Genomic DNA, 112,494 nt, shown 5'->3' with positions numbered 1-112,494 from the left:
AAAACTGGGTCTTTTGTGATCCAGCTTAAAGACCGAGGACATCTTACTGGCAAATACTGGCATTCATTAACTTCCTTAGTGAGCCATTGCTTCAGTTTTACACATGAAGGTCAGTTTGCCAACCATGACGAGCACCCAGTCATGCAAAACTGCAGATCTGGAAGAGTGTCCTCAAAATCCATCAAGAAAAAAACCCTGTTAATGTCATCAAGCTGTTAACTGTGTTATGGTAAATTATTCTTTGAATAAGTCAGGATATTTTGGTCTCAGCTGCATTTTTCTCTTGTTTGTGTCTCTCTTACTTAAGTGCTGAAGTGACTCTGCTGCATCACATCTTAAAACAAGAGTATGTCTTCTGTTCTTTTGATCCTTTATTAGACTTTGAATCTGAGGGACCTTTGAATCTGAGGGACCTTGTTTTATTCAAAGAATTATCCAACCTAGTGTCATTGGGGGCTCTGTAGTACTTCATAACTAATATAAGAATAGGGACAGTAAGGTCCATGAGATTTTGGATAAAGGCAGGATTTTTGTGGTTTCTCTGTACACCTCTACAGTTGAGTTTACATCAAACAATCAGTATGTGACTCCCAGGCGCCCTTAAGTATTCTCAAGGGGATAAAAAGCTGGTCCAGTGTTCCAGCACCAGGACAAAAACCGCATTGTTCCTCCTGAATCTAAGTTTCAACTGGCGAACCAGGGATTCATTTCGGAGTGACTGTAGCTCAGGAGGTAGAGCAGACCATCTACTAATCAAAAGGCTGGTGGTTGGTGAGTCTGCATGCCAAATACCCTTGGGCTAGATACTAACCGATTATCATTCAAAGTATGAATGTGTGTGAATGTCAGATAGAAAGCACTTGTGCATTTATGCAGAAAAAGCACTTCATACTCAAAGTATAAAGTGCTTTGAGTGCTCAAGTAAAGCAGACAAGTGCTATATAAGAACCAGTTCATTTACCAATTACTATTCAACTCTTCTCCAGCACCCTGCCTCAGACTTTCCCGGGGAGGCAGACATCTTAAAGATGGGAACCACCACCCCAGTCTTGGATAACCTTATCTACCTTATCTACCCCAGGGGCTCTGCCACTGAGCAGTTGTTTAACTGCATCAGTAACCTCACCCCAACAAGCCCAACAAGAAGCAGATGGTCACTCTCTTTCCCAGATTCTGGTTCCATTACAGAAGGCAAGGCAGTGGGATTAAGGAGTTCCTTAGTGTTCCTTTAACTGCCTGATTACATTCTCAGGTTTAAATCGGCAGCATCCCACCCCACTATATACAGTTTGATTAGAACATTGCTTTACCCTGAAATGAAGATCTTGTGGAAGGGGCCTCTGCATTGCCCTAAAATGTGGTATCAACATTCATGGTATCAGGTAGGTGACTCTGATTGATTTTAATGACAACACCCGACTTTACCTTTGTAACCATTAGGAGCTCAAAGTTTCTACGCATTCTGTATAATATCTCTCTCGACTGGTTGACTTTCCCACATATTTAATTTAAACATCTATATGATATCCTTTGCTCATACAATAGTCTGCACACACATACAATGGTGGCCATGACAGCTGGCCTGACCTTAACTCAGAATCGAAATAAGCCACTTGCTTACCCACTGATCACTTACACACATGCATTCATCCACACGCTCAGACTGCTCAGAGATTGGATGGCAGCTAATAAGATGACCGTTAATCCTCTGGGCTAAAGGTAGTGGCCCCCTCTGTTTCCCCCGCACATGAACATACCAAAGAACTCAAATTCACAAAAGAAAATCACATTTACACCGATGCCAGCTTCAAATGAAGTCCAGCTAAGACAGAGAAGAAGGTTAAGCTTGAGCAAATTGACAGCAGACAGACACAGAGTGTGAAGCTGTGGGTTATTTTAATGCTAGAGACAGCAAAGGTGATCTTATTAAGAAGTGAGGGAGGAAGAGAGAGGAAGGAATGAGGGGAGGAAGGAGAGACACCATTTAGGGCTACCTGCTCTGTGGCATGGCAGAGGGTAAAACAGGACATAACGTGTGAACTTAAAGGTAGGACTTTACTATTTGCTTTTTTCTGTCTTATGTAATACTGTTTTGTTTATGTGAATAACCATTATGGGTAACTAAGAGTTTATGTTGTGCAGATTAGGTAGTCTGGGTACCATCGGGTCAGTTGTGGTCAAAATACAACTAGGTCAGTTTGGGACAGAGCTGGACAGAGCCAGCTAGGTAGTGAAATAAGAATGCAGGCTTTTTTTTGCCACTAAATCAGAAATAGTAGCATTATACTTATGAATCATGAATGAATAGAAGAAAAAAAGAGGAAAAGCATGAACAAATCAAAGATTTAAAAAAGGTTGATTGTAATTTATTCTAAACTCCACCATCCACTGTAGTTATCATTCTTTGTCTCTTTTGGGTCTTTGTCAAATAAGTCCCAAACAGGCTTTGTAGTTCTGTCTCAAACAATTTACCTTTTGTCTCGTTGACCAAATAATCTGGATTGTGTAATCTTATTTGGCTAATCTGGAGTGCCTGCGGATGTGTGGGGGTGTGCATATACGTGCACTCACTGCAAGCATCAGCCTTCTCATCCAAGTCTTCGCATGCATTTCCTAAACTGTTGAATTTAGTTTTAGTAAGGTGGTCAGATGTGATGTTTTCAATAATGAACTGTATCATGTGACATTATGACAGTCTGCAGCTTCCCTCGACTCTATGGAGCTATACAAGTATCAAACTTGGTACCTGTAAGGGGGCAAAGCACATAAAACTAGAGTTACACCCACTGCCTACTTTTTTTGAGTGGTTAGTTAGGGAACAATTTCTCTACCTCTCTACTAGAATCAAAATAAGCCACATATCTTAACCTACGTATCCATGAATTTAAACTGTAATTTGAGTATGACACCATAAATAATACACATTGTTCCAAACAACCTTAGTCTGCTATGCCTGCAAATAGCTTTTTGACTGATGACCAATGACTTTTACTAACTGAATGTTTAAATCATCATAAAAGTGTCCTGACATCACTGCACAGAGTAAAGCTTGTTAATTATTGTTGAAAATTCTGACATTTAACACTGAAATGTTTGATTAAGAAACATCCGCAAAACTAGTTCAATTCAATTCAATTCAATTCAACCTAATTTATACAGCGCCAAATCACAACAACAGTCGCCTCAAGGTGCTTTATATTGTAAGGTAGACCCTACAATAATACATACAGAGAAAAAACCCAACAATCATATGACCCCCTGTGAGCAAGCACTTTGGCGACAGTGGGAAGGAAAAACTCCCTTTTAACAGGAAGAAACCTCCGGCAGAACCAGGCTCAGGGAGGGGCGGCTATCTGCCGCGACCATTTGGGGTGAGAGAAGGAAGACAGTAGTTTCAACTATTTATTAGAAAAATAATCAAAATATAGTAAAGTGACTTTGATTGGGTAATCAACAGGGTATTTAGTCATGTGTAAACTATTACCTTGCAAAACTAACCTTCCCAACAATGGTGATGATACTGTACGTCAGTATTATGTCATAGACGTGTTGCTGCTTCCCTCTTAGTGGCCAATACTTTTGCATCAGTGAAAAACAGTGAATTAATGTTAAAAGGTGTGTCTTCCCACACAGGTCAGTGCCGTTACCATGGCGAGGGCTGGGCGCCCTGCATCTGAGAGCTACCAGCCAGCTTGCTTTTCTGTCAGTCAGTCGCTCTCTTACTCCAGTGGAGCTCCAAAGGGGGAGGATGAAGATGATCAGGCACCAATTTTCTCCCTGTCTAAGAGCTCGATGGATGTTTTAATGGCTGCAGGTCCGCCACACAAGCGTGATCCAGCGTGGACCAGACTGGACCTGAGGCGCAGCTCAAGCACCAACACCCACTCTGAGCAGAACTCCGTGACGCTGCAGCCGCTGCACGCTCACATGTGGCAACACGTCAGCACCACCAACAGCCACCAGTTAGCATCTACAACCAATAATGTTGACATCAATAGCTCTCCTGCTCTCAGCGAGCATTGGGTTTCCAACATGCAGCGATGGAGCAGGTGTAGCAGTAGCGCACATAGCCGCAGCAGCACTCCGGACACAGTTGTGTCACGCCCCTCCAGTCTCATCCATGAAGCCGCTTGTTCTGCAGCACCAGATTCTCCGATGTCCAAGCTGACCTCTCCAGAAACTACACCCTCACCGTTCATCTCCCCGCTCAACACGCCTACTTTACCACCTGTACAGACTTCTTTGTCACCACTTCCACTGAACTCACTGCAGCAGGAAGATTTACTAGAACCTTCACCTACATTCTCATCCCCACAGATTGACAACTCTTCAAGCTTTCAGTCCCACTCTCCTGATACACTCCGGCTCACCAGCACAGAAGATGAAGGCTTCTTGGAGAATAATTTCCTTTCATTTCAGTTCCCTTCCCCAATCCTGTCGTCTGTGAGTTTAGATGAAGCAGGAGTGTCTTCAAATCCTGAATGCCTTGTTGATGACGTGATAGAACCGCTGTCCAGCCCTACAGGAATACTGGAGGGTGAAGAAGCAAGAAGCCCTGTGCAAATGCTTAGCTACCTGACACCTGATTCTCCAGAGCAGCAGTCAAAAACAGGACCATCTGTCTGCTATCTTGAGCTGCCGTGGCAGCCAGAGCAAATCTGTGCAGCAGGTCGAGGTTGGGGGTCACCACTTGTCTCTTCCCTGAGTGACTCACGGTTGGGTGACACCTGCAGGTGCTGCTTAAATGCCAGAGAGGGCACTGAAAGGGCCATGAAGGTAGAGCTGTTCAGGCAAGAAGCTCCAATGGTGTCACGGCCAGAAATGGCAGATGCAGCTGTGCAGACGGTCTCTCCTATTGGCTCATGGTGGGACCTCAAGAGGAACATTTCCACATCCAACATGGGGTCCCATTCTATCTTGGGCTCGCCACCTGGATCCAGACTGAACCTGAAGTCTTCAGCAGGGTCTAACTCCAATCTAGTATCAGCATCTTCCAGTATGTTCCCAGTTAGCAGTGCAGAGGAGGAGGAAAAACAAGAAGAAGACCCTGCATTGGAAGTTACCTCTGCTTCTTCACACGATCTGGAGAGCAGGAGGCCATGTCTGAAGATTCAGGCAGAGGATAGGGATGAGCTAGGTGGAAGGAGGAGCAGTATGAAGCAGGTGCAATGGGATGAGGATGGTATGACATGGGATGTTCATGGGGCATCTGTCGACCCTGAAGAGTTGAACACAGCCATACTAAAACATCTGGAAAGCAAGAACAGCCCAGAACCACCAAGACATTCCTCAAAGAAGAAGAAAGCACCTAAACCTCCTCAAAACCTTGATATCACTGTGTCCCCTAAGAGTGAAGGAACAGCAGATGCAGATCAGGGTAGAGAAGAAGAGCAGGAAGGAGGAGGAAATAAGATAGAAGTAGAAGAAGCTTCACTCAGAAAGAGCACAGCAGAAGATGACAAAGCAAAAGAAGATGAGCAGGAGATTTGTGGAGAGGAAGGCAGCCACCATTCTAAGTCCCCCTCATCTGGGAATGGACACAGCCGGAAGAAGAGTGTGTTAAGGTCACTGAGGAGGCCAAGATGGTGTGGAGCCTCCACAAAGGCAGATGACTAATATAGCAGGCTAAATTAAATCTATGATAACAATTTAAATCCTCAGATTGCACAATATTCATAACCTTGGATTGAAGCTGAAAGAGTTTCAAAGTTCTGTTCAGCTCTATTCTAGACTTTCTGTCAGCATGTTTTCTGTTATTAGGTACATCTTTCAACAGGTGCAACATTAGTAATGTTTTTCTCTCTCACTGGTACTCACTGTTTAGTTGAAGATAGATGTAACTCTGCTAAACTTTTCATGAAAGTCAACAGTCATCACTTAAACTTGTTCCTGTAGATGCACAATAAATTATTGGTGTCCATTGCTGAAATTCTTTGGTTTGTGAGTCATTTCTACAAATGAGCAACACAATGGACATAAGGATAAGAAGTGAAGGGTAAGAGTTTTCTCTGTGCAAAGACATGTTTGTTGGGTTCATTCGTCGTTCTAAATTGAATCTAGGTATTTTCTATGTGTCTTTAGCTATTTTTGCATTCACACCCTCAGACATCTGGGAGACCCAAGTTGGGATATTTTCCACTGTCTTCTTGCGACATACTCATACTAATGGAAAAACTCTGTTGTTTAGGTCAGGGAGTTTTCTTGATGTAGCCTTTAGCAAGGCAGTACACACGATGTCCACTGGTTGGCAGTGAATGCATTGTTATTCTCACCACTACAATCTGACATTACTTTGACTTTGTACAAGGGAATTGGCACGCTACCATAAGACCAGTTAATGTCTGATCCACTTGGCCATTTGTATTTTCAAATGCACCACCTTGGGTAAAGTCAAAAGTACATGTGTGAAAACAGCCTGTGTTCGCCCTTTGAAGGTTTCGTAACTTGTCCAGGGCTCTAGCCTCACTGAGCCCTAGTGTAATAACCAGATCAGAAAAGGGATTGATGGATGGATTGATGTTAGAGTCCTATACACATTGGAGTTGGGGGCCAGTCGAACTATTACCCAACTCTTTTTGCTTAGTTTGGTTATGTACTGGGCAGGACTAGTGGTGGTTACCAACCACTCCGCACATTATGACTTTAATAAGCACAACCAAGAAATATACACAGTAGCTAAGTTAGCTCTCTGCACAAATATGTGTTTTATGTTATTAAGCACGAAGCCCTTAAAAATTTACTTTTGTACGTTTGTGTTAAAACTATGAATGCACGAATGTGTTTGTAAATGGGTTTTATTATCTAAAAAGTGCTACCTGGAGTAAAGGTCTGAGTCCTTCAAAACTTATTACAAAAATCTTCAACAACAACAACAACAACAAAATAATAAAATGAAAATGTTTCAGAAATACACATTTTATAATTTTCTCTTGCTAAAATGTGTAATTGTTTGGCTACTTTGTTGTTTGAACTTTTGAAGCAACACGTCACCTCACTCAACTCATTCACTGCGGGGGAAAAACACACACACAAAGTTCAACTGTATGTAAACTTGGTGAACCACAGTTGTGAGTTTTTGGCCATTCAGGCATTGCCATTCAGATGAGCAGGCACATTCTCTCTCATTCACCAAGGGTAAAAAGGCTCAGCTCACTAGTGGCTTCTACTGCAGTTATTGTTGTCATATTTTCACAGATCTGGATTTGTGTGTAGAAGGAGCAGGAGGGTCACTTGTATTTTTATGAAAATCGATAAGCCAATAAGTTATAAATAATTTACAAAATAGACTGTCAAAATAATTTAATTTAGGTGACATAAACACATGAACATGTTGTTGTTACTATTTGGGTGAAGTGACTGTTGTAGAATCAATAAGGATTCTTTAAAGCTGCTATATTTTGTGCTATTTAAACATTTCTAAAATGTAATAAAGATGTAAGGTATTCAAACACTTTTGGTTTGTAACGTCCTTCACCAAAATACCCACGAGGTGAGTGACAATTCAAAAATAAACCTAGCAGCTCTGTGAGGCTGGAAGTGTCATTTGGCACACAAGTGCAAATAACAGTCAAGGTTCATTCACAAATGAATAGGAAAGCAACCCTCTCAGCCACCAGAGAAGACCCCAACATAAAGGCACTGAATCAAAGTCGAAGCTGTGCATTGAGTCAAGTTTGACTATATAGGAGCTCACACTCCTTTCCCACCAGAAAGGTGACGTCCCCCCCCCCTCACCCCCAAACTGTCATGGCAGATGGCTGCAACTCTCTGACTTGGTTCTGATGGAGGTTTCTTCCTGTAAAAAGAGAGGTTTCAAAACTATTAAAATTATAGATGATGCTGTCATTAGTTCAACAGATATTTAAATATAAAGCAGTGGAATTTTGACCTGATAGTGGACGTCATGGTCAGGAAGTTGATGTAGGAATCATCCTCTGTGAAAAATTCATGTTCACACAAAATATTATTGCCAGTCTAGCCAAAAGCTATGGTTTATTTTTTTTTATTTCTGTAAATAGTGAGGTGACTAAAAAAAGATTACATGAATGAGACTACATGTGTTCATCAGCTTGTAGAAACTATGAACGAATAAATAGCATTATAATGTGCAGATCTGCATCAAAAGATCAGACTAATATGTTCTGTTTTACAGTATAAAGAACCTTTGGGTGACTGTTGTTGTGAATTGGTGCTATATAAATATAACTGAAATGAATTTAATCTTACTGAAAATTTGTGTGTGTAAGAAAACTTGAACATCAACAAAATGCGTGTTCCATTAACAATTATCGGAAAATGTCAAATCTCTTTACAACACCATAACATCATGGCATCATGTCTGATGATGCTGACAGCGTGAGATCTGTTATATGTTGTATTGACCAGAGTAAAGGTTTGTTTGCGAATATGAGTTGTTCATACACTGGGTGCTGTATTTTGATGAATCCATCCCAGTTTTTATTTTCCCACTACCAGTTTTGAGGGACACCACTTATCATACAAGCTCAAGGTAAAAACATGTTTTCTTCTGGGTCATGTTTACAAAGTGAGAACTACACTGGTTATTTGGAATACCAGCTGCTCTAAATAGTCCACATGCAGCGATAAAGGTCATTTTCAGGTCACTATGTCACTGCTTTAAGTCACATGACATGATGTGATGTTTGTTTGCATACAGTACTATATTGTCTTTGTCTTGCATGCAAATTAGTGTCATGTGAGCAAACTATATGTGTGTGAAAGTGCTGATGGGACTCCCCAAAATACCCTGTTTTTCATTTACAGTAGAAGCTCCAAAGCTAGAGGAGAACTATCCAGCGCTCGGCCTTTGTTGTGACACAGCTCATTGTCCCTGGAGGTGTGTTGTTTTTGCGTGTGTGTACCTGTTTATGTACACCTGCATGTGCTTGGTATAAAAAGCGTGGGATGCGTCCCGGCCGGTGATTCTCTGGAAGACGATGGCTGTACCAGGACCTCCTCTACTTCTGCTGCTGTCTCTGTTGCTGCCGCTGCTGTTGAGCAAGGCGTCCCTGCCTGCAGCTGCATACACACTCACTTCTGAACGACAGCCACAGCATAAAATCCTTCACCTGGGTGAGGACTTGAAAACACTTCTAAATATATGAGGAAAAAAAATGTTTGGTGTTTATATTTTCTGCCTTTTTCTTTTTAGACTGGCCTAAGGATTGTGGTATGGCCCACTTCAAGCCCAACATGGCTGAAAGGATTGTGTCTGGGAATGAGGCCAGGCCTCACTCTTGGCCCTGGCAGGTTTCTTTGCAGGTAAACCTCTTTGACATGGCTCAATATTCAAAGAATCTGGAGGTCTTACATTGACCAAAAAAGGTCATATCAGTTCTAGACTGTAACTAATCATTATTTTCATTATCATTTTAAGTGATGTGTTTGTACATCTAACTTATCCGTATTTTTAAGGAGAATTCAATTGTGGTTTAGGGATGGGAACTTTAGGAGCTTCTGAAGGGGCTATTTGAGAATCACTGGTTTATTCAGAAGTGACCATGAAAAACCTTTAAAGCACACAGTGTTCACTTTTATTGTCATTTCGAGTAATATTAATCCGCCAAATTGGCTGAAAATTTTAAAGTCATAGATGACCTGAACATTTAGCCAATTACCCAGCACATCCCTTCCACCCAGAACGACATACATTTTTAGACTCTAATTTACACTCAGCTTTTGGACCCCACACAAAGAGGAAAAATCACAAACAAATTTACTTGATCAGCAGATGCAGTTTTGTTTCTGATTCGCACCCCAACCATGCGAGACAGATGGTCGCCCACTCGGAATTTGGACACTCTCCTCTTTACTGTAGCCAATTGCTGCTCACAAGGGAAACTGATGAGTTCCTCTATGTAATATGCAATTTATTTGCTCTGAAACTTCTTTGCAGAACGTAGTATTTAAAATTTACATTTAGATTTATTATTGATGAGAGAAACATGTATGACTAGGCTCATTTTTTTAAAATAAGAAAAGCCAGCTAATTTCAGTATCTGAGCGGTAAGAAGCCACATTTTTTGAGCTGGTTGTTTCTCACAGGTTCGGCCTAGAGGAAGTAAACAGTTCATTCATGTCTGTGGAGGAACTCTCATCCACAAGAACTGGGTCCTTACTGCTGCTCACTGCTTCCAAAAGTAAGAAAACATTTATTACACTTATAATTTCACGCTTATACCAATTCAACAACTACACAAAAACGACACGTTTTTCTCATTCAGGGGTAAGGCTGAGGATGCTGGGAGCTGGAGGATTGTCCTGGGGAAGCACCAGCTGAAGCGTTCAGAGACAGCAGAGAGGATTATCCCGGTGAAGAGGATCTACCGGCACGAGAACTTCCGCTATCCCGCTCACAGCGAGCTGGACTACGACATCGCCCTGGTTAAGTCTGCCACAGATATCCTCCCCTCAAACTTCATCCGCTACGCCTGCCTGCCGCGCAAGCAGACCAGCCTCAAACCAGGACACTACTGCTGGGTGACCGGCTGGGGAGACACCCGGGGTGAGTAGTGCAGAAAGGTACTGAGATGCTGTGCAATGATAGAACTTTGAGCTTAAATCTTAAAAGCAACTTAATGCCTTTCTTAGGAAAATTGCTAGGGTCTAGGGTTATTGGTACAGGGTTAGTGGTAGAGGAACAGCAACACCTTTTTAAAGAACGATCATGTTTGGTATAATAGACTAAATATTTTTAGCCTTCTATCTCAGATTCCACAACAGATCGCTGGTGCTTTAAGGGATGTCAGAAGTATTCATCCACCAAAAAAATGTCCAATGATATAATGTAAACACAGCTAAAAAGTCAAGAAGAGCAGAAAGACGTTAAGAGATATAATTGCTTAAATCATGTCATTTTTCAGGTGGGAAGGAGAACGTATCTCTGGCAGAAGCCCTGAATCAAGCCCGTCTACCAATCATTGATTTCAAGACCTGCCGGCAGAAGAAATTCTGGGGAGACCGCGTCCGAGACTCCATGATCTGCGCCGGGTTCAGAGACACTGAGGATCCACCAGCTGCATGCCAGGTAGGACTACACTTTTAACTATCCTGAAGTCAAATTTCATCCACCAGATTCAATTCTCACCTCGTCTTCCAACACCTTCCTCCATCCTCAGGGTGACTCTGGTGGTCCTTTGCTGTGCCAGCTGGACCGGGACCGCTGGGAGGTGCACGGCGTGGTGAGTTTCGGCCCCATCGGTTGCACTGTGGAGAACAAACCCAGCGTCTTCACCCGCACCGTCGCCTACATCCCCTGGATTGAGGCAACGCGCATCAGGGACTTCTTCCTGCACTGAGCGCTCGCAGCAAACATAAGCTCTGCCATTAAATGTCCGACGTCTACAGACAGTCTCACAGCCAGTTCCTTCCACTCCATGATGTTAATACATGTTCTGAATGTGTTGTCATCTTCTTACAGTATATACTTATACTCTGGTGAAGCACTGCATAGTACACACTGCTCACCACCTTTTACATCCAATCTCATTTATGCAATAAAATTGGTTAAAAGCAAAATCTCTGAACACCTCCTTAGTTTTGTTTTCTTTATTTTATTTTAATCTATAATACAGTGGGTTTGATGGACACATATTAACAGCATGCACTTCAAGGTACAGTTTACAGTGATTTCTTCTTCCACAGTGGACCAGAAGCCAATATGTTTCAATAAATAGAAGAGTAAACTAACCCCAAGGCTTCCCTCTGACTGCAGGTCTGAGCTGTTTTTCTATTACAGAAGAGTCTTTCAGTCCAACATGAATCAGAACATGAATGTGTTGTTATCCAAGGGCTAAACAACACGACAGATGTTGGAGGTTATCTTACAAATTGACTCACTGAACCCAAATATCATGGGTATTTAAAATCTAGCGTAATAACATGTGTTCCATTAACAATCATCGCAAAAAGTATATTTTTTTACCGCATCCTCACAGAGTGCTCTCATTACTGATCAGATCAGTGACAGGAACACCTCAGAGAATCAACATAAATGAAAGGAGAACTGTCACTGGACGGTCTACGTCTGGATTTCCTTTTAATTCAGTCCAAAACCTTTCCAAGACACATCTCATAGTTCCCAGAATGCTCCTGGAAAACAGCTATGATGGGAAACCAGTGAACTGCGACCAATTCGCACCATGAAAAAACCCCAAAAAACTAAACAAAAATGGAAAAAAAAAAGAAAAAGCATTTGACCAGAGTCTAATGCCTTTTAGCGCTGTGGTTAAAGGCTGCGTCCTCAAAATATTTGGCCCTAATGTTGAAGCAGCTGTGTGGGGGAGTTTAGTACAGCCTCGATGAAGGAGAGCCGGTGAGATGGTCCCAGTTGTTGTAGAGAGCGTAGGCACCAGACAAGGCTAAACCAACCAGACCTCCACGAGCTACGCCCTTTAATCCACCTGAGAAAACAAACAGAGTGAGTCATACAGCTTAACATGCATCACAATAATCATTTTAATTACAGTAAACAATAATTGCTTCAGCTTAGCCAAAGTACCAGGTGGGCAAAGATAAACCTAATACTTCAAACAGCATGGAGTAAATTAATAACACAAAGTTTAGGTGCTTTCCAAAGATAATCTCAGTGCCTGCGCATTCACTGTACTGCCCTTTGTAAGTCACGACATGCCCACACAACATTTATACAGCATAAGATGAATAAGTCAGTGCAGTATTAATGATTACGACATATGGTTCAAAATTTAGCCTTGATTTAATATAAAAGAATCCCTGCTAATAACTTTTCAAATAAGAGAATATGAACACTGTATGTGTCACATTTAACTCATTCTTTTGAACAAACTATCATTTTAATAGGATTTTAAAAGTCTGCTAACTGACAACTTAAAACAGCCACTGGCCCTTTTATTTAGTACACCTGTTCACCTGCTTGTTAACACAACTGTCTAATCTGCCAGCTGAATGGCAACAGTCACCAGATCTCAATCCAACAGACCACCTAAGTGGTGAGTCATCGTGGAAGTGCAGCTGACAAATGCACAGCAACTGTGTGATGCTATCATGTCAGTGTGGACCAAAATCTCCAGCACGTTGCTGAATCGATGCCATGAACAATTAAGGCAACAATTAAGGCAGCTTGCCAGTACAGACTTGGGGTCCAAGTCTGTACTGGCAAGGCTTAACTAAAAAACTGAGCATTTCCATACATGTTTGTGTTTACTTTGTTTATGTTGTCACCCATTTTGTAAACAAGAACCAAAGAAATTTTCAGTCTTTATCACACTGCAGAGCAAAATAAATGACAAATAACTGATGAATACCAATATTGGTAAATGCCATTTTGCTTGCTGACAGCCTGATATTTGCTAAAACTAATGTTTGGATCATTTATTGGTAAAAACTAATATTTAAAAGGTTAAAAACACACAGAGGTACATTAATATACATTAATGCCAGATATAAAGTAGAAACAGAAAAAAGGAAAAGACACCAACCGCCAGATTTAAAGAGCATCCCCGTTAATGTCCCAGCAGCCACTGTGTTGATGTCGTCTTCTGCTCCTCTGGCTTTCTCTATCACAACACCAAAAGCACTATACAGCAAGGCTGCAGTGACATAAAGAAAAACAAAATAATTAAAGTATGATTATATACTGATTTAGAAAACTAAAAATCCTGTAAATACATCCATCCATTTAAATCAGTAACACTAAGATCTTCCAACCATGGGATTCATAGATATTCTTGTTACAGTAACACCTCTACATCATTTTTTAAGTAACAATAAAGCTTTACCAATAGAGCCCAGAGTGTTGGCCCATGAAGCGCCCTGCCTTGTCACCATGTTGAGAATCCTGGGGAGGGAAGATAAACATTTGAACAACGTGCAACCGAAATCCAAGCGTAAAGCCATTCGATAAACTGAATTCTGTAACCAAACTTACTGTACGTTACGTGGTTTGGACCATGCCATGTCTCTGGTCTCCTTCAAACCCATTCTAAGGCCATTTAATGCCCCAAATGTCGCCCCTGCATTTCAAACAAGGATGCAGAAAAGGTCAACAAAGGGTCAGTCAAAGGATTATTTCACACTATTCCACCTGCATCATGCTTTGGTTTTAATAAATAACAGTGACAGATTTATATGCCATTAACTGTGTGTTCTTGTTGCATTTGTGTTTCTATACCCACACTTTATGTCTGTCTCTTGTGTTTTTGTTTTTGTTTTTGTTTTTAAACATAGCTGAACATAAGGTTTGGAAGATGACCAAAACTGTCACCCTTATGACAGGAAATTGGTTAGCACGTTCAGGAGCAACCTAGGAACCACCAAGGCTCAAGCCTACCATGAACTGGAAACCAAAACACCAGCCTCACTCTCCATAAGTCAAATTCAATGTAAAAGCCAGTTTTACATTACCATGGGCTGAGAAAGTGCCAACCATGAAAGATCCCCTGCTCCAAAAACCTTCAAGCTCGACTTAAATTTGCAGTTACCCATATGAACATATCCGTGAATGGAACATGAATATGTTCCAAAGTTACAGACTCTGCTTAAAAGCCAGGTCCATGCGGGAAACAACAAATAAACTCTATCATTTCTGCCAAGAAGTGTCATCAAATGTCCAGCCACAGTTATGCCAGAAGCTTATTGATGGAAACCAAAAGCATCTGATCAAGGTGGAACTTGCTAACCAAATAATAGTTGGTATATTATATTTGAGCCTCTGTGTGTAATTTAGACTCTGTCAAAAATAAATTCAATCTTGTTTTTCATTAAAGATGTATGCAGTGCAATCATTCCACCTTTATGTAATCTTCTGACCACAGCTGTCGCTCTCAACAGGAAAAAATGTAGATGAATTGGACAGACAAAACAAGGACATCAACATACTTCTACTTAGTCTGTACTATACAGTACTTTAATTTGCACATGCTTCCAAGTCATATTCAGCATTAAACCCGTTTTGTCAGTGTACCAGTTTCTTACCAGTCATGCAGGAGCCTCCGATGGTAAAGAAAGCCAATTCAAATCTTCCTCTTGTCTTATTGGCCCCTGTAGGTAAGATGAATTCATCTGTGTCCTAAAACACAAGATTCAAATACTCATGCCTGGAAAAAAAAAAAAATCCAAAACATTCTCACTCACAGCAAAGAAAAGGAGACAGACTCAGCTTTACCTGAACCAGATAACGTGGGTCCACGTTGAGATAAGGGGACAAAGGGCTCATTCCAGTCACTGTAATGTAAACGATCAATTATCCACTGAGTTGATTTTTCAGATACTGAATGACAGTACAGCAACACCTAAGTAATGTCACAGTAGCTAGCATCACAGTTAGATTACATGACACTTACGTGGGACACCTGCAAGCTCTGTGTTGGAGTATTGAGGTGCACCCCCTCCAAAAAGACTCCCCAGGCCTGCTTTAACTCCCCCCGATCCTTGTGAGTTGTTATCCATGCTTGGATAAATGTTCCGAGAGTCAAACAGGAGGCTGAAGGGGAGTTGCTACAGTAGCCGACTGGCTAACGTTAACAAGATATGTCGAAACCCTCAAGCTATTAGACAAACGTATATCAGACGAGCTCCTGAATTCACTACTGCCAGAAGGAAACGTCAACACAGGTCGTATTTGTTGGTCTTGCTGGATTTTTAGAGCAAAAATTACGTCTTTTTGCTTCGATATTACCAATCTCGCGTTATCGTCATGCCTCTGACCTCCAGCAGCACGCTCCGCCGTAAAGCGATGACCGGTGCTGCACTGTCGTTACGTCAACAAAACCCACAGTAACTTGTGAAAAATGAGAGAAAACATCGGCTCAGACTTGTTTTTAACACCAAAAGTTCGTACTATTGCTTATCTATTAGTGATAAGTCGACTAAAAAATCTTTCTGATGTCGTTAATAAAACCACGGTTTTACGACAGTTCAACGGATCTGGGATCTGTTGACTTAACTAAAGGGCAAACTTGAGGACCAGGCAGAGCGTAAAAAAACTGACTGCAGGGTAGCTGTGGACACGAGATCCATTTAACCCTTTATAGGGTATGGAAATTCAGAATTTCAACCCTATAGAGATCATATAATATAATAATATATGTAATATTCTGATGAATCAGAATATTACATGTACCAGTGACAGGCTTTATGATACTTTGTGAAACTACTGTAAGGTAGTAGTATCCAATAAGACAATGTGGTTATTATGCTATATATTTACACACAAACCTGCATATCACCAGTCACAGCCACCTGCTTCATGGTACTTGGTGAAGCTGTTGTAATCTCAAGTAAGATAATTTGGCAAATTATTTATACATTTCTTCAAAGATTTAAGTTAATGTAAGTTCATTCACACAGTTTTGTATAAACCCAAATATGTTATGTTATTCTCTTGCATAGTACTGAATGGGTAAGCTTCCATACAAGAGCCAAGTAGACCACTGCAAAAAGAAAAAAGAAAAAAAAAAGATCTACCAAAAACAAAATGATAAAATATTGACTTGATTTGTAATGAAATCAAAATCAAAATAAATCACAAATATTGAATTACTATATCGTTTTTAGCAGTAATAAGACTAACAGGGAAAATAAACACCAATGTATGCAATTTAAGTATAATAAAAACTGCTAAAAGGTAAAAAAAAAAAAAAAAAAAAAAACAAAAAAAAAAAACGTAAAATTACACATATTTAATTATTATAGCCTGAAAATGTCTGTAATACGAAATAAGTACGGTTCACAGATCCATCCAGTGTATGTCAAAAAATGTTCTTACCATTACTTGCACTAGTTTCAGGTGAACAGGGCCTGTGATCAAATATGGTGCTACCTTTTTTATGCCACAAAAAATAGAACAACTTACCGCTGTTAGTTTCAATGTTATGACCGCGGGTGTGAGAGTAGGTAGGGGTAGAAAAACCCAATTTCCTGAAAGAACGCAGAGGTGTGAAATGCCCCAGGTCACTGTTGATTGATTGCATGCAATAATGTCATTATCTGTCACATAGCCTGATCTTTGCTGATTGGCTGGGATAAATCCGTATTGTTCTGCAGCCTCATGATTCCTTGCATAATAAAAGCAGATATAGAATGTTTTTAAGATAGAAATTGCATTGGTGGTACAAGAATATATTCCATGTAAGTAAAAGTAATTATATGAAAATGTCGATAATGGTAAAACATAATAAAAAAGAGAAAGAGGAACAATCTGTTTTAAAATTCTGCTTCTCCTGGTAATAATGATTATACAGTATAAACTGGTAAATTTACAATATTGTTCTTGCACTTGAAAACAAGTTTGACCTCATGATTTTTCTATTGTCAGCTTCAAAAATACTTTAATTACAAATATACCAACAATTATTTTATGTACAAAATACTCACTGCACACTTCATTTTATTTAATGGGTATAAAAACTGAAACGTCTTAAAAATCCAATCAGTAGGCCTCATTGTCTGAGACTCACATCCATTGAGTGGACTGATAACATCCAGATGAAGCAGATGAATTTCAGATGTTTGACATATGGTGCAATAAAACAAATCAGTACAACAGATAACCCCATGATTATTAATCATTATTTAATTCTCATAGATCTCTGTGGCGTTACTGCAACTTTTACTTATTTTATTTCTAATCTAATCCTTCTATCAGAAGTTTGTGAAATTGTGAAAAAAAAAAATCCCCATCAAGACTCATTGTCGTACCTTTCTTGGAACTAGTCATTCAGTCAGATAACGAATTCAGCTCTCCTGCTGACGCATGCTGTGGGTTTTTTATTTTCCTGTCTTTTATCTCCTTACCTGTTCGGTTTATTGCAAATATTTCTCGAGTAAGAGGTGCAATTCCTCACATTCGACACAGGGTGGCAGCAGAGAGCCCACCGTATAGATGAAACCAGTTGCAGAGGCCAAACCTGCTGGTTCTGGTCCTTCTCGGTCCTCGCTCTAATTAGGCTTGATTTAATTAACTGATTAAGTTAAATTTGTTCCCAGTGGTGGCACATACAAGTTAAATTTGCATGACGCCATTTGCATTTACTTGAAGCAGGGAAGCAGAGCCGGGGAGGTAAAACAACTTCCACGTGACACCTGTCACACCTTTCAGGCCAGCTGGGTGCCCTACCTGTGATGCAACACATGACGTGCACGTTCAGTGCAGCTCGGACCAGGCCATCTGCTGCTGTCCAAAGGGATGGAGGCACTGAAGGAATGTAGTGTGTTGAATTTCACGAATAACAGAGCATCTTATTTGGATTCTGCCATTGTATGTGTGTATTCAGAGGGGGCCAAGTGGAGCGATGAAGTTTGCCATTGTCGCCCAGTGTGGGTGTTTTCAGACTCTCTGGCATGATCTGTGAGTTAGTGTTCTCTGTGTTACTGCCCAGTGTGCCCACTGTCTTTCCCACAATGCCCCATTCAGCCCTGGGCCCCTCTCCCCCCCTCTCTCTCTCAGATTGAGCTGCTACCCATTTTGTGCCTCTGGCTACTCATCATCATAATCATCATTCTCATCACCGTTGGGCTACAAACCAAATTTTCAGTTGTGGGATAAAATAGCGGTGATGTCATCTTTGTTGTCTTTTTCAGTAAGTCTTGTTTTCGTCTCCTTCCTCTCCTCTCTTCTTACTCTCCCTCTCTCTCTTTCTTTCTGTCTCTCTGAGCTCCCAAACACAAAAGACAGAGAGGCCACGACAGGACCCCAGTGTATGCTGGTTGCCAAGGATACAAGGAGACAGTGTCGGGTCTTTAAACTGCCTCAGAAGGGTGTGTGGCGTTAGGGGGAGTTGGCCTTATTTACATGGGAAGAGGACAAGAGAGAAAGAGAGAGAGGGATTTGAAATACAACTTTTAAGCAGCTTGTAGGAGTCCTCTGAATTTCAGCTAAAATCATTCCACCGCTCAGTCATCAAATATTTACCAAGCAGAGGAAATCAGGGGCTGTTCATTATGTGGAGAATGCTGTGCATACATAGCAATGTAAATCAACCTGTCTTTCCTTCTCACTTTTTGCTCATTTTCTCCCACACACACATGCACACACTAACACACTTTGATTGTAAGCTCTGGGAGCCCTGGGCCCCAGTGTTGGCAATGGGGAGCGCTGACTGCAGAATACATTACCAGATGCTTAAAGAGTGTTTCATACCAGAGAACAAGAATGAAAAAAAAGCACAAAAACTCAAGTGAAAACAGGAAAAATGAAGACAAGGGTACACACCCATCCAGACATGCACGCACCCCCACCCATCTCTATCCACACACACACATTCTCTCTTCTCTTTTTTCTCTCTTGCTATGTCCACTCAGTGCTTCCACTCTGCTTCTTCCTGTCCAGAGGATTGTCAGCAGTGGTCACATTATGTCCCCTCTCTCTCTCTGTGATCAGTGGGGTTGCCTCCACAGTGCAGGCTCAACTCCAAGCCTGAAGTTCAATATCAACCCCCCCCCGACTCCACAATGAAAGCAGGAAGGGCAGGGAGAGGGCGAATGAGCCACCCACGGGTTCATTCACCACAGAAAAAACCCTCATGTGATTCTTTTTTTTTTGCTTTTTTTTTTTTGCGTGTGAGAAACTTTAAATCTGCAGTTTTAAAAAGAACTTTTTAAACTACAGGTGTCGACAGGCTCGAATTTCTCTGTTTAAATGAAAACAAGCAATAGCTACCATGACACACAGCATGTGGGTTATTAGCTGTGGTTTTCTGGGGCTTCAGGGACGGACTGTGATCATGTGGAATATTTACTCTGCAGATGTTTAAGGGCGAGCTTGCACAATCAATTTCCCTTCAATTCCCCAGCCATCTCGTCCTCCAAACCTGAAACCCACGCCCCCCCCCCCCACTTTTATTTTTTTTTCTGTTATACATGTGCATGCCTGTGAGAAACCATGGTGAGCTGGGTGTTTTCTTCTCTCTTATTACACACATCAATGTGTGCAATGTCCACTTAAATAACAGAGGAAGACAGAGAGCCAGAACACAGGAAGAAAAAAAAAGGAGAAGTGGGAAAAACATGTTTTGGCCCTTTTCCCTGCTTTTTGTCTTTAAGTATCAGCTTGGGTTTTTTCCCCACCCCTTGTGAATCTGAGGAGTGTTTGGTGATTAGTATGCGGAAAGGAAGCCGATTTGCATAATTAAGTGCTACAGAGAAAAAGCAACAAAGTTTGTTAGTTTTACAACTATGAGTTTAATCATTTACAAAGAGTTATTCCTGCTCAGAATACTTTAAAAGTTAAAAGATCATCGTTCAACACGTATCTTCCTTTTTTCATTTTAATTCTTTTTAGACACACATGTATTTTTTTTTTAAAAGGCAGAGACAGATACCATTAAAGAGGTTAATAATCACAGAAGTGGTAACAGTTAGTAACCTACACTTGGCACTGAAGAGTAGATTAATGTTGTACTACACTGTTAATTGTCACACTCATAGTATACAAAAAGGCACAGAAGGCAAGCAAAGGAGGCTCAAGTTAATACAGAGAACATCAGAGACTCCAGTTTATCAGGACATTGTGACATGATTACTTATGACACATGAAGGATAGTGATAGTTATCAAATTATTCTCCATAATAAGGCATAATGTTCTCATCTGAAAAGGTCATTTAATGTTATTTTCACGTACAAAATAGGATATAAAAATACATTATAAACTTGTTACAGATGTTACGAATGCATGTTTTCTCTTATATCAAGGCATCACTTGGCTTGTGTGTGTGTGCGTGTGTGTGTTTTTGTGTTTGTAAAACCGTACCACACCCTCGGAAAAAAAAAAAACACATGCAGAGACATAAGGACGACTTCATCTCCAGCAACACAATCACCCGAAAGAAACAATAAAACACAGACATAAAATGTAACACTGTTCTACAGAGGCGTCCGAACCTCGCATAAACATTTCAGACGTAGCTTCGATACTGCGCTGCACTTCCAATTCAAATGATCCACCTTTTATTATTTTTATTTATTCTCTTGGCACCGTAATTTGAATTGAGAAGAGCCGTGGATGTAAAGTCGTAAAAATGTAGATGATATAATACCAAGCTGGGCACAAAGCCATGATGCCATAGTAAAAGATTTAGGTGTAACATTGTTCCATCGCTCTCAATAAATAAAGGCACTGTTGTTCAAGCTCGCTGAATACTGTACTGTGGAGAAAAAAAAGGCATCGTTGTGTAAGTCCTCGAGAATTTGACAAAAGGAGTGCAACCTTCCCTCCCCTTTATGTGTGTATTCATACTGCACAGGCTTGGCATTCGTCCTGTATGTGTCGTCTCAGTATAAAGACACGTTACCTATTAGGAAACACTCAGAGATACTTTGGCATTTTGGATTCCAGTTTGTTCTTTTTCCCCATCGAGCACCTGTCGCTTTATAATGAAAGAAGTTTTTTTTTAAAAAGCTCCACGTTGGCATTTTATGTGTTACCAAGAGGAAATAAGAGACATTTTTGACGGTACGCGCTGTGCAGTATCTGACCTGTCAAATGCATTTCTGGAACCGCCTTTTTAAAAGGAAAGCATGACAATACGTGAGCATTTGTAAATGAATTATAAATGTTATAATGCGATTAAGGTAAGAGTGGTGCCCGCTGAGGAAAAAAATGTATCAAAATATCAACATATCTCCATCAGTTTAGTGTTTATGGAGGGTTTCTGTGCTGGATAAGTACCGCCATTATCAGTTTAGTTACCATGTTATTATTATTGCATCAAATGGACTGAAGGCATGGCAGCTCAGAGAGACAGTATGGCACAGCCGGGGGTTATTTAGGAGCCCTTCACCAGTTTGTGGCCCATCCTCAGTAAAGTCTAGGTTGTAATTTTGACTGGCTTTGGGCTATCGGAAGAAGGCACGTTTGGTAAAGTTTGGGTTAGGACTCGGTGGTGGGCGGGGTCCTGAGGTTTATTCCCATGATCGGTGTCGTCTGGTTGGTTGGTTAAACAGAAGCAGCTGGGTTGCTCCCAATGTTCTGGTCTCTGGTTGGCTGAGCTTGGGGGAGTGGCGGGGCCGCGGGCCAATGAGCGCGCCAGCGGGCAGAGATGGGTGGGTCATCAGTGGACGGAAAGGTCAGAAGGTCAAGGGGTCATGGGTTAGTTGCCGTGGCAGCTAGAGTTAGACGGACAGAGACGGACAGACGTGGAAAGGAAACAAAAAGGGCACATAAAAGGGGGGACATAAAAAGAAAAAAAGATAGAAGAGAGATTAGTGTCAGCTAGTGGCGTCGGGATGACAACAAGGCAGATCTACTGCAGTCACACAGCAGGAGGCGCATTACACAAGAACTGCACAACACCTTCATGAGCTCCGCATAACCATTCGCACAAACTTACATCAACCTCTGGGTGTTGACATAAGGAATGGCTGGTTAGCAATGCTCACATGTGCTCATGAATGCGTTAGCAGGGCTGAGGTTTAGGAGGCGCCCCTCCTGTCATGAGACTGCTGCTATAGTGATACTACTCATGCTAGCTGGGCTACGTCTAGCACAGACAGACAGTGAAACCATGGACAGAGAGGGAGACGGCATGGTTTCATGTGGGTGAGAGAGTGACCTTTATGTCCAAGGAAAAAAGTGCTCAGGCCTCAGAAAAACTTTCATTTACTTACAAGTGGAGCTCATGTTTAGCAGCAGGCATAAGATCTTGGTGATTAACTGATTATTGATTATGGTTTGATCCATTTGCTATGAAGTATTAGAAGAGCACCTAAAAACTACAGTAAGCAAAGAGGCACCGTAAGAGACAGCGATGAGAGGTTAAGAGATGGTGATTTTAGAGGGACTTAAGAAACAGTTTCACAATAGACAAGTCTAACTGGAAGAATTTAGAGGCTTTGGTTTTCTTTAGAGATGTTGTTTTTTTCAATAGTCATCTTTATTGCCTTTTAGTGTTTTTTTGTCCATTGTGTACAACAAGAGCACCACCGCTCACACACACATATATTGTAGCTAGCTAAGTCCATTTCTATTGCATAAAACAGTCACGAGGCCCGTGAATCGAGAAGGTCACCTCATCTTAAATACACAGAGCAAAACACTGCCTTCATTGCCACCTTCGCGGTGACTAAAACAGTAGTAGCTACACACTTTGAATAAAGTTTTACATGGAGACACTTCATCTATAAAAAGCATACCATAAAAACAAAAATAAAAATTTACAAACTAAAAAAAACCAAAAACAAACTACAAGTATTTCCAAGCGATCTTGTTCCATAAGCTTTATATAAGCACTTAAATCCTTACTTAAAATCCCTATATACAAATTTATTTTGCAGCTAAATACATGGTAACAGCACCACTCTGGCTAGGAAATAAATGAAAGATGTAAACAGCCCCAATGATAAAGTCCAGTGGGCGACCGATAAGACCACAAACAACAGTATTTCGTACAAAAGAGCTTGTAACACAGACTTCAGTAGTTATCACACGCTGTGTTTTAGTAGTAAAAACTAAAGATCGCCATGAATTGAAAGATCTTTAGAAGAAAGACAATCCGTTTAAGTGTCATGTAGTAAGTGGGCGTAACACAGGATTTCATCAGTAATAAAAAAATATCTGTGGAATCTAGTGGAATGAATTTGGGTATAAATATGTTTCCCACAGTATTTGCAGGGTCAAAAGTAGTACTGAAGAGATAAACAACAACAACAAAAAAAAAGTAAAAGTTTCTGAGAGAGGACTCCGAATCCAGAGTCACAAGGACCGAGTCACATGAATGGAACGATCCATTCTAATTGAGAGGTTCCCGGCCTGAGAGCCATCCAGTTTAAGTTAACAGGCGAGCACAGATAACCGCTGCAGCTGTCACCCCTAACATGGTTCCTCCCAATCCGCTCACTTATTTCACTTTCACTGCAACAAATACTGTTTCACATTGTGACCTTTTCGCCTGATACAGTTACTTCTTATTTAGGCATGCCGTATTACAGACACATGTAAACTGAAATTGGTCCATTGGTCTGCATGCACACACGCTAACACTCACACATACAGATACACATACACATAAAGTGGCTGGTGAGCTAACTAACCTCTGTCTGTGGTCACTACCCTTTGGTAAGGATGGATTCTCTTGTCGTGGCGTCGTACCTTAGTGGTCATGGCACCTGCTAACAGCCATTGGCATCGCCAAAACAGAACACAGAAGGTTACTCATCAGAAAGACATCAGACGGTCCACCCATGGCACCAACATCAGTGAAACCAGGAATTTACAAAGTGTTCAAGGCTGAGGGTGAAAATAAGTAAAACACATCTCGCTTCTAAGAGAGAGAATCTTTTGTTGTTTTGTGGTCTTCTGTTCTCTAAAGAAAATATTAAACCAAACCACTAATTTCTCATTAAGCTTCACTAGTAGATTCAACATCAGCTGTAAGCAAAGTCACTCTATATAGCTCTGTGATCAAAATAAGCTTTGACATAGGTTAAATCACAAACAGCAGCTCTAAAATATCTATGGGTTCACTAAAATAGGTTAAAAAATTACAAGCGGAAGCTGAACTATTAAAAAAAGTTAAATAGCTGTCACACCACAACACTAGTGTGCTAATACAAAGAGGAAATTAACAGGAATGGACACTTGACTACATAATGACTGTTGAGGAATCTGTCATCCTAAAGTATAAGCAAACTTTGCATGTTTGCTCTGTGGGATAAGTGTGTAGGAGGATGGGAGGGGGAGGAGGAGGAAAGGGGAGGGGGGGTCTCTGCAAGCCAGTCCATGTGTGTGCTAGGAAGGGTTGCTATCGCTTAGCCTTTGGTTGGGAAAGCCATACCTGCAAAAACACAGGGAGAAGGGACTGTTAGCCCAGCAATGAGCTTCTGCATGCATCTATATATACTGTGGATGTATTACAAGAGCTGGATATGGTAGCCAATTTGTCCCTGTGGCAAACTGGACCCTTTAATTAAGTTAAACTGAAAACTTTGTCGCTAAAATGCAGTGAATAAATAATTTATTCCTGCTTTTTATCTTTTAGAAGTGTTTAGAAACACAGTTATGGTATGATTTATCGTAGTTAACTATCTTGAAATGCATCAAGATTGGTACAATTGCTGTATTGTTACTGTGTGGTAATAGTGTCCAGTGGTGATTATAGAATCTTTTTAGCCCTTGGACAAAATTTCACAACAGGGCCCCTCCAACTAAATAATCTGATACAACACTAACAGCAGTCCTGTAAAACAAACAGGTAACACATTAATCTAATCTTTATTTTTGTAACAGCACCAAGCTGACTGATTATGACGTTTTACTGTAACTGTTAGCTTCTAGGTTCGTCTAGCCTGCAGGCTACATTAACAAGTAAATTGTAAACAGACTTCCCAACTCACATTCAACTGTCACGTCATGGCCAGCAGATCTGGACACACCAGGCTGCTCTGCTAGCTACGATAACAAATGGCAAACATTAAAGTAAACAAAACAAATTATTTGATGCTTGAGGAAGTTATGTTATTTAAGTGTCCGTTCACTAGCGTTAAAGCTAGACTAGCAATTAGCATTATATCCCGAGGGATACTTCTTCACTTTCATTGAGTCGTTAGTAGGGTTGTTTAAACAGATTCATGGGTGCCACAGTAGAAGGGGAGGTCAGTTAGGGAGGTCAGGTCTCTCCTACTGTCATCACAAAGGTTGCACATTTCCATTGCTGTAGTTTAAAGTTCGTCAGCCCTGGGGCCGGGAGCCCCAAGCAGCACCTCTGACAGCACTGCACGGTGAGCTACTCTGTGATAATCTTATCTTTAAATTAAATGTAGTAAAATAATAATGTGCACTTTTATATGACTCTGCTAACCACAAACCTATAGATGTAGGTTTGGTGTTGCCGGATGCTAGTGCAGAACTTTGCTGTGGCCCTGTTCAGTATTTCAGTGTGAAATTTTGGGGGTAAACGGGAAGGGCAAGGAAAAGAAACCCTTACGGAAGGATTTTCTTTTCTAATGTTTGGTAAGAAACTTTTATTGGAGTCCAGTATCCAGTTCTCATAATACATCCATTGACTATGCATGACAGTGCAGGACTTTCCATTTTTATATACCTAATACTCCAGTTGAGTCAATCGGGTATTCCAATATGGAGGGCGTGAGTGTGTAGGGATACTCGTAGGGCGTGTAGATGATTCCAGATTCGGGCCCTTGCTGCACCAGCGCTGGATGTGGATTGGCTCCCGGCACGAGAGTGGAGCTCTGGATCTGACGGATCAGAGGCATGAGTGTAGGTGTGGTGACAGGGGCAGGGTTGCGCAGGGTGGGAGGCAGGACGGGCGTCGGGCCTGTGATGATCCGAGGCGCCTGAGGGGTCGCTAGAGGAAAGGCAGCGGTGGCTGTAAAGCACACAAACATACAATAATGAAAAGTCTGAGCACACACCCACATGCGAGTGCACACAAAGTGCACATACAATAGACAGGGAAGAAGAAGGGAGAACAAACAGTCTATTTAAAAGGAGAAACAGAGGCATTGTTCATATATACAGTGGACTCCTGTACCGAGACCCTTCCTTTGTCACCCACCAACCCTCCTCCACATGTATCTATGATGTCATCCTTACGCGTCTTGACATTGGCGTCTCTGTAGGTCCCATTGAGAATGGCCAGCTCCATCAGCTGCATTTTCTTCAGGTTGTCCTCCCCCTCAGCCTACACCAGCACATGCAAGCAGAGCAGCACAATCAGCTTCCTTAGCCATGACTGTCACTGACCAATTCACAAGCAATTGAATGAACTTTTGTCAGATTCCCTTCAAGAAGTCAGCAAATCTTACAGTATGCTGAAACTAATTAGCAAAATGAATTTAAATGTTTTCTAAAGGGAAAAACGTCGGGGATCTTAAACACTGCCTGTGACGAAGCCGAGCAGACCTTGAACATAGCCGCCCCACCACACAAGACGTATTCAGTGTCAGCGACGCTAGCTTCTTAGCTCTAGTTACAGCGTGGTGAAAAGCTTGACTGATTTACATTTCGAGAGGAAGGTCAGCTGGGTTAAACTAACACATATCATTGACGTTATCCTGCACACAGACACACACACACATGCACAACCATAGATTAACAGGTGTTTTAGCTCCTGACTGCCTTCAGACACTCCTCACATCTTTAAAGCCGAGGGCTGGCGTGTACCGTGCTGTGACTGAACGGGAAGTGACGGCTGATTGCTGCAATGGACCCCCCCCTCTCCCGCTGGGCTTTTCAATCTGTTTCTATTGTTGCAAATAATTCAGAGATGAAAAAGGAAGGGGCTTTGTGATTTCGAAATATGTGCCTTTGTGGTTATGTGTCAAACACGGGATAATTTAGAGTATATGGGTGTGTGTGTCCCTGTGTCTATATGCCCGTGTGTGCGCAATGTTCCAGCGTGATCACTGTGTACGTTTATGTGAGTCTGTAGGGGGGCAGTAGGTGGGCAGGGGAATGTGAGAAATGTTGAGGAGTGCAATCAAAATGTTCTCTTGTGTGGACAAAAAAAAAAAAAGAAAAAACATGGAGAAAAAGGAATACTGTAGCCAGTAGTTGGGAATGAAGTGAGTTGTGAACGAGTGAAAGGAGTGATGGAGTGGGGAGAACGAGTGAACAGACTCTCCATTCATTCCCTCAGCCTTTCAAACAACCCGGGGTTACCATGGAAACCCCTTTATGCGTGTTCCCTAATTACCCTAACCCTTTACACATACTCTCTCATACACACAGAGACACACACACAAAACACAAAAAAACGCACAAACACACACATATACACACACACACTTTTGGGCTGACAATCCCCCTTCCCCCTTCCATGCATACCAACACAGCGAACTCTCATCCAGTCACACACAGTTTTTCCCTCGGTTCTGTACGTAAAACGCTATACTGATACTCACAGCGGGCACGAGAAGTTTCTTGACCTCGTTGATGGCCCGCTGGAGTTTGATCTTGGCGCGGTTGTGTGTGTCCTCCACTGTGATCAGGACGTGAAGGTCCTCGCTGAGGTGCTCCCAGTTGGGCTTCCCTCGGTTCATCTCCTCCTGAAACACACAAACAGTTTAAGAAAAAAAAAAAAAAGCTCTTTTTTGAATGCACCGCACACAACCTCGGTCCTTTTGCTACAGAGAGGGAACAGGATTTTCACTTTTCTTTCTTCTTTGGCTCAGGTTCTGGTTCGCCCTCAAACTACACACAAGGCTCAAGGTTGTCTAATGCAACTCGGGAGGCGTATCAAACTCGTGGAACAACGTGCTGTTCTTCAGTGGTTATACAAGATTGGTGTTGCATTGAACTGAACTGAAGGTTTTGCACTCTCGAGTTTTTTTGTAACATCTCCCTAAATCTCTTTTCTCTTTAACACCTCCTTTCTTCCCTTCTCCCTGCTTTGTCACTTCATTAAAACTGATAGTGAAATGACTATTAAATCAACACTTATAAAGTTGTTATCAAGTAAGACACCAACGACTGACACTGCTGCTGATAGCATTTGTCGGTTTCCTGGTAAACCTGGTTACACACATGTTTTGGACGCATCTATGTTCCAAATAGCTCCATTATCTGCTTTTGTGTGTTTCAGATAATTCATAGTTTTCATGTGACATCACATCATTATACAAGGGCCCACCTGGAGGGCAACACAAAGCTTTCTTACACTGCCTGAGTTATTTTTTTACCAGCTTTGTTTTGCCTAAATGCCTGATAGCCGGTTATTCGGATGCACTAATGAGCTACTCAGTTTGTTCGCAACTGATAAGGAAGAGCAGAGTACAGCTATGCAAAGCCAGTGATTCGGCCATGTTCACAGCAACTCTGTCAATGGTGGGTCATTAAAACTGACATCAGACATAGGTTTTCATTAAAAAACGTCATGTAACCTTTTCAAAATATCACTGCCTTGTTTTTAATGCCCCAGAACAATGACTCTCAATCTAACAACAACCAAGGAATCCATGTTAGATAGCATGGTTCCCTTAACTAGTCCTTACTATTGCTTTGACAAGGAACAAGTCCTTTTCCTGTCTCATCTCCCAAATGTCATAAATTTTGGCTCAGACTGAAAAAACTGTACATAAAACTGCTGTTCTTCCAAGAGAGGGTATAACCCACATATGTAAAACACAGCAAATGCTGAGCTCTGGTACTGACGTCACAGCTTTTAGTGAAGAAATGCATTATATGGTTTGCAGGTACCCAAATCTTGCAGTTTGTTTACACATCTTTTATTTTTTTGGGAGATCATCTAAATATTTATGGCTTACAACAGATGGAAAAACCAACAGGCTTGTGTTGGAGTTTAATGGAGTGTCTCCAGTATGTTGGAACAGGCACCAGTCATGTAACTGAAAACTGTGAATTGCAATTTTCTATCATATAATTCAAGCAATCTGAAGAAAGCTTGTTATCGTCAGTCTCACATGGACACCTGGGTTGGCAAAATCTGTTGGGTGATTCGGACGGTCAGTCCGCAAATTTGATGTAAACCAGGGATAACAAATTCGTTTTAGATCATGGGATACAGACAGCCCAATCTGAGCTCACGTGAGCCATACCAGTAAAAGCATTACATTACAACTTTATTGAACTCTGACACTCCAAAGTGTTCTCTTTCTTTAGGGATGTAAATAAGTACATTCTGGAGATTTCCTCCTAAAACCTGAACGCTGACCCCATTCTTTTAAAAATCTGTCAGACAAAGCAAGACATAGATCTTGGTAAATAATTTTCACATTTAATAAGTGATCCATTTAGAAAATGGATGATGAGCAGCATGAGATGTCATAAGACAAGGTGCGATTTCAGTTCAACTCCACATGTAAGTCTATACTCACTCTGTGTGGATTAGAAATTAAGAGATTACAGTGGAGAGCCACAAACTCTTCACTTGCAACAATACTAGTTTACTTTTTAAGATTTACACAACTTGTACACATATTTTTTACTTTCACACAGCAGGTTCCTTCTCCTGTGTAGTAAGTCTTTTTGCTGAACTTCCAACTATATTTCAGACTTTGCAAATCCACCTATTGGACCAAATTAGATCCTTTGATGGACTGCTTCTGGCCCCCGGGCTGCATGTTTGACACCCTTGGTCTAGACTAAAATATCTGAGCAAAGGTTTCAGATTTTTCTTAGGCATTCATGGTTCACCAGAGATCTTTTCCACTCATGTCTGACAGGAACATTCTTGGTTTTAAACTAAATAAAACAACATGTGAATGGGACTGCTGTGGAAATTCACGTCCGCCCCCAGCGTCAACCGCTACAGCTTTGCCTACAACTTTTCCTCCAGCAACTCTGTCAGTACAAATGTCCCTTTTTCAAATGCTTTGGTTTGCCATTGTTGTTGTTGATGTTAGCCTTAGCTTCAAGCACAGCGGTGCATAGAGGAGCTGCACATTGTTTGCAGCAACTTGAATAAACAAGCAGACACGACACTCACAGTGTAGTGCAAGGGGAGGGAAACAAACGATCTGGGTCGAGCCTAGAATAACAAAATCCGCCAAGTAACAAACCAAACAACAAAAGTTTGAGAAAATGGCAAATTCGTGGCTTATGTGAGGAAACATTTCTTGACTATGCACAGTTTAGTTGCCAGGCTTGCTACTTTCCTTTCAGTCTTCATGCCAGGATAAGTGAATCCTCTACAGTTTCAAATTTGTTATACAGAAATGAAAGTGATAGCAATCTCATCATCTAACTCCGAGGAAAGAATGAGCAAGCTTGTCCTTCAGAGCTAATCCTCTGAGTGAAGCTTCACACAACTTCTAACGCGACTGCAGAATCGTAATTTTGTTTTTCAGAATTGACTGCCAGATATTACAAATTATAAATAGACTATTTTCCCAGTGAAAATAACTGCGAGGTGCAGCCACAGTTAAAACAGAAATTCCGAGTGCCGCTATCTCAGTGTGGCAGTCCGGCAGATTGTGTCCTCTGTGACTGTTTTGTCAAGTGAGATGTATCATTTTTGAAGAGCACTAAAAGTCAACATCTTTCTCCCTTCTCCCCCAGTTGCCTCCCACTGTGTCTCTGTTTTCCTTCCCTCTCTGTCTCTGTGTGTTTCTGTATGTGTGAGTCTCTGACTGAGGGGCGTGCAGGGTAGGGAATGTTCTGGAGAGAGAGAGAGTGAGAGGGGAGGGGGGTGGAATGCTGGACTTGCTCCACCTGCCGTTTGGAAAGCTTGAGCCGACTCCGTCCAACAGCAGACACCAGGGGAGAGGAAGGGAGGACAGATGGACCGAACACCAGGACAGGAACGAAAAACGGAGCAGCAAAACTCAGTTTGAGAGAAGGAATAGACAAACAGACAGACAGATAGACAGATAGATAGATAGATAGATAGATAGATAGATAGATAGATAGATAGATAGATAGATAGATAGATAGATAGATAGAGTTTGAAGTGGGCGCGGTTATACTCAGACACAAAAATGACCTTTTTGCTCCCACTTAATCTGTCTCTCTGTTTCTGAGCCAACTCATCTCAACTCACTGCCTTTTCCAATTAGCTAGAAAATTATATATAACCTACATTTTATTTATCTATCCGCCCTTCTTTCTGTCTTTCAGCTCTTTGACCCATCATGGGATGCATGGTCTGCTTCTGCGTGCACGTCGGCTCGTTAGGATGAAAATTATCATGGTCTCGGAGAAACATTAAATTGTGTTTCTGGTTAGCTGTGGCAGAGTGGTCAAAAAGTCATGCATAACTATGCGTCAGTTTAATCATTTCACCCAGTAAGGCCCCGGGATTTGCAAAACTGTTACATCTAATTGCTCTCGGTCAGGGTTTTTCCTGCATAGGGGAAATTTGGGTATTTTTAATTTGGAGTTTTACATGCAAATAAAATATGAAGTGAAGGAAAAAAGACTCATTGTTTCTCCTGTGCATGAACCACATGTGCGTATATTGTTGTCCCCGCCCCCCCACCGACCTCAGACGTCCCATTTTGGGCCTGGAAAAACCCATCTCTCTTCGTCCACTTCAGCCTCGCTCTCTATATCTATCACACGTCCCCGATGTCCTGAACATAGAAGCTAATCGTGCATGTTGCTGAACATGGATAACATTAAGCTACTAGTTAAAGGTTAGACACAAAGGTCGTCTGAACAACAAAATAACATCTTTTTTTTTTTTAATTACACTTACTAATATAAACATTTTTCATTTAGAATTTTATAGATCCTTGATGATTCGCTCAGCTTATATATCATATAGATTTCTACAAATTTAAGTGTCTGGCGGGTTAAAACATTGTTTCTCCAAATCACAGGTACTGTTAACAAGTTACAAAGCAAGTCTTAGCAGTTTTTAAATCTCTGGAGGAGCATAAAGGCTTTTCAGAGTCATCTCATTGTTGAGCTGTAACGCATCTAAAACTAAGATCTATAGGAAACACACCAAAAATGAAGCTTTGACAGTAATGTCTTGCCTCAGCCAGAGTTTCTCCAAGTCGACGTTCAAGCTAAAAGGAATGTAAACCTGCCATGAAACACTATTACACTTTGATTTGATTTCTTCCAGAGTTACATGAAGAGAATACTATCACTGCCACAGCTAACAGCTTAGATTGGCTGCAGACTGAAAAGAGAGGAAAACAGCCAGCTTTGCAATGCCCCGAGGCAACAAAATCCACCTACCTGGGCCCCACTTGTTAAAATGTTATATCATTTTCTTTAATATGTAAAAGAACGCAGTTAACAATGGATCTGAGGTGGAAAGATTGGAGGTGGACTTCATACAAAGAATTCTAAACCAGTTCCCTTCATCTCTAGTCTTTAAAATTCATATTTCCCAAAATATATTTGCTCACTCCCACCTCCATGCTGTCACATTCTAGTAGAGTAGCTTTGCCTGATTCACCATGCAAAATAATCCTTCTTATACTAGCCATTTATGTAGCCCTTCAGGTCATCTTCTGCATGAAAAAGCTCATTTAACTCTTCTCCCTTTAAGGCTATGCTCCCTTTAGCTAGCCTTCTTCTCATTGGCTGCCCCTCAGAAACAGAAGGTTTGATCAGCAGGTGGTTGGAGCTTCAAAGGTCGCAACCAGAGTTAGAATTACACAGATCAAAGAAGAGAAACCAATCAAGCAGTTACATTTTTGGTGCAACGGAATAACCTATTAAAATTAACCCCATCATTGAACCTGTGGCCTGCAAAGAGATGACTGAAAATAGAGAAAAGTACAGCAGACTCACTTTTAAAAAAGATAACGTGAAGATGTATGAAAACAGTCCTAGATGTGAATATAAAACACATGTATCTTCAGCGTTACTTGGTGCGTTTACCTTCTTCTTGTCTCTCATGGAGCCCTTTCCTCGCACCATAATCTTGCAGCCGGTTTCGGCCTCCAGTTGCTTGGCCGTCAGTCCACGTGGGCCCAAGATCCTCCCGACAAAGTTGAACTGCGCAAAAGAGCAAAACACACAGATATAAACAGACCTGAAGGAAGAAATGATTTGCTGCGCACTGCAAGCCAAAACTGTGTTTTTACTATGTGCCAGTATTTGTATGAGCGAGTGTGCCTTTGAGGCTTGTGCATCTGCGATGTGTTTGTGTTACTAAGAGAGACAAAAATAGCTCATTATATGGGTGCTGGCTGGTGCTCGTGGCATGACAGGATAGCGACGTTCTCTTAACCTTATCTGTCACTAAGACTGAGTGATTAACTGGACAGCTGCCCCCCTGTGTGTGTTTGTGAGTGCGTGTCTTTTTTTTCTGCCACTATTCCCTATTGCTCTGTCTTTATCCGCTTGTCTGATAACAACTGTCCAGCTTCTTCCTCCTTTTCTTCCCTCCAGTTTAACCAGAAGTTAACTTGAGTAATGGCTGCAACATATTTCGACCTCTAAGGTCACCCTCGACTTTCACCTACACTCACACAAATCCAGGTTTGTGTGCACACTCCTCTCTAAATTTAACCCTGATCTCAACCATTTTCCAATGTAGTCCTGCATGTGTCCTGTTAGTCTCTTGTCATGTGAGCGAGGACAGCCTGTCATTGTATTTGGTGATTGGCGAGCTGATGCGTGGAGAAAATCATGTGAGCCGTTCAATCTGGATCAGCATAACTCATATTGAAGTGCTTAGCTGTACTTGGCATGAGCATGGATGTGCTGGATGGTAAAGTCGCTTCGCTGCAGTGCACTTGTCTTTATATTTGGTGGAAAATCTTAATCCACTGTTTTGAGCTCCTGTAAATATTTATGGTGTAAACCTAAAGGTGAAAACAGTGTCACAGTGGGGGGATTTACATCACAATATTGGCTTTCGGAGTAAATAAACCGAGATATTCCTGCAAATTATTCATTTTTATGCCATTGGAACCACTGGCTATGGTTCGTTATTGATCTATTTTAAGTTCAGATTACATCAGTGGGTGTAGACAAAGATGATCTCAGAATGAAATCAGCTTTTAGATGAAATCTAAATCAAAATGTCCCTGTGATCATGAGCCACACTGATTTTCTGGCAGCCTTTCTGCAACTAAGAAGAGATAACAGTGAAAAGTAAACAGAAAGGTCAAAGGTCACTGATTTGCCCACTCACGTCTGGGTACTCTTTGACAGGCACGTAGAGCTTCTCCTGCAGCTGAGCCACGGGACCAACAGCTTCGGGAAGCTCCTCCATGTCCCGCCCGTTGAACATGCCGCCGTTCAGCGTGTCGTTGTACATGTCTTTGCGTACCCTGCCAATTTCTTAGAGGGGGGGGAGAAAGGAGGAGTTAAGTTGTGTAAAGTGAACTGAAGACAACTATGAAAGTCCGTCCATGGAGGAGGGGGACAACAAGTTTCACATTTCTTTCTTCTCTTCTGTCTGTTTCTTGGGACGATGACTCACCGTCGCCAGAATTAAAGGAAGCTCTGAGAGACAAACAGGCAGGGAGACGGTCACAAGCATTCTGCACCACAATGTAAAATCTGAATGCTTTGCAATAAGGTGTCCTCCATTTCTGACAGCCTCCTGTCTATTTCTTTCTGTGTGACACACACACACCGACACACACACACACACACCTATAGATCAGATCGCTGTGTAAATAATGCGAGTGAAAAACAGAAGTTACTGGGGGCCTCAGTGACCTTCCAGCCAATGAGGCTCCTGTGCAGGGCGGTCGTTCAACAGAAAATATGGAAAAGGTATCAAAGTTCTTATAAAGCAATATGAGTAAGTATTAGTATTAATACTAGTATTAGCAAGTATTTTAATCTGTAATTGCTTTTTTCACTTATTAGCATTTTTTGTGTACGAATATCTTGTTTTGTCCAAATATCAGCCCAGAGAAACACTTGGATACGTTACAATCAATGAATTTGGCTTTAAAATTAACTTTAAAAATAGATCCCGAATGATTTTCTGAAACGTTTCAGCTCGACGAAACATCAGAAGAGACTATAAAACATATATTAGCATACGCAGTCACTGAAAAACCAGAACAGCTGACTTTAGTGTAAAAATTCATTTCTTAAAAGGTCAAATCTGTGGCTCAGGCTTGCTACAGAAGCACCATTATAAATCAGACTATGTTTGTCTGCCTGTGTGTTTGTTTAGGGCTGTCTCAATGACCAATGCTAGCCTCTGATGCCTTTGTAATGACACACTAGCACAATAATAACTGGTACTGGAGCAGACAAACACATATGTGACACATACACACAGACCCCTGGTTTGAACTCACACACTGACGAACACACTTACACACACACACACGGCAGAATAACTGCCTTGAGGCGCAAATATCATCTGACCTAAGCACGCTGACAGGCACGTCTCCCTGCTCTGAGAGTGATAAGTCTGACCGTAATAACTACAGTAGGACGCTATAATTACAGCCACTGCCGCAGTGACACCGATGATCCCCTAATGACCAATTCTAACCTATTGCACACCAGAGGTGACTATTAAAGCAAGCACACAAACAAATCTGTGCAGACAAACACGGCTTTTGTCACACTTGAGTTAAAAGTAGCTCAAGGAAAATGAGAAGTGAAAGAAGAACAAGAAAGTCCAAGGAGAAAAAGACAAAGCAGAGAGCTGCAGCAGGCTTTATCTTAACACTTCAGCCTGCCATAGGACTTTATATATAGACTGGGCAAGAGTGCAGCCTTGGAGGAATCATGTAGCCTGACAATGCCTTGCATAAACTTTTTTTTTCTGATATAGAGGCCTTACGTCTGAGCAGCTTGCCCACATAACTCAAGCAGAAGACACTGGCAGCCTCAAAAATGGGAATGGCACAATGTCTTTCATGCTAACCATGGGTGTCACATTATCGCCACTGAGGGATGAATACGTTCAGCTGTCAGTCCTTAACATGAACACAACCAGAGATGTTAACTCGACCTCTTTGCCGAGCTGTAGAGGTCGTCTGGTATGAGAACAACCTTGCTGCGTCATGAGACTTGTCACAGAGCGCAAAGTCGGGACCTCTGTGATCCTGATGTGCAGCAACAGCAGCAACAACAGGCCTCGGTAGCTGGTAGCAACTAGAGACATTTGAGAGAATAAAGAGCTGTGTCTCTTTCCGATGCCCTTCTTTTATCTTGCATATCAACAAGTACAACTAATCAGGTGCATTGATCATCTGGGCAGAAAGCATGACTTCAGGGTGTGTAAGCAGCCAGATACAGATATCAAATATTTTGCACAGTGACAGAGTCTCGTTCCTGCTCAGGGATGGGCTCAAGCATTCACACAAGCCTGCGCATTAGGTCACTGGGAAAGACTAACAACTGTCTGTTTGTTCCCATCACCAACTGCCCCTCTGTGAATGTGTGTGTGTGTGTGTGTGTGTGTGAGAGAGAGAGAGAGAGAGAGGGAGAGAGAGCGCTTTGCTTCTCTCAATAAATTAAAATGTGACTTCATGCAACAAACACATCCCCTACATCCACAATTTGAAGCCAAGAATCTAGGTTTACACTCACAGCTCGGCGAATGTTTTGATATCCAAACAGTCTAAATCGACTGTGAGCAGGATAATTTACCACTGTGTGATGTGGGTAACACTGCTGTTACGTTTCTGAGGAGCCACTGAGGAATTCCTTCAGTTAATGACTAATTCAATAAAGTCAGTCGATAACGGCCACTTTTTATGAACACTGACCACTGAACTGGACGAGAGAGAGAGAGAGAAGATGGCCTCATCTCCCCCTGTAGTGTGACATTGACAAGTGGCTACAAAGTTCAAAGCTTCAAACACAAGCGGGGGTTACCTTCATCCAGCAGCCGCTCCAGATGCGTGAAGATGCCGCTGAAGTTGGGCAGGGAACTCATCACCTTCCGGTCGTTCATCAGCTGCATTAGATAGTCCGGGTTGGACTTGGGTCTCTCCTTCACCTCTGTCTCCCCAACCATGGCTTTTGATTAAGCAATAAAGTGACCTAGCGAGCAGGGAAAACTTGATGAAGGGTTTATTTTCTTTTTTTCTTATTTATTATTTTTTTGGGGGGGAGAAACACGCCCCGAAAAGCGATGCGAGGATCCCAGAGGACACCGCCGAGCGCGACCCGCTGACCGCTTCTCCACCTACTGAGAAAATTCAACTCTCAACTCCGGTTAAATCGACTGTCCCTCGGTTAATGTCTCGTATGCGAGCCCTGTCTTCTTCCACACGGTTCCCCCCTCTGCCCGACTCTCCAGAGTTTGAAAAAGTTCCTGTACGGGGAGAGAGTTCAGCTCTGTTTGACACTTTGCCCGACTCCGCACACTTCTCCGGCGGCTACAAGTTTACCATCAACTAGTCTGATCCGCCGCGGCTCCTCCGCTTGTGTCCGCCCGGTGTGTGGGTATTCTGCAGCGGGGATCGGCTCACTATCATATGATTACAGTACGGCAGCGAGACGAGTGGGCTATCGGGAGCGTGCTGCGCGAAGCCGATATCTGTGGATGGGCGGAGGAGGAGGAGGAGGCTCGTGCCCGTCCCCTCGGCAGCAGCAGCAGCCTAAGAAGCAGCACCCCTCTTTCTCACTGACCCACGCACACACATGCACGCACACACACACACACACACACACACACACTGAATGACAATAAAACAGCTCAGCATAGGTATGCACACCTGTTCTACAACAGTTACTGTCCATCACTCTAACCATGAAGGGTTTGCACCCCCAGGATCTGAATTTTTTGAGATTCATGCACTTTATTTTAGTTTTTTTAAACTTAAAGTCCTACAGAGAGGACAATTGTACTTTTTTCTTACCTTACCGGATTCGTTTTCTTTTGATTTCAGTAGATCTGTTCATTACAGTTTAGTTTTTCTTATAAATATGTTCGATTTTGGTTTAGTTTTCACGAGTTTTCAGTATTACTTTTCCTTTTCCTTCGTTATGTAATGGGTAGCATGGCTTATATTTTGTTAGGGGTAGCAGATGTGACGTTCAGAACTGAACGGTACACCAGTACAAACACAGACTGGGGGGTATACTCTCCCAGTATACCTCCCAGTCTCACTAAACACAGGCACCAACACCTCCTCAAACTGGTTATGCTGACAAACATTTTCAGTAAAAGACATTTATGGAAAATATTATATTTTTGATGGTACACAATAATAATCAATCACAATAACTAATGACAAAAATAAAAATAAATAAAATGTTTTATAATTAGTTTTAATCTTCTGTTTTAGTCCCATATTAAAATTGCTTGCAAGTATTCAGCTACTGGTGAATGAAGTAAAACTGCCAAATAATAGCCAGTAAAAACTACTAGTAAAAGTTGTGCATGATTTAATGTAATACTTAAAATCAAAACTTCAGAGATGGGTATTCTGAAAAATGACCTTTGTGACTGATAAATGATTAGATGTGACATTACTGTATTGTTAATAGTGACTGAAGCAACTGAAAACAGCAGTATTCATCCTATACAGCAGGGTATCTGCATCCCAGCCTCTAAGATATGCTTAAGGGGACATGAGATGATTAATGGACTGCAAAAATCTAAGCTTTTACCAACACTTTTATTCCCACATTTGCTCCTTTAATTAGAGACGTTTAAAGGGAAACAGCTCCTAAATGTCTGAAACATTGCTTTCATAAGAAGTCGCAAGCCATACATGTTGGAAATCACTGGTTTAACTCTGAGCTGTGTATTCTATACATGTATATATAAAAAAAAACTTGAAGTGGGCTGTAGCTGTCAAATAAAAAAGTGGTTCATATGCAGGTGTTAAATCAGTATAAATCAGTAATATAAGCACCTCACAGCTGTGCACAAGTACAGTACTTGAATAAATGAACAAAGACCTTTCCAACACTGCTGATTGCGTTTATTAATGATTGATAAGTTGATTGCTTTTAATGTCAGGAAATGGTCACTTGGTCCTGCCACCTATAGAGAGAAAAGTAGCAAAAACTTCCTATTTGAAAGGAGATTTTGGCCAATAGATTCAAAACTGACCGCTGATTTTCTCTTTTCAGATTACAGTTTTACACAGATTATATTTATCAGTTAAGAATATACAGCCCTAAGATCTAAATTTAACATTGAGGTGCCTCTTAATTAGTATATGTATATTCTAATTGCTTTTTGTTGGTAGTACTGTACTCATCTTCCAGTGGAAAACTCTCCTCTCCTCACCTCTCCTCACCTCTCCTCTCCTCTCCTCTCCTCTCCTCTCCTCTCCTCTCCTCTCCTGTTCACACCCTTCGCTTTGAAGACTTTTGTCACTGAAATAATAAGATGGTGTGAGTGCTGCATTTGTCCTTTGTGGGTGGTTACTGCTGCTGCTGCTGCTCCAGCAGGAGAAATGTTACTGCTGAAGAAACAGATAGGTGCGAGGGTCTAAACTTAACTTGCTGTAAATCACACGCATGTTCGTGTGCACTCACACACACACAAACACACACACACACACATAGTGGCGACACAATCTGTGTGCCCATGCATGCCTCAGCTTAAGCCTTTTGTCAGGCGCTGCTGGCCTCCCACCTGGTTTCTCTCCTCTCTCCAGTGTTATACACACAGTGTGTTTTTTCCTTGTAAGACCAAACTTATGATTGAGGCCGTTTGTGTACGTGTGTGCACGTGTTTGTGTGTGTCCGAGCAGCAGGAATTGTAACGGTGCAGCAGTGCTGGTAATGGCTGGTCAGCTGGTATGGCGAGTATTCAGGGCGGGGGCAGTGCATTGTCCTCTCATAGCTCTAACAATGCCCCTCTGAGCAGGCCACACATCTACCAGTCACGGGCCTCTCGCTCACTCTCTCTCTCTCTGACTCTCTCTCTCTGCTTTTCTTTCTGTCTGCCATATTTGTTCAGGCCCATAGTGAAGTGTAAAGTGAGATGTGATAGCAGCCAGTGTCCCTGACCTTTGACTGAAGCGTCAAGGTCAACCGGCTAATATTAGAGCTCATGTCACTCATCGCCTCTCTGCAACCACATCACACCTTGCATGTTCATTATCGCGTTAAATAATTAATAAACACCTCAAATCTTGCATGTATTCACAAGTGCCACTCCATTATGAATAATTAATGTTCAGCATCAGTTCTTAATGCACTGATTTTTAAACAAGTCTCTCATATGGAAGACTGGAGGCTAGGTTAGTTTATGAGAATCAATGTATTTTATTTACAAAGCAAGAACTCCAACACTGCTCCATATTTTCTTATGTCTCACTGGGATCGAAGAATTTCAATCACCAATTAGAAATGACCATTTTTTCTTATTTTATTTGTTTTTTAATAACTGATTCGATCTGTTTAGTGTGTCTCAACTTTCACAGCAATAAGAGTTATTGTTTTATATCATTGTATGCATATTATATTTTACATTTGGAAAGAGCAGCAGCCTGGAATGAACTTCTTGAAAATGGTTTCTGATGTTTTACACCTAAAATATTTAATGAGGAAGGAAGCAAATAATAGGTTATTTACTTAACAATTTCAAAAAGTTGGTGTCATTTTTTTTAAGTTTTCTCTTTTCTAACTGTAAATCATTTTTAAAGAAATTGTCAACAGATTAATAAATGAAACTCAACCAATATAGTTCCTCTTCTTTCCACAATGAGAAGGCCACGCCTGCTGCATTATCACTGATGGAAAGACACCCTCTTGTGGACTTCTAATGTAAATGAAATCATTCAGTTAAAGCTCTATGAAGCACCCAGTTTGCCACAGAAAAATATGAAATTTGGAATCCAAATAAAATAAATCTGAAGCAGCAGATTATAAAAGTTAGCTGTAGACAATTATGAGAACAGCTGTGGCAGCGTGACTGTTCTGTTACAGATTACATTGTCACAGAACAGTCACACTGTCACTGCGGTACTTAATTAATTAATTAGATCAACATGACGGTCAGCATGATTTGGTCACAGTTGGTTACCTGCAGTCACCAACAGAGAGCAGCAGAATACAGACGACGTATAGGATGCTCTTAGCAGATTAAAAGTTTAGAAGCTGCCTCTGTGGGAGGGAGTGCTGTCTGAAGACAATACTGAACCTTGTTTTCATGGTCATATATTTTATATTTCTGCAGATGTATTACCATTAAAAGGGGAAGATGCTGCTTTTTTTCAATGCAGTATGCATACAAATATGAGTGTGCCATTAGAAACATGAACACAGGGGTGGAAACGAAGTATCTACATCTAGTCAGCACAGTTCTTTACTTCCAATATCTCCAATTTAGGCCAATATGTTTTATTTCTTGTCCATTTAATAGTTTAGCCACCCAATTACTTTTCACTTTGCATTTTATCAGACAAAACACATCTATTTCTAATAAAGTATGTATTTTTAATAGATTAAATCATCCAAGAAATTAAAGAGCATAAAAATATCTCCACTACTAAAACCTGACACTGACAAGAATGATCCAATTATTCAGTAATACAACAATTCAATTCATATAGGGCCAAATCACAGCAATCACAATCACCACAACCATCACTTCAAACCTCTTTATAATCTTAGGTGAAGACCTACAATAAAGCTGTGTAATTATGACTTTTGAATGTAGTATTTTCACTTGCACCTGAGTACTTTCTCTGTGTTGCAATGCTATTTTTGGTTAGGTACTCAGTTAAATACTTGACACTAGCTCTAGTGGAAATTAAGAACTTGCACTCAGATACTGAACTGAAATACTATTTTTTGACTACTTAGCTCCATTTTATGCAGCCCCAACATTAAAATGCCAGTGATTACCTGATGGATAATGAATGCTTTTACTTCAAAAAGTTACTTTAATTTCACATATTTAAAAAAAAAAAAAAAAGAAATTCAATAAAGTGGCGCTTTATTTTTCTTTCATACCACCCTGATCTTCACTTTCTCTTGTTTGTCTCTATCTCTGTCTTCCGTGTCTCGAATCCTGCAGCAGGACATCACCTGCTCACCTGGTCGAGGGGTTCATGCTAATCTAAAGCCGATTAAGCTTCTTATCTACTCAGCGCTGGTTATGTGCTTTGGTCCAACAAAAATACAGCACGGAGTTGGCCTCTTTACCGTTCCTGCTGACTCTTCACAGCACCCCCTCACATCTGCTCTAACAACACCACACTGGCTTTAATATCATGGCTCGTAATTCCTCATGGCTGAGGTTTTGAGAACATGTGGATTTCGATTCAGATACACACGTTATTAGCGGATTTAGCTTCAACAGGATGGATAAAGAGTACCTTACAGGTTATTATTTACCAATATATGAACCAAAGAGATCAAAGGATTTTGCGACTTGCGCCCTCTGAAGTCAAACCTCATTTTAGAGTAGATTCAAGTCACAAAAAGTGCATAAAACCAAAGAAAAGAACAACTGAGAGTAACATTTGTTCCATGTTTCTTGAGAATGCATCCCGTGTATAGCTCCTCCTCAAGCACACACACATACTGTACACACGTCCTTACACTGGACATGTGAAAAGTCATCCCATGGCCATGTGAAAGCAGTAATACCTTAATAGCCTTTATCCTATTGGCTTAATAAGGAACCCAGTGGCACTCACAGCTGCCTCATGACTCAAGGTCGAGACAACACAACACCATCATTGCACTGCTGTATGTCGTCTCTAAAATCCTTTATTCACGTATACAGTCAGCATAATCTCTCCTCTACACAGTCACACAAAGCCAAGAAAATTATTTGGAAAAAAGAAAACAAACTTTACATTGATTCAAATAAAAGATCCAACTTAATTGCATTCTTTTAAAAAAGTAATTTTACATCTTTTCTACATCATATACAAAGGTATATACTGTACATACACATATGTCAATATACAGATACTGAATGCACTAGGGAAATATCAAAGAGGATTTGAGATTACAGTACAGGGGTCAGGAACCAAGATTTAGCTGCCAATTTCAGGCCACAGGTTTGGAGTCACCCCATGTTTCTGAACCTCCTGATTCCCATGCTCAGTCTTGATCCATGTGTTGCACTGTTCATGCATGACTGATTCATTTAATTGGAAATTATACTCCATCTCAGCTGCTTATCCAGTGAACTGGAGTATAAATGGAAGCAAGTCAGAGGGGTTTATTTGTCTGCTTTGACTATAAAGTAGCCTAGACGGGTTAGCAAAAATAAAACATTGCAAAACCTGAGTTAAATATCTTCAATCTGCACCATTGGGTTCCATGAGAGGAGGGGATTGCATAGCAACCACCATCCCCACCAAACTATGTGACAGCAAAATAAAGGAGAAAATTACATGCTTTCAATACATATAACATTTACTTGATTTATAACTTTGCACCTTTTTTTGGAGAAAAAAAATGCACAAAGTGTCAGAAAGCAGAACTGTAAACCTAATTAAAAACTTGCTGGTGCAAAAACAAACAAAAAAAAAACAAAAACCAGGCTGGTGCTTGTTTTACTGGGGAAAACCAAAACTAAAAACCCATCCAGCTGCTATTTATCAAAGTATGAATATGTAATATGATCTTTTCACGTCCATTTCTAATGAGTTCATAACCAAATATATGAGTAGGCCTACAAAATAAATGCTGGTAGAAAAATCTCACATGTCTTTGATTTTCTCCTCAGGTGGGAGTGGGGTCAGTTTGTTCAGGTGGCGCTAGCTCAGCTCACTGTTTCAACCGCTGCCTCACCCTCCTCCACCTTGCTGCCTTTGCCCATGGACTTCATTTTGTCCATGATGTCAGTGAACGTCTCCTTCACTGTCTTCTCCAGGAGCCAGCCCTCGCTCTCGCTCTCTGGATCCTCCGGATTAGCAAGGTTAGACAGGGAGCTGTGGACATACTGCATGCCCACAGTCACACCAGCCTGCAAGGGACAGGAACACAGATCTGATAAACTTAATGTGAAATGTAGCCATGCCACATGAAAGAAAACGGTTAAGAAGGGAATTTATTACATGCTTGTGCTACAATAATTTGATTGAAATTCCAATTTAATCAGAAAGATGGAAAAATGATATCATACGAAGGAAGACATTACATTGAAGTTAAACAAATGTTGTTTGCGGTTTAGAACATAATATTATCGAGACAATTAGCTAGTTATCAGAGGATATCTAGACAAAAATCTGTATTGTCATCATTACTGGAAGTTTCGAATCAGAGCTAAGGAAAAGTATCACCATTGCTCAGCTCCAAATTAGTGGGCCTGTTCTACTCATCTCTAGCTCCATATTTTATTCTTGGACTATACTTAAGTAGCATTGCATGTTTCAGTTAAAAATATTTTTTATTTATCTTCTACTGGGTCTTGGTTCTGCATGATGCATGATTTTCTCTGATTGGCTGCCCTGCCCAAACAGAAGATTGGAATAATAGGTGGTGTTCACAGACTGCGCTGTTTGTGCCCACATTTGAATATCCCCTCTTTAAGACATCACACAAATCCAGAAGTATAAAAATGGAGCATTCAGAGTAGACTTGGGATGACCTCATTCTTATAATTCTGCTACGTAGTTGTGTTTAATTTGGCAAACCAGGTATAATAGGTCCACTGTAATGCATCGGTTGTACATAGAGCACTCATGGATGCTAAAAATGTGCTGCAGCATAACAACACTGATTACTTAAGTATAAATGTAATCAATAATACTCTTTCAGATAATTTAATAAATCCTTTAATTAAATTTTAAAGCAAAAATGGAAAATATCTGATGTTTTCCAGTGTAATAATTTTAAATTCAGAACTTCAGGTTCACTAATAATTAAAAAAAATGTCTTCACCTATTATTTTGAATATCTTCTAAATGCTTAGAAATGTTTGCAAGGTTTTTATAAGTAGGACATGAAAAGATGATACAACTTTACATCTTTCAATAAATGTATCTGAGTCAGAAAGTGTGTAATATACTGTAAATATGTTGTGTTAAGGCAAATATTCAAGCAAGGAAAATGAAATTAGGAGCTTTTCTAAATTCTTGAAGTAATCTACAGCCTATAGGGCTAACATCTCATTAGGACAGTTAAGATCCAGTTACTGTAAATGGAGACATCAGATCGAGATCAGACTCCTGGAAATAAGTATTTCCTCGTCACCTCTTGCAGATTAACCCATATGTGTCGGCACAGAGATGCTTGCATAACTCCTCTTTTAAATCTAGGATTCCTCCGAGCGTGCATCTGATTAGCTGAAGCTGTGTTTTTAGAACAAACAATTGTCTGCTGGATTTCTGGAGCAAAGATGTTATCTGTATGGCTCTATTTACTGTCTCCTCAAGGTGATGCAGGAACCCAAACAATTTATATCATCACTGTGGTCACTGGCTTCAAGGATTCACCTGTACATGTCTATTTGTTCTGCGTAATCATAAGCAGATAATTTGGCTTTACAAACAACAACAGATGTTGGCAGTGGAGGCCGAGGAGAAAGTTAAAGAGAGGAAAGAGGACACACATGGCTGTTACAGGATTTAGGTAGAAAGTAGCAGGTGAGAAACCGCAGGTGAGCTCAATCATGCCAAAGGTGGCACAGGGTAACTCGATAGTAGGGCAGGAGAAAAGATATTTAGGTAAAGAGGATAGTGGTGTTTGGGAAGGAGATGCAGTAAGTGGATATTACTGATAGCGTGGGCAGACTGTGGAAAGAAGGGAAGAAGCAGGGATGGAGGAAACTGATGGAAGAAATGCCAACTAGGTCAAGGCTTTGCATGTTTATTCACCTGACTTCCTACTGGCTGGACATTAAAGACTTTCTCTCAATTCCAGTAATTTAACTGAAAATGGCCTGAAGAAAAAAATGCAGATCAATTTAAAAATGATTAAAATCTAGTCCGATACAGGTGCAATATTTGTGACTTAAGAAGGCTATTATTCTTATTATTTCTTATTATCTGCTGAGAGCGGAAGCTTCGGTCCTTAAGGTGTGCAGGAATGTTATAAGTTGGTGTCTATATGTCTATATGTGTCTATATGTTTTAGGCCCCCTATGCAACTGGAGCAAATGTGATGAGGTAACTCGAGAATTTCAGTAAAAATAAACTGAGAACTGATTTTTGTTTTTCGAAGAAAAAATCAACATATTTATTTCCAACTGTTCTTCCAAAGTGACTCTTGCAAACTGAAATGTATTGCTAGGCCTGTTAGAGACTGTCTAATCTACTGCATGGAAGTGAATTGGACTGAAGTCATAGGTTAAGGACAGAAGGGGAGGTTAACCAGTTGCCAAACCAACCAATTTGTCTTTGTTGATGTAAAAATTAGAAGTACTGCTTGAAAACACTTAGACACATAAATATCTCTGATTTGTCAGATGGAATGGGCTGAATTATCTGTATTATTTTTCTGAACATAACAATCTTCCAGAATATTTCTCATTTCAAATGAAGCTTTTCCCTGTTCAGAATTCTTGGGATGTTAACATAGCCCATTGGGAATATGGAAAAACATTGTCTGGTGCCCATTTTCCTATCAGTTGTTTCTATTGTGGGCTCCACCAACAGATTTCAAGGCTAGAGTAGTGCTCCAAAGACCTGTCCTGATTAAAATGACTAACACACCTGCTTAGCTTCGATTTAGCTATCAGCAGGGTTGTTGTTATTTCTAGATATTGATATGCCAAGACCGGCTGTTTGTATCTTCAAACAAGCCTCCCACCAGTGGACAATGCAAGGCTGCATGTAATTGAAAACATGCAGAAGAAATATATACTTTTCTGTAATAGGTGTGACAACAACAATATTTTGTGCATTAAGGTCACTGCTGCATTTGGGGGATTTAAAAAATGCACACTACGATTGAAACTCTCAGCAGCTCTCAAACAGTGCCTTCTATTGGTTATTTTCTTTCCATGTGAATAGATGAATGAGGACATACTGTTTGCAAGACCAACATTAGACAGAGAAAATGTTGCAGTAGAAGACTTAATTAGACATTTATGCATGATCTCCATTCCTCCATGCAGTGGATAGTGCATGGGATTTTTCTAACTTTTAAATGAAGTTGAAAAAAGCTACATTTTCCAACTAAGAAGTGAACATTGTTTCAGTTAATATTTTTAAATAAGTCTGTGGCACTGACCTCCAGCATAGTGACCAGTATCACCAGGGCTCCAATGGTGCTCATCATGCCGCCATAGTAGGACAGCAGAGCATCGCGGCATCCCCGCTTCCACACGTTGAGATCCTCTGTGTAGTGGTCATAACTGTAGTGGGCAGAGTTGTTGGTCATCTGTGCCTGAATGCAGGGTCTGGGGGAGCTGGGGTTACAGCAGCTGAAGGGCACTCCATCCATCAGATACTGGCCATCAACATTACTGCCAATGCGGCTAGGAAGAAGAGGAACAGTATCATGTTACAAAGGGTTGGAGGTGAAGATGATGTTAAAGGTCAGGAATGGGCTGTTACTTGAATTAGCATGCCTGTGTTAGACTTCCCTTCGTTCAGATTTAACTGGAATCCATACATTACTGCAGGTCATAAGGGGTTGTATTATACTTTGCAGTACAATCTTATCTTGACAATAAACAACATTAAATCAGCTATCCAACCTCCACAAAGCTAGCCTGAATTGGCATTCAGTCCTCAGCTAAAATTTTCCATCATACACTGCTGTTTCAAAATATCTCAAGGAGTACATATTAAGGTCTGAACAACTGCAAGAAGCAAGAAGGCAGGCACTCAAACACTGAAATTAGAATCACTGCTCAGTCTGAGTAGCTGATCTTGGCTATGATTGAGAGTAGTAGGTCAATGGAAAGACAAGTGTAATTGGATCACAAAGAACTGGGGGGTGTCAGATATGTATCAGTTATTTCTAGAAATGTCACCACCTACTTGAGCTCCCCGAATTATGACCCAGACAACTTGTTGGTGAAAAGCACAGAGACTTTATGATGTAGAATAATTCTGGAGTTATTGTTACTAAGAAGTTGGCACTGAATGTGATATCTTGCATGTATAAGTACAACAAAGACCTGTAATGGCACCACAACAACGCTGACCCCAAATTAGAAAACTCTGTTTCCTGTTTTCATGATAACGCTGTTGTCCTTTGTTTATGCTAATGTGAGCATCTCTGGCTACAAATTTTTTTGAGTGGCAGTGCTGTTACTGGAGTGCTGCCATGTCCTCTGCTGATTGGACGAGACACTGGTTCATGAAGGACAAGACACTGTAATCCTGGAGATTAAACACTAATTATGTCCCAGCACACAAAATTGTTTACAAAAAGTTAAGTGGTGCTGGTTGGCCGAGACATAAACAGGCTAGTGCAAAGCTTTCTCATAGGACTTGACTGTATCTTTTTCTGTAACCATTCACTAAAGTCCAGATCTTCACATAAAAATGTCCCCAGATCTCTTCTCTGGCGCCCAGAACACATCTCCGCTATGAACTATAGCAGTCACCATTTCTGCTATGGTAATCCTCAGTGGATGAAAGTAAGTATTATGCCTGATCTGATCTACCTTCATTTCAAATCCACTTATACTGAACTCTAACTTTGCACAGATCACCCCACCTCAGCAGCTTGGTGCACTTAGGTTCAACGGCAATCCAAAAACATTCATTTTACTTCCACATTATACATTAAATATCACTGCAACTTTTAAAGCTAACAATGAAGGATTTAACTTTTTTGAAAATCTCTGTCACTTACTCTCTGACTTCCTTTGAGCTGAAGTCCAGGTAGCGGTTGCTGACCCACTGAATCTCAAACCAATCTCTGTAGTTGTCATTTCCACAGCAACGAAACTCAATCTGCATCAAGTCCAGGGTCCTCTTCATGTAGCAGCGTCCCGGTGTGTCGGTGTCCTTGTAGTACCTCATGCCGTTCCTCAACCCTTCAGCCAGGGTGAACTGCATAGGGATTCTCATCAAGAAACACAGCAGGGCTGTGACAAGCAACAAGGCGTTGAATCCCACACAGAATACCAAGTAGGTCTTCAACATGGGCTTCCACTTTGCAAACTTTTCGGGGTCCAGTGAGTCATAGCACACTTTGCCTCCAAAGACGTTGATGCTGCAGGCTATTAGGCCCATGAGAATAAGCAGATTGGGCAAAAAGTGGCTTTCATTGTTGTCCATAAGTTCAGAACGTTTTCTCAGCTCGATCTTGAAGAACAGACCCATGCTGAGGACCAACACACCGGCCAACACAGCAAACCAGTACATGAACCAGACTGTCTGAGCCAGCTTTACTCGCTTTTTCAGATCAAACTTAACTGGCAACAAAGCCATTCTTCAATCTGTGATGTGTCCTTGCTTGTAAAAAACACTGCAGGAGTTCCAAGATGTCCCCTTCGGTTTAGATTACGTTCTTGAATATGCCAACCTGCAGTTCCCTGTTTGTTTGTAATCAGTATGTCCTCTGGCTGGTCCAAAAGAACAGAAAAGTCAGCTCAGTCTGTAATCCATCCTATGTCAAAAGAACTGCTATAAAGAACTCAGGAGAACAGCACTGGATCCTTATTTTAAAGGTTCTTCTGCACCATTGTTTCATAAACTATAGTTTTCAAAAGGTTTATTTCTTCAAACCTTTACAGGAGAGGCTAATGTTGCGTTCCCTCAAAGAAGTTGAGGATGGCCGGGGATCCTCATGATTAAACTCAAAGTTGCAGTACGTCATGCTAAGCCCCTGTAAGCAGCCTGATCCAATTTACAGAAGATGAGCCTGATCGTAAGCTGCTGCCAGGGGCCATAATTGGTTTGAGTGTTCATGTGGTCATGGTTGCCTTGATCAAACACATCAGGAGCAGCACAAGTTTCAGCAGATGGTTGACAAAGATAATGGACATGACAGTAGGGCTAATGATGAAGCCTAATCATTCATAGGTATGGGGTCCACAAGCTCAACACAAACCAGATGTCTTCACAACGGATCAAAAACACTGAGTTAATAAAGCCCCAGTAACACATTTACAGAGACAAATTTCAGGCTCACATATTGGAGTTTCCAGTATAACTGTACTTTGGAAGTGATTGCTTAATAAATCAAGACCAAACTGTGACAAACTGGACAAATTAAAATTTAGCTTAAACATTATTAAACATGAAAATTCAATGTTTGTAGCAAACTTTGTCTGGCAAGCCGATAAAAAAATATTCTATTGCTTTCATTGATGTTCTTGTTGTCATTTGCTATCTTGGCAGTTAGAACCAACACAGTGTCTGGCACACACACGAGCCAGATACTTATGCTGATCAAAGCCAGGCCTTTCCCTGAACGGTCTATTCTTCTTTCTCCTTGTGGCTGGATGTGAGAGCTGCAGTGTTGCTAAATGTTTACCAAATGCAATTAGAACACTGAACGCTCAATCTCCTTAGGCTCTTTTCACAATGTCTTTCATCAAACCTTTGTGCGTGTTTAGCGCTGTCTCACTAACAATATTTATGTGTTATAATCATAACTTTGCAGTTGTCATAGACATGAATGTCATGCTAACACCGGGTATTCAATGATTTATTTAAACTGTTGGCCAAATGAATATTTCACAGCACTACTAGTTTATTCAGTAGTGTCTTATACTGCCTACAACCTGAGTGAACGACTATAGATTTTAGGAAGCAGCTGCCAAAAGCTCTTTCTTCTCTACCTCATGCAGTAACCCTTGATAATGTGACACATGTTTAGCAGATAATACTCTTTATTGCACTTTATTTCAAACCTGGACTGTCCACTACATTTTATATTATCAGATATTTGCTGTGATTGTTTTAACTACATTTATTAAGCCATTTTATTTTATTTGCTTTAATAAATTTTAGGAGCCATTTAACTCTGTATTGCCGATTTATTCTATTATCTTCCATTTTTCCATAGCATTCTATTTTGTTTTTCTTATTTTTTTGATTTTTAAATGGCTTAGACTGTATTTTAATTAAAATGAACACAATGAGGTCTTTTCTTTTCTTACTATTTTTCCCCTTCTCCTTTATTTTGTGTAACTTACATTACCTTTGTGGGCAGTAATTTTAAAAGGCAGAGTCGGTAGAAAGCTTAATATTTTTGTGTAATAAAGATTTACTGTTCATTCCCTCTGCAAGAAAACCTATATAATCTCTCAAAAGATACACATTTTACATTAACTGTAAACACTACTCCCATTTTTTTCACATATTTCAATGCAAAAAATATTCAATATAAAAATGGTCAAATTAATTATACCTGAACTTTATGCTCATCAGAAAACACATTTTGAGAGCACATGAAAGCTCTTAAGTTACTTTATCAGTAACTTAGCAAGCAGAGTATTTTCAACAGGGTGCTCTACTTTGTTCTTGGGTCAGTGACCAACCCATATCCACAAACTTGTTTTTTAACTCCATATTACCTGTTCTTCAGTGCAGTATTTTGATTGAGATAATGACTGAGTATGTTTCTGCCCCTTTATACTCCCAGATCTTACTCTTCCTCCCCTGTGTACCATTTTTTATTTTGCAAAATTTCCTGAGTTAATCCCAAAGAGGTACACATGCAGTATGAATTTCTGAATACTTGTTCTGTTTATACACCTCTTTATAAATGGGGTGAATAGACTCAAAACTTCTTATAAGCTGTAAAAATCTGATAGATACTGAATTGGAATAATTACATGAACCTGAAAATCTTCATGTTTTGGTCTGTTAGGTAAAACAAGTGATTCTGAAAAGCTCAGCCTGTCCCAGTACCAAACTACTTGAAATCTCCCTTTGACCTTAAAAAAAAAGAAAGAACAGAAACACTGTAACAGCCCAAATTAAGTGAATTTTTATTTAAATATATTAATGAAGATTATATCCATGAAATACAATGGACATTAAATATGCATTCTGGCCGCAAGCAGTTCATGTAAAATTTCTACTGTCATTTGTTTTAGTGCATTAGGTCATTAAAAGTCACATTCTAGGAGTCCCAGTTGGCTTTTCTGTCCGCTTCTGGAATAACAGTCCAGTTTGGGGAAGGTATCCCAGCAGCAAGCCAGTTGAAGTCATCCACCTCAGTCCAGTTGTTTCGGGCCCGGTCCAGCCCAGACACAGTGAAGTCCTCTTCCAGGGTGGGATAGGACCATGTGAATGGGGCAAAGCTCACTGCACGACAGTCCTCTATGATGGCTCGGCTGGTGACGTGCAAGTACACCTGTGTGTCGGTTGTGTTGTGGGTCCGCAGCTGCTGACAGGGGAAGGCCAGGACGCTGTTTCTGCAATTATCTACAAAAACTGAACTGGACACCGGCCCGCACAGGATCTCACAGCCGTCGATGTGTTTCAGGTGCAGCGTGCTGGGGGAGCCGAACAGACGGACTTTGCAGTTGGTCAGGTGAGTGAGAAGCACATCTCGTTTTTGGATCTCTTCAGCCGTCTTGGTGATAAACTCACTGGTCATGTTGGAGAAGCCGCACTGCTCGGCGGGTGCTGCTCCATCCACCTGGGTCCTATTTGTCTCTAGAGGTGTGCCTTCATCACGGGGAGGGGGATGAGCATCTTGTGCAGAGGCTTTATCTGCTGCCTTGGTGCGAGTTCGAAAGGCAAACTTCTTCCTGGGCAAAGCCTCCTCTTTGGTCTCAGAGAGCGAGGTTTGGAGTTTCTGGAGAGCAGCCTGGGCTTGCCTGAGCTCGTACTGCGTTAGAAACTGCATGCTGTCATTCAGAAACTTTTGCAGCTGGAGAGTTTTGGTCGTGACCTCTTCTAGTTTCTCAGTCACCACAGCGCGCTCAGCTCCGGAACAGCTGGACAGTAGCTCCTCTATACAGGCCCGCTCCCTGTTGAAGGTGCTGGAGAAATACTCGCTCTTCTCCTCCGCGACAGAATGGCTCTCTTTAGCCTCCTTCCTCCGCTCGGCATCCTCGATCCTCGCCTGGTTCCGCTTCTGAAGACGCTCTTGTATCCTGACCGCCCCACTTTCGCCAGAAAACCCATTTTCCTCGTTACCTTCAATCACCGATGCCATGTCTGATGTCGCACTGCTAATTATGTCGGAAGTGATGACGCTCTTCTTCGTGACTTTCGCAAAGCCAACATAAACACTATGGCACACCGCCACCTGCTGCACCGGAGTTTTTAAACTAATTTAAAAAACTGAGCATATATATATATTAAGATGCCATAAAACCTGCAATTTAAGCACGAAATTATATAATTTCTTCTAAATATGGTCTCTTTATAAGCCTTTTGAACAAAATGAAACAAAATATTTGAAGCCAGTAACTGGCTAATTATAGCAAGTGAGCTTATTTTAGCCTCTGTGTAATAGAATATAGTATGTATATTAGTATGTATGTGTATTATTAATAAAACGCATTTAATGATACTGCTCGACCAAAATGTTTTTTTTTCATCATTTTAAAGTAAAATAAAATAAAGAAGAGTAATTACTTGAACATTTGCATTATTTATTTAATTTCTTTTTATATTTATATATTTCCATGAAATATTTATATAAATTCAAACAACCTTTTAATTTTTTTTTCATATCACCTTCATTTTATCTACCCTGCTCCCTACAGTTTACCTATACTTATAGTGTGTTTTTGTGAAACACATTACAGATATAGAAACCAAATAAATTTAAATAGCATGTCATTTACTCATCTATCGTTTATTGTAAGGTCCCATCCCCCTGGCGGACAGTTGTTGTGCAGATTGAATGAATCAAAAGTAAAAGTAAATAGAGATATAAAAATGTTAGATAAAGATATGAAAGTAAATATCAAAGTATTAATATGAATTGCACACAATATCTTAAAGACCATTTACAATAAGTGTTTATGTATAGAAATATGAGGTATTTACACTGAACTTAGTTTTTTCATAACATTTTCTTTAACTTTTTATAATAAAGACATCACATACAACACTAGAAGGTGGAAGAAATATTATTTTTACTTGAAAGTGTGTCTAAAATGCGATTCAGTTACATATAAAAAAAACAATAAGTGTAATAAATGTAAACGCTTTGCTTTCTTATAAAGTCTGACTGCTTTCTGAATACGAAATAGGCTTTTCAGCAGGTAACTAGGCATACCTGAGCAACATCCAGGTGTGGCACACACAAAGGCCCGCCCTCTACCGTTGGCAGTGATTAAGTGTAATAACGTTTATCCGCTATTTATAAAGACAGAGCCACATATAATTATAATTCACATAAGCATTAAAAATCGTTTATTAATTATTTGCGGTTGTTTTTAAGGTTTCGTATTCAAATGCATGGAGCCATATGCAGTCGTTGAGGACCGCTGATTTCGCTGTGTGCACTACCCCAACAACAACCCGTGCGGTGATGGCGAGGAAACCCCGTTGACAAGGCACTGCTTTTTCATGACGGTGAGTTTCCCTTTGAGTGTATTATAATTTTGTGATAAAAATTTCAAGGAAAAAACACACACAACCTCCTTCCTCCCTTCCTTCAGGGAGGGAAGAGAGTTTGAGCGGAGAGAAAAATCTATCCGAGACAGAGCAGGGACAGTGAGAAAAATATATGAGTGGGAGAGGGAGAAGGAGGAGGAGGAGAAGGAGGGGGGGAGCAAATTAAAAGTTGCCAAATGGAGATATTGGGTTTCAAGAAGGAGTGAGACAGGAGTAAAAGGGTTTGCCTCTTTTTGAGTCGTCTTTATGTTATGCTAATCGGGATAAATATTTATGGCTCGACGCGGTTTTAGCCCTTTTCGGCGGATTCTGGCTTTCAAAATAGGCGTCGTCATCGACGCCGCGGCTAGCTAACCAGCGCAGGCCGATGTTTAAAGTCAAAAATGTGGCGGAGCCGCTGAGTTGAAGACCCGAGCAGGACACAGACTGGGGACAAAAGTCCCGGGTTGAAACGCGTCGATTCGGCTATATCGAGGCAAAAATGTGACGTTTTTCATGCTGGCAGACGAGCCACATAGAGGACAAATGAAAGCCTTCCCCAACAGAGAAAGAAAGAGCACGTCAGCGACGACGGGCGTTTTGTGCTGCTTGAATGCGATTATCACTCTCTGTCGATTCAGTCTATTTTTGGAAATAAAACTTGCAAGCTGTACATTAGCCGTGTTTTTGTGCGGCTTTAACGGCGGGGACTAGCCGTGGATTTGCGTCGAAGCGCACGTGCTGTGCTGGATTTCGGTGCTTGTGAATTTGAGCTCGGAATTAGGCAAAAAATGCAACAAGAAATACGGATTTGTTTGACCAAAACTGGCATTAAAGATGCAAATCTGGCGATATCGAGCTAGATCACATTATTTTTTTAAGGTTATTATTCTGGCCAGCATAAACAGCTCGGTCATTTCATTTTTAATGTAGCTAACATTACAATTTGCGGTGGTCGTTTGTAAACGTTAACTTTTTACATGTTGGATTTAATTGGATAATATAGGTTTTTGTACCCCGTATTTGATGCCTTTTTTGTGAAGTGTTTATGGCTTAGTTTCCGTTGTTTTTGTCTGGGAACCTCGACATGGTTTTCTGTAACATTTCAAGTTTCGAAGGATAAAGGACGCTCGCTTGCTCGACGAGAAAATGTCGTGTTATTTGCTGTGGACACACACAAAGAAGCCACCGTGATTTTCCAGCGATTTAAATCGCTCAAGCGGTCGTTGTTTTTGCTCTAAACTCCAAACACGGTCCGTTTAAACGGCCTAATTTGTGCAGCAGCCCCGTCCTGTCTTTGTTCTCGCTCAACCAAAGATGGAGGCTCAACGTGGCTCTGCTGTAAAGACAGCCTATGGCATGGTAACAGCCATTTTGTAGAGTTGCAGTTGCCTTTCTTGGGAAAACAAAACCTACATTTCCCCAGTCACCTGCAAACACACACACAGCAAAATAAAGTTGAATGTGATACAACCATTTTATTCACATGCTCTTTTAGTGATTACATGAGTTTTTTATTATTATGTGATACAGTAAATAAAGCAGCCACAACCATTTGCTTACAGATATTGAATCATTTAAGTGCCATTAAAAGAAAAACCCTAAATCCCCAATTATTAAGTAGCACCAAGCTGACTGACTGACACAACATAAAGCCAATACCTCTTTCAATGGAGAGATGAAACCCAGAACATCAACCAGAACTATAATGTATAAATGTTGCAGGGTGGGGTTATTTACTCTCAAATACTCTTTTTCACTGTGCACACTGGAAAGACAACCAATGTGGGACAGCAGAGAAGCTTTATGGGTGGGAGTTTGTCATAGCTAAGCATTTGTAGGAGGGGATGAAGGCCATTCTGTCCTTATGTACTGAATAGCAAATATGTACCCCCCCCCCCCCTCCCAACTTCCTGTCCACACCCCTGTTTCACACTTGAACCATTCTTTTATCTAGCACCTGCCTGCACTGTCTCACGCCCCTTATCTGACATAATGTCCAGTTATGTAGTTTTACTAAATTAAGTTTCTCACTCTGCAGCCCAGCCTTTTGCAGGAAAGAAAGGGTGTTAAGTGACTGAGCCCATGCTTCCTGCTGGAAACCTGTGAGTGAAATGTCTAAAAACATGTCAGCCATTTAGAGCTCAAGCACTCCTACATTAGAGTAAAACAAAAACAAGTTTTACTCCACTGTTCAGTGATTAGACCTTAGCGTGTCCCATGTCCTCATCTGATGTCCTTCCATACTCTTTCAGGTGTCATGGATGATGATGACGATCGCCGTCTTCTGGATATTTTAGGGTAAAGGTTATAAGATTATAAAATCTGCACTAAGATTCGAGTTCTTCTAGCCACACCTCGGGCCATACAGTTTTATACTTGTGAATATATAGCTGCCTTTAAAATCAGTGCCACAACTATCTGCAAGATCTGTTTTTTGGTTTTTAATCTTTCATTGAATAAGGGAAGTGAATATTTTAATGGTCATAAGCACAAGACACACGTAGTAAAGCAAATGTCAGGGAACTTTAAAACCACAGATAGTGACACAAATAAAAAGAAACTGCCTTTTAAAGATGTTGCTTCTTCATCCTTTTCAGAGATGTAGATGCGTTGAATGACTATCTCCATGGCAGCAACAGCAAGTCTGTGAGTGACACTTGGAGAGTTCAAAGTTTGTCTGAATGACTTTCTTAGAAATGTTCCTTAAACACCAGAATTACCCAAGTCCATTCACTCGCTTGTATTTTGTTCCTGCAGATTGAGGAGGATGATGTAACAAATGCAGCTTATGGGTCTGATGGATCCCTCTTTGGTAATGACACAGTGAGTATACCTATGATTACCTTGATCCAAGCCAAACCATAAGGACATTTTGTTACAGATCATCATTAGGAGTGGATGATAAAATGATTACGATAACTACCGGGGATAACTTTTCCTCAACAGAAATATGAGTAACGATTAATAAAAAGTCAATAGAACTCATTCCATCCATGTTTTTGACAGACAAGACAAAAGGACACTGACAATAGCGCTACACTGAACCAATAATGTGGTTGGAGCAGAGTTAAAGCCATGTCAATTTAGGTAGTCACACACATACACAGCCATACACAGCACCACGTTAGAAGTGTGAGTGAGATAAAAGAAAACATAACATGTTTAAAACATCAGCTACAGCGTTACACCCCAGTGCAGAGTGTCCGAGACTCTGTTAAAGGGAATTTGGTATTGTGGAGATATTCTTACCGTTTAAAGTCCGACAAAGACACAGAGCAGCATGTTTCGACAAAGGCAGGTAACATCATGAATCGCTTTTAGATCTGAAGCAGTGCTATCCCAGCACAATGCACAGTTTATCTGCAATTACCTGAACAATACAGTGCACACACAGTACAATACTTTGCAGTTCTAGACACTTGTGTGCGTTATGACAGAAAATGAAGAGGGACAGTGATATCACAATGACAGTTAAAAATGTCAAATTTAGGCTGGTGATTAAAGCAACTGATCCTCATTACCAGCTTCCGGGCTGTGAACAAACAACACCTTTTCCCAGCTGCACAGGAGTGCAGAGAGACAGCTGAACAAGCGGTGTCATACTCTACTGCCACATTGGATTTGTGGTCAAATCGCACATCTGACCCATATATGAGCTTCACTGTCCACTTCATTGGAGTGTACTGCACTTGTTTTGCCTTTTAAAATGTCTTTATTTGTTGCCTTGGAGCATAAGCAGACCACAGCTGAGTGAATATGTCTGGTTTGTTTATGCTCTGTTAAATTTGGTAGTTTCTTGAATATATACAAAATAATTAATACAGTTTGGTTTATTGAGATTTTATTTTGTATTAATATCTGTTATTTGAACTAACCAAAGAACTTTCAATTTGTGTTCTTCTGTAACACTAACAGATACTCTTATTGTTAACTTTAAAATACAGTATTATATTAGTATTTTATATTCTATAATACATAATCATGTTCAACTTTTGACAGAAAGATAATAATATTTTAAATAAAATTAGCCTGATATCTTAACTTGGGCGTAAAAATAAGCCTTTGACCTTGAAATCAGATATGCAGTTCACATGCAAATAGTTCTCCATTTTCTTCTCTCAATACTTCCTTCAGACTGGCTCCAACTCTGGCCTCAAAGATGGCTCTTCTACAATGGGTGAATTTGGCGAGGATTCGACCGGGGCAGGCCTCCAACTCTCTAGCAGTCTCTCATTTATTGAGGATGAACTGGGGCCTGAAACCTCCCCTGGAGGGGTGGATCTTGGGGGAGAGGACCAGCCCTTTGACATCCTTCAGAAATCTCTCTTGGAAGCTGATATCACTGAGCAAACGCTGGCCCAGGAAGCCTTACTGGACTCGCAGCCTGCTCCCACTCTAGTGCAAGCTCCTGTTCCCTTCTCCTCCCCGCTGGTCTCGGGGAACTATGGAGGTGGGGTAGGTGTGGTGACGACGGCAACTGCTACGTTCTCTGCAGGCCAGTTTTTGCAAGGCATGCCATCACTGCCTAATGGTTCTGCTCAGCCAATCCAGGTGTTTGGTGCAGGTGGCGGAGTGATGACTCTGAGTAGCTTAGAAAGATCACCACAGATTGTGCTGAGGCCAGGCGTTTCTGTAGCTCCAGCAGGGACAACAACAGGGGGGCAGGTGTTTGCTCCCACCCAAGGCCAAGTTGGCTTACCTTTCAAAAACATCCCGCTTCAAAATATCATCATACAGAGAGGCCCAGGAGGGACCCAGACTGTTGTCAGACCAATCCAGCCTAAACCCCTCCAACCGGGGTCTCAGACTGTCTACAGCCTTGGTCTACAGCCCACTCCCACCACCGTGGCTAATGTAGTGAACGCTAATACTGCTGCTCCTGCAGGACAGTACACACCTAATGGCTCCATTGTAGTACAACCACACCTGGAGCAGCAACAAGCGTCTACACTGACAAATATATCAGCCGGACAGTTCTTGCTACCCAGCTCCTTGGCTCTCACTCCATCTAGCACCATCCACAACGGGCCCATCAACCCCAACTCAAATCCCCTAATTACCAGTCAAAACACAGTGCAGATTGTTGCAGCGCAGAACTTCAATGCACCAACAGCTGGTCCACTAATTTTGAATCAGGGAGTAGTAAGCGGGAATCAGGTTGGAGGAGGTGTAACTCAGATGTGGACAGGAGTTTCTTGTGCGAGCTCCACCTCCGTGCAGACACCATGCGCTCCTGGACGTCTGACTCTGGTTGGCCCGGCTACAACAGGGATCTGCAATCAGAGCCAAGCGTCGGCTACTCCCGTGCAGCGCCTTCTAGTGACTCCATCCCAGAACTGTACTTCTCTGTCCCCTTTACCTGGTAATGTGACTCAGCAACAAGACTACAGACAGGTATACAGATGGCAGCCTTTTTATTAATTTGCTCTCTCCTTATTTGTTCTCTCTCTGACATAACTTTTACTTGAAATTTTTCAGACTTCTTCATCACCTGCCCTCAAACAAGCACATGCCAGCAGCATCCACGGTAAAAGAGGCGCCAATGGCTTCAGTGTATAATACGTTTCAATATAAGCTGCAGAATTTCAGACTGATATAGTTGCTTTGTTTGTGTGATCTCTTGTAGCAATCAAACCCATGACACAGGATTCAACGCTAAACTCTGAGGTATGTTAGCTGTTTGTTTTACATGCCTGTGTGTCTTTTTTAGGTGGAACAATCTAATGTAATGACATCTTTGGTTTGTACACTTCCCCATCATAGGTCAGTGCACAGAAGAGGCCTCTGCTTCCTACTCTTACAAAAGGAGAAATGTGAGTTTTTTTGACATGCCATCTGTCCTGTGTAGTTGTGCTTTTGTCTTTCAGTCATTTAACAAACTCGTGTCTTTCTCTGTTATTTTTAAAGGATTTTACAGCAGGTGAGGAAGGATCACGTTGCAGTTCAGACCCCAGATCGACGTCGATTCACTTCAGTTGACGACGCACTCCTGAGACTTATCCCGTACCACGTGTTTCAGGGGGCTCCACCCAGCCCGGACGAGTTCTCCCAGGGTACAGTCATGACAATACTAGATTCACCCCAAGTCTTTTACGGAATTAAAGTTGTTGTTTTTTCTAATATAAGTAGTGTGTTGTGTTTTGAATTTCCAGTGGATGAGGAATTTGAAGCAGCTGCAACTCAGGTGCTGATGAGGACACAGGGGATGGTAAACAAATACAGGCGACTACTGTTGGTGGAAGCTGAGGTAGGTGCATGCGCTAGTTAATGACTAGACGTGTGTGGTGTTAGGAAATGCGCAGGGCTAACAGCATAACCTCACTCTTCTGTGCAGCGTTTCAGTCCGTCCTCAGAAATGGTGATGATCGACAGGACTTTCAACCAAGAGGAGCGCAGCACCTTGATACAAGACAAACGCATGGTACTAGTGGACACAGGTAAAACAGAATAGGAGTGAATCCCTTTGTGAACTAATATTCCCTTTTTAGTTAACTTTGATTTAACACTTTGCTCTATCTGGTTTGTAGACAGTTTCTTGGAGGAGTTCTGTTGTGGGACGAAATCCAAACTTTTCCAAGCCCCTTCCCCGCCTCAGCCTATATCCAGCTATAATTGGAATGAGTCAGAACAAGGCTCTATGGAGCCACCATACAGGACAGACTCCCAGCCTGGGTATGGAGACCCAGGAGGGAGTGAGCCTGTAGGACCTGGCTCAACAGAGAGACTTCATCCAACACACTTAGAAAACAAGAACGTGCTGGAAATGAAGAGATCCCAGCAACTCTACGGACCCAGCGGCATTGGCAACAACAGCCTGATTGCTGCCAATAGTTGCCCCCATAGTAAACCCTCACCTTTCCCAGCATTGTCAGGAGGCCCGACAAACTACCAGGTGTCTCACCACCCTGTGCAGCCTCCATATACCCCTCAGCTCAGCTCACCCCCTCACCCTGACACAGATTCTGCTCTTGAGGCGGCAGTCAACAGCATCCTGGAATGTTAAGATGTATAAACCATATTACACCTAATGTATGGTTTTTACTTCTTTTTTGTATGTGCATTTATTTTTCTTTTTTTATGTCCCCTGTGTGAAGAGAGGCTAACTCTTCTTTCAGGTCTGTGTTCTTAGTGATACACAGCCATGTAGCATGTACGTAGTTTGCCTTGGGTTATTTTAGGGGGATTTTTTGTTGAAGTCAGTCAGTCTGTAAAGGTGTTACGTGAACACATGCACTTACAGTTACCTATAAAGATCCGGGAATGTGTGCAATGCAATGTACTAACAGATGCAAAATGTTCTTTTGTTTATTTTACAGTGGTAGGGTTTGCGACTGAATGCAAGAGTGTTCCTCTCTTCACACACTAGTTAATACTTTTTGCCAGTTTATTGTCCCCCCACTACCTATGCCGAACAAGAGAGATGAGGAGGAGGGACTCTGTGCCTAATTCTAGGTTTTTATATGGAAGTGTTTACATGAAGAAGCTCTAAATATCAGAAAATCCATTTATTTCTATTCTTTCTACATCAAAGCACGCAAACAGTTGCTTTTGTACAAGTAGTTCATGGTTGAGAGGTGTAGATCTCCTCACATCTAAGCTCAGTAGAGATACCTTCAAACAGGCAAGTTGCACTAAACATACTGTGGCCTATTTCAGGAACTATATAAACACAAGGCTGTTGTCAATATGCGGTGTATGCTGGGCTGAACCAGATGGACACTTTGAAGAGAACCAAAATCTTTTTGCCTGCTTTTGTGTTTTTGGCTGCCTGTAACAAGGACAACCTCTTAATCACACTAGAAGCCAGTTAAACTAGTCCCATTGACACATGTGGTAGTGTTACAGTGCTTTTTTGTGCTTAAGTCACCTTTTTCATTTTCTTTTGTACCTTAAAGGTATGCAAGTCCCGACACAGACACAGGACATATCTGTAGATCTCTGCCACCTTCATCATTTCACAGTGAGTTTGTGTCTGTGGAGCTACGTCCTCAGATTGAGGAAGAGATGTTAAATTTGCTGAACTTTTTTTTTTTTTGAAATGACATTGAAAGAAACAGGACTGTTTTTGTTTGTTGTTATGTGTTCCCCAGCGTTGAGAACATGACAATACTGTCAGCAGTTTAAATGACCCAGGAGGGTCATTGATTGTATGTATGTTTGTTTGCCTTTTGCATATAATTATATATGAATCATATCTTTCTCTCTATGCTTTACTACCCTGACACGTCAATGTGTGTGTGTGTGTGTGTGTTAATTGGCAACCATACACACTGATTTCCTGTAGTTTGGTAGTGTGATTGCCATACTTTTGACTTTATTGCCAAGCGTTTTCTTAGCTCCCTGGGATAGTTTTCTCACACTTCCTCTCTTTTTCTTCTCAGCAGCACAACCAAAATTATTAGGAGAGACTGTGGTCTCATCCAGAATCCCCCTCATTTGTCTCACCAGCTCTGTGGCTAATTATTAAAAAAAGAAAATTGTAGTGTTTCCTCTGAACTCAGAAAGATTATGTTTTTGTTTTATTGAACCAAGACTTAAAAGTCCTAAATAATGTCCTTCTACTTCTGTTTTTGCAACAACACAAAAGCCCTGATTAAATGCATTAAATGCTCTCAGGGTTGATTCTGGACAGTACCACCTTTCTCCTATGAACATGTATGTGAAATATGCTTGCTAATAGACTACACACACAGACTGAAGGCCTTTCATATGGGATGATAGAGGACCCTTTTTTTTAATTTAAGTGCCAGTGGCCATGGCAGCCTGCCTGCATCTCTGCCTCAGCTCTTGCAGACCTCTTCTTTCCGAGAAAAACTGGGCTGTTTGCTTTGAAAGCAAATCTCAAATGACAAGTGAGGGTCAAGTGAGATTTTGCATTTGCTCCTCCAAGCGACTGCTACAAGATTTTGTGCCTCTATAGCACTTATATCTACAAGGATGTTCACTTTAGGCTTTCAAAGTAGGGACATACCCAGTGTTTGTAAACCATTGTGTTATCAGAATGCATATCATGGTCTTGAGAGCCTGGTAGGAACAAACTGTGCTTTTTCTCCCCTATCATCATCATCATTTTTTTTTTTTTTTTTTTGTGCAGATGCGTTTTCTGCCTTCATTTTCACTGTTTTTCTGTCCGATTTGATTTGTATAGTTTGTTGTTTTGTATAAAAAAAGTTAGACACAAAATATTTATAATTTTTGTACGAAGAAAAAGAGAATGTAAAGCAAAAACTTAAGAAAATTATTTTTTATTGTGTTGACTAAGAAGCAGTGTCAGTAAAGTCATTACAAAAAAAAAATGCTGTTGTTTCTTTATTTGTAGCTAATGCGTGTTCACTACAGCAGTTAGGTGATTCAACAATAAATTCATTTTGTGTACAACAAGGAACTGGTCCAGTCCGGCTGAGAACCTCCTTCGATTTCCCTCCATTGCTATTCTGTGAGGGTTCACACACTGGCACTGATGGACTAAGCATGCATAATCACATCATGTGACAGAGGAAGCAGTGGCAAAGGAAAACCAGATTTGTTACCCTCTGCTGCACAGATATGATCTTTTTACTGATGTCATGACATTTAGATTTCATGTTTCTCTGCATCACGGCTGCCAAAGTAATATTTTATCAAGTTAGAAATCTGTTGGTTCTTTTTAATCCTTTTATGGACTCCAGCACCGATGCCTCTACACAAAAGAACTGAGAAAACTGCACAGCAGACAGACTGCCCAGCCCCCTTTGGTTCAAGTAACATAACCCAACAGTGACAGCTAGTGGAGGTCTGGAACACACAGTGGTCACTGATGAGGAAAAATGTTTTGACACTCAAAAAAGCTGGGTTTTTAAAAAAGGAAATACTTTAAAAAAAAAACACATTTTCTCCATGAAATAAATAAGACCGTAATAATTAAAGAAACATACAAAAACATAAGCATTTTAAAATAATACAATGCAGCATGACGAGCTTTCATTTTAGAAACCTTATACAGATAAGAATGAAACTACTCTTATCATAGTCACCTAGAGATAGAAAGTTACATGTTTTAGTTTTGTATTCATTTGTAATTCATTTAATTAGGAAAATTCATAATCATGCAGTCTGTCTCCATAACATATGCTTGTTTGCAAAAGCAAACAAGGTAGTGGGACAAACAGGGGAACAAAAAAGGTTTATTTTGGGGAAAAGTCAGCAGGATTAAGGCGGTTTTATCAGATCTGACTGGTGATACCACACATGCAGTTTTAGGTCCCAGTGACCACTGAAATGAAACTGCCCAAATAAGAACCTAACGGCAAGACTTGCTTCTAGAGGAACTCTGATGTAACCACTATGAAGTCAACGCAGTCCCAATGTGAAGCTTAGAGCTGAGCATTTGTCCTGTTGTCATGAGTGGATCTGGGGTTGAATTGAGGGGGAACTGTACACTTATATGGAAGTGACCTGTCAGTCACATGTTGCCCCGCCCAACCCTGCTTTGTTTTACTGCAATTGGGAAGTGGGGGGGGGGTGTTAATTCAAAAAATAAGCATTCAATCAAGCTTGAAACTAGCTACTGAGACTAAACTCACTGGAGAATTGACATAGACTTCTATACACCTGTACTTGTTTTCCAACCAGAAGAGTTGTACACTTGTGGTCACTACAAAGAATTCAGTTTAAGGCACTTTTGCACTTGCTTCACTATTTATCATTTATATACTATATAGTGCTCCCAATGTATGCTGGTGACAGAATACACAAAATTGGCTGAAGGGAAGGGCTTACATGCTTATAAGTAATGGTACCAATTTCTCAGTTATAAATGCTGTGCAAATTCATCATATGGAGTCCTGAAGTTCTGAATCTTTTCTCTGTCAATGCTGCTGCTCCAAGTATCTTTCCTTGACCCTTAGTGATACTTCCTCCAGCGATCAAGCTCTGGGAAAAGGAACAAAAAAGAAAACCAGCTTATCTCCAAATCCATCAGTTAAATGGGGCACACACTTAGCAACACACTTACTGATGTGGCGGTAACTCCAGATGTAGCTGAGCACACAGTATCCTGCTAACAACATGCCCAGTCCACCTACACCTCCTTTCCTCACATCAATATACCGCCTGTAATACCACTGCCAGCCTGAATGACGCATAGAAGAGATGAGAAAAGACATGCACAGAAATGTTAATACTTACTTTTTCTGTGAGTTATGTGAAGAATAGACACCAATCTCACATCTGTATAGCAGATATTAAGCGGCTGCTAACAGCTGTTGGCTATAATGCTTTTGTTCTGAGGTAACAAAATCTGACTACAAGCATCTACAAAGTTGAATAAAACCTCATTTCTGAGAGATAACATGGTTACAGGAAGTTAGAAGTGACAGACAAACAAATGGGAGGGTGGCTTTTGTGCTGTGAGTAGCACAAATACTGTGTCTCTGTGTGTGAGAGAGAGATACTGACCTCTTTGCAACATTTCCACAGCATCTTTTGGATGGCTTGGGGTTTTGCAGGCCAGCCATTTAGGTAATTCCCTCAGTCTCACCTGTCCAAGACTCCGGTGTGTCAGAGCTCCTGTAATCCATGGCACCGACAGAGAATCAGGGAGCTGACACACTACAATCAAGCTGAATATTATTCAAAAGTCTTTATTATTGGTACTGGCCCAGTAAAACTGACAATATATGCCAATAATTTTTCTTAATTTCTGAACTACTTTATCAATAAAATCTGTGAAAAATGCCTAACACAGTGTGGTGAGTCACAAAGTGCCTTTTTCAAATGTCTGAATATAATTCATTAACTATATTCTTTTGTACGACAGGCAGGCAAAAAATCTGGACCATCAGGTCTGTATACATTTTGGCTGGAAAACAATTATTTCCAAATACTTACCTTCGTTTGGATTTTCAGCAGTGCTTTGCTTCCTGACCTCGGGCTTCTCCACTGTCTCCACCTTCACTGGCAGACTTTGTGATACAAGAGGGGAAAGAAGGCTGGAAAACTGACCCACTGGTGCCGATTTTGTGAGGAGGCCTGTCATGTGATGGCTCACCTTCAGCCCCTCATTCAGGTTGACTGGAGGAGGCATAGCTTGCCACAGCTGAGATGACGCACACAGGAAGGGAGCTGTAGGAGGGGTTGATTCTGGCACATCTCGCAGAGGGACTAAAGCCAGTTGTTTAGTCTTTGAGGGTATTTTCTTATCTGATTTTAGGCCTGCATGTTGTGGGCTAGTGCTCAGCAGCTCATCAGACTGAGTTGCAACATACTTTTGATTATCTTCTAAAAGTGGAACTGGTCCAACACCCGTATCGACTCCGATTTTACTGCACAGGTTGTCATTAGTTTGAATTTGACTCAGGATGCCCGGCCTGCTGGACTGACGAGGTGGTCTAGCTCGGCCTAATGTGGCTTTAACATCCTGGAGGGTGATCTTTGCCTGGTGGCCATTTCCTAATTTCAAAACAAAATTATTCATGGATGAATCCTCAATCTCCTGCTTGCCATCCTCCCAAAAGTTGTGTCTTTTCTCTGGGGATTTTGTGCTACTTTCACTCTGTTTGGTTGTGGAAAGCATCTGATTAACCTTCTTTGTCTTTGGCATCTTCTTAGGTGCATCTTTGGGTTTAGCGTCTGCAGACAGATGGGCATAGTCTTTGCCTGAGATAGTTTTGGGCTCTGTCTGAGCTGTGGTTCTGGAGCTTAGAGTTGGTTCTGTTTCAGACACCTTTAGTGATTCCTTTGTTATTTGGTCAGACTTGGCAGCTTCTATCAATGCACGGAGACTCTTCTTTTTTGGTTTAGAGGTGGTGGGGGGCAGAGCTGGAGATGGAGATAACAAAAGGGTGCTTGTCTTTATTTGATCAACCAGCTTTTGTTTCTTCTTCGTAGTTGGTGAAAGTAATGTCATGGATGATGATGTTCGTGGTGATGAAGATGTCGCATTTGATGGTCCTGATGCTGTGTCCCTTTTACGCGTCTGTCCTTGTAGATCTGTTATGACTGATGACGATGACTTCCTTCCCTTTGTTGTTTCTCTGGACAAAACTGAGTCCAGCTGAGAAGACGATGCTGTCTGGTTTGCTGTGACATCTGGTTTGGATGGTGGCGCTTTAGAGGCAGCAGCTGCTTTGCAATGTGGCAAGTGACTCTTCAACCTTTTGTAAGTTTTCCCGCAGAATGGACACACCTCTGTGGGTGGGTGACAGAGAACGGGTCAAAATGGGACTTCCAGGGCAAACATAGAACGACCAGTGAAGACGTGTTGGAAGAACATAATGGCTGAATACAAATAAGGTATAGTTTTAGCTTTATATGAACAATTTCATCTTTAAAGAAAGAAAATCATATCAAGCACCAGCTATGTGTGCATAAACATACTGATTATGATCTCATACACAATTTAGAATCACAAATTAACCTAACATGCATGCACGATTGTAGGAGGAAACTGGATCACCCAACCCCCGACCCAACCAGGACGTGCAAACCAAGAACCTTATTTCTGTGTGGCAACAGTGTTAACCACTGCACCAATTGCTTTTGAGGTTGTTTTTTTTTTAAATAATTAAATAAAGTCCATTTTGATGTTAGGTAGACCAGAAAATCAGCTGCACAAAACAGAATACCTACCCTTTCTTTTACTGTAAAGAAGAATAAGTTAAGGTCAGCCATTAGGAACAAAAATTACTAAAATTAAAATGTCACTACATTTTTACACTCGCAGAGCAGTCTAGTTGGAAAGATTGGTTCCTTTGGTGGGCCGACACCTCTTCTGGTTCCCAATCTATATGTTTAACACACCTTGCATTCAAAATATGTCATACATACAGTTGTGGTCTGAAGTTTACATCTACACATCATGGGTGTTGATGTTGTGGTAATTTTCGACTTTTAATGATTTCTTTGAACTTAACTTTTTCCAAAGCAGCATGGTTATACAACATACATCTTTAATGACTTTAAAAAACAATACATATGTGCACAGGTCTGGCTTTACTTTGCATTTTCTCTAATCCACACAGGGTTAAAAGTATACATATAGTACAACTGGTAACTTGTCTGCCAGCTTAAAAGGGATTTTTTTTGACAGCACTCATTGAATGAGAAAGTCCAAAGAACTTGGTGAAGATCTCAGAAAGGCATTTTTAGATTTAAACAAGTTGGGAAGATCTGTTGAAGCAATTTCTAAACAGCTGCAGATTCCAAAATTATCAGTTAAGACAACTGTAAATAGGTATAAGTTGGATGTGCCACCACTTTGCCAAGGTCTGGAAGAAGACCCAAACTGTCCTCCTCAGATAAGAGGTAATTAATTGGGATGTTCAGGAACGACCTGGGAACCAACAAGGCTCAAGCCTGCAATTAACTTGAAACTGCAGCACCAGTGTCACTGTTTACAGTGAAGCAAGTTTTACATAGCTATGGACTGAGAGCGTGCCAACCAAGAAAGAAGCCCCTGCTCCAAAATAAAAACCGTCACGCTTGACTGAAATTTGCAGCTGCCCATAAGGACAAACCAAATGTGAGAAAGGATTTATGGTCAGATGAGAGAAAGATTGAGCCACAATGTTTGAAGAAGTTTGAAGAAGTAAAGATGAAACTTTCTGATCTTAGAAAACTGTACCAACTGTCAAGCATGGCAGTGGTAGCATCAAGGCTGTTTTGCTGCCAGTGGTACTAGTATATTGCACAAAGTCAATGGAATAGTGAAATTAAAATCCCAAAACTACCATGACATTCAGACCCATAATGAGTGTCAATAAAATACAGCTTTGCATTGAAGACTACCCGATTAATGGGAACCTTGTCACCTGAATAATAGGTTCTCTAGACCAGGGGTGTCGAGCTTATCATGGGGCACATACAACCAAATTTCAAGTTAAATAGGCTAGATCAGTGAAGCCTTAACTGTTTTTGTTCAACTTTCAGCACTATGAATGTTACCCTTGTTTTCCCTGAGATAAGAAAAATCCCTCAGAAAAATAAGCGCAATTTTATTTAACAAAACGTCTCAGCTTTTCCATATTATAAAGAAATGCATATTTTCCAAAGCCATCCAGTGGGCTGAATTGGAGCTTTTTGGACCCACGTCTGGCCAACAGGCCATATATTTAATACCTAGCCTCTAGATCAATTTTACATCAAGGGCTGCATACTGGCCACTTTGAAATTAGCTGGAACTGTCAAAATCCCTTTCCTGTCATTGTAAAGTAGTTTAACTGCACATTTAATTCCTGGGATATCTCAATTTATGAAAAAGAAGTGTAATTTCAACAGTATGCATTAGTTTATATACACGATAAGGACACGTTAACGAAAGACATTTGTCAGCATGACTCTTTACACCTAAATTGCAAGATATGAATGTGTAAAATTACAGGAAAAGTTCTGGTAGCTCATTGACCAACTACCAGTAATTATAAAGAGAAAGTTTTTGTTAATTTACAGAAAATGTCCTTTATTTTACTGTAGACACATTTTAAATAAAAAGAGAAATTTCTAGTAGTTAGTGAAGAAACAGGACATTTTCTGTCTTTCGTTTGTTACTTTATTACTTTCTTGAAGCACAAATGGCTGTGAGGGAGATCATTATCATTAGCACCAGCTGCGTAATTTATGACAATATAGCTTAAAGTCCAAAATTTATGATCTCCTTCACATTTTACATAGAGGTCCAGTGGGCCGGATTGGAGTTTTTGGTGGGTCAGTTCTGGCCCCCGGGCGTTATGTTTGTCACCCCGGCTTCTAGACGACGCAATAAACATATTTTTATAATTCAGCAAATTAATATATTGGTCGTTATTGTATCACGTGGTGTTACCGCTATTCTGAATTACAGTTGTGTGACACTTACCACAGCCCATTTCACACGCGCCTGTCAAACAGCCAATCGGGTGAAAGCATGACTCAGAGCAGCAAAGTTATAGCACTAAGGTGAAGCGTCAGTAATTATCACATTTACACGCGGGAGTGTCACTTTTAAACAGTTTCGGTTAAGTAAGTTCTGAGAGTCGCGACGATGAAGTGAAAGACCCCGCTTTTAGGTAGCGAGTTCGAAGCCTGAATGTAAAATCAAAAGTTATCGTAAAATCATCAATATATTGACGCCCTAGTTTAAAATTACACCCCTTGGATGTGGTTTATAACGGTACAGCCCGTTACACTGCTGTGACAGATAAAAGTCTTGTACGAACACGCAGGGATCTGCTCGGTGGGTGTGTTGCGTCGACTTTGTGATTCACTCCTCCCCACTTCCGCCTTTTGCGTAAGTCCCCAAACATGCCGACGCATTTTTGGATGAAGTCAAAATACCCACTAAACGTTTCATAGGTACGCTTGAGGCGTCGGAAACGATGTATCCGCAGAAATGCTTACGTAATTTTCTGGCAGAGTACTGAAAAAAAGACGTCTTAGTGGTACAGTAAGGTTTATCTACGTAACACGTGCTCCTCGTGTTTTGTTAATCATTAGATTTTGGTTTAAGTGGTAAAGAACCCAGGTTTAAATTTGCACCTCAAAGAAATTCACAGTGAATTTCTAAAGACAATAAAATCAAAGTTTTTCAGGCATAAAACGGCACCTCACGATTAACAATGAACCAAATTATTCAAAAAAGCAAACATATCAAGAGAGCAAGACATAAGTAGAAAAGTGGATTTTATTGAGAGGGTTAGACTGGCATGAGAGACAACACAAGCAAGAATTTCAAAAACAAGCCGTGATGGAAAACAAATACACTACATCAAAACATCATCTTCATTGGAAAAGCTGTGATTTGAAAAAACAAAAAAATCGGGATGGGAAAAAAGTCAGCCATTTCTACAACCATTTACATATAGGAGATAAACCTGGATATTATTTACATGGCAACAGATTACAGTATTTACAAAGCCAGGGCTGGAAGCAAAGTGAAGCTCTCACGAGCTGTATTTTTGGAGTAAAACTGGACACGGTCAGTGTGCACAGTCCTGAAAAAGCACAGGGTGATTTTTTGGCAGAGAAGCAGAGATTTTAACAGTGCCTGGAAATGGTGCTCTAACAAAGATTGGCCCAGACCAGAATACGGTCACGGACAAAAGTACTCAAGCTTTTGTCTTTTCGTTTGTCGTTTTTTTTTTTTTTTTTTTGGTAACATATAATTCAAAATGTAGTTTTGAGGGAAATCTAAACAACACAAGGAAAAAAAATGTTCAAGGGGTTTTCAGAGATGCCTGGAGTCAGTGCCAACACAGATATTCTCACATGATGGGTTATATCTTACCACATTAATATTGGTTATAGTATATTCAAGCAATCTAGAGCAAATCTCTGTACATTTATTAACACACATTCATGATTCAGGCAAACAGGAGAGGACTGTCCCTTTACAAGGCATCTAATCACAGATGAAAACAAAGAAAGGGAGGAGCTGGGGGTTCTGGGTCAATGTCAGTGGTCAAAGCCAGGAGGATACGGTGCTAAACACCACCCGGCTAATGGCAGGGAGGCCTGGCTGAGTCGCACCACTCAGAATTAAAAAATAAAAATAAAAAATAATAATAATCAGAATCAGAATATTCAGTTAGCTCATCAACAATTACATCAGCATCAACACCGGTTTTGATTCAACCCTGAGAAAACAGTGGACTGCATGTTCACTAAGTGGCACACCTGCCTAAGAAGGTAATCTTTTTACCCTCTGAACACCCAGAAATAAGGGACAATTTATACGGAAACTGGCATCTTAATTATCTGATTAAAGATTTAATAATAAAGCAACATTTAAATAGTGATTAAGTCTTAAGAAATTATATCAAAGGAATTAAAAGGTTCAGTCTGGTGTGGTTGTGCCCTCGTCAAGCAGTTTTCTGCAAAACAAGGTGCCAGTGCTGGAGCCAGTTCACTCCTCAAATCTTTAACTGTAATTCTACTACGTCTTCACTTCTGATCGCGGGCGTTAAACCTGCTGATCTGAAATGGGGGAAAAAGAAAAGAAAAAAGGCTGATGACAGCCAAACGTGAGACGAATGGTGTAACAAACACGCCTATGAACTAAAATGACTTAGCAACAACTTTCAACAGACGTAACAGTAAATTTGGACTAGATGAATTCACTGCTCGGCAAGTACTGGTACACACAGTACTGGTAATTAAACGTTACTTATATTAATTCCTGCGTTTGTTTGGAAGCCGTGCGTGTCATTTTGAAAAACCTTTTGCTGGCGCCAGCATTGACACCTTGTGAGAAAAAAGCCCCAGTAACTCGTGCTGTGAATGCAGAGCTCAGGACAGAGGAGGTGAAGCAGCAGGTTTCAGATGTCATCCAAGATCCAAACGAGGCTTCTTCTCTTTCTATATTACCACAGCGTGCACAGCTTACTTGTTCCTCAAACAAATCCTGAACTTACAAGTGGGCCAACTCTTCAAAGAGGAGAGTAAAAACTAATATAAAATGTCTGAAGAAGAATGCTGACGTCTATCGGATTCTTCTGATGCTGCTCTCTCTCCCAAGTCCTCTTCATGAGCGAGGGGGTGGTCTGTCCCTGTTCAGGTCCTCCATTTTCACAGGTTGTCAGAGGTCATTGGAGCATGAGCTGTTTGAGGTTGTCGTGCAGGATGGTGTCCTTGACGTCCCGAAACACCAGCCTGATGTTCTCCGTGTTGATGGCGGTGGTGAAGTGGTGGTACAGGGGCTTCTGAGTACAGTCGCGCCTCTTGGCCCGGAAGCACTCCACCATGAACGCCTGGACATCCGGCAGGCTGTGCTCCGGTCCGTTGTACTCAGGAAAGTAGTCCTTGAGGGGAACGTTTTTCACTTTCTCCTCCAGCAGATCCGTCTTGTTGAGGAATAGGATGATCGAAACGTTGTTGAAGACACGGTTGTTGACAATGGTCTCGAAGATGTCGAGCGATTCACGAAGCCGGTTGGTCTGCCTGTCCTCCATCAGCACCTGTAACAGATGACGGAAGAATTAAATACTACTGCCAGTACAGATGGTGTAAATCCTTTAACCTGTACATGTTACATCCTGTCAGGTATTCATAAGCTTCCTTTTAATAGCATTTCCTATTAACCAAAGTCAATTTGGCTTGTGCACCATAAAACCACTGTTTTATGGTGCGCAATAGGTTTAAAAAAAAAACCAAAAAAACAAAAACTAGGCTATTTGGGTTAGCCTGCTATTACATGGCTCTTACAACAGTTGGTATGTTGCACAGGTAGTGGTGCAAGATATCAAAAATCTCACGGTTCGGATCACGGTTTTAAGTCATGGATCGGATCAATTTTCGGATCAGCAAAAAAAGAAAAATTTTTAACATTTACTTATTAACTTATTAAGTATTTTTTGCTCCCCTTGGACCGCTAGCGCTGGCCACAACTATCGCTTGACAGGCTGACCACGCGCACCATACACATACTTTTTTTTCTTCTTTTTCGAATCTTTGGATCATGTGCGTCCCGAACTGTGGAGTGGGATCGGTTCGGATTACGGATCAACCATGATCCGTTGCACCACTATGCACAGGGCAAATCAAACAAGAGCTTGTTTTCTGAGTCAGTTACAGCAAAATGAGGAAAGCAGTGAGGGATTTGAATTAAAAACTAGGGGCCAGCGTTGCTAAAATGAAGTTGGTTAAGTCCCAGAAAACATATTTATGATGGCAAAACACTTGAGATGGCTCGATCACAGGCAAATAATTCTTTCATCTGCTTTCAAGCAGCTTGATTCCACATTCAACCATTAAGAAAGCAATGCCATTGGAATCCTTAAAGGGGACCCATTCTTTTCCTTATTTTCTGCCATTTATATACTGTTATAATGGTGGATACTCATAAAACTTACTCATATTAAATATCATCAAGGAATCCGGCTTCAGACTGCTGTAAACACTCAGTTTCAGACAGGTTTTTTCCTACTCTTGGGTCTTTTCATGTGAAAAATCTTCAAAATGGTTCTCTCAAAGAAGCCATACCTGCCTGACATTCAAGCCTTTTGTATATGAGGGGCAACCAATCAGAAGTTAGTTGGCTTAGTCTCCATTAATGCTTGAGATAATTTCAGTTTGTGTAAAGTTAGCAGCAAAGCAATATCCTTACATCTGCTCTGAACTTCGAATTAAGTTTCTGCTGGACATTTCAGCCTCTCTTTTGTGCAAATACTTCAATCCATCACAATTTAATGTGTACTTGTAAAATGTTGTCTTGCAAGTCTTCTCGCTGTTTTCCCACGGCTCTGAAAAAGTACCGAACCACAACCCCCCGAACTGAGCCTTGTAAATGTGATGAAGAACAGACCGATTCATGCTGTTGGTGCCTATTTAAACGTATCAGTCAAATTTTGGGGATTCACATCAGCCTGTCGCTAGAATACTGAAGACGGAAGGGGAAACATGGTAAATAAATACAGCACGACTAGCAAATAAATGAACCAGGGTGCCATCAAAATATGAAATTCAAAACTGTACACAAAAGTTGTCACTTGCACATCTAAGTGGTGGTCACATCAGTGCTTTAGTTAGAAACTCAAATGATTAATTCGTCTTCAGCAAAGTCTTGCGGCTGCACATGCAGAAGCATCAATGAAACCTTATCAAAAGTTACCACACATTATCGTCAAGAACAAACTGGTTAATATGTGCGTCTTATCAGCCTATCTGTAGTGAGCGTGCTTGCTCGTGAGTGGCAGGAAATGAGATGCCATGGTTTCTTTCTGCATCTGATGCAGCAGTGGTGTTTACTTTAATTTTTTTTTACCTGGTCATATTCGGAGGAGGAGACGAGGAAGAGGATCGAGGTGACTGAGTCGAAACACTCAAACCAGCGTCTCCGCTCGGATCGTTGCCCTCCCACGTCCACCATCTTGAAGGGAACATTCTTGATCTCAAAGTCATACTCGTGGATACCCTTGGTGGGTTTACGAGCCAGCAGGATGTCCTGTTGAGTGGGAAGATAATCCTAGCAGGAGAGACAGAAAGACAAACTTTTAATTATTGAGACAAAAATACTATTTGTCCTCATTTCCATCTAACCATTTGATATAAAATCCTTTCAAAACCATGATTTGCTTGCAGACTGAAGAAGAAACACCAGACACATAATAAAGTTCAAACTAGCAGCCAATTCATCTGTAAATAGTAGAAATGTGTTTTATTCTTCAGCTCTAACTTTGGGTCCTGCAAAAGCAAGACTGGAAATGACACATTTATGAGCTCTGAGGAAATCACAGCAGAGTTTAAGACTACACAAAAATGGTTTCCTAAATATTCACAAATATGGGGATTTCCCACAGAAAGCAATCGATGGGAAGGCCGGCATTTTGTAGAAAATGAAAGTAAAGGTTTGACATAATAAGTTTAACATCTGCTTCTGCTGTAACCTCTGTGGAGGAGCTGAATCTAAAGGTGGATATTTCTACTGAAAATCACCAGGAAGCTTGGGTAAAGGCTCTGTATACAAGCCAATCATCTTTGTAATCATTGTTAAACTGCTTTAGAAGGTTCAGACTGACTGCTTAATAGAGGGGACTGCTCCAGATGCAGGCTAGGTGTGTTCAGTTTAAAAAAATAACTTGACCACTTTAAACATGTCTTACTAAATAAAAAAAGACTCCTACACAGGGTGAAACAAGGAGGAGAGAAACTAGCACGGCTAAAATTGACAGCACAAAGAGTTGAAATGAATATTATGTTTATAAACTAAACACAAACACCCACAAATGGATGCTGTTTGTAAAATGGTGATGAAAGAAAACACAGCAACTCCATTATGAAAACAGTCATTATGAGTTTGACTATGCATTTAGGGGGGATTTCATTCATGTTAGCAGCGCCCATTCAAAATGTGCTCATTTGTAATGAGAACACTGTGGTTTGCAACTGTGTGTGTATGTATTTCTATAATAAACAAAAAAAGCCTGAGGTCAGCCACAGGAGTGAAGTTAACATACACACCCCCCCCCACAGAAACACACGAAACAAAACTAGCTTTTTAGCTTGATAGCATTTACAAAAGCTATGAGGATGTGTGTGCATGCAACATTATATTCATTCAAACACATATAAAGTGAAGCCGCTAAGCCTCTGTCCATTTTCTGTGATATGTATACTGATATGATGGAAGCTTGCAGTAAACATGACAATGGCATGGCATTTTTTTCTTCTCCTAGCTCTGGTTGACGTCACCAAGATGTGGCACCTCCTTAATCTTGTCATCCCAGACACACAGATCTGAGTGAGCACAGTATAAGGATTAATTTTAACTATGAATCATGCAAAGCCACTCTAGTAGAGTCTAAAAAGGTGGTGCTGGAAATGAGTAGAAAAGGCTGCACTTTATGTATCGAGTTCATACGAAAGGTGGCTGTATTGAAGAGCACAACATGAAAGACGCATCAAAAAGAATACAGCAGCCTTTGTGCTTACACCACCTGTAAGCACAACCTTGGTAATAAAAGTGTAATTAAATTTACAAAACAAACATACGCATACAAACCTCATAAAGACAGTAAGATTGTAGATGTTAGCATACGCATGTGTGTTTGTAAATAATAGTACAAGTATAAGCACTTAATGTCCTCAATGTAAAAAGGATGTGTTTATGATGCACAGAAATCTGAAAAACAATTCAACTTCCAGCATGCTGATGTTAGAAAAAAGGAAGTATTGTTAAGACTCAGTTGGGAGCGGTTAAAATATCTCTCATGTTAATAAAGGAAAAACCCTGATTTACTCTCAATAACGCCCTCAAGTTTTGGAGTTTAGACTATTAAGGGTTTATAAACTGTTTGAACTTGCTTACTGTGTTCATCTTGATGTTTTTTTTTAACTAAACTTTTATACACCTGAAAAAAAATTGAGCTTAATTAAATATAAGGAGCTTCTTTCACAAAATGCCAACATTATCTGTGGCAAACAACCGCCTTAGTCATTTCTAAGCTAACCATTAATTGTCTGGACATGTTGCAGTATTAACTATAACATGCACAAGTCTGATTATCACAAAGAGTACAAGCAGAAACAACTTACCGGCTCGCCGAGCTTATCCAGATTATCCAAGAAATACTTCACTGACTCACCCTGCGACAGGACAGAGGAGGAATTTCTGTTAATTCTACACAATTAATTAGGTTCTGTCATTTTTACCACAATCAGCAGAAAACATTTTACAGCAATATGTTTGCAAGTGGAAAAGGTGCCGAGATACCAGTGGGGAGAGTGTTTAGCTGCCACACAGACAGAGGTAACCTGACTTTTTTCTTTCTCCCGTGTTTGCCCCAGAACAGAGTGTGTTCTGAGGTACTGAGGCAGGATGCGCATTATTTAGTCAGACTGTGACACGTGTTTCTAAGTGTGTCTTTGATGTATACAGAAGTGTTGGTTAGTGTGTGTGTGCGTGGTTAGAAGTGTTTTATTTGAGTTTTTTCCCCAAGACCTTTTCAACACTGCTTTCATGCAGGCAGTGCAAGTCCAGACACGGGGCTGCCAGGACTGAGATGCATTCCTTTATCTGTGAGCTGGTGCAGGTCCTGCACTCGACGTAAACCAAAATACCGCGTGCAAAAAGAAAAACAGATTTAACCCATCGTCTTTCCTGTGACCTGCAGCGCCTCTACTGCAACGCACTACACTCACACAGGGGATTTTTGTTTTGTTTTTTGCATGTATTTTGCATTAATGACACAATAAGCATTTAAATGTTCCCAGTTGCAGCGACCAGGTTGTATTTCTCTCTTACCACCATGTACCAGCATTAACCACCCCAGCTTCTTCTTCTTGTCACCTTTTGATCTTTAGGGGAGGGAAAAAAAAAACAAAAAAAACTAACCTGACCTGAAAAACCTGTGATTGTGTGTGCATGTCTGTGTGTGTATGTGCATGGCTAGGATTACCCAAGGGAGGAGCCCAATGGTGTGGCGCTCTACTAGAGTTAAATGAAGAAAAAGCTACTTTTCTGATTTCATATCTGACTCCGCCCGAGTAAAAGGAGCTCATAACTAAGAAGGGTTTGGTTGGTTTTGAAATAATCAAAAATCGAGTCAGATTTTTTGTCCCGTTCTTTTTTTTTTTTTTTTTAAAAAGGAGAAGAGAAACAAGAAGCGCAATCACTCTGCGTTCTCCCTGCTGAGGCATGACAACGCCTGCAGAAGCAAAACTGAAACTCAGCAATATGTCATCTGAACCGACACTTACATTAAAGGAAGATGTGACTAAATAATTCTAATACTATGAATCTCAGAATCTCAGATGAAAAGATTAAGACTATTGTAAAGAGTAACACTGACGTCTGCACTGCAGGAAGTGAGAGAAGCCATGTGCATACTCACAGCGTTACGTGTGTGTGTGTGTGTGTGTGTGTGTGTGCTTTTTTAAACATGATCATTACAACCAAGCCTGAAGGCACGTGCGATTTGTGATGCAAATGCTTAAATGGAGCATGGTCAACACGAGGGGATTCTGGGTAATCCGCTGGAAATGAAACAAATCTCTTCTCAGAGAAGGAAAGAAATTTTAACGGCTCCCAACAGAATTACTGTTGCCCTCAGGGTTTACAGTGTACTCACCATTAAAACTTAATATTAAGGTTTTGTACACTGTGTAAGCTTGCAATTGATATCCAGTTTCATTTCAAGCATCTAACAATATTAAGTTTATTTTAATATAAGAGAAAAGGCAAAAAAAAAAAAAAAACATCCCTACTGCTTTTCAAAATGTGTGGTTGGTTTCATAAAAGATGGATATTTGACAAAAACTACACTGTTTTGTACATACATTGATTTTAATACATATACAGACTTTTTTGATCCTAAAATAATGCTTTTTTAAAATTAAAGCCAAATATTGTTTCACTTTGTACCCTAGAGCACTTAATTAATTGTCACATATGACTTAAAAATGTCATTTTTTTATAAACTAACTGTCTTGGCTGTACAGTAATATGTAATTGTGTGTGTGTGTGTGCGTGTGTGCGTGTGTGTGTGTGTGTGTGTGTGTGAGAGAGAGAGTGTGTAGCCCTGTGTCTGTGTTCCATTGACCCTCCACTGATATTACACAACAAATAAAGGCTCAAAGCTATTTCTGATCAATTGTTTAGTCTATAAAATGTCACCTCATTTTCCAGAGTGGGACGAAGTGACAGGTGACCTACTATTTGCTTTGTTCAACCAATCGGCCAAAATTCAAAGAGCTTTAATCTGTAAACATATGCACACGTGAAATAAGGATGGGACAATATATTTTGTATGGCTTCCATCTGCGGTATCAATATCTTTATCAACACATGTAGGCGATTTCACCCGGATTCCCTCGCCAGTTTCAGTTGCCGCAGTGCTTATGACCTGTGTTAAGCAAGTTCACACAGACTCACTGCCATATCTATATGTACTAACATAGCTAGTCACCCCCACAGGGGTCCATTATAAACCACATAAAGCTCTGAAGTGAACTGCTAACGATGATACACATATCCCAACACCACAGTGGAGAATATAAATGTATGATTCCTGCTTTTTCGTGGGCGTTTTTACTTGTTTCGTTTTCACAGATATTGTGATGTATCGCAGATGATTGCCTCGCAGCACACTTAGGCTACAGTGATTCTGTGATACCAACACCTAGCGTCCAGTAACTGAACAGTTAGTTAGGCTTTTAGCGATCCTGCCGCTCTTCAGTTACAGGCTGTTTCCATAGCAGGCTGCTTACATTGTTCCGTTTACTACTGTCACCGAATGAGTCACAATTGTGTGTTTATATGAATGATCAGTCCAAGTGACAGCTCACTTCCATTATTAAATGCACAGCTCCAGCTTCAAAAGTCTAAAAGGTGCAATGTTTTCCGTGATAATTAATGCTTTTGAAGATTTCGGGGGTGGGCGGGTGGAAAAAAGGAACTTGCCAACTTGCAAAATGAATACATGAATAAAATACTTACACTCTTACACAGATAGGTTATGCATGTTCGTGTGTGTGTGTGACCTTGTGTAACGCGAGGTGTGCGACACTCTTAGTGTTTGTGTGCAAATAACCCTGAGTGGGAGAGCCAGGGATCTGTTTGTAAGCATAAAGCTGTTTAACTACAGATCAACATTCCTGCTCTGATCACACTTATTCCCCTTGTCTGTCTGGAAAGGTTTGCACCAACAAGCTGAGTGTGTGTGTGCCAGAGCAACAAAACGCCATTGAGAAAAGTTTGGTTTTATCCAACCCACAGGCAAATTGTAATTTTCTGCTTTTCATTACTGAAAGCCACTCGGAGACGCGCAGCCCTTATTCTGTCTTCAGTTGGGGGGCCCCTTAACTGCTGAAGTGTTTAAGTTTGTCACATGAAGGCAGGGCAATCAGGGTTATTCCTGTATAGAGAACATTTTGGCAAGAGCCACAGGAAAATCACCAGCCTTGTGATAAACACACTGTTTTCTTAATTGGGGATTATTTACTTGGATAAAATTGACGCATTTTTTTTTCTTTTGCTTACTAATTGCCAGAATACACAGATTTCTGTCAAATCAGGTAAAACAATCAGTGCCTTAACTGTAAAGCCACACTCATGGGAAAAAGAGGCTTATTTTGAGTCAGGAAAATCCCTGACAGTTGGTCATTTTTAAAAAGAAGCCTAAAGTTACGGTAATAAAAGATAAAATAAGAGCATATCAACAGCCCAGAAAGGACATGTGAACGCACTCCCGACCACATCTGCTATTCTGGGGTAAACGTCACAGAGTTAAGACGTGCACACTGACAGCCAAAAGATATAAGCAGCTGGGAGAGGTGTAAACAGGAAGCCTATTGAATCACATGTCTGACCACTCGGCACAGAGAGAGCACCAGAGACTAAAGAATTAGAGCCGAAGATGCAGGGAGAGAGGAAAGGGAGGATGAATTGAAAAGTCAGTTTCACTTTCTGTTTTCACTGCCATTTTCATCAATATGACTTTTTGGAAAAACCCATTCAGAAACACCAGAAAACCCTTCTTGCACCTGGTGATAGAGAGCTGAGATTGAGGACGTTTTTATCAGACAAAACTAGGCCACCATTATCTGTCAGTTATGCCATTTCATATGCATGTGTGTGTGTGTGTGTGTGTGTGTGTGTGTGTGTGTGTGTGTGTGGGTGTGTCTGTGCGTGTGCTAACCCACCAGCTGAAACTCCCTGCGCCGATCGTAGGCGTTCTGTATGCCCGAGTCTGCCCACAGGGCCTTAATGGCGGGCAGGTACTCCAGGAAAACCGATGTCTCAAGCTGCCCACTGGTCATCTTTGCCGAGCGGGTGTCGAATGCCATCAGGTTGTCGCCGTGTGGCTGGTTGTCTTCATCACCCCACGGGATGTGCAGCTTCTCGCGGGCGTCCACCAGCACACGTATACCTGGAAAAGGAAGTCAGATGGCAACTTAAAAGTGGAAGAGGGTAGTGAGAAGGGCAGGTGAAACAAAAGTAACCCAACACCTGTGTCCTTTAGAGGCCTGCTGTGTCTAAAAAAAATGAATAAAATACAAAAAAATACTGGTGGGGCAAGAAAAAGTAGAGTTGATTTTAAGGTAGCACATGATTAACATAACCCTGTTACTACACAGATTTCAGGGTTTTTCCTGCTTACACAAAATTTCCACCAAAGAGGTCTTAGCCTCCCCTCAAAGGGGGAAAAAAAAAATCACCACCTTGTGCTAACCATCACTCTACCAATTTTTCTTTAACTGAGCTTTCATTCAGTCAAGAATAAAGCACATTTTTCCTGATGTAATGATCAGAAATAACAAGAAAATTCAAAACCTTCGATAAAGTATGACCAATCAAGCTTCAAAACCACATTATAAGCCGGGGAAATTCCTGTATTCACAGTTATTATTTACATTTATTTCAAACTGACTGTTTATTCATTAAAAAAAAATGTACAGGATGTGCTGGTCACACCAACACCTTACTTTGAAAATGGCCGAAATAACTGTCGGGTTATACACAATTTCGTGACTATTAAAAAGCGACGGTTGAGCCTTGTTGGTATTTACAGACGATTTTGTTTAACGTGGACTACACCAACGTAAAGATTTCTCTTTCATTCAGTCCGTGGACAAAGAGGAACACCTTACAGCACATTACACTGGCGGGTTGCCCTCCATTAGCTTCATCCCGAGCTTAGTTATTGAGCAACAAAACTTGCCTGTAGCTGATTTAAAACAGCGGGTAGTGTTGGTTAAAGATATCACAAAAACTTGATTCGCTGTATTTAGTATAGCTATGCTGAAATAACCCCCTAAAAAAAATTTAAGCTTTCAGGACAAACGAGGCTCCTATGGGTGTGCCGAGAGCAGATGTAGACTGTTTATGTGTCCTCTCACCCAGCCCAGCGCTGCTAAACAGATGTGGAAACTTTCCAGTGCCTTTTAACCGAGTAAAAAGGGCGATTTTCACGCCCTTAAAGTTACCAGCCCTCGGTAGCGAGGTTACCTTTGATAACATTGCTGTAAATCGTTGCTCTGAACTCCTCTCGGGCGTGCTGGTCGAAGTCCTGGCCGTGGATGATCCGCATTTGTTTGAGGAAAGTCGACTTGCCGCTCTCGCCAGCGCCGAGGAGCAGGATCTTCACCAGCCGTTTTACATACGTTTTCTCCTTGGAGAGACATCTGTCGATCTCTTTGGACTTTCTCAGCTGTTCCACCTCGCCGCTGTTAAGCAGGCAGACGGGTAGACAAACTTTTAACACGGACCTGGTCGGCAGGAAATCCGCCATGTTCGCACAAACTTCATCGATGCTAATTTGATGCGCGTTCTCGGGCGCAGGCACGGGACCAAGCCCCTTCCCTAAACTCAGGAAGTACCGCTGCTGACTGTTTACCATCAATCTTAAGGCACAGCCTACTGTGCTATTTACGCGGATATGCCTCACATAAACACGCAATATTGTCCGTAGCTACGTTTGAATTGAAACACACAGAAATAACTTTATAAGCAGCATACTGAAAATTACACGCGAATACATTTTAAAGTTTTAGAGGTCCAATTGCCTGATACACTATAAAAAGAATTAATAGGCGTTAACGGCTATAATTAAAGTAAAAAAATAAAAATAAAAACAGTTTTCATAATTAACATTAAAATAAATATGAAGGAAAAAAGGAGATTTGACCGGTGGTGGCATGTCGCCCTCTACTGGTGCAGTATAAAAACACGTTGAAAAAAGACGCGCTCCGATTGGTTGATTCGTTTCACACTTTTAGACATGCTGCTTTCAGAGACTGCAGGAAATATTGCTATCTGCACTTGAACGCTCTGCTGCAGATCAATAAAATTTGAAATCTTGACGGAAAAAACCTTGGTTTTGTGAAAGTGGATGTATTTGACCTTCTGTCTGTGCTTTTATGGCATTGATGACATAAAGAGCACTAAATTATTGCCTATATTTAACTAAAACGGCTTCACATTGCAATTACTTAAACCTATTTTAGACAATTCTTTGTCACTCTTATTGGAGCTGTCAACTTTTTATTACATGCCTGAAGTGCCATACGGGTAATTTAATCCTAATTCAATTTAAAAATGATAAATTAATAGCACATTAACAGTGTCCGTTTTTCCAAGTAAGAGGTTTAGGGGGGAACATTTGAAGGCAACATCACCATCGATCAGTATTGCACTTCCCCTCAAGCATCCCCACACGACACAGAGGGCTCTCACAGGCGGCAGCAGTGTTGTATGTGTGTGTGTGAGAGAGAGAGAGGTGCAAAGCATCAGACAACATGACCATCCGAAACGTTCTCCGGGATCATGGACAGAGGTACCGACCACGGATGGCTTGTCTCAAAAAGGTGGGCTACACAGCTTACATTAGATGATGTAAACCAGAGCACAGGCTTATAGATTATACCTGCAGCAGACGCATCATTAGTGACTTGTATAAATTCTCTAACGCAATGCTTGGACTGTAGTGGTCTGCAGGAACCTCACAAACCCAGGCTGTCGTTGGCATTTGCACTATAATAATCTATAATATTCTCTGGAAATCCCAATGCTTTCATTGTATAGATTTATTAAGGATGGTCATTCCGTTAAGCATTAAAACCCACAGGTATCATTTGGACTACACCAAGCTTTAGGGAAACCCAACAGCAAACATGCATTTCTTTAATAATATGGACTTTAGTTATTAAGGGTTATTAGAGATGTTATTCATATACTCATGTTTCAGAATGATGTCAACATACTGTAAATCAGATGTCATGTCAGCTTCCCCCTTACACTCTATATAGCTGTCAGACTGTGTTCTGTTTCAACCTTTTCACTGTGATAAGGTCGTTCTGTTTAATAAGCATTAGGCCTGGATCAGTATCAATACCTCCATCTACACCAGCCAGCTGCTGGAAAGAAGTTAATCCAGGCGCTGTGTGAATTGTGTGTGTGTGTGTGTGTGTGTGTGTGTGTGTGTGTGTGTGTGTGTGTGTGTGTGTGTGTGTGTGTGTGAGGCCAGCCAGAGCGGTCCTTCATTCATCATCTCATATTTAAAATTCAGTTGGATGGTCACCAAAGAGAATGTTTTAGCATTAGAAAAAAATAATAAATGGAAGGAAATAATCAAGACATGAGCTTCCAGATATAGTGCTCACACAGTGTCCCCCTCTCTCCAGGGGAATGCACACAGAATCCATTTCCTGGAGAACTTTGTGTTTTGGTCAATGAAAGCCCACTTTGGTCCAGCTCAGTCTGGGGCTTATAGCCTCTCCAGGTTGACTTCAAAGCACAAAGCCACTTCAAAAAGAGCCAGGAGTCAGCTACAAACACACTCTCGCTCTCTTTCTCTCTCACACATACACACACATACACATAAAGTGAATTAATGTACTACAGGATTTCTTCCTCTTCCGTACACACCTAAGTTGTGGGGGAGCTCTGGGATCAGATGGTATGATAGCTGAAAAACTGTTTAGAGGGCAGTGAGTCATCGCAAACCTCCCACACAAGCCAAACAAAAGCCATGAGATCAAGGCTTGAAACAATCCCGTCATCTCGCTTCTCACCACTTTCTAATGCAGCATTAAAACTGTAATCCAGTCATTGGACTAAAAAGCTGAACAGTTGTTTGGAGAGTCACAGTAACCGAATCATTCGGCATTCGTCTGATAGGAAGTATTAATTACAAGCTTACACAGCGAGCCATAACATCCCAGGGGGGAAATTTGCCCTTTTTTAATCAGTGAGACGCAGTTTAATGCAGCTTTCTCTCCCTTTCATTAAGTAGAAAAGAGGTTAACGGTGATGCTGTGCATGCTCGAGATTACACTAATGATCATCATCACCGTCATGTGAATTTCACTGATCAAAATTTAGGATTTACAATCAAATCTGCTGCCCCAGAAACCTACACTGTGAGCTCTGATGTGATACCTCCTCACGGCCTTTTTTTGTGCAGGCGGAGAAGGTGGTCCTTGAGATGCAGGACCCCGCAACGGGAGTGAAGCTACAGCCTCAGAGACTGGTTATCACCACAATACCACATGCTATTACTGGTAAAGTGGACACACACTCTCACATACACTACAGTGGCTTGATTATTATCCAACGGCTCGTTGAGTGACTGTACCTGCACAACCTCGCCGGAGGATACCACGGCGTTGGGCTCAAACTCAGAGCTACAGATTTCATCTCCATGACAACCCCATGGTCTCAGAGACAGAGAGAGGGAAAAAGTAGGAGGTGAAGGAGGAGGATGATGATTGAGCAGGCGAGAGGAAACAAACATGTAGAGACCGAAGCAAGAGAAATGCAGGCAGTAGGTGGTGGAGGAGAAGAGAGGGAACCCAGACTTCTACGTCACCCGCAAGCTTTGAATGCCCGCAGCTGAATGAATGAAAACATACCAAAGGCTTCTTCTCTGCTGCTCTCTCCACTTCCCTCTCACTTTCTTTGCTGTTTTGTTTTCTCTCCATCTCTGATTCCTTTGCTTTTCCTGTTTCCTTTTCCTTCCCCTTTCTCCCTTTCTTTCATCTCACAAGCTTTCCTTTCCTTTCCTTTCCTTTCCTTTCCTTTCCTTTCCTTTCCTTTCCTTTCCTTTCCTAGCTTCTTTCTTCCTCTTGTTTCTTTCCTTTGCCTTTCTGTCATTTTCTCTCTTCTTCACTTGTCATCCTTCTCCTCCTCCTCCCTTTTCTCCTTCCATGTCTCTCTTTCACATTAGCTGTCTGGCATTTACAGGCATGCACTGACGGACATAAACAACATACAGTATATTTAAAGTTGTTTGCTGTTCAAGCTGCCCTTTTGACTAGTGTTGTTTATTTCCATAGATCCTTTGTTACTTCTGACCTTGAGTCCTTTTTCCTCAGGTGAAGACATAGTTGCATGGTTAGCAGACAGATTCCAAATCGATGCACAAGGTGAGAGATCAGGCAGCTGATGCCATCCCAGTTCAAAGTGTGTGCTTTCATAAAAATAAGACAGTTTTAGGATGTTATCATGTTAGCTGACAGTGAAAATTAGTGATAGAACCTCATTTATAGCAAATCTGTCTTTTTTATTCAGAGGCGAGGAGTTTTGGCTCCATGCTGGTGGCGTTAGGATACATCTACCCTATACAAGACCACAAGCGTTTAGTGGTCAAACCAGATGCATCCCTGTATCGCTTCCAGGTAAACACACCACATTTTAAAGCTTAGCCAAAATCTCAGCTGCAGCAAAGCCAAACGATCTTCCAAAACAATATTTCTGGCTATGGGAAGATTTAGTTTTCATTGCTGCACACTGAACAGTGTTTTTGCATGTTGTTAACATGCAAAAGGGATGCACATACTCATGCAGAAACACTAATGTGGCATAGTGTGCAGTCCTGTTCCTGCTATCTAGTGACTCCACAACTCATGCACAAATGCGATGTAAACTGAAGTGCTTGCAAAGGTCATTTAAGTGTGACTGTTGTTTATTTATAAGAAAACAGAAAAGGACAGAGCAGTTGCTAATTTATTAGGTGCAAAGCCTAAAAGATTGTGATAAAAACACATCAGTACATCAAATTCATTTGATGTGAAGGTTAGAAAGTTGCTGTGTCTCTTAGCCTGAGCACATAGCATCTTCTAAGAATAATTATGTTGGTATATCATGTAAGTTCAAAATAAAAATGCAGAGCCATGGAAGGTTAAAAAAAGAAAACAAGGCTGATTGAGCCTTGTGAAGTAAAATCATGCACTTTCTGGAAGTTTTTCCATTTTTCATTTTTATGCAGAAATGTAAAAATGTGAGAAACCTTTCTTTTTAAAAATGTGTAAAAATTAAATGGAAAATTCCTTCAGTTTAAAACAGTGCTGCATTTTTTGATACTTTTTTTGTTCTTTAACAAAAATTGACAGAAAGGCCCTACACTAAAATAAAAACAAACATCTTTGTAAAAACATTCCCCATTTTTAAAATAAAGGAATTTTCCATATTACTTTTTACGGATGTTTTTCACTATGTATTGCATTTTTTCAATACATAGAAATGCCCATACACTTTGGCAAAAATTAGAATTTACTGTCAGAAAATTATCGGGATATTTTTAGTGTTTTGAGAGATATTTTTTACAGTGTAATATACATATTTAATTTTGCACTCACTTGTTATTTTTAATATATTAGCTGATTCATTTTATCAACATTATTGACCATGGTAATTTCCCACTGGTAAATTGGTTCCAGAAAGCGGCATGTGCCAGATCTTCTGTAATGGGTTTAGCATCACTGCTGTAACATGTAATGATTAGATTATAAAAGAGTTTACCATTACAAGACACAAAAACCACTAAAGCGATGTAAAACCAATTTCCGTCCTATTTATTTTATGATGTGAAACCCCAAATTAGTCTGGCTTTAGTTTCCTGAATGACTGCAAATTGAAAACAACCAACAAAAAACACCCTCAAATCTGCAAGAAATGAATCCCACTCACAAAAACGCTTACTGCTAATCATCACCTCTGCCCTCCGTTGTTTGCAGACACCATATTTCTGGCCCACACAGCAGTGGCCTGTTGAGGATACAGATTATGGTGAGTGTATCTGAATGCATCCTGTTACCAAGAATCACTTACCGTTAACACCCATCTATGTTTTTGTTACGGAAGCAATCTACCTGGCAAAAAGAAACATACGTAAGAAAGGAATCCTGGAGCTGCACGAGCAGGTGAGAATTGGACATGAATCCCACGGCAATTAATTTTCTCTGTTGGCATTTACTGAGGTGTTGTTTTATGTCCTCAGGAGCAGTACAACCGTCTTCACAAGTGGATGAATCATAAATGGGATTTTATAGTGATGCAAGCTAAAGAACAGTATAGGTGGGTGTGCAGGAAGCTCAGTGATGTCGGGAAGCGTTAAGGGTAACAATGTGTCATGACTCTCTGTGTTTGGGTGGGGTTTTAGAGCTGCTAAGGAGAGAAAGAAACCGGACCGTGTGGTGTTTGACTGTCAGGAGAGAGCCTACTGGGTGGTTCACAGACCTCCGGTGAGAACACACACAGGCATGTTTCCATCACTACAAAAGACGTTTGTGAATTTATATTTGAAGACTTAGACTAGCCGTCACTACACTAAGTCCTTTATGATTTGCGTGAATGGGAATGGCTTTTTGCCACCAAAAGGAGCTGGGCCTCACTATGTGATTATATAAACACATTTATGTCCCCACAACATGAGATAATATAAGCATACACGCACAGATATAGTTATCAAGCCCGAACAGTAAACAGCAGATATTGGTACATTGCAGGTAAACAGAGAAGTAAGAAAGTAAATTGCACCACACTGCAATACTTCCCAGGGTATCTCATTATCTCTACCCATGATGTCTCATTACCACTGCATGTCCAGTCAGAAGAAAAGGGCACAACTGATTAATATTTCACACTGCATGGGAGAAAGTGGTACAGTGGTTTGCACCTTGTGCACATCGAGCTTCTTGTGCTGTGATGCTGGATTACAGCTAGAACAGTTACCAAAGACAGTGATTGCTCCCAACCAAAGACCCATGTGTTTCCCATGAGTTAATTGGTGTGCAGCCGTTTGATTAGGTGCAAAGATGTTTGAGGATATTCTCACTTCAGAAACTGCTGATCTACTGGGATCTTCCTGCACAAACATCTCTCATATTGCAGAAATATGTCTTTCTAAAGTTTTGGTTGCATAACCATAAACTATATGGTCACATCATATGAAGTAGGGCCATAATAAAAACACAGTTAAGTGTGTTATATTAAACAGTTGTGCTTTTCATTGTTTATGACTTCAACCTTTAGGAAGAATATTGTGTTGATTACTGGTGACCTGTTCAGTAATGTAGCACATTGTAGCCTGTGCTCCGTGACTTGTGTTGTGTCCTTTCAGAAGTGAGGTACACTATATTGCCAAAAGGATTTGCTTGTCTGCATTCACATGCATATGAACTTGAGTGACATCCCATTCTTAAGCCACAGGGTTTATTATGATGTCGGCCCATCCTCTGAAGCTATAACAGTTTCAACTCTTCTGGGAAGGTTCTCTATAAAGTTTATGAGTGTGTCTATGGGAACCTTTGACCATTCTTCCAGAATCCCATTTGTGAGGTCAGACACTGATGTTGGATGAGAAGGCCTAGCTCCCGGTCTCTGCTCCAAAGGTGTTCTTTTGGATTAGGACTCTGTGCAGGGCAGTCAAGTTCTTCCACACAAGAATCGCTCATTAATGTCTTTATGGATCTTGCTTTGTGCCCTGGTGCACAGTCATGTTGGAACAGGAAGGGTCCATTGCCAAACTTGTGAGCATGAAATTGTCCAAAATTGTCTTGGTATGCTGAAGCATTAACAGTTCCTTTCACTGGAACTACTTACCCATTGTATTACCAGACAGAGAAGCATGATTCATCATTCCAGAGAGCACGTCTAGATTGGGCATGCTTCACATCACTGCATATGACGCTTTTCTATTGTACTTGGTAATGTAAGGCTTGGATGCAGCTTCTCAGCATCGGAAATCCATTCCATGAAGCTCTCCACACCCTGTTCTTGAGCTAATCTGAAGGCACACGTGAAGTTTGGAGGTAGTGCTCGACTCTGCAGAAAGTTCATGACCTCTGTGCACTATGCACCTCAGTATCTGCTGACCCCACTCTGCCTGCTCATGCCTTGACTTGTTGCACAGGTGGCATCCTATCACAGTGCCACGCTGGAATTCACTGAGTTCCTGAGATCTGTGAGTGTTTGCAGAAGCAGTCTTCACGCCAGGCGCTTGATTTTATATGTCTGTGGCCACAGAAGTGATTGGAACACCTGAAATAAAATAATTTGGATGGGTGAGTGAATCCTTTGGCAATATAGTGTATGCACAGAAGGCTTTGACCTAATGAGGTTCACTGGCACTGGCACTAATTTGTGTCTCATGGCACATGAGTTATAGCTGCAAGGGTGCTCTGTTGTCAATCCTTCAGTTGAGATTTTTTCATATGCATACTGTAAAATAAAGCAAACAGCGGCTTTTATTATATACTGATCAGCTACCAACATTAAAAGCTGATAGGTCAAGTTCTGCCAGGAATTTTGAGGTACCACTACAACTGACCCATCCGAAGTTCCTAGATCCCAGTTCGATCAAACGTCCTGCTGTCAGACACAATAGGGGCTCCTGTTTCTGCTGACACAGTATTAGACAAGTAGTTTAAATGCTGTGGCTGATTGATACTTACAAAATCAGAGTAGTAACTGCTTTGCATTTGTTGGTTTGTGTATTTTAAAGCTTTTCAGACAAAAAGGATAGATATTTCTTCCTTCTTCCAGCCTTCAAGCATTTCATTCCTTCTAAATACTAAATAAGATATTCACACTCTTAATTTAAGATGCACAATTTAAAAAGGAAGAAACTTTTGACTTTTTCTAAAAAAAAATCAGTATTCAATAAAAGCAGAAACAGATGTTTCATGTTTAAAAATAAATATAATGACACCTTGATGTAAATGACATATGCTGTCCATAAAACTTCATCTTACAGGTTCAGATTGATCGTAACGACTACTAAATGTGATTTAAAGTCAACGCATTTTAAAGCCCCCGTGGGAAACAAATAAAGTACTTGAAGATGTATTTGTAATGACCAAGAGTGAATTTGGTGATTGGCCTCTTTGAGATGGCCACGAGAAGTACGACACATTATCCGCTGATGATTAGCATTATAAAACAGCCATCTGCTTTAATTAATTAGTCCTTTGGTAAACACTGGGTAATTCTCTTTTGTTGATGTGTATGTAGCCAGGGACAGTGAGTGCCATGGACTATGGACTGGAAAGACTAATAGATCCAAATGCACACGAGGTAACAGGTGAGTCTCTGCCTGACCCGCATGAACATAATTCCTTTCAATCAGCTTATATCCCATAAGAAGCTTTAATGCATTAATACAGGTACAGTAAATGATATGTATGCTGTTTCTTTTATTAAATTAAGGCCTTCTCTTTTACTTTCTTCTCCTCTGCAGGCATTTCCTACGGCTATGTTTTCAAAACCCAGACTTTTAAGCTGGTTGTGAACACACCTGCACACACTCACATCACCTCATGAATGCACTTGCTATAATACTTGCTAACAAAAAAAAGTACCTGAATCTCAGCTCAGGTTGTGAAATGATGTTGAAGGTTAGTGTTCACAAGTGCTCATCATGAGTCCAACAATGATAAAGAAGTGATGTATAAAACAGTGCTTTTTTCTGTGCAGAAATACATACACATGTCCTAACTGTGAAGTCATAAGGTATATGACTTATTATCTGTACTCCTCAGGCAAAAACACCCGATGACTACGAGAGGATCGTAAGTTTTTTTCCACTCACTCGTTGGCTGTTTTATTGATCAAGTATAGTGGCAGCTCTGTGTTATTCTGGCTGTCATTTCTCTCCCTGTAGATGATTTTCACCCAGCAGTCCATCATGCGTCCCAGAGTGAAATCATCAGTGTCCATTGGCGCGTAAGACAGTCCCTCATATAACAAGCTCGCCACTATCTGTAACCAACCAGTACCCCTCCTATACCCTGGCTGCACCATTAGCTGTATGCCTTAAAGTAACACATGCACATTAGTTTCAGCATAACCCCACTGAGTGATCTGTAAAGGTCAGACAGGTTAAAGATATTCTTAGAAAAGATTTCAGGAATAGGCAGTTGAGAAAGTGGGACCGTTGTGGAGGGCTGCTTAAGCTTATTGGTGGAGCCCTCCACAACAGTCTCAGTTTCTCATGTGGCTCCTTAGTAAAAAAAGAAAAATACTGGCCCTGATTAGATGATAAGTAGCTAGCTCAGTGACTAGCTAGTAGAAAGTTCACTTGAATCTTTTACTGTGACATGTTTCCCACGTGTCTTTCCAGCAAATAAAAAGAAAATGAGAATCTTCACAGTAGACAAACATGTATTGTCAAGTATATTTGCTGTTCTCTGACTGATGAGGGATTAGATAATGTGAGTTATGCCTCCTTTAGGCTTGGCTGCACTTGCTGTACTGTTTCTGTGTGGCTGCATCATTAATGGTTAAAGAAGTTATTTTCCCTCAGTGTGGTCGATGGTGACGTGTTTTTCCCTCCACTGCAGGTTGGTGAAATACTGTGCCACTTATAAAGGCCACGACCCTTTTCTGTCCAAGTGTCTTCCCAGCAACCCCTGGCTCACTGATGACGTCACATACTGGGCTTTGAACATGCCCAAGTGCGTAAGATGATTATACTTATAGAAGTCAGTGATTTTGGACAATAATTAAGAATATCTTATTTTTGTTATCTGTGTGGCACAGTGTGGAAATACCCACTAAAATGCGTGTGGAGAGGTGGACGTTCAGCTTTGGAGAGCTCCTTTCAGACCCACGAGGACGAGATGACTTCAGACTGTTCCTAAAGAAAGAGTTCAGCGGTATGATAGTCTGGTGCAGTTTAACGTCATTGTTGGTCCTGATGTTAAGCTTTCCTTCAGTAGAAGGGGTTAGGAATAATCTGAGTTTATATCTGGTTATTTTCTCTAAACCTACTCAGGTGAGAACTTGGCATTCTGGGAAGGTTGTGAGGATCTGAAGTGGGGCACTGCTGCGACAATGAAAGAGAAAGCAGAGCAGATCTACAAGTAAGAACTTCTCCTTGAAGAATATATTAGTCTTCTGGTAAATATTAAAGACAGTAAAGAAGAAAGTATTATTTGATTTAAAAATAGGCAACTATGTTTACTGACAGTGATTTATGACTCTTCAATATTTATATTTAATAGTTTAATAGTGACACAAATACATGTTGGATGTTCACTGTTTTTATTTTTTATTTTTAACATTAAATAAACTCAATTATTTTTTAATTAATAGAGATTAAAAATTAAAACTTAAAATAAAACTGAGAATGAATACAAATTTTGGTTGCCATCAGCCAGAAATAATACGCCTTCGATTAATTATAGTGTTACTTTAACTGATGATTAAATGATGAAAACAATGCAGTGGATATTTTTTCTCACATCTTTACTGAAGAAGAAGTTTTTATGTGGCTTTTGAGGTTTTTCCATGTAAGTGTCAAAGCATTTCCTCTTCATTCCTCCCACTTTCATTGATCTCAGGACTTTCCTGGCACGCGGTGCTCCACGATGGATCAACATCGATGGAAAGACGATGGAAATCACAGTGAAAGGTCTGAAACACCCACACAGATACGTCCTGGATGCAGCCCAGACTCACATCTACATGCTCATGAAGAAGGTCAGTAAACATGTCAGTAGGTGTGATCAGTGCAGAGACTGTATAAATTAAACTACCTTTTTGGATTTTGGTTTGAGCTGACTATGGAGCTGATGACACTATGCATGCCCAAGCAATAGGAACGTGTGTAATATGCTCTAAATGGGAGCATGATTTAAAAACTAAACATCACAAAGTATCAGATTAGACTTTTATTGAGACCATAAACTCACTAGAAAATTGCTACCTGGGGTCATAAATGATTAAGTAGCAGGATAATGTCCTCATTGACTTTTATACAATATGAACTTTGTAACCAGATGAGGTGCCCCCTGCTGGCCACTGTAAAGATAGGACGTTTAAGGCACTTTTGCATTGGCTTCACTGTTCAGACCTGGATGTCTATGGTTAAATCACAAGGGAATGGTGGAGTTGTACCTGTAATAGACCAACTCACTGGACCGATTGATAGCATTTTGCATTTTGCAGGACTCATATGGCCGATACCTAAAATCTCCAGTGTTTAAGGAAACAATGAAGAAGGCCGTATGTCCCGAGGAACACAAGTTCAGGTAAGAGGCACTTTTTGCATTGAATTTGTGGAGCTTTTCTCAGACATTGTTGGAACATTTCTTTGAAAGTTTCAGTTTGACTAACAGAAAATACTTCTTAGTCACAGCAAAGAGGAATGTTGCAGTCTAAACAACCCTAACAAACATATAACATAAAACTCAGATTTTCTCTTCTCTCCTCCCTACTCTTAAAGACAATCCTGAATTTTCCACTTTCAACTCTTACCTTCTTCCTGTTTCTTTTTCCCCCCCATACATCATCCCAGTGACTCCCAGTTGGAGCAAAATGCAAGGAACAGACGGCCCAGTCTCAGTCCCATCATCATCCGGCAACAGGAGCAGGAGCAAAAGGCCAAGATGGCCGCCAGTGCCCCTGTTGACATCACACAGGTCATGAGCAAACTCAGCAAACAGGGCAAAGAGGCGCCCCCTCGTCGCACCTCAGTTAAAAATGACTAATTTTATTCGTCTAATTGCTATAATAGTTACATATAATACATGTAATACATTATATGTTTAGACAGGATATAATTTTATATAATAAATTAGAAAACATCTATAATATGTTGCTATTAGACCTTTCAGTGAAGAGTCATAGACAAGAGCCCAACTAATTCATCAGCGTGCTGATATATCTGCTGAAATTAGCTGTTTGCTGATCTATTGGTATCAATATTGGTAATGGCTGATAAATAAAAATTTTAAAATTTAAAGAGTTGAAGTTGTTGTGCCTCATAACAACTTTAATCATGTTTGTGTATTGATGCTGCATAGTTTTTTCACCAGAGAGCACTTTCGTGGATAGATTTTAGCACGTGTCAAAATATTAGATTTTCAAATCAACACATATCGGTCTTAAAAATCATATATCGATCAGGCTTTATATACTTTATATTTCTGTGTGAGTCACATTTTTGACATCTTTGGAAATGCATGTTTCAAAATCTGAACCAACCTTTTTTTTGCAACTCATGTTAATAAATTACTACAAGAAGAAGACAAATGGCCATCTATTGTCATCGCTGACATTTACGTCCATGTAAGCTGTAAGTGTTGTCTGTTTTTTTGTTTGTCATGATACATTTACTGTACTGTCCATCTTTGTGCATTCACTGTTCTTTAGTATGTTTTGAGTTGTCTTTGTTATCAGTCATAAGGTAATAAAACATTCATAAAACCACCTCATACTTATGTGTTTGGACTTAAGCCGTCATTTATTCACCGTTTTCATTTTTCCATTTAATCAGATTGTTGTGCAATGCATTCCAATTTCTTCCTTCCTTCCTTCCTTCCTTCCTTCCTTCCTTCCTTCCATTCTTACTTTCTTTCTTCCTTCCTCCCTTCCTTCCATTGTTTCTTTCTTTCAAAACCTGCTTTTTTGTGATGCGAAAGTGCAAAGTTAAGACCAACATAAGTTTGCAAATTTACTTAACGCTTGTTTCTACAGCTTGATCATTGAGATGATATTAAAATGCATATTAACTTATTAAAACAGCATTTTTCCACCATAGAGTGAGGTATGGGTCTCCACCAATCAAAGCTGATGAGCATTGCCGTTATAGTTTTGTAACTTGCTTGGTCTGTGCTAAAAAGCAAAGTTAAACAATAGGAAACTGAAGCTAAGGGCTAAACAAGTTAAAAGGAGTGTGCTACAAATTTATTTGGCAAGAAAAAAAATTCTGGATTTAGCTAACAAAACAGAAACTTGCCTCCATTCATAATGCCTGTGACACTTAGGTTGGAGATCCATTTAAAGTAAAATTAAAATGCTGCAGGCAACAAGCAACAGTGAGAGCTAGAATAAAAAATCTCCTGGGGTACCACAGACCCTGTGATTGCTCGTAAGAATATTCTGGAAAAATTTTTATCAGTATTGCAAAAGCAGATGTATCTGCCTCAGTCATTCATATGAATGTTGACTTTAAGTCATCATTTATTTTTTCTCTTACATGACACTGCTCTCAGCCCATCCTTCATATCCTATTATGTCAGGTTTGAGAATGAAGTAAATAGTCAATGGTAGCAATTCCAGCCCTGCAAACAATTGTGCAGACTGGGGAGAACATACTTTAAAATACTTTGAAGTCGACAGACAAGAAACCTCATCATAGGCATACGGGATAACACATTATGAAGATCTCGGGTAATCATCTCAGCACTGTGGGGTTTTGAGACCAACACTAATATCATGGGTTGATGATAAAAGTGATGACTGTTATCGTCATCACTTAAAAAAAAAGTTTTTATTGTTTTCCATCTGGAGCAGGACTCACTGTTATAACATCATAGGCACTGAGGCATTCGTCCCAGGGGCATGTCAGCCTGAGGACAAAAAACAACTGGAAAATCAGGATATGCTATCAAAGCCCATTTTCCCTACTCAGTTACAGATGTTATCTTTTTTAAGGTGCTGTGCTCTCTGAGATGAAACTGTGGTGCTCTAATGTGAGCTTTAATATCATGAATCAGCAAAGCTGAATGGTGATCAGACCTTTCTTTACTTTGAGTGAACAGTGAGATTGTCTTGGAGGCTAAATATTAATTTCCTGTGGTTACAGAAAGTGATACTTCTCCATACCTATGTCTTGCACACTCTGTATTGTTATAATGAAGTTGATGTTATCGAACCTTTTGCATGTTATGTCTCTTGCTAGGTCTGTTAACAGAATAGTGATGTATTCAGGGAAGCATCTGCTAAAAAAATTCCAAACACAGACACGTATTTATCTGTCTGGATGCCCTCTGACTTGTGTCTCTTGCCTTTGACCTCACAGCTGTGCCGCTTTACCACTCCTGTGCCCCACCTTGCTGTCTATTCTGGCATCACTGACCCCCCCTCCGCCAACGCCTCGCCCTCTCTTCCCTTTTTGGCCCACACTCCAGCCTGTCCGTCCCCCATCAGCGTGGCCTTAGACAGCACCTCTGCCTCTGAGCGGCGAGCAGAAGCCAGTGAGGGGGAAAGTGAGGGGAACCCTGAGGCCCGAGCATCTGCAGGAGGGATCGTGTCCAAGTCTCGCGTGGCTCTATCCCTGCGTCGTCTACTCAAGCGTGGCTGCACTCCCTCCTCTATGTTTGCCAGCTTGTCACCTAAATGTAATTCAGCTGCTGGGACAAGCAGCCGCATACAGCCAATCACCCCAGATGAACCTAGTCAGGCTCCGCCCAGACGGATTGGCAAGTAAGTGACAGTCATGCAGCACTTTTACTTTGAAAGTCATTTGTTTTCCATTATTTTAGCTCCAATCCAGGAGTCTTGATTTTACTTTAAATTTAGGTCGAAGTGCTGAAACAAGAAGTGAAACAGTTGTAGAACAGGCCTGAGGAAGAGGCCGTTATCTGTAACTAGGACACTAGGACTATTTGTTAAAAGCAAGAAAGGAAAAACAAACATAATTCAATTTTTAATACAATTGTTTGGGGTTTTTTGTTTTTTTTGCAAAAATTCATACATATGCGTTACCAGGGCTACAGTTCCTACAAAACCAATATGATGGGAACATCTTTGCATAAAAGCTGGAAGTCAAACCTGTCATCTCATATTCAGTTATTTATTTAACCGACACAGCACATGTAAATATTGTTACATTACATACAATGTATGTATTTTATTCATGGCTGTGTATGCAGACTTTGTATCTAGTTTGGCTACTAAGGTACACAAAGTAAAAGTTTATGTTGCTATTGTGACAAATAATATCAGATCAGCCCCTGATGACTGCTTTACTTCGTCTTTTCATTTCTCAGCTTTTTTCAGATTAAAGTAGATATTCCTCCGGAGTGCCGCATCTACCCCATTGAGTCTGAGGATGAGGATGAGGAGAACAGAGCTATCTCTCGGGAAAGATTGGGAACCAAAGAGATCATCTGCCCTTGGGAGAGCCTCACTCCACAGAATGGGACAGGCTAATACACAGGTATAAAATGGTGGGACCAGACCATAATGTATAACATAAATTCGATCAACAAGAGGACAGACTGACAGCATTCTTTCTGGGATACTCTAAAAATGGCTGTCTAGAGTGGACCAAACATTAACTTGCTGTACCTGCCTGCCTGTTGGCTTGAAATGGCCCATTGTCACACATGTTGCAGTATAATCCTAATTTCACTGTCCATGCTCAGAACTTTCAAAACATTTTGTTTTCAACAATATGGCTCAGTACACAGAGTTTATGCAGGCCTGGTTATGTCCATATATAGCAAATAATGGTCTGAAGAGTGTTTTAAAGCCTTCTTTATGCTACTGTCACATCAAGAAAACCAAAACTTGCAACCTTGTTGTCTCTGAAATGGTTGCTTCAAAGACCGAGACCACGTCTTACAGTCAGGTTTCACCTTCAAACCAACTTTGGTACATCAAAGCAAAGATTAAACAGCAACATGATGAGTCAGTCTGCTAGCAGCCTGCTATCTGCGACTGAATACGTTTAATGACAGCAAAAAAGCTGTTTGTGATGATATGGCAATCAATGTTCCCTCTAATTTTTCATGTGTCTGAGCGAACACACAAACTCCCTGAGCGATCCCTTGGACCACTGTGAGCAACAGCAGACATGTGCACTGTGGTCGCGCCAGCATCTAATCCATCCAAGTTACATGGTTTATTAAAATAATCAAATTACAGCATTTCCATTTATGGTAGACTACTTTTAAAATGCTTTAGCTCATTCACAATGAAAATGTAAAAAAAAAATCTAGCCATTGGCCTGTGTAGTATGTTAACACTATTGGAAGTAAAAATAACTTGAACTCCAATTTCGAAAACACAACTTTCTTTCTTTCTTTCTTTCTTTCTTTCTTTCTTTCTTTCTTTCTTTCTTTCTTTCTTTCTTTTCTTTTTTTTTATAAAGCTCTGACTTGTATTATGAGTCTGTGGTCTGGGACAGTCCTGAAACTCTCTGTCTGCAAAATACAGTATATAATGACCAATGCTGGGCAATTAATTATATAGTTACTTCTTCAAAAAAGTAACTCAGTTTGGCAAACAACAAAGTTTTTTGCAGCTATTTTTTTTTAATGCAGCCAGTGCATTTTTAAATAAACATTTCAAACTATTTACAGAACAATCAGCTGTTCTGCATCAAATTTGATGCCACACAAATTATTTGTGCCACTCGAAAAAATAATTTCTGTCCACTATGAGATAAAGGAGACCAACAGCCTGATACCTGCAGGCCTGACAACAGGAGATGTATCACTCCTGTAACACCTGTAACATTCAGCAGCCGCCTCATTGTTCTGACACACACAACAAAACTATTGACTACACTACACACTAACTACACACTAACTACACAAGATTTGCGCTAAACGTCTCAAATCTCTCACATCTCAAAACACCGCCGTCACTCCTAAAACTTAGCCCCGTTTCTTAACAACTAGATGCCACGTTGCCATACCATTTTTTGATTGGTCGACACGGTACTTTTTTGGACGAATAGGAAAGGGGCAGCGGGCGTGGGATGCTTTCGAGCGTTTTCCTTATAAAACGCCGTTTTTGCCGTTTCTTCCCGCAGTAAATAAAAACAACGACAATATTCAGGAAGAAAACCAAACATTGCATATATTTTTTATCATAACTCTGGTTTTACGTGGCCTATCAACACAATTTAAAAACTGGTATAAAGTCCACACTTTTTCCGTCAATTGTTCCGTCTGTCCCGTCCCATCTCCAATGGTTGTACACGTTGTCATTAACGTGGCTTCACTCCACATCAGCCACGCCGCTTTGCTAGCTAAAACACCGGTGTCGGCACATAAGGACGCTGTCATAGCCTGCCAACGACACTGATTAGCTGCGTATATACAAATGTGAATCACATCATTGGCTGGACTATGGGATAAAGTGGCATCGTTGTAATCCCATACGGGAGCAACCAGTCACTTACTGACTAACGCTGCAAAACAGAGTTGTTAATGTATTTATTTTAATTTCAATTCAGGTTAGATTTTTTTCTGTGCGCAACGCAGATTTTCGGTGCGCAGAGACCGTGCCAGCAGTCTGGAATTGCGCACGTGCGCAGCTTAGAGGGAACATTGATGGCAATTAACTTTGATAAATTGGCAAAAATCGTAACTGTTGCCCTCTGTTGCAAATTTGTTGCCATCTGCATACACGGAAACTCACATTAATCAGAAATTCACATTTACTACAAACATTCAGAGTCCACCCAGAACCTCATAGATATGAAACCGAAATTCTTCAACAAAAAGTCCCGTAGTTGCAGCAGGACGGTTATTTAAAATAACGCTGTTGCTTGGCAACCTTCCTTTTTCTATAGGAATATTCTCCTGAGAATGCAATCTTTCAGTTTAATATGTTTTGTGATTTGCGTGTTCACTACAGAGGACATAAATAAATGAGCTGAGTCCCAGAATATATAATATATAATCTGGCAAGGAGTTCGTTTGAGTCCACAGAGAACTTATACTCATTGACTCAGACGTACTCAGATTGATTGCAGTGTGTTAGAAATCTGTCTGAGATTGATTGCAATCAGTCCGAGTTGGACTGTGATTGTTTGGAGACAGGTTGCCTCCCATCAGGTGACCTGCGCAGCTGTCTTGTAATTCCCAGTAGTCTCCCACAGGCAGAGAGTGTTACACGCTCAGCCTCTGGGTAACCAGGTGCAATCGGTTACTAAATGTGAAAAAAATTCATTGTGCAATCACAGATTTTTTTTAGCGGCAAGGAGGTTGCCATCCTATTTTTTACTCAAGTGTGACTGAGCCATTACACATTCTGGAAAATAATGAAAACTCTAAAAAGGAAATCCTTACTATTTGTTATATATTTGCATAGAAAACACTGTGGATACAAAACACGAGTCCAAGCCAACAGGCAGAAAATGTCTTAACACTCAAAATCTAGTTTTTGCTGGAATATTCCTTTAACTACAGCCTTATATTCACTAACCCTTACTAATGTGAGCACCAGCTGAGCCCTGTATTTAGGATAGAGGTGTAGTTTGAACAGAGGCTGCTCCACATGGAGAACAGGGTGAGCGCTTTCAAAACATGAGCCGTAGCTTTCATACCCAAGCCTCATTCTGTACCTGCTGATGAACTGTAGCCCAACAGCAGCCTTATCCACCTCCACACACTGGAGATATTTTGCTATGTTTGGTTTGTTGTTGGAAGTTTTTACTAAGCAGGCATCTACACATACTTCCTTAGAGCCAAGGCAACAGGAAAACAAAACAGCACGAATAAAAAGAGATAAACTGAAGTATTTTTGTGATTGCCAAGGACTGTAAGTACCACCAGTAGTTCTCAAGAAGTCCATGTTTACATCCTAGAGTGTGATAATCCAAAGCAGACATCTGTAGACTCTGCTTCCACACATGCCTGCTCAACTGATAATGTACCTATATATCTATTAAAGTCGAGATGTGTTCTTGTGATGCGAAATAGACTTAGATGCCTGAACCTAGTTTACTTACCTCTTACGCACATGTGAAATGACCAAATAGATGCGTTTCAGGTCAAATGAGAGCACATGAGCAGCTTGTCTACATGCTACTATTTTTGCTGATCCACTCCTGTGAGATGTATGCTCTTCATGCATGAAGGGTTACTTTAAAGGGAGTCGGGCAGTAGTTTTTGTATTTGACTCCACTCCTGTTTTGTACACTTTGTGTAGCTGTTGTGTACTGTACACTACTCTGAGTGAGGTGTTGATATTTTCCCCTCACAAGTCTCTCCTGTATGAGGGACAACATGGACTACTGTCTGAATGTATTATCTTTATCATGTTTACAGATGCAAGAATGTGAAAAAGACCTTAAATTTGTTGTATTTGATATGTATTCCATTGCTTTTGTCAAGTGCCTCAATAAATGATTGTCTTTGCAAAAAGGTTCACCTGGAATCTGGGTGGACTGGCCTTTTAAATGATTTTTAATGCATCTTTCAGATTATTTTCTTTTATTGTATTGTAGTATACAAATCAGAGCGCTAAGATGATAAAATAGCACAAAATTTCATCACCTCTCAGCATGAAGGTTCTGGATTTGCATCCACCACCTGAATGGGGTATTTCTGTGTGGAGTTTATATGTTCTCTTTGTGTCTGTGTGGGTTCCCCCCCGATCCTGAAAAGGATAAGAGGAAGAGAATGGATTGACGGATGGATGGACTAATTTAAACAGACACCTCACTCATGTTTAAAACTTCTAGAAAAAAACACAAGCAAAAGAAAAAAAGCACCATTATTTAAACAAGCGGTTCTTAATCTGTTTGGTGCAGAGCACTTGTTGGTGGGGCTTGGACGATCATCAGAAAACATCAAGTGAAAGTAAGCTGAAGAAATTTTGTTACAAAAAAATAAACAAGAGTTTTCTAATGCAATTATACCAAGTCTGCAACCACTCACATTCAGTTGTCATTTTTGGCGCATCAAGATGCTGATAAAATGGCAATAAGATAGAATCAGTCTTCTAAAAGTTTACAGTTGAATGGGGTCATGTTGGCAATTACATGCAATCAGTTTGCGATAATATGGAGATTTACTGTGATAAATCTGTGAAAATCACAAATCTATTGCCACCATACAAAGAAATTCACATTAACTACTTACATTCAGAATCAAGCCAGAGCTTCACACATCTGAAACAGAGATCCTTGCACATGTAGTGACATAGTTGCTGCAGGACAGCAATTTAATTGCAAAATGACATTGCTTTTATATAAGAATATAACCAGATTACAACCAGTTGAGTAAAAACAGCACAGACTGTCATCGGCCTATCTGCATTTATAAATTAGATGGCAATTATTTGCAGTCAGTGTGAGTCAGACTGTGACTGAGAAAACAGGTTGCCTCCCACAATGAAACCTTTGCAATGTAAAATGTTTGCTCAGAGTGTGAGGGTGTTGCATGCTCGATCTTGATAAGTTGGTTTCTGCGTCTGCATGCAACTGGTTTCTTACAGCACAAAAATCAATCACTATACCACCGCAAGGTTGTTGTTCTATTTTCATTCTAGTGTGACTGAGCGGTTTCAGTTCACCAATGTGCTTGATTTACAGCTGGACTTTAGTCAAAATTAAGTTGAAGCCACTGACTTTACTTTTACTGTGTTTAAAGCTGTTATGCTGCAATTTGTATCATTTACTATCAAAAGAAATACATATGAACAAAGGCAGAACTAAAAGTAGCTGCACAGCTTTATAGCTCCTCTGTGTAAATGTTGCCTTAAACAGACTAAAATGTATTTTCTTTTAGAATCTTTTGTTCTATCAGTAATCAAAATAATTCAGAAATCAAAAGTTCCTGTAGAGTAGTGTTTTGTTTTTGTATAAGGCTCTATCATGTTTTTTTTTATTTTTATTTTTTTATCTCCTTACAGATTTTGTTGACTCTTTTGATATTAAAGGTCGCCAATCCCTGACCTAAACAAACAGATTGCAAACATTAACCAAAAGCTCCCTAAACTACTCATAAGAACCCCTGCTCTCTAAAACAAAGTACATTAATGTAAACTTAAAGCCTCAACAAGTGGTCATAACATTGTTTAACCACTGGGAGGCAGTACAGCAATGGCAATAGGAACCCTGTTAAGTCTCTTAAACCTTTTTTTTTTTTTTTTTTTTTTTTTTTTTTTAGAAAAACACACTATTTCTGAGTATTTTTATACTATATTTAGATTATGCATGTAATGCATGTAAGTGTTATTAAACACAGGGTACGTGGGTGTTAGGCCTTATGCAGAAACACCTCTTCTGCTATGAACTCCCACATAAACCTCCTGTTAGTTTAAAATGTCGGTAAATGTATGGACCATATCGCAGTTACCAAGACATTACTATAAGCTATCTGCTATATGAGCATGTTTGCTTGTGGGAGACACCACCTTCCATCTGTCCCACATCTCCCTGACTGATCTATAGAGACAGAGCATCACTGAGGTTACTGAACTGAACCTGGAGCAGAGCTTTGATCTGTCTGTGTGTTTGGTGTTGGTCGCTCTGAACAGAACCATCTGATTGTTGTCTAACAATACCCACAGTGGGACATTCACAAGCAGTCCATTCATTCATTAGCTCACCAAGAAGGAGGGAATTTATGCAGCATGCTTAACATTCATCTGAGGGGGTGCATATATTAAAATACATTTGTGTGGAAGCATCTTTTAATGATGCCCTTGGAGTTTGGTTTTACACCTGAATGATTTTTTATTTAAAGAAAACCCCACGTATCATACACATCATAATCGTGGCCTGTGTTGTTGTTGTTGTTTTAAAATAGAAATCAGTGTTCTTGTCACACAGTCTCAGCTAGACAACATTTGTACATTTGTATATTATTTGTTTGCAGCCTTCAACGCTTTGATCTCTCCGTTTCTATTGCTGCATTACTCGGCTGCAATGAAAGAGAGAAAAAACAAAAACAAAACACTTTTCAACTCAAATATTTTATCCATAATGTAAAAATGCAACATCCTAGTAAGCAGGAAGTAGAAAAAAAATCAACATTTAAAGATTAAAGTAATTAAAAGAACATGTTAATTCTGATATTTACTCCAGTTTGATGTCCGCTGCCTCCTGAGAAAAATATGTGTCTATTTAGATCATGAACATGCAAATTACTCAAGTCAAGAATGACTTCTTTTAATAATCTACCCTTTTCATTTGAGTCATCTAAGGCTGTCTTTGTTGTTTCAGCTTGAGATGAAAAAATAATCAAAAAAGAGGAAAAAAGCCTGAATAAGAAACACACACACACACACACACACACACACACACACACACACACACACACACACACACACACACACACACACACACACACACACACACACACACACACACACACACACACACACACACACACACACACACACACAAATAGTCTCCACAGACATAAACATGTGTCGGCTGTTTTGTGACCTCGCTGTGACATGATGAATGACCAAATCAGAAGCGTAATGAAATGCTGCACAATCGCCTGCTGCTTCTCCGTGTATGCACCCCGTGTGTGCACGTGTGTGTATGTGATGGTGTGCATGTCCAGGACTTTAATCAGAATCACAGGTGACCTGGCTTCTCACCGAGTCTCCTAGGTTTGACAAGAGCAGATAATTACCGGTGACCTCCCACCTAGTAAAATCAACCAAGGGAAGAAAAGTGAAGATAGTGGTGAGAAGAAATGACCTTGAAACTATATGGATTTTTACTCGCAGCTCCTCACCCGACTCCCTCTGTTGGTCTTTAACCTCCGACACAGATTCTTAATCTGTTCTAATTTTTCATCCCTTCCTCTGTAGGTGTGGCACTTCGATCACTGTCTGAGAAATATTTTGCTGATTCAACTCTGCAAAGACTGGTTGCACAAGTTTAGGAACTCTTGCTCTATAAAATAAAAACCTGATCTCAGACCTCAAGCTGGAGGCTAGCAGATCTGTTTGCAGATTAGTGACAAGCTGAATCTGGAGGTTCACTAGGCAGAGGCAGGCAATGGACGACAGAGCTGGGTAACTGGGTAAAAGGATGAGCTGGGCTTATTCCTTTAAATAACAGCTCATATTGAGACACAAGCAAAAGGTTATAGGTCACAGTCCTCTCAAATAAAACATGAAATCGATCCTCAAAAGATTCAGACATGAAGACGTGCAGATAAGGCAAACCACGGGGAAATTTAGTTAAACCTGAGAATAAACTCAAGGGTTCAGGAAGGAAAATCAACCAATGTTCAAAATGTTGTCAAAAAATGAATTATTGCAAAGATATGCAGGGGAGGATTGTGGACAGCAGATAAATTACCGACTGGAAATAAAAAGGAAAATAATTGGGAAAGAATACTCAGGTAAAATGAATTGCTGTGAGAGGGGGAATGTCAAAAACAGGAAAAATACACAAAAAGAAATGAAATAAAACATGATAGAAAACAGGAAGAAGTACAAAGAACTGGGATACACAGGAATCACAGGAGACACAGGGTAAAGTTAAACACACTGAAATATGAGGGTCTGCAACTTCCAGGGGGAAAAAAATCAACCAATAAAAACTACAACAAAAAGAAAACTATACATAAAATAAAAATATTTTCTGAATGCAGTGAATCCCACACAAATATTTTTTTGAATATTTGATCCTTTCAGAAAATATTTAGAAACCCTATCATATGATTATTTTATCATCTGTATGCAGGAGCCTCCGTCATGGATGCTCTCTACTGATGTGACTGGTTAGTTCATGAACATGCGTCTCTGTCAGGGGAGCTTCATTCAGAATAAAACTGTAAAATCTCTGTCAGCTGTGCCTGGGGTAAAATTTCATAAGAATGACAAACCAGCCAAGCACTGTCTCTATGTCTCTTTTTCTGCCGCTCACCAAAAAACAAACATGCACAGTCATGCCCATGCACTGTACACATGTGTAAACACACACTAAAGTACACAAACATGCACAGACTCATAGAGAGACAAAGAGTGCCTGAGCATGCAATCTCTGTCTCATGAGAAATGTTATTAATACCTGGCAGCCTTTAAAATGTCAGCCGATCTCAAACAAGACCCAGTTTATTTATGGATCTATCGCTTCTCATGCCTTTCTGGACTAAGGATATTTTTAGTTTCAAAGTGTGTCTTTAGAAGTAGGAGAAAGAGGAGGAGGAAAAGGAGGAGGTGGAGGAGGAGGAAGGGGGAGATGAAGATGCGGTCAGACAGAATGGTCAAATGCTAGGAAAGGTGTGCGGGCCAGCAGCCAAAGAGATCATCCAGTCAAACCCTGAGGAGGCGATATTTTAGACAACACTCGGGGAAAAATGTCCCTTAAGATGATTCTTCCACTTCTGACACATGGCTGCGATCAAAGAGTTGCATTCAGAGATAAAAATACCACAAATGTGGGCTAATCACAAATCTGCATTCAGCCCTGATGGCTGCTCTCTAATATGAGCTGATAGGCTTTATTTACTCCTCCACCTCTTGTGTACTACTCCTGTCTTTGCACTCCCTGTCCTCCTTTCTTGGTATTCACCTCCAGTCAGACACACACACACACACACACACACACACACACACACACACACACACACACACACACACACACACACACACACACACACACACGCACACACACGCACGCACTAGCTCAATCTCCAGAGCCGTTTACTCATTGAGTGATGATTGCCTGTTTAAACATCTGTCTTCACCAGTGTACACAGCTACACACACATACAAAACACACACACAACTGGTTGTCTATGTGTAGCCTTGTCATCCAATGGGCTCTATGGATTAAAGATGTATACTTGAGATATTCTCTTGCAGTAAATTAGACACATAGTTGGGTATCTGATTCTTGAATGCACCTGATCTGTTTATTGCTATAATTCTTCCATGTTGTGTTCCTAAATATATCTCTATATATTTTCAAAGTCAGATTGAAATAAAATAATATAAAACAAAAACTAAGACTATTACACAGAGTTGCACTCATCTATATAATAATTTCAGCAATAGAACAAGTGAATGCATAATAAATGCACCGCTTATGACTTGAAATATTCCACAACGCTCCCTGCAGCTCTATGGGAATTTTCTTATTGCCAGTCTGTTTAGTGTTACAGGGGTAGGACTCTCATTGGTAGTGACAGGCCGCAAGTAGAAAAGTTCAGATAATCTCATTATACGATACCTGCCCAACACAAGATGACAGAAAGTCGAAGGCACTGACTAATGGGAGAATGTTGAAAGTTTTAGGCTGCAAGTTGACAGTGTGCAGCCATTTTCACACATGTAGCAAAGTCTCGAACTTTTCTATTATCGTTACCACATGTTGGTGCATGTGAGAGAGTAAATTTCCAACTCAGTTGGATTGGATATTACAGTTTTTCTCGATTGCTTAAACACTATAACCAGGCCTCTAAACTAAAATTTCAAAACCATAAACGCTATTGGTCAAAAAGCTCACCCATTTCCCTGAACTATAAACACTATTCCCTGCTTTGACACATGACTCAAATTTGGTGAACTGGTACTGCAAAACTCTACACACAAATCCCTACATTTTACAGTGCTTACACCATGTAGTCATGTAGAAAGCACTAGCATGCAATAATGTTAACTTAAGTCAGCATAGCTTGAGCCCAATTAGCACACAATTAACCAGGTGGAAACACTAGGAGTCAAAATTTAGCACACACCAATCAGAACCTGCGATGGATAGATAAAAGGGCCAAAGTCAGCTCATTCAGGTTTGAAACAATGGATCCAAAGAGATGCAAAGGAAGAGGACGTGGTGGAGAAAGAGGACGTGGTGAAGGAGGAGGACGTGGTGGAGAAAGAGGACATGGTGAAAGAGGAGGACGTGGTGGAGAAAGAGGACGTGATGAAAGAGGAGGACGTGGTGGAGAAAGAGGACGTGGTGAAGGAGGAGGACGTGGTGGAGAAAGAGGACATGGTGAAAGAGGAGGACGTGGTGGAGAAAGAGGACGTGGTGAAGGAGGAGGACGTGGTGGAGAAAGAGGACATGGTGAAAGAGGAGGACGTGGTGGAAGAGGAGGAGGAGGTGGTGAAGGAGGTGGAGGTGGAGAACGACGGCGACAAGGAAGGGGAAGAGCAAGGGCACGAAGACAGTCAGTCTCGGATGAAATTCGAGCCACTTTAGTTGACCATGTCCTTGTCCATGGGATGACTATGAGGGAGGCTGGGCAACGAGTACAAACCAAATTTGAGTCGCTTCACTGTTGCCTCCATCATCAGAACCTTCAGGAGGAAAACAGGTAGGTGTACTTGCAGTAAGACTGCTTTGTACAGTAACGTTTAAGTTACTGAATTTATGTGTCTTGAGTTTCAGTATGTTTCCATTATTTTCCTGTAAAATGAATGTGTGACAGTTACAGTAATGAGTGCTTCTATTTTGTAGGACACAGAGACGACCACCTGGTGGAGGCAGGTTAAGGCTTTTGTCGGAGGAGCAAGAGAGGGAACTTGTAAACATGGTAATTGCAAATAATGTAATCCGCCTGCAAGAGATTCAAAGGAAAGTGATTGAGGATGATCATCTTTTCGAGGCATAAATGCCATCAGCCTCTCCACAATTGACCGCATCCTCCGAAAGAATCAATTCGGATGAAACAGGCATACCGAGTCCCTTTCGAACGAAACTCTGACAGAGTGAAAAACCAACGTGTGGAATATGTTCAGGTATGAGTTTTGATACTGTATAAGGTATTGTGTACCATCACAGCATGGCAGTTTATGCTGCCATTTCAGCACTCTTGAACTTTGGTTCAGGGTACCGATTGACTCTACTGTGTTATGTGTTTTGCAGAGAATCTTTGAGATTGAAGGACGGCCTGTTCCCCATGAAATGATCTTTGTGGATGAGGCAGGTTTTAACCTGACCAAAAGAAGGAAAAGGGGAGGAACATAATTGGCCATCGGGCTATTGTAAATGTCCCTGGTCAGCGTGGGGGAATGTCACTATGTGCGCAGCCATCAGCCAACGAGGGTACTCCACCGCCATGCCGTACTAGGACCCTATAACACTATGCTTCTCCTTGCTTTTCTTGATGGTTTAAGACAACATATGTTCCAGCTGGACTACAGGGAACCAGCACAGCCAGAGCAGCCTCACTACGTTGTTGTGTGGGATAACGTCAGTTTCCATCGCGCTGCTCTGGTTCGTGACTGGTTTACCAATAACAAGGTTTTCTAATATCTTTCTGCCTGCATACTCCCCTTTCTAAACCCGACAGAGGAGTTATTTTCGGCATGGCGGTGGAAAGTGTATGACCGAGAACCTTATGTCCGTGTTCACCTCCTTCAGGCCATGGAAGAGGCCTGCCTAGACATATCAGTAGATGCATGCCAGGGGTGGATCAGGCATGCAAGAGGATTTTACCCCCGCTGCCTGGCTGGGGCCAATATAGCCTGTGATGTGGATGAGATTCTCTGGCCTGACCCAGACCAAAGACAAGATGCTGTGGTGGGATAATGTTTCTGGTGTGTGTTGTACTGTATAGTACATGAATGACAATGTGCCACTGTACATACATTGGTTGCGTCTTTTGTGTTTATCATGTGACAAGGGTTTTGAAGGGGAGAACCATAAGCAACCTAATTGTTTTGGAACTATTGTTTTGAATTAATTGTACCAGTGTGCAAAACTCTGTTGTAGTGTGTGTGTTTTTGAGGGCTTGTGTTTGATGTCTGAGGGCAAAGTTCGGTTTTTCAGCAGGAGTGAATAGTTTTGGGTGTAGAGCTTCATTTTGACCTGGAAATAGGATGTTTGGGGAATTGAGTGAGATGTTATGGATTTGTGTTTACTGTTGTGCGGATATGAGGCGTAGTTTCAAGAAATGTGTTTTAGCAATCGAGAAAAACTGTAAATGGTTCTTACCCAGCAGACCACCTACTGCAAAAGTCAGTGTAATTTCTGATTTAGCTGTGAGAACAGCGCAAGTAATATCTGGTGAATTCACAGCCACAGAGTGAGCACCACGTGCACCTCGTGCGTCACTCTGACCTCATGCCTGAAAACAGCTTTGGTCACACTTGCTAACTCTGAGCTATCAGAGAGGGTTCATTTATTAAAATTAATTATTAATCATTTTCAGGCATTCTTTATTTCACAGATTCAACAAGTACTGGAAATATCCATGACACCAACAAGGTGTTTTCTCCCAAAGAACTGCTGCTCATTGGAGATTTTTTCTTTTTCATACCACTCTTTGTTAACACTAGATCAGCAGTTTTTGAAGCACAATCTAAACCAACTCGAAAGCAGTGTTAATTTTGACAGCAAATTGGTTTAAGTCTTTTGACTAGAACATCATTTAGTTTTAGGCATCTATAGACTTTTAGTTTTAGTCTAAAAGAGTTGCTTAGATATCTTAAGATCCACAAATTAAATCTCAAGTTGACTCAAATATAAAGCATAGAAGTTTGTCATGTTTTCACCATCTTATTTTCCTTGACATCAGATGTGATGTCACTTCTCGTCCTCCCAAGCGTTGACATTTTGTTGTGTTTTTATGCAAAACAGGGAGCAAGGGAGCTACTTGTGCTTTTCTAACCTTACTGCAGATTTGTTCTGATAGGATAACTTCCAAAACTCATCCTGCCTTAATTAGTTCTGATTGGATCTTGCCTCTCCAGAATATTTCTCTCTCGTTTTTATTTGTTAACAAAAGTGTCTGTACATTTCATCATAGTTTTTGTCTTTGTGCATTAGGTCATTAACAAAAACTATGATGTAAATTGTTGGTCAGCTAAATTAAAACTGGTTCAAAGCCTTAAATCACCTTTCTTCTCCATTCTGATGCAGGTTTGAAGTTCAGAAGGTCATCAACATGCCTACTGGCATTGCTGCCATTTGAAATTTGGGCTGAGCAGTTTAACGGGTGTACCTAATGAAGTGACCAGTGAGTGTAAACGCAAATAGTAAAGTGCTTTGGATACAAGTAGAAAAAGGAAGCCCATTTACAATTCCATCTAACTTTGAGGTTGAGACTCCCAGTACTCCTAATTAAGAGTTGTTAGTACTTCCATTCCTGCTGAATGTGAGCAACACAATCTATAGCTCCTAAGTGTGTGAAACAGAGACAAAATAAACTTATAGCAAAGGAAGAAAATAAGCTTAACCTAAAACCCAACTAAAAGGAAACTAGGAAACCTTTGGATCTGAGTAATTTGC

The 112,494-nt window shown here is 40.7% G+C and overlaps 10 protein-coding genes across 18 annotated transcripts; 4 read left to right on the top strand and 6 right to left on the bottom strand.

Annotated features, from left to right (window-relative positions):
• Positions 1 to 2,039: 2,039 nt before the first annotated feature.
• On the top strand, positions 2,040 to 5,895 carry LOC120441392 (flocculation protein FLO11). The gene is made up of 2 exons (XM_039616174.1): positions 2,040 to 2,047; positions 3,634 to 5,895. Exon 2 carries the CDS (start codon positions 3,649 to 3,651, stop codon positions 5,614 to 5,616), a length of 1,968 nt encoding a protein of 655 aa, XP_039472108.1. The 5' UTR covers positions 2,040 to 2,047; positions 3,634 to 3,648; the 3' UTR covers positions 5,617 to 5,895.
• A 2,930-nt stretch (positions 5,896 to 8,825) lies between these two features.
• Positions 8,826 to 11,498, top strand: zgc:112285 (uncharacterized protein LOC561476 homolog). The gene is made up of 6 exons (XM_031747064.2): positions 8,826 to 9,093; positions 9,173 to 9,282; positions 10,066 to 10,160; positions 10,245 to 10,525; positions 10,884 to 11,047; positions 11,139 to 11,498. The coding sequence occupies exons 1-6, from the start codon at positions 8,958 to 8,960 to the stop codon at positions 11,316 to 11,318; spliced, it is 966 nt and encodes a 321-aa protein (XP_031602924.1). The 5' UTR covers positions 8,826 to 8,957; the 3' UTR covers positions 11,319 to 11,498.
• Positions 11,499 to 11,557: 59 nt separating this feature from the next.
• Positions 11,558 to 15,745, bottom strand: timm23a (translocase of inner mitochondrial membrane 23 homolog a (yeast)). The gene is made up of 7 exons (XM_031747105.2): positions 15,342 to 15,745; positions 15,164 to 15,222; positions 14,974 to 15,067; positions 13,928 to 14,012; positions 13,779 to 13,837; positions 13,479 to 13,589; positions 11,558 to 12,422 (listed from the first exon to the last, which is right to left on the bottom strand). Exons 1-7 carry the CDS (start codon positions 15,445 to 15,447, stop codon positions 12,307 to 12,309), a joined length of 630 nt encoding a protein of 209 aa, XP_031602965.1. The 5' UTR covers positions 15,448 to 15,745; the 3' UTR covers positions 11,558 to 12,306.
• Positions 15,746 to 20,578: 4,833 nt separating this feature from the next.
• qki2 (QKI, KH domain containing, RNA binding 2) lies at positions 20,579 to 37,824 on the bottom strand. Of its 6 annotated transcripts, none has more exons than XM_039616453.1 (9): positions 37,176 to 37,824; positions 34,513 to 34,661; positions 33,252 to 33,368; positions 27,857 to 28,000; positions 26,547 to 26,634; positions 26,035 to 26,319; positions 24,769 to 24,792; positions 24,026 to 24,103; positions 20,579 to 22,102 (listed from the first exon to the last, which is right to left on the bottom strand). In XM_039616453.1, exons 1-9 carry the CDS (start codon positions 37,315 to 37,317, stop codon positions 22,080 to 22,082), a joined length of 1,050 nt encoding a protein of 349 aa, XP_039472387.1. In that variant the 5' UTR covers positions 37,318 to 37,824; the 3' UTR covers positions 20,579 to 22,079. The 6 variants fall into 6 exon arrangements, with proteins under 6 accessions (XP_039472387.1, XP_031602892.1, XP_031602893.1 ...); XM_031747032.2 differs by having other exon boundaries at positions 24,026 to 24,100; XM_031747033.2 differs by lacking the exon at positions 24,769 to 24,792.
• Positions 37,825 to 42,982: 5,158 nt separating this feature from the next.
• prph2a (peripherin 2a (retinal degeneration, slow)) lies at positions 42,983 to 50,411 on the bottom strand. The gene is made up of 3 exons (XM_031747066.2): positions 48,984 to 50,411; positions 47,406 to 47,652; positions 42,983 to 44,196 (listed from the first exon to the last, which is right to left on the bottom strand). The coding sequence occupies exons 1-3, from the start codon at positions 49,562 to 49,564 to the stop codon at positions 43,993 to 43,995; spliced, it is 1,032 nt and encodes a 343-aa protein (XP_031602926.1). The 5' UTR covers positions 49,565 to 50,411; the 3' UTR covers positions 42,983 to 43,992.
• A 1,646-nt stretch (positions 50,412 to 52,057) lies between these two features.
• On the bottom strand, positions 52,058 to 53,324 carry tbcc (tubulin folding cofactor C). The gene has a single exon (XM_031747074.2). It carries the CDS (start codon positions 53,250 to 53,252, stop codon positions 52,209 to 52,211), a length of 1,044 nt encoding a protein of 347 aa, XP_031602934.1. The 5' UTR covers positions 53,253 to 53,324; the 3' UTR covers positions 52,058 to 52,208.
• Positions 53,325 to 53,752: 428 nt separating this feature from the next.
• Positions 53,753 to 62,041, top strand: bicral (BRD4 interacting chromatin remodeling complex associated protein like). 4 transcript variants are annotated; one of them, XM_039616047.1, is made up of 14 exons: positions 53,753 to 54,389; positions 54,492 to 54,625; positions 56,688 to 56,751; positions 56,902 to 56,947; positions 57,247 to 57,295; positions 57,407 to 57,472; positions 58,784 to 60,043; positions 60,128 to 60,176; positions 60,276 to 60,316; positions 60,413 to 60,462; positions 60,557 to 60,702; positions 60,802 to 60,896; positions 60,984 to 61,086; positions 61,177 to 62,041. In XM_039616047.1, the coding sequence occupies exons 4-14, from the start codon at positions 56,907 to 56,909 to the stop codon at positions 61,650 to 61,652; spliced, it is 2,376 nt and encodes a 791-aa protein (XP_039471981.1). In that variant the 5' UTR covers positions 53,753 to 54,389; positions 54,492 to 54,625; positions 56,688 to 56,751; positions 56,902 to 56,906; the 3' UTR covers positions 61,653 to 62,041. The 4 variants fall into 4 exon arrangements, with proteins under 4 accessions (XP_039471981.1, XP_031602905.1, XP_039471982.1 ...); XM_031747045.2 differs by having other exon boundaries at positions 53,753 to 54,625; XM_039616048.1 differs by having other exon boundaries at positions 53,753 to 56,008.
• Positions 62,042 to 62,045: 4 nt separating this feature from the next.
• si:dkey-21c1.4 (uncharacterized protein C17orf80 homolog) lies at positions 62,046 to 70,940 on the bottom strand. Its single transcript, XM_031747008.2, has 5 exons — positions 70,482 to 70,940; positions 66,518 to 67,816; positions 66,086 to 66,196; positions 65,643 to 65,759; positions 62,046 to 65,560 (listed from the first exon to the last, which is right to left on the bottom strand). The coding sequence occupies exons 1-5, from the start codon at positions 70,489 to 70,491 to the stop codon at positions 65,532 to 65,534; spliced, it is 1,566 nt and encodes a 521-aa protein (XP_031602868.1). The 5' UTR covers positions 70,492 to 70,940; the 3' UTR covers positions 62,046 to 65,531.
• A 327-nt stretch (positions 70,941 to 71,267) lies between these two features.
• On the bottom strand, positions 71,268 to 83,403 carry LOC116325955 (guanine nucleotide-binding protein subunit alpha-13). Its single transcript, XM_031747031.2, has 5 exons — positions 83,046 to 83,403; positions 81,740 to 81,966; positions 77,633 to 77,683; positions 75,363 to 75,563; positions 71,268 to 73,557 (listed from the first exon to the last, which is right to left on the bottom strand). Exons 1-5 carry the CDS (start codon positions 83,326 to 83,328, stop codon positions 73,186 to 73,188), a joined length of 1,134 nt encoding a protein of 377 aa, XP_031602891.1. The 5' UTR covers positions 83,329 to 83,403; the 3' UTR covers positions 71,268 to 73,185.
• Positions 83,404 to 84,117: 714 nt separating this feature from the next.
• On the top strand, positions 84,118 to 96,025 carry LOC116326012 (regulator of G-protein signaling 9-like). The gene is made up of 17 exons (XM_031747098.2): positions 84,118 to 84,403; positions 86,002 to 86,098; positions 86,912 to 86,962; positions 87,108 to 87,214; positions 88,553 to 88,604; positions 88,680 to 88,738; positions 88,816 to 88,892; positions 88,978 to 89,059; positions 91,830 to 91,892; positions 92,357 to 92,386; positions 92,479 to 92,540; positions 93,158 to 93,271; positions 93,357 to 93,472; positions 93,592 to 93,679; positions 94,160 to 94,298; positions 94,767 to 94,849; positions 95,116 to 96,025. The coding sequence occupies exons 1-17, from the start codon at positions 84,335 to 84,337 to the stop codon at positions 95,306 to 95,308; spliced, it is 1,482 nt and encodes a 493-aa protein (XP_031602958.2). The 5' UTR covers positions 84,118 to 84,334; the 3' UTR covers positions 95,309 to 96,025.
• The last annotated feature ends 16,469 nt before the right edge of the window (positions 96,026 to 112,494 follow it).

The sequence above is a fragment of the Oreochromis aureus genome, linkage group 8, assembly GCF_013358895.1.
Source record: "Oreochromis aureus strain Israel breed Guangdong linkage group 8, ZZ_aureus, whole genome shotgun sequence".
NCBI classification, from domain to species: Eukaryota; Metazoa; Chordata; class Actinopteri; order Cichliformes; family Cichlidae; genus Oreochromis; species Oreochromis aureus.
Note: the sequence above shows the minus strand (reverse complement) of the source record. Positions and strands in the feature narration are given on the sequence as shown.

What these genes read in the sequence shown, in the direction of transcription:
- bicral (XM_039616047.1), top strand. Translation starts at nt 56,907, where the DNA reads ATGGATGATGATGACGATCGCCGTCTTCTGGATATTTTAGG. An exon ending in ATGGCAGCAACAGCAAGTCT is followed by an intron (nt 57,296 to 57,406) that starts GTGAGTGACACT and finishes TTGTTCCTGCAG; the next exon opens with ATTGAGGAGGATGATGTAAC. An exon ending in CATGGTACTAGTGGACACAG is followed by an intron (nt 61,087 to 61,176) that starts GTAAAACAGAAT and finishes TCTGGTTTGTAG; the next exon opens with ACAGTTTCTTGGAGGAGTTC.
- LOC116325955 (XM_031747031.2), bottom strand. Translation starts at nt 83,328, where the DNA reads ATGGCGGATTTCCTGCCGACCAGGTCCGTGTTAAAAGTTTGTCTACCC. An exon ending in TGGATAAGCTCGGCGAGCCG is followed by an intron (nt 75,564 to 77,632) that starts GTAAGTTGTTTC and finishes CTCTCCTGCTAG; the next exon opens with GATTATCTTCCCACTCAACA. An exon ending in CCTCCTCCGAATATGACCAG is followed by an intron (nt 73,558 to 75,362) that starts GTAAAAAAAAAT and finishes CATCTGTTACAG; the next exon opens with GTGCTGATGGAGGACAGGCA.
- prph2a (XM_031747066.2), bottom strand. Translation starts at nt 49,564, where the DNA reads ATGGCTTTGTTGCCAGTTAAGTTTGATCTGAAAAAGCGAGTAAAGCTG. An exon ending in AGCTCAAAGGAAGTCAGAGA is followed by an intron (nt 47,653 to 48,983) that starts GTAAGTGACAGA and finishes TCTTCTTCCTAG; the next exon opens with CCGCATTGGCAGTAATGTTG. An exon ending in TACTGGTCACTATGCTGGAG is followed by an intron (nt 44,197 to 47,405) that starts GTCAGTGCCACA and finishes TGTCCCTTGCAG; the next exon opens with GCTGGTGTGACTGTGGGCAT.
- LOC120441392 (XM_039616174.1), top strand. Translation starts at nt 3,649, where the DNA reads ATGGCGAGGGCTGGGCGCCCTGCATCTGAGAGCTACCAGCCAGCTTGC.
- tbcc (XM_031747074.2), bottom strand. Translation starts at nt 53,252, where the DNA reads ATGGCATCGGTGATTGAAGGTAACGAGGAAAATGGGTTTTCTGGCGAA.
- timm23a (XM_031747105.2), bottom strand. Translation starts at nt 15,447, where the DNA reads ATGGATAACAACTCACAAGGATCGGGGGGAGTTAAAGCAGGCCTGGGG. An exon ending in AGAGCTTGCAGGTGTCCCAC is followed by an intron (nt 15,223 to 15,341) that starts GTAAGTGTCATG and finishes TTTACATTACAG; the next exon opens with TGACTGGAATGAGCCCTTTG. An exon ending in CGGAGGCTCCTGCATGACTG is followed by an intron (nt 14,013 to 14,973) that starts GTAAGAAACTGG and finishes TTTGAAATGCAG; the next exon opens with GGGCGACATTTGGGGCATTA.
- LOC116326012 (XM_031747098.2), top strand. Translation starts at nt 84,335, where the DNA reads ATGACCATCCGAAACGTTCTCCGGGATCATGGACAGAGGTACCGACCA. An exon ending in ATTCCAAATCGATGCACAAG is followed by an intron (nt 86,963 to 87,107) that starts GTGAGAGATCAG and finishes TTTTTTATTCAG; the next exon opens with AGGCGAGGAGTTTTGGCTCC. An exon ending in CAAGCTAAAGAACAGTATAG is followed by an intron (nt 88,893 to 88,977) that starts GTGGGTGTGCAG and finishes GTGGGGTTTTAG; the next exon opens with AGCTGCTAAGGAGAGAAAGA.
- qki2 (XM_039616453.1), bottom strand. Translation starts at nt 37,317, where the DNA reads ATGGTTGGGGAGACAGAGGTGAAGGAGAGACCCAAGTCCAACCCGGAC. An exon ending in GGAGCGGCTGCTGGATGAAG is followed by an intron (nt 34,662 to 37,175) that starts GTAACCCCCGCT and finishes CCCCCCTCTAAG; the next exon opens with AAATTGGCAGGGTACGCAAA. An exon ending in AGAAACTTCTCGTGCCCGCT is followed by an intron (nt 26,635 to 27,856) that starts GTGAGTATCAGT and finishes GTGCTGGTGTAG; the next exon opens with GCTGAGGGGGAGGACAACCT.
- si:dkey-21c1.4 (XM_031747008.2), bottom strand. An exon ending in TGCTGAAAATCCAAACGAAG is followed by an intron (nt 66,197 to 66,517) that starts GTAAGTATTTGG and finishes CATGGATTACAG; the next exon opens with GAGCTCTGACACACCGGAGT. An exon ending in TGTGGAAATGTTGCAAAGAG is followed by an intron (nt 65,760 to 66,085) that starts GTCAGTATCTCT and finishes TGCGTCATTCAG; the next exon opens with GCTGGCAGTGGTATTACAGG.
- zgc:112285 (XM_031747064.2), top strand. Translation starts at nt 8,958, where the DNA reads ATGGCTGTACCAGGACCTCCTCTACTTCTGCTGCTGTCTCTGTTGCTG. An exon ending in GCATAAAATCCTTCACCTGG is followed by an intron (nt 9,094 to 9,172) that starts GTGAGGACTTGA and finishes TTTTCTTTTTAG; the next exon opens with ACTGGCCTAAGGATTGTGGT. An exon ending in CCTGGCAGGTTTCTTTGCAG is followed by an intron (nt 9,283 to 10,065) that starts GTAAACCTCTTT and finishes TGTTTCTCACAG; the next exon opens with GTTCGGCCTAGAGGAAGTAA.